At 43.2% G+C, this 118,984-nt stretch overlaps 2 protein-coding genes across 3 annotated transcripts; one reads left to right on the top strand and one right to left on the bottom strand.

Annotated features, from left to right (window-relative positions):
- Positions 1-53,149: 53,149 nt before the first annotated feature.
- On the top strand, positions 53,150-110,581 carry LOC106603207 (neuroligin-2). Of its 2 annotated transcripts, XM_014196560.2 has the most exons (8): positions 53,150-53,801; positions 63,520-63,573; positions 70,755-70,904; positions 100,862-101,047; positions 103,978-104,243; positions 104,395-104,548; positions 105,733-106,099; positions 106,269-110,581. In XM_014196560.2, exons 1-8 carry the CDS (start codon positions 53,306-53,308, stop codon positions 107,203-107,205), a joined length of 2,610 nt encoding a protein of 869 aa, XP_014052035.1. In that variant the 5' UTR covers positions 53,150-53,305; the 3' UTR covers positions 107,206-110,581. The 2 variants fall into 2 exon arrangements, with proteins under 2 accessions (XP_014052035.1, XP_014052036.1); XM_014196561.2 differs by lacking the exon at positions 63,520-63,573.
- Positions 110,582-111,172: 591 nt separating this feature from the next.
- LOC106603206 (erythropoietin) lies at positions 111,173-118,522 on the bottom strand. The gene is made up of 5 exons (XM_045716247.1): positions 118,498-118,522; positions 118,065-118,195; positions 117,774-117,860; positions 112,827-112,991; positions 111,173-111,856 (listed from the first exon to the last, which is right to left on the bottom strand). Exons 1-5 carry the CDS (start codon positions 118,520-118,522, stop codon positions 111,701-111,703), a joined length of 564 nt encoding a protein of 187 aa, XP_045572203.1. The 3' UTR covers positions 111,173-111,700.
- Positions 118,523-118,984: the final 462 nt, after the last annotated feature.

The following is a 118,984-nucleotide window of genomic DNA, read 5'->3' as shown; positions in this document are numbered from 1 at the left end:
CCACCGGCCCTGGCTCTCCAAGCTCAGTCTATCGCATACACTCATCCAGTCGCATACGCACACACACACACACACACACACACCACACACATCAGCACACACATTGACACTCACACTTACACACAGAAAAACATAGAGTGCATTCGGAAAGTATTCAGACATTCTTGACATTTTCCACATTTTGTTACGTTACAGCCTTACTCTAAAATTGATTGAATTGTTTTTTCCCCTTCATCAATCTACAGACAATACCCCATAATAATAAAGCAAAAACAGGTTTTTAGAAATGTTTACAAAAAATGTATTAACTGAAATATCACATTTACGTAAGTATTCAGACCCTTTACTCAGTACTTTGTTGAAGCACCTTTGGCAGCGATTACAGCCTTGAGTCTTATTGGGTATGATGACACTACAAGCTTGGCACACCTGTTTTTGGGCAGTTTCTCCCATTCGTCTCTGCAGATCCTGTCAAGCTCTTTCAGGTTGGATGGAGAGCATCGCTGCACACCTATTTTCAGGTCTCTCCAGAGATGTTCGATCAGGTTCAAGTTCGGGCTCTGGCTGGGCCACACAAGGACATTCAGAAACTTATCCCGAAGCCACTCTTGTGTTGTCTTGGCTTAGGGTCATTGTCCAGTTGGAAGGTGAACCTTCGCACCAGTCTGAGGTACTCAGCGCACTGGAGCAGGTTTTCATCAAGGATCTCTCTGTACTTTGCTCCGTTCATCTTTGCCTCGATCCTGACTAGTCTCCCAGTCCCTGCCGCTGAAAAACCTCCCCACTGCATGATGCTGTCACCACCATGCTTCACCTTAGGGATGGTTACAGCTTTCCTCCATATGTGACGCGTGGCATTCAGGCCAAAGAGTTCAATCTTGGTTTCATCAGACCAGAGAATCTTGTTTCTCATGGTCTGAGAGTCCTTTAGGTGCTTTTAAGCAAACTCCAAGCGGGCTATCATGTGTCTTTTACTGAGGAGTGGCTTCCGTCTGGCCATTGTACCATAAAGGCCTGATTGGTGGAGTGCTGCAGAGATGGTTGTCCTTCAGGAAGGTTCACCGATCTCCACAGACAAACTCTGGAGCTCTGTCAGAGTGACCATCGGGTTCTTGGTCAAGGTCCATCTCCCCCAATTGCTCAGTCCACTGTGTTCTTGTGGACCTTCAATGCTGCAGACATTTTTTGGGACCCTTCCCCAGATCTGTGCCTCACCACAACCCAGTCTCGGAGCTTTACAGATAATTTCTTCGACCTCATGGCTTGGTTTTTGTTCTGACATTCACTGTCAACTGTGTGACCTTATATAGACAGGTGTGTGCCTTTCCAAATCATGTCCATCAAATGAATTTAGCACAGGTGCACTCCAATCAATTTCTATAAACATCTCAAGGATGAGCAATGGAAACAGGATGCACCGAGCTCAATATGCACCGAGTCTCATAGCAAAGGGTTTGAATACTTTATTATTATTATTATTTTTTATACATTTGCAACAATTTCCAAAAAACTGTTTTTACTTTGTCATTATGGGGTATTGTGTATAGATTGATAAATAAAACAAATAATTGTATCAATTTTAGAATATGGCTGTAACGTAAGAAAATGTGGGAAAAGGGAAGGAGTCTGAATACTTTACAAATGCACAGTATGAACAGTTCCTGGGTAAACCCTTCCTGGAGAAATTGCCTAGTTGGACATTAACATTGAACATATAAATGCTGTATTTACAGTTAAGAGGCTCATGACGGGCCAGCTCCCACCTGTCATGTTATCCTATTTGTCATTGTTGTTTACCCTGCATCGTTAGCAAAACTGTTATTGAGCATAAAATCACCCACAGTAATTAACTCGTCCCGTCCCTCACACCCCAATAAAGCCTATCAATCACTTCCATTTTATTTGGCATGGCACCTCTTTACAAGGCAATCACCATGGAAACCAGCAGTGGAAGCAAGTTGAAAATGCAAGGTCGATTTACATTACGCCTCCTCGATTGGGAGCAAGGTCAACACTGATTGACAGGTGACAGTAGACGTCTGGTCTCCACGGGGAGGAGGAGGAGGAGGGCGGAGGGAGCGGGGGTGGCGTGGGGTAATACACTTACCATTGACAAGGAAACAGGAAATATGTTTTCCTTCCATCTGATCCTTCCTCTGTCTGTCTGTTTGCATGCACCACTATACAGAGCACACACAGACAGACACACGGACAGATGGACACACAGGCCATAAGACGAGCAGAGTGGAGAGAAGAGACCAGAGTCAATCTCCTAATGGAGAAGACATTACACACATTGCCAATACTTTTACAACTCCTTCATCTCTCCACATCAGAAGTCTAATAATAGTACTCTAACACCTAATTAACACTAAGTGAGTGTTTAGTAGATGTAAGGTTGGGGTCAAGGTTAGCAAATGTTGGGAGCTTTCATTCATTTCTGATTAACATTATCAATGTGATTGAAAAGAAAACGTCATATTTGTTTGTTGAATTCAAAAACACTTGTCACTTGTGATGTATTGAAATAGATGGAATAGATGAAATTGAAGAGATGGAGAGGAAGGTGGATGAATATTTGTCTTTTTAGATTACTTTGTGTTTTTAATGTAGTTGCAGGGACTTTGTGTTTCTCAGTCTGTCTCTGTGGCTCTCATCATAGAGGACGGCTTAAGTGCGACCTTGATCTGCTTTTCCAAAGCTACTGCACTCCACAGAGGACCCCCAGACTTGCCTGACAAATGTGGGAATCCCTTCCCTGAGTTCCCCTTCATTGTGGGGGTGGAGGGGACACAGGCGCACGCACACACACAGGCACGTCCAAACAGTTGGCCCAGTTCTGTCTCTCTGTCACCCCCTCTCTTTATCTCTCTCCCTCTACCACTGCTCCACACAGATGACAGGAGGTATCCTTCAGTAATCCCCCCCACCATTATGTAACCATGTGGAATACCAGCCTCTCTTTTTGGTTGCAGAGAGGATATTTCTAATGTCCATGACCTCCCGGTCAGCTCCTCATTAGCAGTGAGCTGCAGATATCATTTCCATTCTCTGGTATTTATTCAGACCGCCTGGTAATTATGTTTGAGGCCTGAGTGCCGCTCTGCATTATGTGTGTTTGTGTGTGTGTGTGTGTGTGTGTGTGTGTGTGTGTGTGTGTGTGTGTGTGTGTGTGTGTGTGTGTGTGTGTGTGTGTGTGTGTGTGTGTGTGTGTGTGTGTGTGTGTGTGTGTGTGTGTGTGTGTGCAGGCATGCGTGCATGCGTTAAAGTAGAGGGGTCTGAGTTAGTGAGGCTTGCAGGCGGGCAAACAGCTGAGGGGCTGTGGGGCCATAGTTTGCGTGTGTGTGCATTCATCCGTATGTAACATTAGTGCCCAGTAACCAAATGTTTAGAATATTAAGTCATGTCCATCAGAGTAATCATCAGGTTGTGGTTATTGAGTTTATAACATCAATGTCACATTTTCAAACAGACCAAATGGCAGTCACTCAGATCCATAAACATTTCCATTACTGTTGTATCAAACATTAGGTAAAGATCCATGTCATATAGCAGGGAATGTTGCATTGGAATTGTCATCTGGTTCAGCTACCCCATTCTGTGAACGTCAGGGGATTTGTATCAAAAGCCATTTAGACTTCAAGGAAATTTGAGACAGCGATGTTTTGACTTCACTCCTGCCATCCAGCACTCTCTCTTTAGATGGTCTCCTCAAGTTCCTTCCCTCATTTCCCCAGGAAAGAATGTTAAAACAAATATGAAAGCTAGATTAATATGACCCTTAATCTGATGGATTAGGAGAGGAGTTAGGATAGTATTGGGCACACAATGACTCGTGTGATTTCAGAATTAATCTACCGAGAACAGCTTCTCATCCTCCCAAAACCTCTGAGTACATTTTTTACATTTAACTAGGCAAGTCAGTTAAGAACAAATTCTTATTTACAATGACGGCCTAGGAACAGTGGGTTAACTGCCTTGTTCAGGGGCAGAACAATTTTGACCTTATCAGCTCGGGGATTCGATCTAGCAACCTTTCAGTTACTGGCCCAATGCTCTAACGACTAGGCAACCTGCCGCCCCACAAATACAGACAGAGACAGGAACGAAAAGGGGCGCTGAGGACAGAGGTGTGTGTGTGTGTGTGTGTGTGTGTGTGTGTGTGTGTGTGTGTGTGTGTGTGTGTGTGTGTGTGTGTGTGTGTGTGTGTGTGTGTGTGTGTGTGTGTGTGTGTGTGTGTGTGTGTGTGTGGGTGGGTGGGTGGGTGTGTTTATGCATGTGTCGGTTTGTGAGAGTGCGCCTGTGCGTTTGTTTGTCTCTTTTAAAGAGAGGAGGAGGGGATAGAAAAGAAGAGGTGGCGAGAAGTAGATGTAACTCAGATATCCCAGGAGTCTCGGGGCCATAAAGATCACAGTAATATATCTGAAAGACATGCAGAGATAGGGACATACCACTGTACAGCAGAGCGCCTGACTACATTTACTGGCCTGAGAGGAATGGAGTGGAAAGAAAAAGAGGCTATAAAACAGATAGGTGGAGAAAGGTTTGTGGGCTCTATATTGAATGATGTTATTTCATGTGAATTGAATAACTTTTTTGTGAATGTGGTTTCCTCTCTGTCAAAGACAATTGAGAAAACTGATGGAAATCCTTTGGATTACGTTAAGGAACATTTCCCGTCTCCACTTCAGTTTGATCCTCCTGGTGTAATGGAGGTGATGGAAGTAATTGGTAACTTAAAGATATTAGCAGCAGGCCATGATGAGATTGGTGCCTATTTGGTGATTTCAATGTCTCCTCGATTACTGAGCCTCTTGGACACACCTACTCATCCAAGGGTTTTTCTTTATTTTGACTATTTTCTACATTGTAGAATAATAATGAAGACATCAAAACTATGAAATAACACATATGGAATCATGGAGTAACCAAAACAAGTGTTAAACAAATCAAAATGTATTTTATATTTAGATTCTTCAAAGTAGCCACCCTTTGCCTTGATGACAGCTTTGCACACTCTTGGCATTCTCTCAACCAGCTTTACCTGGAATGCTTTTCCAACAGTTGTGAAGGAGTTCTCACATAGGCTGAGCACTTGTTGGCTGCTTTTCCTTGGGTTGAGGTCGGGTGATTGTGGAGGCCAGGTCATCTGATGCAGCACTCCATCACTCTCCTTCTTAGTCATATTGCCCTTAAACAGCCTGGAGGTGTTGAAAAACAAATGATAGTCCCACTAAGCGCAAACCAGATGGGATGGCATATCGCTGCAGAGTGCTGTGGTAGCCTTGCTGGTTAAGTGAGCCTTGAATTATAAATAAATCACAGACTGTCACCAGCAAAGGACCCCCACACCATCACACCTCCTCCTCTATGCGTCACGGTGGGAACCACACATGCGGAAATCATCCATTCACCTACTCTGATTCTCACAAAGACATGGTGGTTGGAACCAAAAATCACAAATTTGGACTCATCAGACCAAAGGACAGATTTCCAAAGATGTGGAAATCAGCATTTGTCCTACCACTTTTAAAAGGGGGAGATCCAACTCTTGTAAATAACTATAGGCCAATTTCAAAGCTGTCACCCCTGTCAAAAAATACTTGAAACCCTATATATATATACACTGCTCAAAAAAATAAAGGGAACACTTAAACAACACAATGTAACTCCAAGTCAATCACACTTCTGTGAAATCAAACTGTCCACTTAGGAAGCAACACTGATTGACAATACATTTCACATGCTGTTGTGCAAATGGAATAGACAACAGGTGGAAATTATAGGCAATTAGCAAGACACCCCTAATAAAGTAGTGGTTCTGCAGGTGGTGACCACAGACCACTTCTCAGTTCCTATAAAAATGAAACTAAACTAAGCGTTGAATGATTTGAATAAAGAAGGCCATAAAGTATCTGCAGGGCCAGTAAACAGATTTCAATGACGTCAATTACTGGAGGCGGCACAACCATCCAGTATTAATCAGTGGTTGACCAAACTGTGTGAACTCATCACCGCTGCAGCCACAGCTAACGCTCCAAGGCATTCTGATGACGGCTCTGAACTAGTCATGCTCGTCAAAACGTTACCATGGCAGTGATACCATGGACAGATCCTGAGCTCTGACATTCAGCACTGCTGAGTTGTGGACAGCGGCCATCTCAGGGACAATTGGTATGTCTTTGAAAAGTTATACCTACTAGTCTATTGATCATCACCAAAAAGTTCTCAGCTCTGTCCAGGAGAGGGTTTGCAGAGTGGCCATCCTGTTTGTCCCTCTTGAGCCACCGTAGCAACAACATAGCCAGAAACACTTCCTCAGAATAGTCTGAATGAATCTAAGATAAATCCAAAAATCATTTTTGCAGAAGATGTCTTAGTAATGCAATTTTACATCCAGCTAAGATGTTTTGTGCAGTATTTCTCAAGTGGAAAAATGTCTCTAGTCTCTCGTTTAATGACAACAGACACTTCATGTTCCCATTCCATGTTCCCATTCCTAATACTGTTGACCAATCACCGTCAAATGGGCTTAGACTTCGGGTAACAAACTTCTACTTGCCTCAAGAATCTGCCGAAGACCAAATCAAACAAAAACATCACAAAACGGTGTCATAATTTACATATGCAAGAATTGTTTTGACTGGGAAGCATACGGTAAGCTTTAGAGCATATGCAAAATGGCTAAAATGTGAGGTGGGACAGTCTGTGAGGGACAGAGGATTACACTCAAGAAGAGGGTTCTGTTCCAAACACACCAGGTAGTCAAGAGCACAGGAAACCGCACATAGTGCCAGACAGGAAACAGCACACAGTGCCAGACAGGAAACAGCACACAGTGCCAGACAGGGAACAACACACAGTGCCAGACAGGAAACAGCACACAGTGCTAGACAGGGAACAGCACACAGTGCCAGACAGGGAACAACACACAGTGCCAGACAGGAAATAGCACACAGTGCCAGACAGGGAACAACACACAGTGCCAGACAGGGAACAACACACAGTGCCAGAAAGGAAACAGCACACAGTGCCAGAAAGGAAACAGCACACAGTGCCAGACAGGGAACAACACACAGTGCCAGAAAGGAAACAGCACACAGTGCCAGACAGGGAACAACACACAGTGCCAGAAAGGAAACAGCACACAGTGCCAGACAGGGAACAACACACAGTGCCAGACAGGGAACAGCACACAGTGCCAGAAAGGAAACAGCACACAGTGCCAGACAGGGAACAACACACAGTGCCAGAAAGGAAACAGCACACAGTGCCAGACAGGGAACAGCACACAGTGCCAGACAGGGAACAACACACAGTGCCAGACAGGGAACAACAGCAGGGCAAGAACACAACAACTACAGATAAAGGGAACTCAGAGATCTGGTCTCATGGACCACTGATGTATCTACATTGTAGCTGTACTTACAGTACACTCAACATTACTTGTGCAACGTAATCATTAGGAGCAGTGTGTTGTCAGAAGACTTGTTTGGTGACGTGTGTTAAAGGGAGGAATGATTGCTCTTGGACGTGACGGAGTTAAACAGCTTACGTTAGTCTCCTTTACTATGTTGTTTGACTGTGATTAAATAAAACTGATAAACAACAGCGCTGTGAATACTCTATAAATAGCATCTTGGCGCTCCCGTTCTATCCAAAGCTATCTGCTTTTTTGGGAGGCACTAACCACCACTCCAAATGATGCTTTCATTTTTGTTTTTAATTAAAATATTTTAAGAGCCTTACATAAAAGCATTAGTGGTCGCGAGGCTTAGCGCAATACCCATTTATGTGAGATTATGGTAAGGGACATGATGTGGCCATGCAGAGTGAGACAGATAGACAGCACTGGTGAAAACAGAGAGTGATACTGACAAACTGAGAGCTAAATAACCTCACAGTGAGGACACTGTGTGGGGAGAAGTAGAGAGAAGAGGACAGTGTGTGGGGAGAAGTAGAGAGAAGAGGACAGTGCTTGGAAAGAAGTGGAGAGAAGAGGACAGTGTGTGGGGAGAAGTGGAGAAAAGAGGACGGTGTGTGGGGAGAAGTAAAGAGAAGAGGACGGTGTGTGGGGAGAAGTAAAGAGAAGAGGACAGTGTGTGGAGAGAAGAGGACACTGTGTGAGGAGAAGTGGAGAGAAAAGGACAGTGAGAGGACAGTGTGTGTGGAGAAGAGTAGAGAAGAGGACAGTGTGTGTGGAGAAGTAGAGAGAAGAGGACAGTGTGTGGGGAGAAGAGTAGAGAAGAGGACAGTGTGTGGGGAGAGGTGGAGAGAAGAGGACGGTGTGTGGGGAGAAGTGTAGAGAAGAGGACAGTGTGTGGGGAGAAGTAGAGAGAAGAGGACAGTGTGTAGGGAGAAGGGTAGAGAAGAGGACAGTGTGTAAGACTAGAAGGTAAACACAAATAGAAAAGAGCTGGAAAACAAACATGACAAACAGAAAAATAAAGGTGTGGGAAAAAAATGACAAAAACATGATAAAGAGATGAAAGGTGAGAAGGGGATAAAAGAGAAGAAGATAAAGAAAGTAGAGAGAGAGAGTTTACAGCGAGGTCCCAGTCCTGTGCTGAGTGAGAGAGGGAGAGCTGAGGAGTGGGCTCATTTTCACAGAAGGGCTTTGCAGCTAGCCCAGGTGTGAATCCCTGAGGAGCAGTTCGTGAGCCCAATGCTCATCTTTTCCCATTCCCTCTGCTTCTTTCATTCGGTCTCTCTTTGCTCTCTCACTCACCAAGCTGGCTTCAGCTCTGCATGGAAAGAGAAAACAGCCCTTTAAACTCTGACTCACATATGCATAATGCATGGTGAATGTGCATAATCACCAGGTGTCTCAATTATCACCCCCATGCATTTAACTGTTTTCATTATTCTTCCTCCTCCCTTCCCCCAGCAGCTCCACACTCAACTCTCCTCCTGTATCCTCCCCCCTCTCTCTCTCCATTCCTCTCTCCCTCTGTCTCTCTCTCTTCTCTCTTCTGTCTTCATGCTAATGGACAAGCCCCCAGTGATACCACCCACGTTGTCTGCCACTGCCCAACAAGGGCCAGTCAGCTCGCACACACAGCCAGTCTCCCAGCCATACTGGAGAGGTAGATTTAGATGTATTGGCCCCCAGGGGCCGGAGGTTACCCTTATCAGCTGCTCCTCGCAGGCCTCTGCTCAGGCACGCTCTGTCCCTACCAGCTGTAGAGCCTCATTAAATCATCCGCATGATTAAACCAAACTAATAAACGAGAGGACAACCAGTTCACTGAGCAATGGGACGATCTTAACTGGGTAAATTAGAAAGAGAGTGTCTTCAGACGTGAGTTCTACTGGATGAACTCCTGGCCCTGTGGATTAGAGGGCTGAGGTTCAGACTAATATCTCCGTCAGGGCGACTCTCAGCATAGACACGCATTACTGTAAAGCATATGGACCAAATCTGTGATGTAACCTTAAAAAAGGGAAGCATATAAAAAGTGTTGAAAAGAGAACTGAAAATAACCTTGGTTAAACCTTGGTTAAAAGTTGAAATATTGCCAGATCCTCTCTCTGTCACGCCCTGATCTGTATCACCTGTCTTTGTGCTTGTCTCCACCCCCCTCCAGTGTTTGCCCATCTTCCCCATTATCCCCTGTGTACTTATACCTGTGGTTTCTGTTTGTCTGTTGCCAGTTCTTCTTGTTTGTCAAGCTTACCAGCGTTTGTCCTGTCAGCTCCTGTTTTTTCCCAGCCTCTCTTTTTCTCGCCCTCCTGGTCTCGCCCTCCCGGGGCCAGCTACGCGACGCCATCTCCCCAAGGACCCACCATCGGGAGGCATGAGGAACTGCTTCGTGGCCTTATGGAGGGGGTCCAAACGTTGGCTGAACGCCATGACCAGGTATTGGACGGTTTGCTGGAGCAATTCCGCGGGTTGTCTGGGAGGCAGCCTACCACGGTGGTAACCCCAGAGCCCCTCAGTAACCCAGCTGCTAGCAGCGCCATCTCATCGGTCACTCCACCTTCTCGGGAGCCCCGTTTAACCCACACCCCGGAATGCTTCAATGGAGAGTCGAGCACCTGTCGGACGTTTCTAGCTCAGTGTGCCCTCCTCCTTCCCCTCGGATCTCATCACGCTGATGTCCGGGAGGGCTCTCAACTGGTCTACTGCTGTATTGGAACAGCAGCCGGCCATATGCGTTAGTCTGGACAGATTCGTGGCAGAGGTGAAGAAGGTTTTTCACGCCCCGTTCTCCAGGAGAGAAGCTGCCCGGAGGCTAATCCAGCTTTGGCAGGGCTCCTGCAGTGTGGCTGACTATGCGGTGGATTTCCGCACGTTGGCAGCGGAGAGTGCTTGGAACCAGGTAGCACTGTTCGATATGTTCCTGCATGGCGTCTCGGAGGAGGTCAAGGACGAGCTTGCTGCTCGGGAGTTACCTATGGATCTCGTTTACCTCATCGCTTTGATCATCCGAATCGATGTACGACTATGGGAATGACAGAGGGAGAGGAAATTCAATTTCGCTCGCACTCCCAGGGATCCCAGCTTGCCTCCGAGTCAACCCGGAAGCTCCCAGTGGTCTCATTGCTGAAAGGACCCAAGGATTACCGACCTGCCCCAAAGGCTGCCGAAAACGGCTGAGTCACCGCTTCCTGAGCCTATGCCACTAGGCAGAGCTGGGCTGTCGCCAGCGGAATGGAAATACAGGCTCCACTCGAAGAGTTGTCTGTATTGCGGGACTCTTGGTCATTTCGTGTCCCCTTGTCCTCTAAAGAAGCCAGGCTCACCGGTAAGAGCAAGGACTCTGGTGGGCCATATGGAGAAAGTTTCTGCTTCCCCTGCTCGCACCCCTTTTCATGCCATTCTGCTGTGGGGAGACCAGTCCAAATCTCTCTGGGTTCTCATTGACTCTGGGGCCGACGAGAGTTTTTTGGACACTACCCTGGCATCTGAGCTGAACATCACTCAACCCCTCTCCATTCCCATGGACGTTATAGCGCTGGACAGGCGCTCTATAGGCCGAGTCACCCACAACACCACTCCCATCCACCTACAGGTGTCAGGGAACCACCGTGATGCTATCCAGTTCCTACTCATCAAGTCCCCTCTGATTCCCATGGTATTGGGATTCTATTGGCTCCAACGACACAATCCCCTCATTAACTGGTCTACTGGTGCCATCATGGGCTGGAGCCCGTTCTGACATGCCAATTGCCTGAAGTCAGCACAATCTGACGTCTTCCTGGAGGCTCGGAAGGTGCCCCGGACCTCTCCGCCATTCTGCGGAGTACCAGGACCACCAGGAGGAGTTCAGCAAGGCCCGGGTCAAGTCGCACCGACCCTATGACAACCGGATTGACATTCTCCCTAGCACCACGCTGCCCCAGGGACGTCTGTACTCTCTGTCGGGACCGGAGACCAAGGCTATGGAGACCTACATTGGGGACTCCCTAGCTGCTGGATTTATCCGTCCCTCTTCCTCTCCTGCCGGCGCAGGCTTCTTCTTCGTGGAGAAAAAGGACATGACCAGGGCGCCTGTGCATTGACTACCGGGGACTCAACGACATTATGGTTAAGAACTGTTACCCGCTCCAGGGGGCTACCGTGTTTTCCAAGCTGGATCTACGGAACGCCTACCACCTGGTGCGGATGCGAGAGGGGGACGAGTGGAAGACCGCCTTCAACACGACCAGTGGCCATGTACAAGCGTTTGTCCTTGGATTTTGACCTCTGTCTGACCTGACCCTGCCTGCCATCCTGTACCTTGCCTCTGTTGCTGTAATAAACATTGTTACTTCAACACAGTCTACATCTGGGTCTTACCATATCCTGATACTCTCAGTGGTTACAGTCAGAGTAAGGTGGGTGGCCAAATTCATTATAACTGGTATGATTCATGTTTTGACCTTTTCAAGGGTAAAGTCTGCCAATTCCACATCCTGTTGAACATATTGTTTGTAACACATTATGCAGATAATAGAGAGAATAAGAGAATGACACATTGTATCTGAGAGCCTTAATCACTTAGTCACTAATATCTGGTGGCTAATGTGATCACTGAAGCCTCACTGTGGAATTTTTTGTCTCCTAACATTTGCATACACTCTTATACAGAGCATCTAAGGTTAAGTGCTTTGCTCAAGGGCACATTGGTAGATTTTTCACCTAGTCATCATGGGGATTTGAACCAACAACCTTTTGGTTATTGGTCCAATGCTCTTAACCACTAGGCTACCTGCCACCCATTCAGGACAGCACCTAGCAGCCAGCCAGTAATCCCCCTTCCCAACCCCAATTCTGTCCTCTCACCTGTGTTAGAGGACAACCCTCGGTTCACACCATTCAGCCTTCATCTATCAACTCGCTAAGCCCGTCTGTCAACAGACGCCCTGGCAGCGCCTGCAATGCAGATATTAATATGATACATTCTAATCTACCTAGTGGACACATAAATAAGCCTACAGATGCCCCTCACATGCCATGTGGATGTGGGTGTTGGGCTGCCGGGGGAGACCACTGCGGTGTGAAGAGGGAGGGGGGAGGGAGGCAGGAGGGAGAGTGAGTATCTCCTCTCCTCTGTCTCTGTCTCTCACTGTCACCTGTCTGTTAGATCTGTGAATATGATGTGACGCGATGTCCCATCCAGCTTCTCTCACACACATGTTTCATGGAGAGACACAGCCAATGAGAGAAGAGACACACACACTTCAGGATAATCCGCCTGTGTGTCCTCAACTGCTCTTTACAGTACTTGAGTGTTCTTATGTATCTGAGAAATCTTGATCAGATACTCAGGCTCTGGAGTGTGTGGGTAGACAGAGAGCAATGAAATGAATCACTTCCCACTGGGCACAGACGTCAATTCAACGTCTATTCCACGTCGGTTCCACGTCATTTCATTGAAACTGGTTGATTCAACCAGTGTGTGAGCAGTGGGTCATCAAATGTCCTGATGAATTCATTCTGGACCTCTGACTCCAGACCATTTACTCCAACACACATTGATTTCAGATGGAGCTACTCAATCATGATGGTGCACAATGGCCGTGCTTTTAGGGAAAAGTTGCGTTGCCATAACCTAAGGATAATAAATGCACATTTCTATGAAAGTAAATGAAGTGGTTCTAAGACCATTCCACTTGCAGTCCCTTCTCTGTGTATTGGAATGGGTCAGTGCTCATCCCAATTCAGTTATTTGGCAGTCAATATTCATGGTCCTGTCACATGCTGCTAGCTTGAGGGATGAGTTGTGAGTGACTGTAACCTTTACATTCCCAGACTAGGCCAGCTACTGTCATATGATTCTCCTCCTACTTCACTCCTACATCTTCTGTCTAGACTCGCTCGCCTATCTAGACTGGTAGACAGTGGCTCTTCTCATTTCGGTCCTCTGTTGGACTGGAGCCCATCTACAGAGGCATGGCTCACAGAGCACTTAGTCACACCGCCACACACTGGGCTGTGGGTGTGCAGGATGCATGACACTGATACTGCAAAGGACGGATTCAAAGTTTAACCAGCGAACTTGGTTTACAGATGGAGGTTTGCTTTTCGAGCTTATGTCGGTTACTGTTCAACCAAAGGTTTGAGCTAGTGTTAATGTTTGGTTAAAAAGCTGGTGCTGGCTTCGGGTTTATGATTAAAGTAGGTTGCAAATGAATTTGAGCTACAGGCAGAGTTAGAGATGGTGCTATGATCAAGTAGTATACCATACCTTCCAAAGATGTAACTTGAAGCTTGTTGCCGATCTATTGAGGAATGGTGTTAAAATAATAACAGTAAAATAGCAGTGTATTGATCTGCATTTTTCAAGAAGGGGGTAAAAAAAAAACGCTGTCTTGAACTGTACTTTTGTCTGAGCATAACAGGCTAGCTGCAGAATGGGCTTCCCAACCTGACATTGAGCTGGAAGTGCAGCAACGGAGTGAGATCTGAATGCTCTTTAAATGGCAACGTGGCAGGGGACAATGTAAGAGATTGGGATGCTTGCCTGACAGAGCAGCTTAGACTGGAAGAATAGAGGAATGAGTGCATTTGAGTGAGGGAGAGAGAGAAAGTGAGGGAGCGAGAGAGTAAGAGGAGAGAGGAATGACTGATTTCCCCCATCGACTCTTAATCCAGTTTTCAATAGTCAACTTCAACGAAGCAATTTCACTTCAAAGGTTTTGAGGCATGGCCAATTACGTCGCATCCAAGATTTCCTTTTGGAATTCAAAAATATATCATTAAAGAGAATTTTAATTAATATAGAGTCACGGGCAGAAAATACATCTTTTAGCTGTCTCGGTGTTCATATGAGGACCCAGAATGGATCCCATTCACCAAGGCTCTTTCACAACCATTAAGTCGCTCCTCCAGAAACCATGAACAAATGAAAGCGACAGATCCATTGTAGCATAGAGTGACTTGCATGGACCCACTCTAGTGAATGTGTGAATCTTATTTAGACTACTAATTCTAGTGAGCCAGTGAATCTGACGCACCTACTCCAATGCACAAGAGAATTAACATACCCAATCTGGTGAGGCCGAAAATCTTGCTAGCATGTTTTTTTGGGGGGGTTCCTTTGAACAGAGATGGAGAGAGAGGGTTTATGGGGATGAGGGACTATTGGGGTTGGGAGGGGGAAAGACACATGTGCAGACTGATAAATGTGGAGAGACGACAGGGGAGAGGGATGATAGAGACACAGAAAATACCCAGTTAATGGAGAGGGAGGATAGAGACACAGAAAATACCCAGTTCATGGACACAATTTATTCCTCAGCAAAAACTACCCTCACACCCCACCCCTCCAAACTCCAGCAGCCATATCCCTTCTGTTTCGCCCCAGAAACTATGAATTCTTTCACTCTGTTAATGGAAATAAATGGACACAGGCAACAACATTCCACAGAAAGGGAACGAGAGAGAGAGAGAGAGAGAGAGAGAGAGAGAGAGAGAGAGAGAGAGAGAGAGAGAGAGAGAGAGAGAGAGAGAGAGAGAGAGAGAAAACAAGGGCAGAGTGAAAGATAGATGTCATTAGGGAGAGAAGAAGGGAACACTGACTTCCGCTTTGAAAAACACCTTATCACAGCAGCTCTAAAAAGGCCCTCCATCGGAGCAAGGTGTTCCCCAAAGGATTGCAGCTTATTGTCCCTGCCATGCTCAATGAGAGCTAAAGGGGGTTAGTCACACACAGAAATACACATAGTCCAGCATGGCGCAGAATGGCCCAGTTTGGCCCAGCATGGCTCAGCACAGCCCAACATGGCGTAGCATGATGCAGCATGGCCCAGCATGGCTCAGCTTGGCCCAGCATGACCCAGCAATACACTAACACTATCACCAAGCCCATTGTCTCTGCTCAACATGGGAACATGTTACAGCACAGCAGAACACAGTAGAGCATAGAGGAGTCAGGCAGAGCGCAGCAAGGCAGGGCATGGCACAGGATAGCACAGTTCACAGTAGCACAGGTAAGGCCAGCTAATTGTATATGAATATGTAACTAGCCAGGAGTCACGCTGCTTCAGACAGCTGCCAAGAGTTCCCATTATCTGAGACCGTGTCAAACGGCCAGACTGTTTCAGACGGTGTCCGACTGCTGCAGACTATTGACAGTAAACAGTCAGAGTGCTGCAGGCTGTTTGGGACCGTGTGTGTGTGTGCTAAAGTAGAGAGTCTGAGTTAGTGAGGCTTGCAGGCGAGCAGGCAGCTGAGGGGCTGTGGGGCCGTAGTTTAGTTGGTTACATAACCAGAGCTGTGACAGACTGGGGCGTCCAACACTGAGAGAGAGGGGGCTACAGCAGAGTACATTCCAGGAAACTCAAAGGGCCTTAATCTTCTTATCCATGGCAGATTGGTGCATGTGTCTGTGTGTTGTGTGTGTGTTGTGTGTGTTGTGTGTGTGTTGTGCAGTTTGTTTGTCCTAGCATCCCTCCCACTCATAGTCTATTCTTCATCCCTCAATATCCTACGTGCTTTTCATCTGTTTAACCCCAATCTTCTCCACCTCTGTCTGTAATCCGTATCTATCCCTTTATCTCCCACATTCCCACAATCCCTTCATCTCTTTGTTTCATCCTCTCTATCCCTCCTTCTCTGTCTGTCCTATCCTCTGTGATCAGAAGATGAAAGATCTCCTCGGAGGAGAGAAATAGAGGGTGTTCTCTCTCTGCCCACTGAGACGGCTGGGGATTCTCTCTGCCTCTGGCCATGGGGCAATGGAGGGGGTGGAGGGGCGAGGTGGAGAGGCAGGGAGGATGAGGGAGGCAGGGAGGATGAGGGAGGCAGGGAGGATGAGGGAGGCAGGGTGAGGGAGGGGGGCTATGGACTGGATTCTGCTGATTGCGGGAAATAATACCCACCAACTCCTCCTGCAACTCCAACTGAGACAAGCCTTGGGGAGAGAATAGGAGGAGGAAGTGGAAAGGGGGGTGGGGGTGGCAGAGAATGGAAAGTTAGAACAAGCGGTTGGACCAAACCCAACAAGGAGAAGACAGAGGAAAAGAAGACATGAACAGAGACAGACTCTTAGAGGGGGGAAAGAGGTACTTCTAAATCGAGCCATGTCCTTAAGGAGAGCTCTTCCATTCCCCCAATTACACACATACACCCGCATACCAGAGGAGGCTGGTGGGAGGAGCTATAGCACACACACACACACACACACACACACACACACACACACACACACACACACACACACACACACACACACACACACACACACACACACACACACACACACACACACACACACACACACACACACACACACACTTGTCCAGTGCTCTCATCTTTTTGCCTCCCCAGCACCACCTTCATCAATCCTCCTCTCCCTCTGTCCTCTACTTCCCTCATTTCCTCTCGTCCTGGTCTCCCTCTCCTCCTTGATGGTCTTTCTCACACACCGTGACTATCTATCACAAACAGAGCTGCCACCGGATTAAGAAAGAAGAAAGTTAGTGTAGGCAGCCAGCCCCTCCTGCTGGCCACAGCCAGAACAGACCCAGCCATGGTGTCCTTCTTGAGAAACAGAGCAAGGGTAGTGTGTTATTGATTCAGTGATTCATTGTGGTGGAGGAATTAATCTATGATTACAGGACTAATCAAAGTCATCGGATTAATTTGTCTTGCTAAAGGTCGCTCCATCTTTGTGAATAAAATACGGGTGACTCTGCTGATTCATTTGTGTTAATAGGCGTGTTTACATGTAATACATTCTGAGCTCTATTGGACTCAAACATAGGCAACTTCAGCTGAGCAACATAGAATGAGGTATGTCATGTTCTAATTGATCGAGAGTGCTTAACTGAATGAGGCGTCATACCTCAACATGGTGAATATTGATGCTGACGGTAATGCTCTGATTTCCAACATCATTTATAAATGACTAAATATCTTCTAACGCTTTAACTGTGTTTAATCTCAGAGGAGATTCGTATTGATGTGAAGGCAATGATGCCTGACTGAAGGGTGCCATGCCTCACTGTCTGCCTCTTCAACTGAGAAGGGGGTCTGATCAGAACAAGGGGGGAGAGGAGAGATGACACAGTGATGATGAATATCTGTTTGTTCCTGTTTCATCAGTACCAAACACCAACCAAGAATTTACGGTGCGTTCAATTCAAGCACAATTGGAGCCATTTGACATTGTGCTATTTAAATTAGAATTACCTTTTATCTTTAGAATACGACACTTCAAGTTGGATATTGTTAGGGTTGAACTGGCTATTTGTTTGCATAACTTATATAATATACTGGGGAAGCTATGCTACAATATTAAATATATAAACTACGGATAAGTCAACTGCTGAAGACAAGAACTACAATCGGCGACAGGAAGTGCGTCACGAGGCTGGGACCAGCCTGCACGCCGACGATAGGAGGAGCAAGTTTAAACCACGCTCCTCCTCCCTCTGACAGGCCAGCATTGAGCGGGAACTTTCACTGTCAGAGTATAAAAGAGAGAACAATAGGATGGGATGCTCTCTTCTCTGTCTGCCCTGCGAGGTGTCACAGAGAGACCGTATACGAACAACATATTTACCATACACGTGTTTGCATTAATTAAAGTACAAATAAATCAGAAGTTACTATGTGCTGACTATTTTGTTCTGATACCAGAAACGAATTGACGCAACTTTAACAATATGGAAATGAATCAGTGGGAACAACGTTGTTTCTATGTTTTTAAATGAAATTACGTTGAACCAATGTGGAATAGAAGTTGAAGTCTGTGCCCAGTGAGAAAAGGCTGTGAAGCTACAACCTTCTCATTGTGGATCTGGTTGGACAAAAAAGCATGGCCAATTTTGTTACCCCTCCATGTTGTCCATCAGGTTCTACTGGTGACAGGGCGACGTGTTGTGTGGACTAAAACACATCAAACCGGGTGTATCACAAAGCATGATGAAATTAATTAGCAAGCTACAGTACATTTGAGAAACATTGAGAAGTCGTTTTTTGTCAAATTAACCAATTATCTACCTTTGATAAGCAGCCAGCTAGCTAGCTAGCTATAGCTAGCTGTTAGCTTGCTAGCTAGCTGGCTCCAATGCCAATTTCAAGTCTTTCTAAACTAAGTTATTTCAGAATGAAAGTTAGTTGGTTAGCTTATCATGCTGTGGCATTGTGTTAGCTAGCTATCCCCAGCTAGATCATGTGCTTTCACTTTGTCACGTCCTGACCAGCAGATGGAGCTATTGTATTAGTTTTGGGGTCAGGACGTGGCAGTTTTGTGTGTGTGAATGTTTGTGTTGGTGATTGGGACTTCCAATTGAAGGCAGGTGTGTTGAGTTGCCTTTGATTGGAAGTCCTATATAGGTGTGTGTGTTTTTCTTTGGGGTTGTGGGTAGTTGTTCTTGCACTGCGTTTTTGTATGCCTGTAAGACTGTGCCTGTCGTGTGTATTGTTTTTCCAGTGGATGCTTTACTCCTTTTTTTGAATTAAAACATGAGCATCCATATTCCCGCTGCAGTTTGGTCTATTCAACACGGCTCTTTTTGTGACACACTTATTGAACATGCTTGTTGTGTTGGTTTCCACTAGTTACCACAGCCGCAAAGTCATAATTGACTGTTTCGTAAAAATTCATGAAAACCTTAATTTAAGGTTAGGCTTAAGCATAAGATTAGCAGTGTGGTAAATGTTAGGTTAAAGGGTTAGGTTTAGGTTTAAAATCACAATTTAAATAAATTGTAGAAATAGGCCAGCTTTATGACTTTATAGCTGTGGTAACTAGTCACGACTGTTCTCCCTAGTGCACTTGGCTGCTCATTCTAGTATATAGTATAGTATATAGTATCATCTAATCAGTTCAAAACAGTTGCAGCAAGTGCAGCAGTGGTCATCGGTTTTTGTCATGCAAAAGTGAAATAGGTGTATTTATGCTGTTGTTCAAATGCACAGATTGCTTTATATATCTTTTCCAATAAACTAGCGGTAGTTTGAAAACGTGGCAGTATTCTGTCATGCTGCTTTAGTTTATAACTGGGTATTCAGCCAATCAGCGTCCTCAGCTGACAGAGACACACACATGCACGCCTCTATCTTATGCTAGCTTCTTTCTCTCTCTCTCTCTCTCTCTCTCTCTCTCTGTATCCGTCCCTCTCTTTCTCTCTTTCTCTCTTCATCTCTCCATCTCTTCTTCAGCCTGAGGCCTCTCATTAAACCTGGCTCATCAAAATTGGTGAGTAAGTGTGTTCACTCCTTGTCATCATGGGGTGAGGTATTGTATCTCTAAAAGGTTAATTCTTTTTTACTTTTATTTAACTAGGCAAGCCAGTTAAGAACAAATTCATATTCACAATGACGGCCTACCCCTGCCAAACCCTAACCCAGACGACACTGGTCCAATTGTGCACCGCCCTATGGAACTCCCAATCATGGCCAGTTGTGATACAGCCTGGAATTGAACCAGGGTCTGTAGTGACACCTCTAACTCTGAGATGCAGTGCCTTAGATCGCTGCGCCACTCAGGAACCCCGAGTGTACACAACCTGACCTTACGTAACTATCAATTACTACAGTCCTTATCTGTATCAGAGACAACCCTTCTCACAGCACAGCAGTGCCTCTGACTGGGGTTTGGAGAAACTTTTATTCCTTTCCTCTGTATTTCTGCCTTTGTCTCTGTCCTCATGGGACCCCTGCGGTTAGTCAGAAGTCTGGGGGAGTGACAGTGTGTGACAGAATTAGGTGACTGGAAGAGAAAGGAGAGGGGGAGGAGAGAGAGGGGGAAACAGAATGAGAGAGAGCTTTGGACCCCTACACAGCAGAGGTTTAAATCCTTTAACACGATTTCCCTAATCCTATTACAGACATGGTTATGGGAAGTGAGACTGTTAAATACAGCGTGTGTGTGTTTGTGCGCATGTGTGATGCTAATGGTGGCATAAAACACTTCATCAACATTCACATCAAAACCACATTCACCAACTCTTTATCTGTCTTTGAATTTCCTTCATCTTCCCTTTTCATCCTCTCCTCTCAGCATCAGTAAAAGGTCAGATGAAGGTGAAGCTTCAATCTTTCTTTCTAGCAGAGAGACAGGGGACTTAGATGTATCGATGAGGTATATGATGGAGACATGTCAGTGAGATCAAAGACACTCATTACAACTCAGATCCCCCCTGCATGGTTCACCCACACCTATCTTTCTTACACTCTTTCCCTCCTTCCTTCCTTGTCTGCCTCTCTCTCTCTCTCATTCTCTCTATCTTTCTTTCTCTCACACACACTATGTCTCTCTCACACTCTGTCTCTTTATCAATCTCTTTCTTCCAGCCTACAGCTGACAATCATGTGACAGCCAATAGAAAGAGCAGTTGTATTAAAAGGGAAGGGAGGTAGAGTGTGTTAAAAGCCTTGGGAGCATTGCGGTCATTGAGGGGGACACTGTCAGTAGGATAGAGACACATTGCACTTTAATTATACATGCAACAACTTGTGTAGTCTACTGTAACTAAACAGAGATTTGTCTGGTTTAATCCTAAAAGGATTGTCCCACTCTTGGTTTCTGTCACTGTTAACTGTGAGCCATGCTCCATCCCACTGACTTTCACTGCAGGACCTGCTGCTGAGGAGATGATGGGTGCAGTAGGTGAGGAAACAGCGACACCCTCTGGGTAACTGGTGTAAATACACTGTACCAGGCATTACTACAATGTCTTCAAAAGACAAACCCATTGCATACGTAGTTACATACACTCCTAATTTTGCTATTTTTGTACTGCCCGGTGAACAGAACTAAATAGAATTGCAGTGAACCATACCTATTTTGGAACCAATTATAAGTTGAAATGCATACACAGTTATTCCAAATGCCTCATATCAGAGTAACTACAATTATAATTTAGTTCACTCAATGTGTCCATTTCTCTATCCAACCTTTCCAAGACAGGAAATAAAGTTGAGATTCTAACAATCTTGGGAGGAAACATCATTTATTGAGCTCCTGTGTCCGTCCCTTTAAAGAATCCCCTTCCCCACTGCAGTGTCACCTTGAAATGTGTCCTCTTTGAAGCCTCTGCAGGGACTATGACAAGACGGATAATTGGAATGGTGGAGATTGTGACAAGGGGCAGGTCCAGAACCCACAACACCTGGACAGATTACAGGAAACCCTATCAGTATTCCCAAAGGGCTTCAGAGGTGCAGGTGTGTATAGGACAAGGCTTTGGAGAGAGAGATATGCTGTGATAGAGTGAGAGCTAAGGTGTGTGTGTGTGTGTGTGTGTGTGTGTGTGTGTGTGTGTGTGTGTGTGTGTGTGTGTGTGTGTGTGTGTGTGTGTGTGTGTGTGTGTGTGTGTGTGTGTGTGTGTGTGTGTGGTCCACAATTAGCTCTCACAGCCTCACTGCAGAATTAGACGTTTATCCACGTTTCTCCAAATCAAATACATTTTAGAGGGCTAAGGGTTAAGGTTTTTGATAGGGTTAAAACAGGAAGTGTAGGCACTCATTCTGAATAGTTAAGGTAAGGGTTAAGGTTTTTGATAGTGTTGAAACAGGAAGTGTAGGCACTCAATCCGAAAAGTTAAGGTAAGGGTTAAGGTTTTTGATAGTGTTGAAACAGGAAGTGTAGGCACTCAATCCGAAAAGTTAAGGTAAGGGTTAAGGTTTTTGATCGTGTTAAAACAGGAAGTGTAGGCACTCATTCTAAATAGTTACGGTAAGGGTTAAGGTTTTGGATAGTGTTGAAACAGGAAGTGTAGGCACTCAATCCGAAAAGTTAAGGTAAGGGTTAAAGTTTTGGATAGGGTAAAAAAAAAAGGTATCCACTACTGGGATCGAACACGCAGCCTTCTGATCCAGAATCATTGGATTACGCCCGTCCACAACACCCAAAACCCCCAAAACCCAAGGCTACTTGATGGTAATAACAGTTACTGTTGCCCCTAGTGGCCGGTTTTAACGGCATTTCACGACGACGTCAGGACATGGCTAGACGTCCAATTTCAAAGTCAGTCTTGAGCGATCTGCCTGGGTTTATGATACTCTCAATAGGCTATGTTGGCAGTCCATTGCTTTACAATGGGAGGACAGTGTAAGAGTTTAGACTTTAGGAGGTCCATCATTTTAGAAGCACTCGTGTGTGTAATGTGTTCAAACCCAAATTGATTGAACACACACCTCTCATCAGAGAAAACCGACGGTGAAAAACTATAACACTCCAGGAGATGAGGTGCAGTGAAATAATCAAGCATTCAGTGGGAGTGTGAAATGACAGGGATAGAGGAACATAAATCACACAGCCTTACGAGATGACACAGACATCGCACCTGCTCCTGACACACAGACATAGCAGCCGTGTCTGGATCATTACCAGTGGTGTAAAGCAATTAAGTAAAAATACTTTGAGTATCTGTATTGTACTATTGATGTTTTTGACTACTTTTACTTCACTACATTCCTAAAGAAAATAATGTCCATGCATTTTCCCTGACACCCAAAAGTACTTGCTACATTTTGAATGCTTAGCAGGACAGGAAAATGGTCCAATTCACACACTTATCAAGAGAAAATCCCTGGTCATCCCTACTGTCTGATCTGACGGACTCACTAAACACAAATGCTTCATTTGTAAATGATATCTGAGTGTTGGAGTGTGGCCCTGGCTATCCGGAAATCAATTTTGAAAAATAAAACTGTGCTGTCTGGTACTTTTGATACTTAAGTATATTTTATCAATTACATTTACTTTTGATACTTAAGTATATTTAAGGGTCCTCCCAAGTGGCGCAGTGGTCTAAGGGACTGCATCATGGTGCTAGCTGTGCTGCTAGAGATTCTGGGTTCGAGTCCAGTCTCTGTTGTGACCAGGAGACCCATAGGGTGGCTCACAATTGGCCCAGCGTCATTAAGGGAGGGTTTGGCTGGCAGGGATGTCCTTGTTCCATCAAGCACTTGCGACTCCTGTGGCGGGCCGGGCACAGTGCACGTTGACACGGTCGCTAGGTGTACAGTGTTTCCACCAAGACATTGGTGCAGCTGGCTTCCGGGTTAAGTGGACATTGTGTGAAGGCGCCTTGTGTTGGGTTGTGTTTCGGAGGATGCACTGCTCTCGACCTTTGCCTCTCCCAAGTGCGTACGGGAGTTGCAGTGATGAGACAAGACTGTAACTTCTAATTGGATACCATGAAATTGAGGACAAAAAGGGGTAAAAAAAAAAAGTATATTTCAAACCTAATACTTTTAGACTTTTACTCAAGTAGTATTTTACTGGGTGACTTTCACTTTTACATGAGTCATTTTTTATTATATCTTTACTTTTACTCAAGTATGACGATTGAGTACTTTTTCCGCCACTGATCATTACTTGACATCAGGTAGTAGTATTTCATCTAGTCTTACCCTCTAGTCATTCGACTGAAACATATGGTTTGATGACAGCTGGTGTACTCAGGGGGCTTGTACCCTGCTTATGAATCAACTTTCATACCTGAGGATTGGTTATCGGGATGTGTTCCCCAATAGATAACATTATCCTTAGGTCCTTTGAAAGAGGCCTACATCATCCCATTTAACAGACTAAACCTACTGACTATGTTTACTCTTTTCCATTGTCACACACTTTGTATCAAAGGTATGAATGGCCTTGTGACTTGTCACATAACCGAAAGATGTGAAGTATGTAGAATGTAACAAGTCAAGCTAATAGCGGTGATTTCAGCACCATGGACAGCGGCGATAAATGCATTCCGGAAGTTCAGAATTTCAGCACCACATAGCAGTGGATACCGACCATCACTCAGGTACTCTACTATTGCTTCTCAGCTATCCACTGGGAGAACCCCAATTTACTCGAACAAAAGGCCTACACACGCCATAGACTGGTGAGCCAAATTTGATTCTAAACATTTAGGACTACCTTAAAGTTAGAATCAGTGATATGACGTAGATGCAGAACGTAAACAGCATAGTGGGTCAATTTCCGCAAATCAATTAAGAGTATTGAAGCGCGAATCTCAACTTCTCTGCTGTTTTGGTCCCGTGGCTGCCACGATGTTCGCAGCGTGAAAAGAACACGTGCACATGCGCAGATACTGTGTGCGACAGTGTGAGACAAAAGTGTTGCATCTCGCTCATCTCAATATCTCCGGTGCTGCTCGTGGCAACGTCACTTCGCTGAGCCTACTTTTAGAAATGGTGACTAATAATTGAAATAGTCAATGACTTATTAATTGACACGACATCTACAGAGTATAGACTAAATTGGATTAAAGCTCAAATCCATTTCTGTGTGTGGGTACACTAACAAGTTATGTCCAACAGAGAGCACTGTTCTACTGCGCCATGTGGAATGTCCCAAACTTCTCTCCCCTCCCACATTACCATGGAGGGATGCACTCACACTGGAGTCATTTACTGAGAGAGAAAAACACCACCCCGCAAATACACTGCACATAAAGCATTAGCTCTGTATAGAGCCCAATAATATACACTGAGTGGACAAAACATGAAGAACACCTGCTCTTTCCATGACATAGAATGACCAGGTGTATCCTGGTGAAATCTATGATCCCTTATTGATGTCACTTGTTAAATCCAGTTCAAGCAGTGTTAATGAAGGGGAGGGGACAGGTTAAAGAAGAATTTGAGACAATTGAGACATGGATTGTGTATGTGTGCCATTTAGAGAGTGAACGGCAAGACAAAAGATTGAAGTGCCTTTGATCGGATTATGGTAGTAGGTGCCAGGCTGGGTTTTTCACTCTCAACAGTTTCCCGTGTGCATCAAGAATGGTCCACCACCCAAAGGACATCCAGCCAACTGGACACAACTGTGGGAAGCATTGGAGTCAACATGGGCCAGCATCCTTGTGGAACGCTTTCGACATCTTGTAGAGTCCATGCCCTGATGAATTGATGCTGTTCTAAAGGAAAAGGGGGTGCAGCTCAATATTAGGAAGGTGTTCCTAATGTTTGGTATACTCAGTGTATATTGTGTCTGTCTGTGTGTGAGCTTGTGTGTTTGTGTGTGTGTGTAACAGCATTGTCCTGTCTTGTGGTCTTGGCTATGGAGAAAGTGGTCAGAATAATTAGGTGCTCATTAGAGTGCTTTGTGCTCCTGCCTTAAAGTCGATGGAAACAAACTGATGGGTTTTGCCACTGGCTCCAATTAGCACCTGGTCAGAGAAGACTGTAAGCAGAGCCCTGGCTACAAAACACACCCAAAACAACACTTTGTATGCATCACACGAATGCTCCGACATTACCGTGTAGCACAGCGGCACATGAAACGCCATCCTGCTACCAACACATGTACATTCACAATCACCTGTACTTCCGCCTATTTAACCCAGTCCTCACACAAATGTATACCGTAAGCATGCAGTTGATTATGACACAGTGTATTACACAGACAGCGTTCTAAAACGCAGTGCCTCACCAAATCCTGCTCTTATTTTGTCAGTTTTGTCTTTCTCCCACTCACTCCCCTCATCCTTTCCCATCTCTCTTCTCCCTCCCCCACCTTATTTGATGATGTGTACGGTGATGACTACTGTCTGTGAGACCATGGCCCAGACTGAGATGAATATAGACGAACAACATTATATGTCTGAAATAAAAGGTTTGATTCACTCCTTATGGCAGAAGTTCCGCACTATAGCACGATTGAAATGTAAAGCCAATGTTCCTGCTTTCGCAGAGACTCTGCATCCACGGTAAACACAGCGTAGGACAGGTCAATCTGAAATTACTTTTACGTTTCAGTCACGCTATAGCGCTGAACTTTCGCGATACGGATTTAATCAAGCCCAAAGTTGTTGACATACACAGGCGGGGTGGGCTAGGGGTAGAAACCTGCAAGCTATCATCTACATAACAAACCCAACAAACCCATACATTTACAACTTCATATGGACAACTGTGTATGAACAGTCGATTCACGATTGAAACTCATAGAACTCTAGCGCATTATTGACCCATGTCCTAACCTAAACAATATGATCTCCTGGTACACACACATTATTGACCCATGTCCTAACCTAAACAATATGATCTCCTGGTACACACACATTATTGACCGATGTCCTAACCTAAACAATATGATCTCACAAACACACACATTATTGACCCATGTCCTAACCTAAACAATATGATCTCCTGGTACACACACATTATTGACCCATGTCCTAACCTAAACAATATGATCTCCTGGTACACACACATTATTGACCCATGTCCTAACCTAAACAATATGATCTCCTGGGACACACGGCATGCACACAAACACACACACACGCAGAGTTGCTGAGTAAAACCCCTGGGGCTGGTTTGGGCAGCTCTTCTGCTTTGTTGTTGTGGTTAATCACACGGACTCACAGAGCGGATGATGCGCCTGCAGCAGCCAGCTCTCTTCTCTGTCAGTCCTCTGCTCTCCCCTTACCTGTGATGAGTGGTCACAGACCCCCCGGGGGCACCAGCACCCAACAACCCACCCCCTCTCTCATTTTAACATGACATCTGAGTTTTGCTTGCTACAGAATAACAGCCCACTGAAACACCAGCCAATAATCATATCCCTTTCCTCAGCCCATTGAATACCAAGGCTATACAGTATAGATTTTATTCAGACTGAGCAAGACAGGGTCCACAGAAGGAATAGGGAAAGGGGGATACCTAGTCAGTTGTACAACTGAATGCCTTCAACTGAAATGTGTCTTCCGCATTTAACCCAACCCCTCTGAATCAGAGAGGTGCGGGGGGGGGGCTGCCTTAATCGACATCCACGCCTTCGGCGCCATAAACCTCAATTGCATACTCCTCGCGTCCTCTCTTCTCACCTCCTTCTCAAAACTTATTGGATGAGAAAGTCAGAGAAACTCCTCCTCCAGTAGGTTTTGAGAAGGAGGCGAGGATGTGAGGAGTATGCAATTGAGATTCTCCCAAGGTGCCACAGAAGTGAATCTCTGGCATCATAGGCTACTCTGGCATCGCCTATACATATAACACATTTTTTAGGACTGAATGCAACATCACAGTAGCATGGTTCATTGAAGTCATCGGATACTGAATACAGATGCTTTATTTCAAGATACCGAGACCCGGTGCTGCTGTATCTCAGATGGGTTATCTGTCGACGAGGGAGAAGGAAAATATTCCTATCGCTTTAACATGTTATGACGTCACCCAGATGCAGATCTCCATTTGAAATATCTACTTTATTCGATAGAGTTAAAACTGCTCCGAGTGTGGACAAAACAACATTTATGTAAATATTATTTCACAGATACAGAGTGGCTTCGACAGATAATAAGACATCCTTATTGTGGCAAAAATGGGAACCGCACTCAATCTGCAGTAGTTTTGAGTGAATTCGAGTGAGCGTGTGTCAGTTTTAAAAAGAGAGAAAGAGAGAAAAATGTAAAAAAAGAGAGAGAGAAAAAGAGAGAGAGAGAAAAAGAGAGAGAAAGAAAAAGAAATAGAGAGGGAAATTAAGAGAGAGAACAGGAAAGAGAGAGAAAGAGAGAGAGAAAAAGAGAGAGAGAGAGAGAGAGAGATGAAACACACAAGCAGCTCATCTAAGGCAGCAGCCGAAGAATATTCGCGAGCGAGAGGCTGCAAAATAATGAACATCGTTATTCAACAATCCTGTAAAAGTAATTATGATATGCCAAACGAAGCCACAACGAAACGGAAGATCCAGTCATAGCTCCCCTTTGTAGCCAATATTAAACATCAACGACGAAACGCAAATAGGCTAAGCAAAGGAGAGGTCTGAAACCCTGTTTGGAGAGTCTTTATTTTATTCATTTAAATAATTCGTTAATGTTGGCCTTCTCGCAACAGAGGGAGGCGCCGTGGAAATGTATCACCATGGAGAGACGGAGAGAAGACGAGCATCCTTTGCGTTGAGTTAGCGGCTAATGCGTTATACGCATTTGTTTTTATTATTGTTTTATTTTCTCTGCTTTCTCTTACGGTATCAAACATGTGGTGAGCTATCTGTCGACTAGAGAGAGAGAGAGAAGGGTGTTGTCAGAAAGAGGAAAGACAGAAGGAGGGGGCATTAGGTGTTTTGGGGGGGGGAAAGGGGGAGACAGACCGACACCGAGAAGGTGAATTGATGTGCGAAAGCCTGCGACACGTCACTTTCCTGAGAAATAATCATGCAAAAGAAAGAAATGGCGTAAACCATAACCCCATAAAACAAGAGAGCGAACAAGACACATCTTCAAGGGAGACCCTCGCGTTCTCGCGCTTATTGGGAATATTTGGGGTAAGCCTATTCCTACCTTTTTGAAACATAATTGTCATGATTTCCTATAGCTTTTATGTGTGCGCAAGCATCTGGGTGATGCGGTTGCTCCATAGGTTCTTCCCATGTATCGATCCTGGCGCACTGTCACTGTTGGGAAATGAAATGTCAATTGGCAAATCTTCCTGTGAATTTGTAACGTTTTCCTTCAACAGTGGGCTATATCAGTGGCCTTTGCCTGTTGATAAACTGTCGCCTCCTGACGTTTTGACGGTAACATTATGGCTGGCTATTATCCGCAGAACAACCCACGATGCCGAGTTGTCTTTCCGTCTTACCCAATAATAAAATGGAACCAAGACGGTCGGTATCAGATTTGATTTGAATCAGGATATGCCTATGAGTCGGACCGGCAGTGCTGCTCACCAACCGAGGAGCCATTTAGGGGCTTAATTGCGCCCATCGCTAGCCCCGTTGGCTACGTAGGGATTTATTTCTTATTTCACTTGATAAGATAATGGTTGTAGGCTTTGTGCTCTTAGAGTGCGCGTGCCAGATCCCTCCACCATAGATTAAATAGATTGCCGTGTGTTTGATGGCATTTGTGATTTCTTTAAACGTCCTGCAGCGACTTTTTGGTTTTACCTTTCCTGTTGAAAAGCGATATCCCAAGTATAAATACAGTAAAGTACACACACCAAAAAATAGTGTGTATTTTTTTTTTAATACACAACTGGTAACTTCAAGGAGTAGGGCATTCAAAGAGTTGGTCTGATGGGAAGTCGTGATGTCATCGGCCTCCCTCTTACTCGAGGAGCACCCCCCACACACACTTGTGCCATGTCATGACTTACCTGGACCTCCTATTGAGATGTGCCTTTTGATAAGTAAATAATGTGTTAAATGAGGTGAAAAGGAGACTGGAGTGCCACTTTAAAGGCAATTTTTAATATGGATCACTGTCATCAACATACGCCCTAACAGTCACACATGTAAAACACACACCCGCACAAACACTCCCACACAGGTATGATCAGATGCACATCACAGGAGAGTGCATTGTGACTATGCAAGTGAATGCACACACTCTGGTCTAAGGAGAGAGGCACATTTATATTCATTGCTGGTTGGGCAGTACTCAGTAAATGGCAGAATTCAGCTCAGACAAGAGGACCTCTGTTCAGATGGAGGTCCTGGGTACGTTTATACTCTGGCCTTCTTAATGATAGCAGATCAGTCTCTGCGCTGCCCACTGATCTGAATGATGGGCTCCTAATCAGCTAGTGCTCCTAACTACACTAATGACTCCGGGTACATCTGCGATGTGTACATGATGTATGGAGAAGGATCCTATCAGTCCAATGATTTGGACGGTTATGAGGAAAAAGTGTGAGCTACGAGTTAGAGCCCTGAACTACGGAACTTGCGGAGCCCTCTTGAGTTGTGCTGGTTTTTAATGTACAGCATTCTGGATTTGTCGTCTGGGGGGAAAAAGGGCATCAACATTGATTTACTTAAAGTTAGAACTCACAAGGGGGGTTTCCACTGACTAAAACCAACAGGCTGAGTCTAAGTCTATGGCCTGTACCCTGGCCACATGCCTGGAGCAGCACTCGCTGTGTCATAACGCTGCCATCAAATCAAAGACTACATGCAAAGGAGGGTGTAGGGCTTAAGGGTCTGCACTCACCTATGAGGCACACTCATTATTCACACTTTGACATGCTCACAGCACAAACGTAGCATTTTCATATATAACAGATGCGTTGAATCTACCATATACTTTTTTGAGAGTAGAGAGAGTTTATCTTTACTGTAGCCTGTTGGAGTAGAGAGATTCACCTAGTAGACCTATACTGCATCTTCTCTGTGTGAAGACTGCTGGAGTCTCGTGTGGCTGTGTGGAGCAGGCCAGGTCCAGGGAAGAGAAGGGGCTATAGGGATGTAGCCTAGCAGTGAGTTCATCATGGATGCATGCATGGGGCCTTTCCTCAGAGCGGATGAATAATGAAGGGTACGGCGATGTTCAGTTTGCACCAACCCCTGAGTATGCACTTCTTCTCTGGTGCCTGGCACAACTAATGTGTGTTCTGTTTTACACGGGGCCAGCTTGTAGGCATCTACTGCAGCTGGATTAACATTTAAACCATCATCAGGGGCCAGGGTGGGTGGAGCCTGCTTCCTTCACACTCAGATATTAACGTGAAGACAGTTGGCTCGGTTTTGTGCTTTTATTTTCATGTTCTGTTCTTTTTTAAGTTGTCGGCTTCTTGTCCTAAGTGAAACTTTATAACCATTATCATATCATATGCAACTTCTATGGCAATATGTGGTGAAATGTCAGGCAAGTAGAAACGTCTGGATGTAGACGTTTTTTCTTGGTAGAATGAATAGGGTTGTTTACAGAAAACGCTGCATTTTGCAGGTGTGTGTGGCCAGTGCAGCCATCTTTTTCATGTCTTCACCGTGTATAACAAGGTCATTTTTAGTGCTGGTTAATTTCCCATCCAGGTGATCCCTAGTCCTCCCTAGTCCTCTCTCACACATTTATCAGGCTGATATCAGTACAACCCTGTCTTACGCTGACTTCCGTACAGTTCCCTCAGAGGACAGGAAATCTCAGAGTACACTTGCCTCTTGTGCATACAAATGATGTCGGTACGGTCCTTTCTCACATACAGCTGATCTCAGTGCACCACTTTGGTTGACCTATTCACCACCTCAATGTACTGTAGCCAGCTGTCATTTTTTTGTTCTTCATAATTTGCTACATTCACAGGCTTCACACCAAACAGACCAGTGTAGCGTGTGAATCATCGGCTGGACTCAACACTTTTCTCAAGGCAAGATCTATATTTCAGCAGCTGCCTGTGATGGTGCCAGACTCCAAAAAGCTCTCAACATGGCCCAATGAACCGTGGTTATTTGCCCAGATGGGTGATGTGATGTGCCTAACCCTAAATCCCCCAATGTGGCCCAGTGAACCAGACTAATGATACCTTCCGGGTCGCAGAGCAACACTGACTGGACTGAGAGGAGTGGCTGGTCCCCCCCTGCCCTGCCTCCGCTGCAGCTGCTGACTAAGGAGATTCCTTTGTTGTGTTCCATCGTGAGCTATGACTGACAGGCTATGGAGGCCTGATGGATAGTGCTAGTGTTATTTAGAATGTGAAGACTAAAGTTTGAGCTTTTACTGTATTAGAAGGAAAAGAAAATGGGGAACTGTGGTCAAACATGCCGCATTTGTTGCAAGCTTGTGACCTTCCGACCAGTAATGTAGAGATGATTCAAAACAACATTGTAAATGATGGAGCGGAACTCTTCCTAGTTAAACCAAGTGTTGTCCAATTAGCTTCTAGATCAGTGGCCACCAACCTTTTCTGAGTCAAGATCACTTTCTAAGTCAAAATCCAAGCTGAGATCTACCGCTCAGACTTTAAAAAAAAAAATTATACTTAAAAAACGTAAACCTATGCAACATTAACCTATTAAAAACTGTTCTGTAGGAATAAGGTTTGTGCAGTAGGCCTAATACATTATCACAGCATATTGGCTATGCTTGGCCTGGCAATATTGTTCTTCTCAGACCATATTATATTTCAAAACTTGAGTTAAATAGATCTGTTGTATTACTTGGGGCACAGCTGAGCACAAATTGAACTAATTTGTTTTTTTGTTTTACTGGATTTTTCTGATGGTCAGTCTCAGTGGAGGGAGGGAGAGCGCAGCAGAGGGTCCGCCTCATACGTTCCCTGCTCTCTCCCTTCCTCCGGTGAGACTGACCAGAGAGAGGGGACACCGTCTTCCACCTGATGGTGGAACTCGAGTCGCACTGCATTATTTCTGCCTCATGCACAAATTCATATTGTTCCTATGACCATAGAAAGTCAAATATTCCTTGATATTGAAATGGAAACAACAAGCCGGTAATAATAACAATGCAGGCCTATCAACAGGCTACATTTGGCTATTCATTCATTGCAGTTGCAGTGCTGGTTGGTTGGTTGTAGCGAGAGTAGAAGTAGGGAGAGGCACGTTTTATTTGTAAAAGTGTTTCATAAAAACCAATGTTAACAGTGCTGAATAAAAACTTAAACATGAACTCACTCATAGAAACAGGAGTTCTTTGCTGCATTCTTTGACAGTCTCTTTCTGGTGTTGGTTTTAACAGTTCGAAAATCTCACTTAGTATCAAACTTTGCTGTGGCGTCTTGGAAGTTCCAGGCACCGTGATTTGAGCTATCTGACTGGCCAGCAATGGGCACACTCGAGTTAGCACTCGGTGCCAACAGCGCGAGACGAATTTAAAACAAATAGGAGCACAAGGGTTTATCTTTGGCTTTTCTACAGAAATGTTTGGCGATCGACTAGGAATGCCTTGAAGATAGACCGGTTTGGTGACCACTGCTCTAGATACTGTCCCCAGCCTGTCCCTTTGTCAAGGCCCAGGAGCAATTATTTCCTGAGCATTCCTCTGCTACGTGTCACTATCGAGTCACATCCCAACAACATGACACAGGGCTGCTTATGTCCCATTTCTTAATTTCACATTCCAGACCTCTTATTGCATTCACCCTGTCACATTATAGGGATAATAAAGGATTATGAGAAGAGAGAATCTCTTTTTAACAGAGCTGGAATATAGCTTCTATGTGTGTTAAAGTGTGTCAAATCCTGGTTCCCTCTGTGTTTCAGGGGCCAGGGATTAGTATGTAAGCGGCTCCTGTGGGTGTTAGGCCCTGATGTCACAGGACATAGAGCTCCTTCGCTTGAGGGGTGAACCTGAAGGGAAAACACAAGTAAACACAGAGGCATAATGGGAGGAGTTTCCGTTTGTGGAGTCAGTGGACTGCCAGTGGGTTTTCGCGGAATAAATGCACTTTCAGGTGAAAGCCCCACTATCACTTTGCTGGGGAATAGGGATTTATACCGCTGGGGGAAAAAACAGCAATGCAGTTTATTTCTGCTTTTCTGAAAACTGCCTTAAATTATTCATTTGTTTGGAAACTCAGATCCCAACTGGACTACATTGCTGCGTCAGTTCAGGGACTAGGTTTCAGCAGCGGTGGAGGAGACAAGCCAAGCAAACAAACACGCGCAAACCAGATGGTAAGCAGATAGCCAAATAGACAGAGGCAGGCCCCGAGTCAGAGCAGAGCAGACAGTAGTGTTGTAGTATTGGCCCTAAAGTTCATTTGTAGCGTACCTGTCCTGACAAAATGTTGTTTTCGGACACGTGTGTGCAAATCCCATTTGAAATGTTCTCATGAGTAAGATGTGGTTTTCGGACATGTGTGAAGTTTCACATTTACATTTTTCACCTTTTTCCCTCATGAAAAAATAAATTCCCCCGGTGAACTTTTTTCATCACTTCCAGCTACATCTGGTCTCCCATCCAGGGATCGACCAATACCAACCCTGCTTAGCTTTGTTGCTGGAATGAATGGGCCAGAACTTGCAAATGGAAAAAAGAAAGCAAAAGCAAAGGCCAGGGTAATAACCAAAGACAGGGAAAATTGTAGGAAGAGGAAGGCATTTTATTTAATTAAATTTTTTGGGAAAACTATTGTTTTGCATCCATATACAATTAATTTGCTCTCGCAATATAACATTATTTCCTTGCAATATTTTGTTTTGATATCAACACTTTCCTATTTATGTTTTGCTTTCAATATCATTATATATATTAATGGCACAAAAGTAACTATATAATAACACTACGACTCTATTAAAGTAACTCACTACCTAGAGGATTCCACTATATAATAACACTACGACTCTATTAAAGTAACTCACTCCCTAGAGGATTCCACTAAAAATAACACTACGACTCTATTAAAGTAACTCACTCCCTAGAGGATTCCACTATATAATAACACTACGACTCTATTAAAGTAACTCACTCCCTAGAGGATTCCACTATATATTAACACTACGACTCTATTAAAGTAACTCACTACCTAGAGGATTCCACTATATATTAACACTACGACTCTATTAAAGTAACTCACTACCTAGAGGATTCCACTATATATTAACACTACGACTCTATTAGAGTAACTCACTACCTAGAGGATTCCACTATATAATAACACTACGACTCTATTAAAGTAACTCACTCCCTAGAGGATTCCACTATATATTAACACTACGACTCTATTAAAGTAACTCACTCCCTAGAGGATTCCACTATATATTAACACTACGACTCTATTAAAGTAACTCACTCCCTAGAGGATTCCACTATATATTAACACTACGACTCTATTAAAGTAACTCACTACCTAGAGGATTCCACTATATAATAACACTACATTAACAAAACATTAACAAAGGCGTGTTGCTGCCACAGTTTTGGTAAAAAGCTGAGGTATGAGGCTGGACCATCCATGATATCAAAATTATATTCTGTAAATTATGTTTTTTAGGATGTACAGTGTTTGTTTACATTTACTTTGTTCACAAACATTGTAGTTAATGTGGAGTTTAATGTGGCTATCCAGTGAAACTGCATATTCGATTTTCACTTTCACGTGAAATTGAAAGTTCATGTGAAAAACAGTCACATAGAAGTTTTTCACATATGAAAATGCTCATTTTATTTTTAACATGTGATTGTTTTTAACATGTGAACTTGCAATTCCACATGTGAAAGTGAGATTTTCACATGTGGAGTTTTCTTACATATGAACCTGCAAATGAGATTGTTTCACATGTGATTCTTTTTCACATGTGCCAATTTTTTACATGTGGAACGGCAAATGTGTTTTTCACCTGTGAACGTTTTTAACTTGTGAAACCACAAATTTCACACGTAAAACTGCAATTCACATGTGAGATTAAAAAACATGTTATTCTCCTCACATGTGAAAAGGTGGTGTGAACATGAACTCTACATTAATACATGTAAAAATCTGGTTTCACATGTGACATTTTTAAGCTCAACATTTGAAAACAGCTATTTCGCATGTCAAATTTACATTTTCATATGAGAAAATCGCAAATTCACTTGTGAAACTGCAAATCCCTTGTGAACTGCTAATTTCACATGTGTTTTTTTGCAAGGGTGTAGCAGTCCTCCAGACATTAGTCATCACAAGAGTTGGGTTTGCCACCTGGCCACACATTTGTTCCATCCCAAGTTGAGTAACGTCCGTGTCCCCATTTATAAGTGATGTGCTTCGTTTTTAACGCCAAGCGCTAGTGTACAGTGCTGTGTAATGAAACATTGTGGAATGTGCTCTGTTTTAAAGCATGGAAGGCTCCCTGAAGGTGAGCATCTGGCCTCCCAAATTATGATACATCACATAACAAGCATCTAACTAATGCAGGATATTAACCATTTATCAAAAGGAAGCTTTGTATGTCTGCTGAGGCTGATCAAGACTTGGTTCATTCTACAGCTCACTCACAAGGCCCCGTCATCAAACGCTCTATTGATATTTTACATGTTAATTTCTAACCAATTATGTATTGCGTGTCACGTGATGATTGTAAAATTGTATATTGATTGTTTATTTTAGAGCAACACGGGGTGCCCTTGAGACAAATAATTAGGATTGGGTGACCCCCGACCCTCCTCATAACTCATCTCTAATCACTCCCTGTCACATTCTACTCTAAACAGTATCACATCACTATCTCCACATCATCCTATGACACTGTCCATATTATCCTTCCTGAATACCCTGTATCACTCTACCTCCCCCATGTCATCCTACACCACCCGTTGTCTGTCACCATCCATTTTACCTGGTTATTCCCTACATGCTCTGCATTAGTCTTCAAACCTCATTACTCCCATATCACTCTCAATATTCCTGTATCACTCCACATCCCTATGGCTCTCCATCATCCTCCAAACCACTCCATCTGGGTCCAACATCATGGGTTCCCATTATGGTATAGTACCTACCTTCTACCTAGACCGTCTCTGCTGCTGTTCTCTCCTGCATTTATCCCCTGACTGCACAGCTGTGTGTGTGCGTGCGTGCTGCGCCGCCTGCCGCCCAGGGTTTCTTTGCACTCTCAGGCTCTTATGTAAGACGGAGGCAGGTGGTGCAGACACGGTTCACTCTGGACATGGGGAGAGAGAGAGCTGTGAATCACAGTTGGCTCTACGGAAGCTAGCTATAGCAGCAACTGAGCCACTGAAAGGTAAAAATGGCGACATCAAAACCAAACATTTGCTGAAACAGTGACCAGACACAATAGACTGGTGGTTTTATATCATAATCAACATAAAACCAATCTATTAAACAGTTGAAAAAAAATCTGATTTATCTTGAGGAAATTATTACCTTGTCACATATATATATATATATATATATATATATATATATATATATATATATATATATATATGATTAGATCAATGTGCATACATTATGTCGCATATTGTAGCGCATATGACATATGGCTTGCACTTCTGCTCTTCTCAGCATCGTGTGTCTCAGAGGACATAGATCACTGCTCTGCTCTCATATATAAGCTATGGTGATATTTATGATTTGAGACCTCGTAGGTTGGCATTTATGAATCTTGCCTTGGAGGCAGCTCTGCAGAGTGGTCACTAGCTGGTACAGCCACAGTCATAAAATCTGATTTTAAAACTAACCTTAGCCTTAACCACACTGCTAAACCTTATGTCTAACTCTAACCTTAAAGACCAAAAAGCACATTTTTGTTTTCATAAATCTTTACGATATATAAAACAAATAACTTTGCAGCTGGCCCATCTAGCAGAAATTGCTCATTTCTGCCTCCAGGGCAAGATTCGTGACAATAACAACCTGTTGAGCCCTCTGGAAGTTCCTCGTACTGTTAGCCAAACATGTATGGTGGACAGATATATTGATGGACAGGTGAAATTAGGTGTATGGAGATTACAAGGCTAACTAGAAATGTCCTAGAACTCTTCTTCATTTTGTCCACCAGTAACTTCATTAAAAAAATCAATTTCATGCAGCAATATGACTCCGCGTAGCCGTTTGCATATTTCATTTCATTGCGTCCCCCCCCTCCCCAGAAGCAGCTGATATAAATATTGAGAAAAAAACACTGCATAAATAAATCATTTGAAGGAGCTGCTGCTAAAACAAAGCAAACCAAAAAGAGATCCCTTTTTGACATTATTGAACAACCAAATTGAAAGCGGGAGGAATGAGAATGGGGTGGCAGGTAGCCTAGCGGTTAAGCGTGCTGGGCCAGTAACTGAAAGATTGCTGGTTCGAGTCCCTGAGCCAACTTGGTGAAAAGTATGTTGATGTGCCCTTGATTGAAAAATATGTTGATGTGCTCTTGAGCCAGGCGCTTAACCTCAATTGCTCCTGGATAAGAGCGTCTGCTAAGTGAGAAGTATCCTGCGGCCTGAGAGACTGCCTGTGCCTTGAGAGCGCTGCTGTAGGGACACATGAGGGATGCCTTCCCACTGATGAGTTTGGCAGCATGCACCTGTAGTCTTTTAGTGACAGATTGAAGAGTTTCAGACGCGCCAAATCCGGATATCAATTTAAACTTTAATTTCGCATTGTTCTGGTTCTCGGCCAAAACCGGCATAGAAAATTATTCCAGCCTTTAAAAACAAACGTTCCCAACTATCAGCAATAAAATGAATACAAATATTGCATGTCTTATCTATCGGTGTAGAAGTGATACGATGCCAGCCTACCGCCAAATAGGTCAATGATTTCATTATTTTTCATTGCGCATAGTTGCACATTTTGTTGATCCTATGGTTCACCTCAGGGTGTTCTGTATCTGACGTTGCTAAAAAGACAGCCAGACATCACCAACTCTGACCAACTAAAAAATAAGATCAATTGAACACTGTGTGAACTCTAAGCTACAGACAACATAGACGGTATGGAGTAATTAAGATATCTCAAACGCCAAAAGGCATGGAACTATGATATTGTGTTTGAGTCAAGGGATAGTCAATCTTTGTATCTGCTGCAATTTATCCCCTAGGCCAGCAGCAGGCCTGAGTGACATGTGGCTGGGTCCTCGGGGGAAACATATCAAGCCAGACCAACCTTCCGACCCCGATCTCTATATATATATATATGCCAAGACAACTAGCCCTAAGACCGCTTATCATTCTGTCCATGTTAGGGTCTGGGGAAAGGGAGAGGATGACTTGGCTGTGGACGTGCTAATGCTAGCTAAGTCCACTTTAAGACAGGCCGTGACTGTGGGGGATGTGATTGCTGTCCCTAAAGACAGAGTGAAGAGGATGGCAACCCCATTGAAGACACATTTAGTCATTCTTGTCCCGAGAGAGTGGGAGGCAGGGTGAAAGAGAGAGTGCCTGCGTGATTACATGTGTTTTGTGTGTGATCTCTCTGTCAAATACATACATTGCTTCTATCTTTGCAAACTATTGTATATTAATGTTGCTAAAGCAGGTTATAACAATCCATAGCTAGTTAACTAAATTAAATACAATAAAACATTTAAAAACTTGACCAAGAAACAGACCTGCAAAGCTGTGAAGATAATGAAGTTAGTAAAGCTATACCTGAACCATTGCAATGTCTCTCTCATGCTATAGCTCCCACTCTCTTTGCACTTTCCCCAAATTCTAAATTGGCTTTTTAAGGTGTGACAGCAGTGTTTTACAGTCTTTTTTACAAAGTCTGAAATATAATAGGACCCTCTAAGCCTCCATCTCCCTCTAGTTTCTAGTGAGAGAATGTGATTTACAAAGCTATTGAGATCCCCCAGCTGCCCCCCCCTCCTCCCTGCAATGGAAACGCTCGTAGCGTAATTACTTTACAAGATGGATGGAGCCCATCCAGGGCGCCCTGGACCCCCAGCTAAATCAAAGCCCTCTTTCCGTCGGGTCGAGAACCGCTCGCAAGAACGGCTCACACGTCAGAAATGAGTGCACCTCCCATTCCCCCAGCATCTCTCACACATCCTCCTCTCGCCTCTTCTCATCTGTACATTGCCACTCCGTGCCATAGATCAGGCCCCTGCAGCACCTATGAGCGAGAGAGGGATGGTGGTAGAGAGAGAGAAGGGGGAGACTGAGATGCAGGTGTGTGCCACAGTAGAGGACACTGCACGACTCTGCCCTCTCATTCAGAGACATATGAAAAGGTTTCCAGCTTTTAGAAATGAAATGCCACACTCTGAGCCTGTGTGTGTCATACACTCACATCAATGGGCCCGGCCGGCACCCGGTCCAGTCACACACATTGTTTGTCTCTGGCATGCACAGCGGCATACTCCCAAACTCACACATTCACATGCACACCCACACACACCCTGACAGACACATGAGAGTACACAAACAGGATTTAGTCCTTGCTCTGCTCTCCCTCCCTCCATTCCTCTCTCTGTCTCTTTCTTCCTCTCTCTGTCTCTCTCTGTTCCTCTATCTATCTCTCTCTCTCTTCCTCCCCCTCTCTTCCTCCCCCTCTCTCTCTCTCCCACCCTTTCTCTCTTCCACCCTTTCTCTCTATCTCTCTGTCTTTATTCCTCTCTCTCTCTTTCTCTCTCTCTTCCACTCTATCTCTCTCCATCTCTATCTCCTGAGCCTGGCTGTAACTCCCAGCTCCCCTGCCTTGCTCCCAGGTCTTGCCCCTAGGCATGGACCAATTTACTGGAACTTGTGTGTGTGTGTGCGTGCGTGGGTGGGGGGGGGATTTGGTAAGGGAAGGTATGCGAGGGCTGAAATTGTTTTAATCCGTGATGAAGTGTAGCTGTTGCATTTGATATGGCTCAGAGTGATTATCCCTCCTTAGACCACCCCTCATCCCTTTGTTCTACAGGTACATCACTTTCCCCCATACACAGGCCACCTCCCATGTTACACCAGCCTGCACACAACCTGCAATATTCAGTCATATTCATCATCTCTCAGCTGGAATCATTTTATAACATGTCCACGTCATGTTTTAAGTGATACCATATACATTTTGAAAGATACGAGTACAGCTCAAATCTATTACAAATGTTGATTATCCTTCTATCAATTGGAACATTAAACATCACCAGTCATTAAGCAGTGATAGAAAAGCCGGCATGACATTTGAACCCAGTTGACATGACTTGGCGGAGACACAATGGGTCAGTTAAATTGTGCTTGCTGCGCTCTATGTTATCGGGGCCACTTGGGTTCATTATTCAACCTTTCAGACCATTCTTCTCAGCCAGGATTGCTCTTCTTAAATTAGCCGTGGCTAGAGGGGAAGCAGCTGTCAAACTGCTCACACTCCCCCAATATACACACACACACACACACCTAGTTTGCTGCCTCGATAAATAGTAATTAGTGTGTGGCCAGATTGTTCACACCAGAGTACCTCACGAATGCCAGCATAGACGTAAGCTGTGTTCGAATACCCATACTAACATACTAGGATTGGGTGTGTTCATTTTTGTATACTGTAAACAAATGGTATCCTTTCAGTTGAGCGTACTACCGGAAGTTGATGATGTTTCTATGCAACCTCTTGCTAGCTTGTTAGCATAACAAATGACTAGCTAGACACTTCGGGGGGCAGCGTTCAGAATGCATACTGGACTCTCTGGCTGAGGAGTAGGGATTGTTCCGAGCATTCTGACCACAACTGCCCTAGCAGAGCTGGTTATCCAGAGCATTGGTGACTGTATCTGTGCTGCTGGCAGCAATTTAATTACGCTTTTTTTGCCGACGTTTAGTGACACAGGCCATATTCAACAGGTGTTGAGCGTTCGTAAATTCATCAGTTAGTCTGCGCTCTGGCACACTAAGACGAGAGTGCTCTGAAATCGGAGTAGATGCGCAGAGCGAATTTATGTCCATTGAGTCTGAGAACGCACAACTATACCACTTAGTTAAGATTGACGTGAATAATCAAGTCAATAAACGTTGGGTAGTTAAGTTAGCATATAAGTTAATAGACTGGCAAGTTCGATGAATTGCGTTATGGGCCTTAAAAGTACGGAAATAGTGTAAACTGCGTTTAGTCTTCGTATTTTGGCGAATGTAGTACGACATCTGGGAATTTTGGCATACTAACTTTATCCATACTATGACCAATACTACATACTCAATTTACGTTACAAATAGTATGGTTAGTGCGGTTAGTATGAGTATTCGAACACAGCTATACTGTACATACATAAAAAACATAATGTAGAAATCTATAGAATTTTATCTGGGCAATAATTCTTGTGTGCGGACATGCTTCCGTGTTTTTGTGTATGTGTGTGGAGGGTAGTCAGATGAAGGGTCACTGGCTTGTATGTGGGCTGCTAGCGTTAAGATTAAAGATCAGTGGTCACCGTGGGCGACACATTAATTGTCCGGCCTAACAGAGGCGGAGAGACTTTTTTTGTCTCACCTTCCCTTCTGCCCGCTGTTTTATGTCCCTAGTCTCTTTCCCTGACTCATTATTAACAACCTTCACTCCTGCTTCGTTAGAGGCCTCTTAATTTACTTTTATTTGATTATTCATGAGCTTGTTTATCTGATTGGTTCTCTCATGCTGTGACTTGTAGGAATGCATCCTGGGAGAAATAAAGACCAATAAAATCTCAAATGAACTCAACGGTCTTCTGTCTCGTTCTCACTGGCTCCTCTAGGATTCCCCTAGCCAGAAACTTTAAAAAAAATTATACTATTTTGAAGTCATGGTTGAACTTTGGGTTAATTAATATCATAACTTTAAGTTGGGAACTTTATTTAGTTGTAATCTAAATTCCCCTGGCTGGAGTGAGATGTGGTTTGAGGGTGGTGGTCGTGTACTCTGTAGTGTTTGACTGAGCACTTCTCAGAGTGGAGCTGCTTGGAGAGAAAGAGAGTTCACGCTGAACAGAGGGAATTCTGGGATGAAGCTCCCAGCCTTCATGAAGGATGACAGCCCAGGGGTTCAGTGTGATTATGAGGTCACCCTGAAATTAACACTGGAACAAGAAATAACATGCTAAAATGATTATTTTCTCAGACAGATTAACCTTCAGTGGGATATTGCTGTCCAGAACAGATTTGCTAATAATAGATTGAACTAAGAATCAGAAGAGATTCAGTCAGAGTGGGAGAGGAGAGGGGATATTACCGTCCACTGTATATTAACCAGGGATAGATTAACTAAGAATAACATTAGAGTTGAATTATCCAGCTTTCAGTTTTACTGTACTTGCTGTAAATCTTGCTTGACATCCACAGAAGTACACTAGCACAGGAGTACAGAACAGCTTGATGGTTGAAACAGTGCATGTGTTTTTTAGCACCGGCGGCAGAGACAAAGAAGCTTATGACACGCTGTTTGTTCAAACACCACCATTCTGCAGGGTTTTCACGGTTCACTTTGACCATTCGTCCACTTAAACACACCTCTAAAACTGTCCTGGAGGCAGAAGGTATTACTACATCAAACGGCTTCACCTGACAAAGCCACAATGACTGTTACAGATGTAGGATCTTAATTTGAGCCAGTTTGCTACAGCAGGAAAATAATCCTGCAGCAACAGGGGGAAAAAAAAATCTTTTTTTTAATTTCATCTTTATTTAACCAGGTAGGCTAGTTGAGAACAAGTTCTCATGTACAACTGCGACCTGGCCAAGATATAGCAAAGCAGTTCGACACATACAACAACACAGAGTTACACATGGAATAAACAAACATACAGTCAATTATTACATACATGTCAATTATTATGTGGATTATAATTCATGGATATTTTTCATAGGGGTTGATACGTTTCACATTAGGGCAAATCAAGTCTGAAATTTTAAAGGTGAAGTTACAACCTTTAGAAGACTTTTTAAACCTTGAATACAGCACCAAGTTTGCATTTCCTGCTGTGCATGAAAATTCTCATCAACAAAAGAGTGATCAAATTAAGATCCTACATTTGTAGGCCTTTTACACAACCCTACACACTTCTATTGATGGGGCTGCTGGTGCTGGTACTATCTGACCCTATTTCAACACATATTGTAGGCCTATGTGGTGGACCTGAACAATATGGCAATGGTTATATAATTTTTTGGCTGGTTTCATTGCTTCCCCTTGCAATTCCTTAGAGATATAGCTAGTGTTGTCTTTTCATTGTGTGAGCTGATAATGGAATAATTTGAGATTTGTGCACTAGCCCCTCCCCCTGGAGTCAATACTCCGCATCTTGTGTGAGAGTGTGTATGTGTCTGTAGCTCGTACACACTCGGGGAGCAGGGCGGGCAGTGGGGAGGAAGTCTGTCAGACTGCAGGCCCTGTAGAATGTGACCCTAACCCACGCTAAGCTAATCAATAAGGGCCCACATGTGGGATTCCTCCCCGTGAGCTAAACGCTAATGCTAGCACTCTGTTGGGCCAGAACACACAACACCTCCCTGACTGAGAGACATCTGCATACGCACACACATTTACTGTACACACACGTATACTGCGTCGTGAAGAGAGAAATATTATCTGTGAGTGATTTATGAGCTGACCTTATCATGCTGATATATAAATAAACCTGTCTCTTAGAGACTCGGCTGTATTTTCTGCTGAAGTTAAGGCGGCGCTAGTTTCAACCACATGCTCTTTTGCAATTTCGACTTGCACTTCTCTGGCACTCCGCTATTTTCCAACGCTGTCGCCTGATTATGAGAGCTTGGTTGCGCTGAGGTGGGAGTGGTGGAAATAACCGAGGTGTGTCCTTACAAACGTGTCCCAATGTTCAAGCAGCGCTAATAGCTAAATGTCTCCAAATTAATTCAGAGTTCGTTTTGATATTTCTGGTGGGGGTTAGGGTGCACACAATGCCTTTTGCGCATGGAATGAGAGATGTGATTTATGATATCATGCTTCTGACCATATCCTATTTTAACAAACAGATGGGTTGTTTTTCATTTCATTTGATGAAAAAACGAACTTATTAGAATAATTCACCGTCCATGAGTTTGTTGAGAACGTACATGGCTCGAATGCGATGCAATTTTGTAGAAGTCCAAATATGATCTGTAAGATGGTTCCGTGATGTTTCGAAAACATAACATTTGGGATCAGTATCACGGTGAGTGGACATCCCCCATTCTCCTCATACTGGATCTTTGTCCAGCTCCTGTGAAAAGTTTGGGTGCGTGTAAAACCCTCCATAGTCTTCAGTTTCCTTGTCTATGGACCTATAATACGCCCACGGGGAGCAATTATGCTGCCTGTAACTGTTTAGACAGCCTATTTAAAATATATTGTTGTTTTGTTTTTCATTATATACTGTCTTTTTAGGCCTTATCAATAGCCTAGTGAATTTAACTATGCTTGGCATGCCTATGTCCAGACTGCAATTTACTGTGTGTGTGTGTGTGTGTGTGTGTGTGTTTGCAGAGAAGGGAAGGGAGTCTAAGATCATCTGTTCCTGCTGTATAAAGAGCTGCTGGGGTCTTATTGAAGCACTTCTTATTGACAACTCATGGGTGTGTAATGCATCACGCTGTCTCCAGCAGACCCATGCTATGGATTGCTATGGAGTCCATGCTCTGACTGCCAGCAGCTCATACAACATCATCACTGCTCTCCATGCTGCTGCGTACCTGCACTTTATCAAATGGATCCTTTTGTCCTGCTTACTGATTGATCAAGAGGGATGACCACACTTATTTTGATCAGTACTTCTACTCTTAACAGTGGATGAGAATGACAGACAAAGTGGCAAAACCACAAAGCGTCCCTTCCTGTAATTATTTTTCAGAACATTTGATCATTAAGGTCATAAACCCTTGAGAGATTGGAGAACATGATTCCCCTGGTGGGGTTTTAAGAGACTTGACAGGGTTGTTAGTAACATTGCTTACAAACCAAGTGGTGTTTTTGCCAGGGTACATTTTGTCTTACATTTTTTTGGAGAAAATGGTGGTGGATCCATTTTCATAAAATCAATAATATTATGCGTATGGCTGGGGGGGTTGCTGCTAGTAATGCCCTCCAGGTGTGTTGCCCGTATTAATGATAGCGCACAATATGCAGTGGTAGGCCATCACTGTACTGTCATCTGCTAGCATAACTACCTTCGCTCCTCTTCTCCTGCTCTCTAATCTGTGGGAGTGAAAACCAGGTGGAAATGTGGTGTTTATGAAGGTTTGGTCGATGCAGCCATAGCTATGTCTCCCTATTGTTGTTTAGTGTGTCATATTCCTTTCATTTCCTTCTCTTTGTTTTGTCTTATTTTTCGGGGGTGGGGGTGTGGGGTCAAAAAAACAAATGCATATTTATGAAATCTAATTTCAGCCCACTTGCCAAGTGCGATATGCAGCAGGCCCTAATTATATCTGATAAATATGCATGACTAACGACATTTGAGGATCTCCAATAATCAGAGCAAAGAGATCTCATTAAAACACGAGGGTGACTCATATCTGGATGCAGTCATAAGGTATATACACCCTGAGAAACCATTACAGTCTAGCATTACATCAACACAAATACCACAACATCATAATGTTGAGAAACAGATCAACACAAATCCTTAGTCATCAAGTATAGGAATTCCAATCGTCCACAATCACATCTCAAAAACCAATGGGCTGAAACTTAAAGGTAGAAATCATGCTTTATCTTAATCTCTGTCCTATTACCCTCATATACAATGTGACACAGGAAGTTGTGCTCTGGCTTTTACACCTGCCAAACTGGGATCATAATCATCATTGTCGTACTTCATTGTTTTAATGGTCCATATTTAAAACAGGACGGGTAGTTGTTGGCTGGCAAACCGATGGCATATCGGTCAGAAGAGGAATCTCATCTGGGTGTAAATCTCTGGGTGTAAATCTCTGTGAGATAGGTTGGCACCTGACTCCTTCCTCTGCCTCTCCACTTGGCGGTCTGAGATACCAACCTAGGAACGTCTTTTCAAATCACATATTCTCACTCCATTACGACCCACACAATGTTTTACCTTTTAAAGAACAGATACAGAGTGTCATATATCTCACTTTTTCCATTTATCTCCCGTTATGAAATGTACAATTTCACACCATTGCTCTATCTATTTTCTTCTTTTTTTTATTACATAGATTCAAATAATGTGTGAATCTTAAAATTACAGACATTTAGAGTAAGAGTGACACTTTTATTCCAGCTTTAATATTGCATAAAGATTGTGGCTTCTATCAATGTAATTGTCTGCATCATTTCCAATCCCCCATATATGTTTTTGGGAAATATACAGTACCAGTCAAAAGTCTGGACCCGCATGCTCATTCGAGGGTTTTTCTTTATTGTTACTATTTTTTACATTGTAGAATAATAGTGAAGGCATCAAAACTTTGAAATAACACATATGGAATCATGTAGTAACCAAAAAAGTGTTAAACAAATCAAAAATATATTTTAGAATTGAGATTCTTCAAAGTAGCCACCCTTTGCTTTGATGACAGCTTTGCACAATCTTGGCATTCTCTCAACCAGCTTCATGAGGTAGTCAGCTGGAATGTATTTCAATTAACAGGTGTGCCTTGTTAAAAGTTAATTTGTGGAATTTCTTTCCTTATTAATGTGTTTGAGCCAATCAGTGGTGTTGTGACAAGGGAGGGGTGGTATACAGAAGATAGCCCTATTTGGTAAAAGACCAAGTCCATATGGCAAGAACAGCTGAAATAAGCAAAGAGAAATGACAGTCCATCATTACTTTAAGACATGAAGGTCAGTCAATCAGCAACATTTCAAGAACTTTTAAAGTTTCTTCAAGTGCAGTCGCAAAAACCATCAAGCGCTATGATGAAACTGGCCCTCATGAAGACCACCAGCAGGAAAGGAAGACCCAGAGTTACCTTTGCAGCAGAGGATAAGTTCATTAGAGTTAACTGCACCTCAGAAATTGCAGCCCAAATTCAGGTAACAGACACAGTTCAGTCCAGGTGACAGACACATCTCAACATCAACTGTTCAGAGGAGACTTCGTGAATCAGGCCTTCATAGTCAAATTGCTGCAAAGAAACCACTACTAAGAACACCAATAAGAAGAAGAGACTTTCTTGGGCCAAGAAGCACGAGCAATGGACATTAGACCGGTGGAAATCTGTCCTTTGGGCTGATGAGTCCAAATTTGAGATTTTTGGTTGCAAACGCTGTGTCTTTGTGAGACGCAGAGTAGGTGAACGGATAGTCTCCGCATGTGTGGTTCCCACCATGAAGCATGGAGGAGGAGGTGTGATGGTGTGGGGGTGCTTTGCTTGTGACACTGTCTGTGATTTATTTAGAATTCAAGGCACACTTAACCAGCAAGGCTACCACAGCATTCTACAGCGATATGCCAACCCATCTGGTTTGCGCTTAGTGGAACTATCATTTGTTTTTCAACAGGACAATGACCCAAAACACACCTCCAGGCTGTGTTAGGGCTATTTGACCAAGAAGGATAGTGATTGAGTGCTGCCTCCACAATCCCCCTACTTCAACCCAACTGAGATGGTTTGGGATGAGTTGGACCGCGGAGTGAAGGAAAAGCAGCCAACAAGTGCTCAGCATATGTGGGAACTCCTTAAAGACTGTTGAAAAAGCATTTCTCATGAAGCTGGTTGAGAGAATGCCAAGAGTGTGCAAAGCCGTCATCGAGGAAAAGGGTGGCTACTTTGAAGAATTTCAAATATAAAATATATTTTGTTTAACACTTTTTGGTGGTTATGATTCCATATGTGTTATGTAGTAGTTTTGATGTCTTCATTATTATTCTACAATGTAGAAAATTGTAAAAAAAAAATAAAAAAAAACAACAACCTTGGAATGAGTAGGTGTGTCCAAACTTTTGACTGGTACTGTATATATTTTAAATATATATAAATTCACTAGGCTATTGATATATAGTACCAAAACAAATGATCTAATGATTCTGTCTCTTCACAGCAAAATCTGCAGAGCTAGGATGGTTGTAGCCGCCATATACAGTGCATTCGGAAACTATTCAGACCCCTTGACTTTTTTCACATTTTGTTACGTTACAGCCTTATTCTAAAATGGATTAAATAAATACATTCCTCATGAATCTACACACAATACCCCCTAATGACAAAATGAAAATCTGTTCTTTAGAAATGTTGCAAATGTATAATAAAAAATAAAAAAATTAAAACACATACTTTATTTACATAAGTATTCAGACCCTTTGCTCTGAGACTTGAAATTGAGCTCAGGTGTATCCTGTTTCCATTGATCATCCTTGATGTTTCTACAACTTCATTAGAGTCCACCTGTGGTAAATTCAATTGATTGGACATGCTTTGGAAAGGCACACACCTGTATATATGTCTAAGGTCCCACAATTGACAGTGCTTGTCAGAGCAAAAACCAAGCAATGAGGTCGAAGAAATTGTCCGTAGAGCTCTGAGACAGGATTGTGTCAAGACACAGATCTAGGGAACGGTAACAAAACATTTCTGCAGCATTGAAGGTCCCCAAGAACAAAGTGGCCTCCATCATTCTTAAATGGAAGAAGTTTGGAACCACCAAGACTCTTCCTAGAGCTGGCCGCCCATCCAAACTGAGCAATCGGGGGAGAAGGGCCTTGGTCAGGGAGGTGACCAAGAACCTGATGGTCGCTCTAACAAGGCTCTTGAGTTCCTCTGTGGAGATGGGAGAACCTTTCAGAGGGACAACCATCGCTGCAGCACTCCACCAATCAGGCCTTTATGGTAGAGTGGCCAGACGGAAGCCACTTTTAGTAAAAGGCACATGACAGCCCACCTAATGGACTCTGACCATGAGAAACAAGATTCCCTGGTCTGATAAAAACCAAGATTGAACTCTTTGGCCTGAATGCCAAGCATCACATCTGGAGGAAACTTGGCACCATCCTTATGGTGAAGCATGGCGGTGGCAGCATCATGCAGTGGGAATGTTTTTCAACGGCAGGAACTGGCAGACAAGTCAGGATCGAGGGAAAGATGAAGGGAGCAAAGTACAGAGATATCCATGATGAAAACCTGCTCCAGAGCGCTCAGGATCTCAGACTGGAGAGAAGGTTCACCTTCCAACAGGACAACGACCCTAAGCCCACAGCCAAGACAACGCGGGACAAGCCTCTGAATGTCATTGTGTGGCCCAGCCAGAGCCCAGAACCCGATCTAAGAGAGACCTGAAAATACCTGTGCAGCAATGCTCCACATCCAACCTAACAGAGCTTGATGATCTGCTGAGAAGAATGGGAGAAACTCCCCAAATACAGGTGTGCCAAGCTTCATACCCAAGAAGTGCCACACCCAAGAAGACTCAAGTCTGTAATCGCTGCCAAAGATGCTTCAACAAATTTCTAAGTAAACGGTCTGAATACTTATGTAAATGTGATATTTCAGTTTTGTTTTTTAATACATTTGCGAAAATGTCAAAAAAACTGTTTTTACTTTGTCATTATGGGTAATTGAGTGTAGATTGATGAGGGGGGAAACTATTTAATACATTTTAGAATAAGGCTATAATGTAACAAAATATGGAAAAAGTCAAGGGGTCTGAATACTTTCCGAATATACCGTATATAACAGTCTATTGGGTGCAAGGATATTGTATAATTTAAATTGAAAAAGGTTGTTTTATGTAACAGTTCATAAACCATGTGCCATGGAATCGGTACATCGAAAATCTCTTACCAACTATTTTGCAACCTGTATTTCTCAGGTGTTAATGTTTTGGTCCTTAAATGAAACTGGTTTACTTTTTTATTAATCACAACTTTCTTTAACCAATTTTGGTCTTTAACTTCTCTAGGGCCAGTGGGACGATTTCGTCCCACCTACGTAACAGCCAGTGAAATCCCGTGGCGCGTTATTCAAATACCTTAGAAATGCTATTACTTCAATTTCTCAAACATATGACTATTTTACACCATTTTAAAGACAAGTCTCTCGTTAATCTAACCACACTGTCCGATTTCAAAAAGGCTTTACAACGAAAGCAAAACATTAGATTATGTCAGCAGAGTACCCAGCCAGAAATAATCAGACACCCATTTTTCAAGCAAGCATATAATGTCACAAAAACCCAGAAGACAGCTAAATGCTGCACTAACCTTTGATGATCTTCATCAGATGACAACCCTAGGACATTATGTTATACAATACATGCATGTTTTGTTCAATCAAGTTCATATTTATATCAAAAACCAGCTTTTTACATTAGCATGTGACGTTCAGAACTAGCATACCCCCCGCAAACTTCCGGTGAATTTACAAAAAATTTAAACCTTCACAAAAAGCATAACAATTATTTTAAGAATTATAGATACAGAACTCCTCTATGCACTCGATATGTCCGATTTTAAAATAGCTTTTCGGTGAAAGCACATTTTGCAATATTCTAAGTAGATAGCCCGGCATCACAGGGCTAGCTATTTAGACACCCAGCAAGTTTAGCCTTCACCAAACTCCGATTTACTATTAGAAAAGTTTGATTACCTTTGGTGTTCTTCGTCAGAATGCACTCCCAGGACTTCTACTTCAATAACAAATGTTGGTTTGGTCCCAAATAATCCATAGTTATATCCAAACAGCGGCATTTTGTTTGTGCGTTCAAGACACTATCCAAAAGCGTAAAGAAGGGTGACGAGCACGGCGCATTTCGTGACAAAACATTTCTAAATATTCCATTACCGTACTTCGAAGCATGTCAACCGCTGTTTAAAATCAATTTTTATGCCATTTTTCTCGTAAAAAAGCGATAATATTCCGACCGGGAATCTGCGTTTAGGTAAAAAGACGAAAGAAAATAAAGCACGGGGTCAACTCGTGCACGCGCCTAAGCCGATTGTCCTCTGATCGGCCACTTGCCAAAAGCGATAATGTGTTTCAGCCTGGGGCTGCCTCGATATCATTCAGCTTTTTCCCAGGCTCTGAGAGCCTATGGGAGCCGTAGGAAGTGTCACGTTACAGCAAAGATCCTCAGTCTTCAATAAACAGAGACAAGAAGAACAAGATCTTGTCAGAGAGGGCACTTCCTGTAAGGAATCTTCTCAGGTTTTTGCCTGCCATATGAGTTCTGTTATACTCACAGACACCATTCAAACAGTTTTAGAAACTTTAGGGTGTTTTCTATCCAAAGCCAATAATTATATGCATATTCTAGTTACTGGGCAGGAGTAGTAACCAGATTAAATCGGGTACGTTTTTTTATCCGGCCGTGTCAATACTGCCCCCTACCCCCAACAGGTTAATGCAGGGCCGACAGACAAGTTCCTTCTCTGGCTTCCATTTGCCTCTTCCATTTTTGCGGTAATGCTGCAATCAGTTGGTTGTAATTTTGGATAGAGAAGACGTTTCCATATTGTTGTTAACTGCATGTGTGACAACTCCACCAGTCCTATTTATGATATTTCTTACAAAGATTATACCGTTTTTAAAAACATTTCTCAACAAATATATATTTTTAAGCAATTAGTATATTTGAGTTTAGACATAATTTTTGTTGTAATATTTGTTCTGTCTTTTCTGGTAGATTAAACTGAAATTGCAACCAGCTTTCTATGGCTTGTTTTAAAAATCGTGATATTTTGGAAACACTATATCCCTGGCTCAGTTGAATGTGTAGGCTACAGCATAGCCAATAACATCCATTCAGTATAGCTGTGTCATTTCCATGACATTTACAGACAGCCTAGCCTGCCGGTCTTAAAATGGAGTCAGATGCTTGTTAATGAATTGTTGTCTTTACAGGCAGCTAGCTGGCTCCTTTCTCCTTTCCCTCAACCTGATAGGGCTCACATCCTCGTCTTGTCATAGCGTGTTGTAGCATCATATGCCATCACTGTAGCGTGTTAGTCTGTCATCAGGTGGAGTGGCTGCAGCAGGGGAGGTGAGGGGCGGTGTGGAGGTGGGGTGGGAGGTATTCAGCAGACAGCGCTAGCCACATAAAGCCTTTATCACGCCTAAACGGCTCCATCTCCCAAAGCCAGGGCCAGATTAGCGCCGCCCATTCGAGTGGAACCATGAGAAGGCAGGAACCAACTAAACAAAGCTGTGAGGGGGAAGCCAACATAGATGCACCGGAGGGGGGGAGAGAGGGTGTCACGCTTTTTTTAGTCTTCCTGATTGATGTGTCAATGGGCTTTTATTGCTGTTGTGTTCTCTGAGGAGTCAAGTCGATTACATGGAGAGCGTTTTACACTTCAAAGTACCGTAGCATGGATGGATATACAGTATCCAAGAATTGAACATGGGAACATGTCTTAGTTATGGTAGCTCAAGTGCACAATGTACATGATGTAATGCAAATCTTACGTGCATATGTAACTGATGTAGGACTACCAAAAACGGCTATAGTTAATGACTCTCGATGTGTGTGCGTGTGTCTCTCCAAACACAGACCCACTAATGAAACATGACCTCTGACCCTTGTGTGTACCCAGGTGTGGCGTGTTGGCCGTGGGAGCTGTCAGTCTGCAGCTGGCCTATCAGGAGCTCCCAAGAGAATGGACCAGAGCAGACAGTCTAGCTGAGGATGCCCCCCGTCCCTCCCCCTCTCTACACCTGCTCTCTCACTTCTCACACCATGCTAGGAAGACACACTCTGCACCTCTGCTTTTGACCAACCCCCCCCCCCCCCCCCACTCCCCTACCCCTCCCAATACCTTATTTCTCCCAGTATCTCCAATAACCTACTAATTTTAGGTTATTTGGAGGTCCTTTCTATACCCATATCTGCCCACGAGTGATCTCCTGGTCATAATTTGTTTTTCTGGCTAGAAGACTGGAGGACATGTCCTTCTTCTCGGAGAGTGGTCCCAGACGGCAGGGTTCCGGTGGGACGCGGCGCTCCAGCCCCTGCAGGATGTCTGACCCGTGTCTGGTGTGTCTCCTGAGCCTGGCCCTCTGCCTGACCCTGTCTTCCTGCCAGCGGGCCGACCTCAGCGGGAAACACCCCATGGTCACCACGGGCTATGGCAAGCTGCGCGGCGTCAGGAAGGAGCTCAACAACGAGATCCTGGGGCCCGTGGAGCAGTACCTGGGTGTGCCCTATGCCACCCCGCCCATCGGCGAGCGTCGCTTCCAGCCCCCTGAGGCACCAGGTTCCTGGCAGGAGATCCGCAACGCCACCCAGTTTGCCCCTGTGTGCCCGCAGAACGTACACGGGGTGCTGCCTGAGATCATGCTGCCGGTGTGGTTCACCGACAACCTGGATGCTGCAGCAGGCTACGTTCAGAACCAGAGTGAGGACTGTCTGTACCTCAATGTCTACGTGCCCACTGAGGATGGTGAGTACACCTCCTGTTCCATCTATCAGGCCAGAGGACACTTCCAGGCAGGCAGGCTCAGGCTAGGACAGACTGTCTAGGGCTTCTACTGTTGGGGATGAAGAGATCTCCTCAGTTTTGGTCAGATAGAACAGGATGTGAATTAACTAACTGGTGTGGAGTAGGTTAGGTTCATTTAAGGTTAGGAGTAAGCTACCACATTTACACCTCTGAGGTATCACTACTAACCTTGTGTTTGTTTCGTCTCCGGTTGAGAAGCAGGTCCTTCTTGGCTATCTCACTCCAGAGTAAGACGGTAGTGTGAAAATGACCAGGATGCATTACATGTGTCATCCTCCTCAGCCTTTTTTATGTCACAGTGCAACTGTTATTTGGTCCCAGCAAGAGGGAACGCTATAGAAGCATCTTTATGGAGTGGTATCATTTGGATCATTCTTTCAGGAGATTGTAATCAGAGACACAAGGGCTCTTAAACTGAGCCAATAGACACCCATGAGATTACCAAAGAATAGCAGCACTTACACTCATGTCAGCCTCGATTACTGTTTAGTCTGTTCTTTAGGCAGGGTTTCCTTGATATGCATACTGTTCCCTAGTCCTGTCAGAGCAAGGGATTTTTAGCTTCAGTGTATAGTAGAGCTGGAAATTGCCTAGGACCTCACAATAGGATATTTTATTTATTTTAACGGGGTGTCATGCTGAGACCAAGGTCTCTTTCCCAAATGAGCCCTTTTATATTCATCAATACACATCAAACAATGTCTCAGTCAATATACACTATATTTTCACGATACTTAGGTGCCAATACGATCTTTATTGGGATTTTCTCGATTCTATATGTATTGTGATGTTCCAAACATATTTCTCACTATATGTCTGCTGCAGAGAGACGAGAGAGAGCGTGAGAAAAGGAGTGTTGATCAACCACAAAAGTGCTCAAATCATGTTGGCTCACTATTTAAAAAGAAGATGGATAACAAGCTATAGGATGAAAAATACTGGAGTCTTGGCACAGGTACAGCCGACTAGAGCTAGCTAACGCTACCTAGCAACAACAAAAACAACAACCTTGGAGTCAAAGTATCGATATAATATCCTCCAAAATGATACATAACTGTGAAACCCCCATCACTAGTGTATAGTGATGCTTCATGCTTTATTGAAGTATAGGCTCGGTCAAAAGGCCAGTGTTTGTTAGCTATTCTACTCCCTCAAAAGGCCAGTGTTTGTTAGCTATGCTACTCCCTCAAAAGGCCCGTGTTTGTTAGCTATGCAACTCCCTCAAAAGGCCAGTGTTTGTTAGCTATGCTACTCCCTCAAAAGGCCAGTGTTTGTTAGCTATGCTACTCCCTCAAAAGGCCAGTGTTTGTTAGCTATGCTACTCCCTCAAAAGGCCAGTGTTTGTTAGCTATGCTACTCCCTCAAAAGGCCAGTGTTTGTTAACTATGCTTCTCCCTCAAAAGGCCAGTGTTTGTTAGCTATGCTACTCCCTCAAATTTGTTGAGTAAGTATATTTACCCATGGCTTGAGGATTGAGACATTTCAATGACAAAATTGACTAAATAACATAAACTTAAAATAAACATTCATTCTTGGCGAGGGACAACAGTAAATCTAGACCACAGTATAGAGAGGGAAAAACATGTCCCTCTAATGAAGCAAATAGATGAATTGTATGTTTACACCAGATCATCTTTATTGTCTGACCCAACTGGGCTGTGTTTGTCTCCCCGCTGTGTGCTGGGAAAACAATATTTTGCACATACTTGTGAGACTTCTAGGTTTAGCATTTACATATACGGGATTTGTATCTCCATTTTAGGCTGCCCAGTGGGCTTGCTTGTATCAAGGGCATTCGGTTCTGAGAATTTCAGCTGTGCTCCTGAAATCCTTTGTGTACTGAATCTCATTGGAGTTGAGCATTAGCTATAATCAGATTTTAGGCAGTGTTACCAGTCCGCTTGGGGTTAAGCCATTTATAGCACTCATATTGAATTATTTTCAAGACCAGCACACCAATACACATACACACACACACACACACACACACACACACACACACTCCGAAGGTAAATTCCTTTCCTGAAGAAAATAATGTAGGTATGACATGTTAATAGGCTAGGCGGGACGAATTCGTCCCACCTACGTAACAGCCACTGCTATCCTGTGGCGCGATTTTCAAAACCTTAAAAATCCTATTACTTCAATTTCTCAAACATATGACTATTTTACAGCCATTTAAAGACAAGACTCTCGTTAATCTAACCACACTGTCCGATTTCAAAAAGGCTTTACAACGAAAGCAAAACATTAGATTATGTCAGCAGAGTACCAAGCCAGAAATAATCAGACACCCATTTTTCAAGCCAGCATATAATGTCACCAAAACCCAGAAAACAGCTAAATGCAGCACTCACCTTTGATGATCTTCATCAGATGACAACCCTAGGACATTATGTTATACAATACATGCATGTTTTGTTCAATCAAGTTCATATTTATATCAAAAACCAGCTTTTTACATTAGCATGTGACGTTCAGAACTAGCATACTTCCGGGGAATTCGCTAACATTTTACTAAATTACTCACGATAAACGTTCACAAAAAGCATAACAATTATTTTAAGAATTATAGATACAGACCTCCTCTATGCACTTGATATGTCCGATTTTAAAATAGCTTTTGGTGAAAGCACATTTTGCAATATTCTAAGTACATAGCCCAGGCATCACGGGCTCGCTATTTAGACACCCGGCAAGTTTAGCACTCACCATAATCATATTTACTATTATAAAAGTTTCATTACCTTTTGTTGTCTTCGTCAGAATACACACCCAGGACTGCTACTTCAATAACAAATGTTGGTTTGGTCCAAAATAATCCATCGTTATATCCGAATAGCGGCGTTTTGTTCGTGCGTTCCAGACACTATCCGAAATAGTAAAGAAGTGTCGCGCGCATGGCGCAATTCGTGACAATAAAATTCTAAGTATTCCATTACCGTACTTCGAAGCATGTCAACCGCTGTTTAAAATCAATTTTTACGACATTTTTCTCGTAGAAAAGCGATAATATTCCGACAGGGAATCTCCTTTTCGGCAAACAGAGGAAAAAATCCCAAAGGCGGGGGCGGTCGGGGTCACGCGCATAAGCCAGTGTCCCTTGATCGGCCACTTGAGAAAGGCGATAATGTGTTTCAGCCTGGGGCTGGAATGACGACATTCTGTTTTTTCCCGGGCTCTGAGCGCCTATGGACGACGTGGGAAGTGTCACGTTAGAGCAGAGATCCTTAGTAAATGATAGAGATGGAAAAGAAGTTCAACAAATGGTCAGACAGGCCACTTCCTGTAAAGGAATCTCTCAGGTTTTGACCTGCCATTTGAGTTCTGTTATACTCACAGACACCATTCAAACAGTTTTAGAAAATTTAGGGTGTTTTCTATCCATATGTAATAAGTATATGCATATTCTAGTTACTGGGTAGGAGTGGTAACCAGATTAAATCGGGTATGTTTTTTATCCAGCCGTGTCAATACTGCCCCCTAGCCCTAACAGGTTAACCTGTTAGGTTAACATGCTCAGCTCAGTAACCAGTAAGCACAGTGAACCTATGATCAGGTTGAGAGACTTCATATGCTACAGATGATAGCTCATCTCCTTGGTTGTCATGGAGGTCAACCTCTATACATTAGCTTGTCATAATTGGTTGACCCAAAGCATCACTGCAATAGAGGGCCTGAGAATCCTAGCCTCATTGGTTCCCACTATCTGCCACGAACCAATAATTTCAATAAGAAGTGCTTGCCTCAGCAGATCAGCCTGCTTCCATCTGCATCAAGCAGTGTTCTGACAGGGGTCTGCTGATCTCTGATTATATTCAATGTGACAGAAATCTACTGCTGAAGATTGACGTAATAACTTAAAGGCACAATCTGTAAGATTTCCTGCTGTTTCATGTTTTTTAAATTTGTATTATTTATATACCGTAGCATAGCCCAAGTCAGAGTTGAGGCTGCTGTTGGGTTGAAGTACAGACTCTGGATTGTGGCTTTAAGGAGAGGGATAAAAAGTATTTTGCTATTTTTCTTTTGACAGGTTCTGCCCCCTTGTAGTTGATTAGTTATCCAAGCATTGATTTATTTTCACTTAATAAAAGCATAATGGAACATAACAGTGTAACTTCAATATTCTCTTCAATCGGGACCAATTAAACACATTTGGAAAGGGAAGGATTTTTTTTCAAAGATTGTTCTGTGTTCAGTAAAGCTAATTAGCAGGTAGTTTTTAACATAAGCCACACACACACACACACACACACACACACACACACATATATACACACACATAGTACTGACTCACAAAACTCACTCCACACAGAATTGCAGTATGTCGATCCCCCTGGACTATGGATATGAAGTACTGTTACACTGACCTTACAATAGAGACCCTTTTTAAGGACCTAAGTAAATGTCCAGGCTCTATAGTGTTACTGTAGTAACATACTGGGCTTTGCTTCACCCCATGATATGTCAAAACCCAGCTCACACAGTATACTAGAAGTAATGGCCTTAGGCTGCAGTCTACATTTAGCCGACATGCATATTTCACTGTGTATGAGGCGTTGTAACAGAGAGTTAGAGCGTTGCAATCCCATTGTGATGTCTACTCAGCAGCAATACACTGAGAAGGATGTGACATCACAATCCACCAGGCCACGTCTTGGCAGCGTTCCAAATTAATTTCCGTTTTAATCCGATCAATATGTTCCACAGCCAAACAAAAAGATGGTATGTGCTCAAGAGTCATTTCAAGCTTCAGAGTATAATACACATGTAGACTGGTAGGATGATGATGATTGGTGGGGGAGGGGAAACTGATATGAATGTATAAATAAATGAATAAATAACAATTGACACTGCAGAAGAACTACCGTGTGAATTGCCTCTGATGCAAGAACAAACCTCAAACAAATTATTCTATTTTTGCTATCGCAGCAGCCCTTGATCTGGTGAAAATTGGATCAGGATTGTTCTTCGGGGGAAATGAGACATCGTTGTGTACTGTATTGTAGCAGTCGCACCTCTGCTAGCTCCTGCCTAGTGCACAACTCCACAGCTAATTAGCCCAGAAACTGAAGGTTTATCTAATTCCATGTACACAAAAGAGGGATGCCTTTGAAAGTGAGCTTTGGGCTGGGATGGGAAACGAGGGGCACCAGAAACACTGCTGGATTCTAGCTCGGCCTGGCCAACAGACATTTTTCATCCTGTTGATTAATTGCGTTTAATCATTTTGTTAAGTGAGGCAGCACCTTGAACACTAAATAGTGTATGAATAGAGTAGTTAGTTATGTTGTAAATCTTTTCTAAATACTGTCTAAGTACTGGAGAGAAGGGGAGATTACTGTAATTGGGAAGCTTGCGATTGGCTTGTGATTGGCTGAAATCATATTCTATGTCAAGTTGCTATGGGTTATGCTGCTTGGGAGGAAAACAGAGTGTGTGTGATTTGGTTCTTCCCAAGGGTACAGGACTGCCTGTCTGTGAGTGAAAGTGTGTTTTTTACATGTGGCTTGTGTTCTTGTCATATTCTGTCACATATTGTTAGGGGTCACTGCTCACACAGGCCTGTCGCTGTCCTCATCTATTACTTCCTGTGTGTGAAACAATTGAGTGTTCTTGAAAGTCAAAATATCAATGTTCCATGTTCATACAGCAGATATAGTTCATACAGTATTGACATATTTTGATTTGCTTCGGGTATATGGATTATTACAGTTTCCACACATCACATTTCAATATCCCACACGCCCAAGGCCTGTTTAGTGCACCACTCTATGCATCCCCTTTATTGACTGTCCCTCTAATGAACCCTCATCTGCTACCTGAATCTGAGGCCTCAGAATGACCCAACACTCACAGACCACAGAGGAAACCACACATCACACCCTTTTGCCCAGTTTTAAGAGTAGTACCGTGGAAGGAGGAGATGCTCAGACAGAACCCCCTCTGCTCTCAGCCTCTGAACTCCTCCCCCCCTCTCTCTTTGTATCCCCCCTCCCTCGTCCTCTCTATGCGGGCTGTGGTAGAGGAGGTCACAGGCTCTGAATGCAAATCAGTTCCATGTCCTTCCCCAGCAGGCCGCTATGTAGCCCGCTGCGCCCTCAGCTCCAATGAAATTTGAATAGCTTTTTAGAATAATGAAAACAAAGCTGAGCTAATGTCAGAGACAAACACACACAGGGGCTCTGTTTAGTCCAGCTGAGCCTGGGTTCCTCACGTGGAGAATCCCCTGTACTGTACGAGCCGTCAGCCTGCTCGGCGAGAGCACTGTGTCATTGCATTCCTATTTCCTCCCGACGGTCGGATCGGCCGTTTTACCGTCCATATCTCAGCAGGCGGGGACACAGAGCTAGGGATGGATGGAGGGAGGGGTATGGGAAAGGCACTGTGAACACTGTGAGCCGCTGGAGAAGCACGGTGGGGGCATGACGCTGTGTCTCACACCTCGTCAAGCACACAGCACAGTACGGTCATGACACACTGGGGAAATGGAGAAGGACAGCAGACGGCAGCTTGTGTTCAGGCCGCTCCACGCTCACTCAACCGTGGAGAAACAGTGTTGACTGGGAGGAGGGGGACAGGAGCTGAACTAAATGATCATCTGTGAACCACTGGATTTCACTGAACGCCAGTCCATTACATCATGTGTTAGTCAGTCTGCTGCCCAGCTCCTAATTGGAGCATATGTAAGGGCTGAAATAGATACTCTGTTCTTCTGTTGACCCAGCTACATTTCAACTGCACATATATTCAAATCAAGCTTGTTAAAATTCTTTAGACGTGTTTTTTTTTCCTTCGGTGTGGTTGATTATTATGCGTAAGATGAGTTTGTTTATTTTCTCACTCTTTTGGTTGCATGACTGATCCTGGCTGCATCTTCCTGCCAATTTCACTTTATAAATGGTGTTAGAATCAGGGGCCAAACTGCAGAAGAATTCTCCAAGGTAAAATAATCGTAATGAAAATGTATTTGTGCCCTTATTGACCTGTCTAGAAACCGAAGGGAAGGCTTTCACATCTAGTAACACTGTTCTTGCTCAGTAGTATGCAGACAAACGAGGTGTCTACCGTTCTTTACCAAACTTGTTGTGCCGCCATCCTTTTCCTGGAAATGTAACAATGAGTTCATTGGAGTGAGAGTGATGGCGGAGAGATGAGGAAAGTGGCAATGAGGTTATCCCTTAAAATGAGGCATGTACCGTATGTAAATACTGCAGTATGGTATACGTGTTTATGACGTATGTCCGTTGGAGTATTTGTGACTGTTTCAAGGGTGGATGTGTGTATTAAAGTGTTCTTGGCTATTCTCAGACATCTTGTTCAGTGTCAAGCCATTGAAGCAGGCGTATAGGTGCTGTAACTATTTCCTACTCTAAGTGGCTGGCTGTCCACATGGACCTGACAACTCCATAGAACTGTCTCTGTCAATTAGCTGTGAGAGGAGGCCCCAGCTACAGCCCCATGCAGCACCACTGCACATGCTGACATCGTCGCTGAACACAAAGACAAACCTGTTTGTTTCTCTCCCCACAGAGCCATGTCTCTGTTAGGGAACAACGCTATCATACCTGCTTGTCGCATCCCAAAATGCACTGCAGAAGATGTCCCAAAGTGCGCTCCAGCACATTACATTTTCTCCTCCAAACACAAAAAAAACCCTCCTTTGACAGCACAACAGATTCCAACAAAACACATCCAACAATCATCTCGGATTGAGCCTCCTCTCCCATCAGAGACAGAATTGGGCTTCCAGGAAGCATTACGCCCATGCAAAGTCTTTAACTGAAGTCTGCCACTCTATTTCAAAGGGAGACGGGTTCCATTTCAGCAGAGCTGCTCTCTGTATGCAGCTTAAGCTTTTTAATGGGTATTAGAGCAGGTATGAAATCACTGTGCTCTCCATTAAGCAGTTAGGTGTGGTATTAAAGTGCTGCTGGGAAAGTGCTGACTGGGCAGGGGCTAATCTTCCTTCCCCTCCATTACCAGGCTGTCTACCTGTCGTCCCTCACCCCCACCCCCTTACTGGAACTGCCCTTACACCAGGGGGACTGGCGGCGGAAGGGAATCAGGTCAACATTGATCACTCCCCTTGTAAAAAAGCACTTGCATATGAGGATTGAGGAAGCACTATAGTAATGACGAGAGAGAGCAGAGAGCGAGCGAGAAAGCAGTGCTGGTGCTCCGGGTGTGTCCCTGTTCCAGCAGCCATTCATCCAGCAGTGCAGAGTGTTGGCCATGCGTTTTGCCAATAGATCTGTCTTTGCGGCACAGCGTGACAGAGGCTGTTGTTAGCACCTTATGAGGGAGCCATCATAAGACAATGGGAGAGATGTAGTTAGCACACTGTGAGACTGATAAAGCTGCTGGCTCACCAACAGAGAGTACATTGTGTCTGTTAGACGAGAGAGTGTATCGCCAACACACAGGGAGAGAGGACCCACTGGACACAGACGTCTATTCAACACATATTCCACGTTGGTGCGACGTAATTTCATTGAAATGATTCAACCATTGTGTGCCTAGTAAGGAGTGTGTTAGCATCATAAAGGGAGAGTGTGTTGTTAGCATAGCTAGCATGCCAGATGGCACTATGTTATTAGCACACTGTGTGTGTGTGTGTGTGTGTGTGTGTGTGTGTGTGTGTGTGTGTGTGTGTGTGTGTGTGTGTGTGTGTGTGTGTGTGTGTGTGTGTGTGTGTGTGTGTGTGTGTGTGTGTGTGTGTGTGTGTGTGTGTGTGTGTGTGTGTGGACAGGCTAGCGTGCTAAATGCTAACAGTGATTGAGAGGGATGATAAAAGCTGTGCAGTGATTGGGCTGGCCATGTAGCGCTCCGCTGACAGATGGAGACAATAAACAAATGAACAGGATCCATATTGGCCAGGCTTACAGAGAGCGGCGTTATTGTCTTTCCCCTATGGAGCGTTTAACTACCGTCACCATTAAACCGGAATGTGGACCTCTGTGACCTTGGCGTAGGGGAGCCCTGTCAGAAGTCCTCACATGGCTGCGTAAATACTGAACCACCACTCCCTGGCCGGCTTCTTGTATGGTTACACTGGAGGAGGGAGAGACACTCATCATGTGCATTAACATCGCTGGAGTGTGCGTGTGTGTCCCTGGTCATCCCCTCCAGTGTAGTTGTGTATAGTGGCAGACCAGTCCCCATGGACGTGGTGTAGAGGGCCCAGATACCCTGTAGCCTGAGGGCTGCAGCGCTGGGCTAAGGGGCTAAGTGGGCACATGCTTCATGATGGGTTGGCATTCCCCTGTCTGCCTTCTGACGGCAAAGAATGATGGCTTGATTCTCTTCATTGATTTTCCTCTACAAAGCACTAACGTGTAGGGAATAAATGGGAAGAGAAAAACAATGAGATGTTCTCTGGGGTCGTTGACCAGGCAGCTCTTGGCTAGGTACTGTGCAGGGAAACAGGCTAGTTGTCTCCACAGGACAAGCTGTATCTGTAATGCTCTCTTATTTTTAGCTTTCGGTTGTTTCGGAGACTTTTGATAATGAGATAGAGGTTGCTCTTCCTGCTTTGTCATTTTTCTCCTCTTGTTTTCTTGTTCACTTTTTAGTTTTTGCTTTTTCAGCAAAGTGTAAAATCTTTTTGAATTTTCTCTTTTCTCTTTTTTCCCTCCTTTTTTCTGAACCTTAGGTCCGCTCACAAAAAAACACGATGAGTCTACAATGAACAAACCGAGAGATGAAGGTATTTTTGTTGCATGTTTTACCCTTTTGTTGTATTTTTCAGACTTTTGGAGGGGATAGTTGAATTGAATAACAAACTGATATTATTAGTTTGTGCCTAGGTGTAATCACATCATTTTTCTCTGTAATTGTAATCGTCTCACAGTAATATAATACGTCTAATAATATACACAATTATATATTATTTTATACCATATACTTAACTAGCTACACTAGTTAATGGTGTGAAGTAGACTGATATAGACTCTCTCTCACACTCACTCTCTGTCTCTCTCACACACACAAACACACACACACACCTCAATTGTTCCACACACCCTTGCCACAGAGCAGTTTTCTCCTTTTTTGCTATATGGTTAATCAACCAATAAACAGAATTTGATTTGCGTAGAACTTTTTACAAAGTCGTGCTGTTTTGACTGTATTCTGTCTTGCGCCAGTGAATATTTAACCTTGTGTAATATTCTTTACCTTCGTCATTTGGATTGGGTCATTCGATTGATCCACTTTACCATTTCTTTATTAAGTTATATGTTGGGGAATAGGTGAGGACTTTTACAGTAAAAGCAGTATAGTTTGGGTGGGTGGTGGTGGGGGGGGCTTGTAGGCTGTCATTTGAATGGATTCCAAGCAGTGGAGCTTGCTAACTGACATGCATTACACATGCAAATAACCAGGTAATCAGTTGTTGAAACTAGCCAGGAAAAGATGCATTGACTTCATGTAATCAAGAGGTTTGAAAGATCAGACTGTTACCATAGTGTTTGTGTGTGTGCGTGCATCTTTGTGTGTGCATCCGATCAGGTGTTTGTGTGTCTGATTTCTATATATGTGTGTATGTGTGTGTGTGTGTGTGTGATGATGTGGGCGTGCATGTGTTAGTGTGTATGCTGTTTACGTGTTAAGTTGTCCCATTCTGCCGTCTCTAATTGCTATGGTTTAAAAGGAGACAGAGCTTGCTAATCCATTTGGAGAGGGAGAGAGGGAGAATATTTTAGGGGCTGTTTTGAAGCAGGCAGGACAGTGAGGGCATTGTTGGCCCTGTAGGCCTGGGATTCAGGCTGAGTGAGACTGCTCCTGTCCTCTCCCCATCTGGACACAGGCTCATCCCCAACTGTCACTGCAAGGTTAGAGAGGAAAATGATACACACGTTCTCACATTCGATTGCACTCTTATCATGCACTAACACATGCACTCTTATCATGCACTAACGCATGCACGCTTATCATGCACTAACGCATGCACGCTTATCATGCACTAACGCATGCACGCTTATCATGCACTAACACATGCACTCTTATCATGCACTAACACATGCACGCTTATCATGCACTAACACATGCACGCTTATCATGCACTAACACATGCACGCTTATCATGCACTAACACATGCACTCTTATCATGCACTAACACATGCACTCTTATCATGCGTGAAACACACACATATGACCTCCAAGCACTCTCACATACACATGAATCCAGACACTCAATCACGCTCCATCACTTTTTTTCACACACACATCCTACACCAACACACACTCCATCACATACAAACATGGGCAGCAAAACCCACACAAACATAGGCAAGTGTAAAGTCTTGACAAACCCCTGGTCTTCTTGCTCCTAAGGATGAACCAGTCTGACTGGGTCAGTCCAGACCCCTGCTGCCATGTTGGCTCCGGTGCTGAAGCTTAGTAACACCTCCATGAGAATGAATGAATGATATATATTGTACAAAGGGGTGTACAGCTACATATATATGATGTACAGTTCCTTCAGAAAGTATTCACACCCCTTTACTTTTTCTACATTTTGTTGTCAATGCCTGAATTTAAAATTGATTAAATTGAGATTTTGTGTCACTGGTCTACACACAATAACCCATAATGTCAGTGGAATTTTGTTTGTAGAAAATGTTTGAAATTAATAAAAAGTTCCCTCAGTCGAGCAGTGAATTTCAAGCACAGATTCAACCACAAAGACCAGGGTTTTTTCAATGCCTTGCAAAGAAGGGCACCGATTGGTTGATGTGTAAAGAAAGAGAAAAAAAAGACGCTAAATATCCCTTTGAGCACGGCAAAGTTATTAATTATCACTACAGAGATACAGGCGTCCTTCCTAACTCAGTTGCCGGAGAGGAAGGAAACTGCTCAGGGATTTCACCATGAGGCCAATGGTGATTTTAAAACAGTTAGTTAGAGTTTAATTGTGGTGATATGAGAACTGAGGATGGATCAGTTACTCCACAATTCTAACCTAAATGACAGAGTGAAAAGAAGGAAGCCTGCACAGAATCAAAATATTCAATACGTGCATCATGTTTGCAACAAGCCACTAAAGTAGTACTGCAAAAATTGTGGCAAAGAAATCAACTGAATACAAAGCGTTGTTGGGGGCAAATCCAACACATCACTGAGTACCACTCTTCATATTTTCAAGCATGGTGGTGGCTGCATCATGTTATGGGTATGCTTATTATTGGCAAAGGCTAGGGAGTTTTTTTAATAAATTTTTTTGGAATACAGCTAAGCACAGGCTAAATCCTAGAGGAAAACCTGGTTCAGTTTTCTTTCCTACAGACACTGGGAGACAAATTCTCATTTTGGCAAGACTATAACCTGAAACACAAGGCCAAATATACACTGGAGTTGCTTACCAAGACGACATTGAATGTTCCTAAGTGACCTAGTTACAGTTTTGACTTCAATCGGCTTGAAAATCTATGGCACTGTAAATATTATATACATGTGCATATTACATGCATGACACATACGTGTGGCAGTGTCTAAAAGCTGTTTCTATGACTGGGTATGATAATAACATTGTTAATAGTTTAATGAAATGCTGTCTGACAAAATGTGAGTCAATCACTTAGGGAGATGTCTCTCTGAGGAGACAAGTACACCTGGAGACTGCTCCATGTGGCTCAATGACACATTTACTCACCATGAACAGACATACTGCAACATGTACATCATCATGTTAGACACGTACGCACATACATGCAATCAAACTCAAACGCACATGTACAGTGTATTCGGAAAGTATTCAGACACCTTGACTTTTTCCACATTTTGTTACGTTACAGCCTTATTCTAAAATGTATTAAATTGTTTGTTTTCTCGTCGTCAATCTACACACAATACCCCATAATGACAAAGCAAAAACATATTTTTTTTTTACATTTACATAAGGATTCAGTCCTTTGTTGAAGCACCTTTGACAGTGATTATAGCTTTGAGTCTTCTTGGGTATGACGCTACAAGCTTGGCACACCTGTATTTAGGGAGTTTCTTCCATTCTTCTCTGCAGATCCTCTCAAGCTCCTTCAGGTTGGATGGGGAGCGTTGCTGCAAAGCTATTTTCAGGTCTCTCCAGAGATGTTTGATCGGGTTCAAGTCCAGGCTCTGGCTGAGCCACTAAAGGACATTCAGAGACTTGTCCCGAAGCCACTCCTGCATTGTCTTGGCTGTGGGCTTAGAGTTGTTGTCCTGTTGGAAGGTGAACCTTTGCACCAGTCATCAGACCAAATAATGTTGTTTCTCATGGTATGAGAGTCCTTTAGGTGCCTTTTGGCCATCTCCAAGCAGGCTGTGATATTCCTTTTACTGAGGAGTGGCTTCCGTCTGGCCACTCTACCATAAAGGCCTGATTGGTGGAGTGCTGCAGAGATGGTTGTCCTTTTGGAAGGTTCTCCCATCTCCACAGAGGAACTCTGGAGCTCTGTCAGAGTGACCATCAGGTTCTTGGTCACCTCCCTGACCAAGGCCCTTCTCCCCCAATTGCTCAGTTTGGCCAGGCGTCCAGCACTAGGAAGAGTCTTGGTGTTTCTAAACTTTTTCCATTTAAGAATGATGGAGGCCACTGTGTTCTTGGGGAACTTTTAATGCTGCAAAAAAATTGGGGTACCCTTCCCCAGATATTTACATCGACATAATCCTGTCTCGAATCTCTACGGACTATTCCTTCAACCTCATATAGACCGGTGTGTGCCTTTCCAAATCATGTCCAATCAATTGAATTTATCACAGTTGGACTCATCTCAAAACATCTCAAGGATGATCAATGAAGACAGGATGCACCTGCACCTATTTCTGTTTTTTATTCTTAAGAAATTTGCTGAAATTTCTAAAAACCTTTTTCGCTTTGTCATTATGGGGTATTGTGTGTAGATTGATGAGGAAAATAATTTATTTAACCCATTTTAGAATGAGGCTGTAACGTAACAACATGTGGAAGAAGTCAAGGGATCTGAATACTTTCAGAATGCACTGTATATACACTGAGTGCACAAAACATTAAGAACACCTTCCTAATATTGAGTTGTACCCCCCTTTTACCCTCAGAACAGACTCAATTCGTCTGGGCATGGACTCTACAAGGTGTCAAAAGCGTTCCACAGGGATGCTGGTCCATGTTGACTCCAATGCTTCCCACAGTTGTCAAGTTTGGCTGGATGTCTTTTGGGTGGTGGATCATTCTTGATACACGGGAAACTGTTGAGCATGAAAAACCCAGCAGTGTTGCAGTTCTTGACACACTCAAACCGGTGCGCCTGGCACCTACTACCATACCCCGTTTAAAAGCACTTAAATCGTTTGTCTTGCCCGTTCACCCTCTGAATGGCACACATACACAATCCATGTTGCGATTGTCTCAAGGAAAATCCTTCTTTAACCTGTCTCCTCCCCTTCATCTACACTGATTTGAATTGGGTTTAACAAGTGACATCAATAAGGGATCATAGCTTTCCCCTGGATTCACCTGGTCAGTCTATGTCATGGAAAGAGCAGGTCCTAATGTTTTGTACAGTCAGTGTACTTTAATTTAGCTCTTATTCACACAGAGATAATTGAATGCTTTATGTGGGTATACAATGAGATATATTGTCTTGCATCCTTTGGAGGTCGCACAAACACACAACAGTCATACAACGACAGTCTCAGAGACAAAGGGCTCGGTTCAATCCTGGTCGCAGAAGTTCAGCGCTGTAGGGCGAATGTCATTTAAAGGCAATGTGCGCCTAGACGGTGTTCACAGTAAACTATACTTTACATTTCAATCGCGCTATGGTGCTGAACTTCCGTGAAACGGGAAACGTATTTCCTGCTCCAGGTATTCCAAGTGTCCTAGCTCTGCTCTTGATGAGCGCCAGTCCAGTGCTACGTGTCCCTCTCTGTCTGTCTGTGTGTGTGTCATTTGTCATGTGCTTGTGGAGTGTGACTGCCTGGTGACAGAGAGGAGAGCTGATCCATTAGCCAGGCATCACACCCAGGGCTCTGCTGGCCTGGTAATGCTGGGATAATTGAACTTGTTTACATCTCCTCTGGGAAATCACCAGAGGCTCACAACACACTGGAGAGAGGGGGAAAAGGAATGGAGGGTGGGAGAGTGTGTGTGTGTGTGTGTGTGTGAACTCCTCCATTGCTGAGTGTGTGCATATGCAATGTTGGTTGCATAAGTGTGAATGTCGGAGAGATGGGAAAAGAGTGTGTGTGTGTCAGGGCTTTAATGTATTGTGTGTGAATGTTCATGTCTCTCGAGTGCACTGTATGTTCTATAAAAGGTGACTGCATGTGTGTGTATTGATAAATTGTACATTGTTGCAGTGGTGTGTGTGAGTGATGCGTTCTGGTGCATGTGTAACCTGAGATTCAGGTTGTGATGCAGGCGGGTGTGCAAATACGTGAGTAGAATTTGTTACCACGGCAACAGGCTCCGAGTGAGTCAATGCAATGGAATGGCTGGTGCGGTTCTATTAGAGAGAGAGGAGGCAGTTTCCATAGCGACTCAGCATCGCAGCTGCCTGCCTGTGTCTCTGTGTGTCTCTGTGTGTCAGTGTGCGCGCGTTTGTGCATTTTCCTACATGCATCTCTGTGTCCGTGAAGAGACCTTGTCATGTAGAACTTTGTAACGGTTTGTTTAATCTCATCCCATCCCACCATTTTCTTGTGACATTACTCTTTCTCCTTCTCTTGCTCACTCCCTCTCTCTCTGTCTCTGTTCAGGGGCCATGTATCTTTCTTTCTATCTCTCCTCTTCTCTCTCTTTTCTTTCTCTCGCTCTCCTTCCTGTCTCTTTCCCCATCATTCTCTAAGTTACAGTATGTATTTTCTCATCTTTCTCTCTCTTGCTCTCTATTTTCCCATCTTTCTCCCTCTGTCTCTTTCCCATCTCCTTCCAGAAAGTCATCAGGGTAAACAGATGTTGTGGCTGTTATTTAATGTTTCCACTTGGTCTGGCTCTCATATGAATTATCCACAGGGCAGACGCTAGGCTAACTGGGAACCACTGGCAGCTCTGCCTTATTAAAGACACGCAGACCGTACCACAGTACCTCACCGAGAGGGGGGACCCTGAAAAACCCAGATCGTACCATTATACTGCAGTAGGAGAGACAGTGGCAGACTGTACCATAACTCACCAGAGGGGACAGTGAGAGTTACAGACTGTACCTGTACCATAATACCACAGAGAGAGGGGATGCAGGGAAACTTACAGATAGGACCACGACACTACAAGAGGGGGCAGAAAAATACAGACTGCCATGACAACACTAAGACGATGTTCCAATATCTAAAATGGCTAACCATTGATAAGAGACAGTACTGGATAGGTTCCAACCTTGTAGCTTTCAACACTGTTGCTTCAACCTATAATGTCACCTCAGTTCAGTATGAAGAGCAGGAATGAGGAGAAGAAGTGTATGTTTCAGACTTTGAGGATATAGTTAAAGATGAGGGAGATCGAAAGGCACATACAGATGTAGGATCTTAATTTGTTCCAGTTTGCTACATCAGGTAAATAATCCTGCAGCAACAGGAAATGTGTATTATTATGTTGATTATAATTATTGGACATTTTTTGTACGGGTTGATACATTTTTCCTTCAGGGCAAGTGGAAAATAAACTTTAGAAACATTTTTAAACCTGTGCAGGAAGGATCTCAGCAACGAAAGAGTGATCCAATTAAGATCCTACATCTGTATGCAGAGGGGGATATATGATTTTTAGTGAATGGCTCTGTGGACATTCCTGTGGATTGTTTTTTTGTAGAGAGACGAAAAGTTGTCATCTCTTTCTCAGAATCTAAAGTGTTTCTACTCTCTTTCTCTCATCCTCTCATCTTTTGTGTTTGTGCATACTTCTGTGTATGTCCATGTCCCGCTCTTCGCCACAGATATCCGTGACCGTCGGAAGAAGCCGGTGATGCTGTTCATCCATGGCGGCTCCTACATGGAGGGGGCGGGAAACATGTTCGACGCCAGCATCCTCGCAGCCTACGGCAACGTCATCGTGGTCACCATGAACTACCGTCTGGGCGTGCTCGGTGAGTCTGTCTGTCTGCATACTATGACATCACTACCTGCTTGCACCATCAGGTCCCAGAACTCTTATTCTATGGTTTCACTCTCCTTAATTAGACGCCTTACAATTATATAGAACGAGGCACTTTTCCTAATGATGTGAACTGACCAGGAAGATATCTGGGTCCTAGTTACAGTCTACAGCTAGGTCCTGGAGTTGGTCCTGATCACATGACCAGAACAGTAGAACCATCTGGCCCTAGCTGCACCATGTGACCTGAGTTTTGTGTGCTCTGCCCTGTCCCTGTGTACAGACTCTGAGCCAGTGGATAGGAGTTTAGTCAGCTGTTCTGAGGGGCTGACTGCCTGTTTGTTTCTACAGCTGTTTGTTTGTGTACTGTACACCACAGAGCATCCACAATCTCCATTGTGGTTGCCAGGTTGGGTAATGGGATCTGGTTTATTGTATCAAGCCTGTCTCAACACATCAGAGTATTCATAAAGAGAGAAATGGGAGTATTTTAGGATACAGTCCAAGCTTTACCACTAGTGTAAACACAGTGGAACGTGATCCACACAGTCATTGACCAACTGGGCCAGCCAATAGAGGGAACATACTGAGAGTTTGAGGTACACCTGGCAGCAGCTCTGTCCTGCCTGTTTTGTGGTGCATGTTTCACGTGCTGTTATGTTTTTCTACATCTGTCTGACAAACTGGAAACATTAGCGAGTGGAGCGTGAGAACAATCCGCCGTGTGAACTTAAGTTTCCTTAATGCACTATCTAATCCTTGCTCTGCATGCCTCTAATTCACTGATCCAAACAGTCCTCAATGGAGTCCGTTTGCATCATTCCCAAGCCAAATAGTAGTCTGTCTGTGTGATTTACATACTGTATGTGTGGTGTGTGGTGTGTGTAGTTTACCCGTGTGTAGTGTACAGTATTTATGCACCACACACACAGTGACATACAGAGGTAGAGAGCGATCCTGCTGAGCGATGCAGAGAGATGATGCAGTGCCCTCGATTCCTCTAACATGGTTGAACATTTTGGTACGTGGGCGAGTAGACTAACCTCTCTCTCTTTCTCTCTCTCTCTCTATTTCCTCATCTCGCTCCCTCTGTTCTGCTTTTAATGGGTTACTCTACTGTACTGAAGGGATTATGTGTGTGTGTGTGTGTGTGTGTGTGTGTGTGTGTGTGTGTGTGTGTGTGTGTGTGTGTGTGTGTGTGTGTGTGTTAGGGAGTTTGTATGTGTGTACGTGCGTGTGGGTGTGTCCGTACATGTAAGTGGGTGTGTTTGCGTGTGTGTGTATGTTTGAATATGTAACAGTACAATGTGCCATCCATTCTCACCACCTCTCTCAACGGACAAAAAAACGTTTTTGGCCTGAAAAGAGAAAGACAACTGCTCCACGTTTCTACAATAGGTTTAGCACATAATCACATAGTATTATCCTATACTCATGCACACGCACACTCACATATGCCAACCTTACTTCTGCCTGTGCCTTTAACAGAGAGATGGGGGTAGGGAGGGAGGGGACGACAGAGAAGGGGGATAGAGACAGATGAGAGAGGGAGAAACAGAGGGAGACAGAGCTGAAGAGAAGGAAGGAGCAACAGAAGGGGGAGAAGGGAACAATCTAAAAATAAACCATCAGAAGTGCTTTTTAAATCTGCAGCGAAGCAAAAAAAATTCATTCAAACAAATGTTAATGCAATGTGGCCACGGCACACACACACATATAGGCTTACACACATCTCTATATACTCACATACAATTACATAAGGGTTTTCCATTTTTTTTTTACGTTTGGTGGATGTTAAGTTAATTCATGATATGCTTGTGATTTGTGAAAGGGGAGAATATGTCTATAAGAAAATCCTAAATGTCTTCCATGTACAGTCCAGGAGTGTTTAGCATGTTAGGAGTTAGGAGTCTATACACTAGTACCTACCTACAGTAGAGCTCCACCCCAACGCTGCTGCCTGCTCACCTTGCCCCTACCTTCCTCCTGGCTGCTCCAGGCCCATGCAGCCTCCTGATTTGTGCTGCAAAGCCATCTGTTCTGACTAATTAACTAATTAACTAATTAATGAACTCTGGGAAAGGGCCCACCGTCACTGGGCTGTGGGAGAGAGAGAGGCTTTCTCACATCAAGAAGAGAGATGAAACACTCCGCTCTCCTTCTTCTTCTCCTTCTTCTTCTCCTTCTTCTCCGACCTTCTTCTTCTTCCTCCTTATTCTTCTCCTTCTTTCTTCTCCTTCTTTCTTCTCCTTCTTTCTTCTCCGACCTTCTTCTTCTTCCTCCTCATTCTTCTCCTTCTTTCTTCTTCTCCTTCTCCTTCTTTCTTCTCCTTCTTTCTTCTCCTTCTTTCTTCTCCTTCTTTCTTCTCCGACCTTCTTCTACTTCCTCCTTCTTTCTTCTCCTTCTTCTTCTCCTTCTTTCTTCTCCTTCTTTCTTCTCCTTCTTCTTCTCCAACCTTCTTCTTCTTCCTCCTCATTCTTCTTCTTCTTTTTGTTCATCTTGTCCCCATTCTCTCCATCAGATCAGTCCTATCTGATAGACAGAATCGGATGACTCTTAATGAGTTAATCTCATGTGTTTGTTTCTCTCCCTCTGCAACCAACAAACACTAAATCACAGAATGATGATTCCCAGCGTTCTCCTGATGCACCCAAGGAGTTATTTTAGAGTTATTAATACTTCAGCATACATTCTATTGGTTTGGATGTACAGTATAATTACAAACCCGGCTCAGACTGAATAAATAGAGCCAGTATTGGGATTTGAGTATTATGAGAAATAACATGTTCCCGGTTATAATGAGGCGATCATATGGTTATTGTTGCATGGGGCTGTCAGGAGAGAGTGAATTTGCCTGCACAAATTAACCGAGTGGAGGAAGCATGAAATGAAAAGAGAAAGGGTTGTAATGTTACTGTATGGAATCATCGTTTAGATGGTCAAACGACACACTAGAATAGAATATACCACAACCCAATACTGCATACCACAACAGGATAACATTGTAGAGAGCACCACAGCCCAATACTGCATACCACAACAGGATAACATTGTAGAGAGCACCACAGCCCAATACTGCATACCACAACAGGATAACATTGTAGAGAGCACCACAGCCCAATACTGCATACCACAACAGGATAACATTGTAGAGAGCATCACAGCCCAATAACAGAATACTCTGCAGTTCCATTACATTTTAGCAGATGCTCTTATCCAGAGCAACTTACAGTAGTGAATCGATACATTTCATACATTTTTTATTTATTTTGTACTGGCCCCCCGTGGGAATCGAACCCACAACCCTGGCGTTGCACACACCATGCTCTACCAACTGAGCCACAGGGAAGACCAGTGAAACCACAGTGCCATAGTGGATAGAAACCACAGTGCCATAGTGGTTTCTATAAAACCCACAGATACTGATGAAGGCCACGGTGGATACAGTTGATCTCAAAGGTTACCTCACAATGCACAATGAGCAATTTCACTTATGAGTCCAATTTTACGCTGTTAGACACAGGCTCGTGTTTACAACAATATTAAAAAGAACAAACCGTCCATGAACAATTTAGTCTGAAAACACAGCGCATCTCTGTGAGCACAGCCTCATCTGTGGAGGACAAACAGCTTACAGTAATACTCCATCTGTAAAGAACAAACACAGGAAATTTGACGTGTACATCTGTGGATTTACCTCCATTAAGGTATTTTATACACAACCTGACCCCACTACCATAGCTTTGAAAGCTGTCTCTTTATTTCCCTGTGTTTGTCCCTCTGTTTCTATAATTCTATTTTGTCTATGTATCTCTCCTAGTCTTCTTACTATATATCGGTCTCTCTCTTATTGGCCTTGTATCTATGATGGGTTGGTTCCCTCTTCCTGATGCACAGAGATGTGTTTGGACAATGTAAAGTCCCTCGCGTGAACTTCATCCCATCTGTCCATCACTCTTCATCTTCCACGTTCCGTTTGAATAATGCACTGAATCTATTCTTTCTTTGTATCCATCGCCTTTCACATCTCCTTTTTATTTCCATTCCATACCACCCTTCCTCCTCTCTGGGGATAGCTCTATTCACCTACTCATGTATTCATATAGCCATTTGTTCGGTTACTTCCTGATAATTGTCCTGTTCGTATCTGAGACACTGGGTTTGTAGGGCCTATTCCCTCACACTGCAGGCTAGCTAGGTCTTATACAATACCTAAGTGGCTGGACACACACACGCATACAAGTAGTTGATGTAGAGTTTGGTCTGTCAAACTGTATTTCACACCGCGTGAGTGCGTGCGTGTGTGCGCGTGCACGTGCGTGTGCGTGTGTGTGTGTGTGCCTGTACCATAGGCCTGTTGTGATCCTAGGGATGGTGTATTGGTCTATATGAAAGTGATTTTTTTTTTCTTCATCTTTATGTAACCAGGTAGGCCAGTTGAGAACAAGTTCTCATTAACAACTGCGGCCTGGCCAAGATCAAGCAAAGCAGTGCGACAAAAACAACACAGAGTTACACATAAACAAACGTACAGTGAATAACACATTAGGAAATACAAAATAAAAATCTATGTACAGTGTGTGCAAATGTAGAAGACTAAGGAGGTAGGTAATAAATAGGCCATAGAGGCAAAATAATTACAATTTAGCTTTAATACTGGAGTGATAGATGTGCAGATGATGATTGATTTTGATTTGATTTGATTTGATTTGGATCTCTTTTAGTCCCCATTTGGACTAATCTTCCAAGAGTCCTTAAATATTAAAATACAATTTATATACGAACACAATTTCACATATAACACACTATTACAAACATACATAATATACTAACGTAATAAACCAATAAGTAATCAATCTAAAAAATATGAATTCTTCATCTACTGTAATCCCACAACATTTCTGTGTATTATATTTAAATTGTTTTAAAATAATGTTTAAATTTATATATTGAAAGATGATGATGTGCAAGTAGAGATACTGGGGTGCAAAAGAGCAAAAAGATAAATAACAATACGGGGATGAGGTAGTTGGGTGGGCTATTTACAGATTGGCTGTGTACAGGTACAGTGATCGGTAAGCTGATGCTTAAAGTTAGAGAGGGAGATATAAGTCTCCAGCTTCAGTGATTTTTTTGCAATTTGTTCCAGTCATTGGCAGCAGAGGACTGGAAGGAAATCAAATCAAATTGTATTTGTCACATACACATGGTTAGCAGATGTTAATGCGAGTGTAGCGAAGTGCTTGTGCTTCTAGTTCCGACCATGCAGTAATATCTAACAAGTAATCTAACAATTTCACAACAACTACCTTATACACACAAGTGTAAAGGAATGAATAAGAATATGTACATAAAAATATATATGGATGAGCGATGGCCGAACAGCATAGGCAAGATGCAGTAGATGGTATAGAGTACAGTATATACATATGAGATGAGTAGTGTAGGGTATGTAAACATTATATAAAATGACTAGTGATACATTTATTACATCCAATTTTATGTTATTAAAGTGGCTAGAGATTGAGTCAGTATGTTGGCAGCAGCCACTCAATGTTAGTGATGGCTGTTTAACAGTCTGATGGCCTTGAGATAGAAGCTGTTTTTCAGTCTCTCAGTCCCAGCTTTGATACACCTGTACTGACCTCGCCTTCTGGATGATAGCGGGGTGAACAGGCAGTGGCTCGGGTGGTTGTTGTCCTTGATGATCTTTTTGGCCTTCCTGTGACATCGGGTGGTGTAGGTGTCCTGGAGAGCAGGTAGTTTGCCCCCGGTGATGCGTTGTGCAGACCTCACTACCCTCTGGAGAGCCTTCCGGTTGTGGGCGTAGCAGTTGCCGTACCAGGTGGTGATACAGCCCGACAGGATGCTCTCGATTGTGCATATGTAGAAGTTTGTGTTTTTGGTGACAAGCCAAATTTCTTCGGCCTCCTGAGGTTGAAGAGGCGCTGTTGCGCCTTCTTCACCACGCTGTCTGTGTGGGTGGACCATTTCAGTTTGTCCGTGATGTGTATGCCTAGGAACTTAAAACCTTCCACCTTCTCCACTACTGTCCCGTCGATGTGGATAGGGGGGTGCTCCCTCTGCTGTTTCCTGATGTCCACGATCATCTCCTTTAGGCAGCCAAATGAGGTGTTGGCTTTGGGGATGACCAGTGAAATGTACCTGCTGGAGTGCATGCTACGGGTGGGTGTTGCTATGGTGACCAGTGAGCTGAGATAAGGCGGGGCTTTACCTAGCAAAGACTTATAGATGACCTGGATCCAAGTGGGTTTGGCAACAAATATGTAGCAAGGGCCAGCCAACGAGAGCATACAGGTCGCACTGGTGGGTAGTATATGGGGCGTTGGTGACAAAACGGATGTCACTGTGATAGACTACATCCAATTTGCTGAGTAGAGTGTTGGAGGCTATTTTGTAAATGACATCACCGAAGTCAAGGATCGGTAGGCTAGTCAGTTTTACGAGGGTATGTTTGGCAGCATGAGTGAAGGAGGCTTTGTTGCGAAATAGGAAGCCGATTCTAGATTTAATTTTGGATTGGAGATGCTTAATGTGAGTCTGGAAGGAGAGTTTACAGACTAACCAGACACCTAGGTATTTGTAGTTGTCCACATATTCTAAGTCAGAACCGTCCAGAGTATTGATGCTAGTCGGGCAGGCGCGGGCAGCAATCGGTTGAAGAGCATGCCTTTAGTTTTACTAGCATTTAAAAGCAGTTGGAGGCCACGGAAGGAGAGTTGTATGGCATTGAAGCTCGTTTGGAGGTTTGTTAACCTCTATGGGCTAGGTGGGACGCTAGCGTGCCACCCGTGGTGCACTCCATCAACAGCAGGTGCATTTCAAGAGCGGCAAATTTGAATCCAAATAAATGTCAAAATTCAAATTTTTCAAAAATACAACTATTTTACACCATTTGAAAGATAAACATCTCCTTAATCTAACCACGTTTTACGATTTCAAAAAGGTTTTACGGCGAAAGCATAAATTTAGAGTATGTTAGGACAGTACATTTACAAGAGTTGTGTGTAATGTTTTGTCAAGTCAAAGACAGGGTCACCAAAACCATAAAACCAGCTAAAATGATGCACTAACCTTTTACAATCTCCATCAGATGACACTCCTAGGACATTATGTTAGACAATGCATGCATTTTTAGTTCTATCAAGTTCATATTTATATCCAAAAACAGCGTTTTACTATGGCATTGATGTTGAGGAAATCGTTTCCCTCCAATAACCGGCAGTCAAGTCAGCGTCACAAATTAAATAATTAAAATTAGAAAACATTGGTAAAATATTATATTGTCATTTAAAGAATTATAGATTTACATCTCTTGAACGCAATCAACTTGCCAGATTTAAAAATAACCTTACTGGGAAATCACACTTTGCAATAATCTGAGCACTGCGCCCAGAAAAATACGCGTTGCGATACAGACTAGACGTCATGTCGGGGAGATCTAAAATCGAAAATACTATGTAAATAATCCATTACCTTTGATTCTCTTCATCAGATGTCACTTCCAGGTATCACAGGTCCATAACGAATGTAGTTTTGTTCAAAAAAGCTCATCATTTATGTCCAAAAATCTCCGTCTTGTTAGCACATGATCTAAGCCAGCCGGACTTCTCGTCATGAACGAGGGGAAAAAATATATTTACGTTCGTTCAAACATGTCAAACGTTGTATAGCATAAATCATTAGGGCCTTTTTTAACCAGAACATGAATAATATTCAAGGTGGACGAATGCATACTCTTTTATAACGTATTGGAACGAGGGTACCCAACATGAACTCGCGCGCCAGGTGTCTAATGGGACATCATCGTTCCATGGCTCTTGTTCGGTCAGATCTCCCTCCAGAAGACTCAAAACACTTTGTAAAGGCTGGTGACATCTAGTGGAATATTCCTCAGCCCCTGTGTTTTTCAATGGGATAGGTTTAAAGTCAATACAACACATCAGGTATCCACTTCCTGTCAGAAAATGTCTCAGGGTTTTGCCTGCCAAATGAGTTCTGTTATACTCACAGACACCATTCAAACAGTTTTAGAAACTTTAGAGTGTTTTCTATCCATATATAATAAGTATATGCATATTCTAGTTACTGGGTAGGATTAGTAACCAGATTAAATCGGGTACATTTTTTTTTATCCAGATGTGCAAATGCTGCCCCCTAGCCCTAACAGGTTAACACAGTGTCCAAAGAAGGGCCAGATGTATACAGAATGGTGTCGTCTGCATAGAGGTGGATCAGAGACTCACCAGCAGCAAGAGCGACATCATTGATATATATACAGAGAAAATAGTCGTCCCGAGAATTGAACCTTGTGGCACCCCCATAGAGACTGCCAGAGGTCCGGACAACAGGCCCTCCAATTTGACACACTGAACTCTATCTGAGAAATAGTTGGTGAACCAGGCGAGGCAGTCATTTGAGAAACCAAGGCTGTTGAGTCTGTCGATAAGAATGCAGTGATTGACAGAGTCGAAAGCCTTGGCCAGGTCGATGAATATGGCTGCACAGTACTGTCTTTTATCAATGGCGTTTATGATATTGTTTAGGACCTTAAGCGTGGCTAAGGTGCACCCGTGACCAGTTCGGAAACCAGATTGCATAGTGGAGAATGTACGATGGGATTCGAAATGATCAGTGATCTGTTTGCTAACTTGGCTTTCGACGATTTTATTAAGGCAGGGCAGGATGTATATAGATCTACAACAGTTTGGGTCTAGAGTGTCTCCCCCTCCCTTTGAAGAGGGGGATGACCGCGGCAGCTTTCCAATCTTTGGGGATCTCAGACGATACGAAAGAGAGGTTGAACAGGCTAGTAATAGGGGTTGCAACAATTTTGGCAGATAATTTTAGAAAGAGAGGGTCCAGATTGTCTAGCCCAGCTGATTTGTAGGGATCCAGATTTTGCCACTCTTTCAGAACATCAGCTGTCTGGATTTGGGTGAAGGAGAAATGGGGGGGATTTGGGAAGGTTTCTGCTTGGGATGCAGAGCTGTTGTCTGGGGTAGGGGTAGCCAGGTGGAAGTCACGGCCAGCTGTAGAAAAGTGCTTATTGAAATTATCGATTATCGTCTAGTTATCGATGGTGACAGTGTTTCATAGCCTCAGTGCAGTGGACAGCTGCGAGGAGGTGCTCTAATTCTCCATGGACTTTAGTGTCCCAAAACTTTTTGGAATTAGTGCTACAGGATGCACATTTCTGTTTGAAAAAGCTAGCCTTAGCTTTCCTAACTGACTGTGTATATTGGTTCGTGACTTCCCTGAAAAGTTGCATATCGCAGGGGCTATTCGATGCTAATGCAATATGCCACAGGATGTTTTGTGCTGGTCAAGGTCAGTCAAGTCTGGGGTGAACCAAGGGCTATATCTGATCTTAGTTCTACATTTTTTGAATGGGGCATGCTTATTTAAGATGGCGAGGAAAGCACTTTTAAAGAGCAACCAGGCATCCTCTACTGACGGGATGAGGTCAATATCCTTCCAGGATACCCGGGCCAGGTCGATTAGAAAGGCCTGCTCGGTGAAGTGTTTTAGGGAGTGTTTGACAGTGATGAGGGGTGGTCGTTTGACCGCAGACCCATTACGGACGCAGGCAATGAGGCAGTGATCGCTGAGATCCTGGTTGAAGACAGCGGAGGTGTATTTAGAGGGCAAGTTGGTCAGGATGATATCTAAGAGGGTGCCCATGGTTACGGATTTAGAGTTGTACCTGGTAGGTTCCTTGATAATTTGTGTGAGATTGAGGGCATCTAGCATAGATTTTAGGACAGCCGGGGTGTTATGCATATCCCAGTTTAGGTCACCTAACAGTACGAACTCTGAAGATAGATGGGGGCAATCAATTCACATATGGTGTCCAGGGTACCGCTGGGGGCTGAGGGGGGTCTATATATAACAAGCGACAACGGTGAGAGACTTTTTTAAGAAAAGGTGGATTTTTAAAAGTAGACCCAGATATTTCAGCAGTCTTTTGTTCACTGCGATATAATTCAAAATGGTAGCATAGTGACTCTTTCCACTTTGTTCTATGATGTATTTACATCCACCTATGATTTGGTTTTACCTTGAACATAAATTGATGTCAAATTGATAGATTTACAGTGTTCGGCCATTATAAAACTATATACATTAACTAGGCATTACATCATTTTGAGTCAGTACTTATCAGTTTTGAGCAGTTTGATTGTAGTAGTTTTCAAAGTGATATTTAATTGTATTGTTATCAAATGACATCGTATAAAAAATGTATTAAATATTACATTTGGAAAAGCAGATACTTAGATTGAATGTGTATCCAAATTGAAAAAGTGATTTGTTGCAGTGAACAAGTGACTGAATGAGTTTGTTGTACTCAGTCAATTGAAAATGTGCTTAGAGTTTTGAAACATGAGCTATTTTTATGATTTGATTCTTGTGCTTAGAGTTGTGAAAAAGTTCCACATAAAAATTGTGCCTAAGTGATAAAAAAAAAAAACGGTAACTTCCAAGGCTCTGTGTAGTCCAGCCAACTGCTTGTTGATTCCCCACTGGTCCAGATGTGGGAACAACCAGTCTAACCACAACCAGTTTGATTACAATATTGGATTTCAACCTAGACCCCAAAACACACCCCATTCAAAACAATTTCAACAGGCCCCCCCAACCAAAATCCTACCCTCAACACCAAAACTGTTTCAACATCCCCAAAGATTGGAAAGCTGCCGCGGTCATCCCCCTCTTCAAAGGGGGAGACACTCTAGACCCAAAATATTATAGACCTATATCCATCCTGCCCTGCCTTTCTAAAATCTTTGAAAGCCAAGTTAACAAACAGATTATTTTATAGTATGAAGAATACAAAGCTGAATAAAATAGAAAGGATATTTTCTCCAAACGATTTGAAGGGAGTGCGCACCTATTCTGTGTTGAGCGGTTAAAAAAGAAATACGTTCTCCTATATGCTTAATTTAGATTTATTCATGTAACTTTAGTTGTTCTACAAACGTTGGGATAATGTTTTGATTTTGAATACATTGTAAGGCTGCATGATGCGACCCTAATGAAAAAAGTAGCTTGAAAGGCATGAGCTCTGCTTTGTTTTTTTCACAGGCTGTACACACGTCATCAGTCTCTTATTCAGAATTTGACAAGCACTTGATAATGCTTTGAACTTTCTGGCGGCATCCCCTTTGTGTGGCTGTAAATCCCCCTAAAAAAAAGACATGCCTTTTGCGGCCAGTGGCCGTTGTGCCCTTGGGCTAAATATAATAATCTGAATTCTATTCTCCCTGAGTGCTGCGTGCTCCGAAGCACCTCTCTCTCACATGGCTCTCCATCATGTAATCGGGTCTTTCTCACAGGCTACAAGTGAAGACAGACACATCGGGGACACAACTGCGCACGTCCTTATCCAATTCCGAGGTGCATATTGAAGATATTGGAAGAACTGTCCACATTTACTTTTCGTCAGCCAACAACATGAGTAGGTCTAACGAACAGCAAAAGCATTTGCCTATGTCAATCTACTTTCTCCATAGTAGAAAAGTTGACCTATTCTGTGTAATAAATAAATATTCCAAACATACTGTCATCTGGGACCGTTGTGGGATGCGATAGATCCCAAATTAATACAACCACTAGCATCAAAAAAACTTTTTTACGCAATGAGGCTGACGCAGCAGATCAGAACATTTAGCTTAAAATGTTGATAAATTATTAGGCTATTTCTTCACATTATAAGCGCAGCAATGCGTACACATCAGAAGGCTATAAGCACAAATGGCCAATTAGATTTTTTTTATGGTGAAGAATATCTTCCCCCAAACTTGAAACTCATGCGTTGCATATGTATGCCACTTAGGCTCTATACCCCTTGTAAAGTGGATTAATGTGCTTAATTTTAAGAAGTTATTTGGCCACTTTAGTTTTGATACAAACCTTATCAAAACGTATAGGCCTATGGGCTAGGCTACATGAGGTGTACAAAAAAATACATGTCATCTATGCACTTAAATAGCGAATGGAGGATGATTTTCCCGTGGTTCATTTTCATGCCAACCAGAAAGGCTATACTCCTGATGTAAAGATAAGCAATATGCTTAATATTAGGAAGGTTAAGAAATAAATATAGTAGGTCTAGCCTATAGACATCTGATGGGATCCTCCTCTTTTTAATAGAGGCCATCACTCTGTTTTCTCACATAATTGCATAGTCAATAGAAATGTTGCGCAACATGGGCTCATGGGCTCTCATGAAGTGTTTGATTAGATTTTTGATTACATTTCCATTGATGTCAGAATGATTAGAGGAACAATAGAGTGCTGAGTACCAGGCAATTAGCAAGTTTGGTAGGCTACTAATGACCAGCAGCAGCATCAGAGCTTGGAGAAGCCTAATTTCCGTAACTAAACGGTCACGTGGAATTTGACTGCCTTCATGACGAGTGCATTCAGATTTGTGTTCGGCGGGAAACTTTCTTCACAATAGACAAACGGGCTCATTCTTTTCAGAACAACCCAGGGTTATGAGGTCATTTCATCTTGTAACAGTACATCAAGCATAATGATCAAAACAACACTGTAAATTACATGAGTTTTATGATATGGAAATGTGAAGTGCACATTTGGACCCATGGGTGTTTGGCTTGCTTGTATGACATCAAAGCAGTAGTTATTATAATCCTCAATGTCTCATCTTTCAAAATACACAGTCCTCATAATTTTTTGAATTTCCCTCAATCAGGCAACAAAATGTGCACAAGTTGGCCAATTAGCAGGAGGGATGGGGGCAACTTATTGTCACGTGCGGTGCTCAAGTTCAGAATGGCTGTCAGTCAAAACCCATACAGAGCTATGAAGCGCAGAGCCTGAGCTCTGACATCATTTATATAATCTTACTTTCAGCCACTGCGTTCCAGTTGATGTGCTTATCAGTTCCCAAATCTGCCATTTCAACCAGTATCTGGGTATGAGTGTAAATGGTTGCCATCTTAGAAAGTAGTACATTAGTAGTATGTTACAATGTAGTATTAGTGTAGTAGTACAGTACTTACATCTTGATAACTAAAATATATATTATAACATCCTTTAAAAGTATAAAGCTACAGTGCCTTGCAAAAGTATTCATCCCCCTTGGCGTTTTTCCTATTTTGTTGCATTACAACCTGTAATTTAAATTGATTTTTATTTAGATTTCATGTAATGGACATACACAAAATAGTCCAAATTGGTGAAGTGAAATGAAAAAATACATTGAAAAGTGGTGCGTGCATATGCATTCACCCCCTTTGCTATGAAGCCCCTAAATAAGATCTGGCGCAACCAATTACCTTCAGAAGTCACATAATTCGTTTAATAAAGTCCACCTGTGCGCAATCTAAGTGTCACATGATCTCAGTATCAGGGGCGAAAATCTGATATCAACTTTGGAGGGGACAATTACATGACATTTTCTCAAGAGCAATTCCTGAGGGGGACACCAAAAGTAGTGCTGTAACACATAGCCTACATTGTAATATGGTAAATGTATATTGAGGAACCAAAGAAATAAGGTGTTTGCCGTACTCCTAACTACCGGTACCCAAAACTACACAACTAATCACAACAGCAATACCATTGCCTTTAACAAATCTTAGTTCAGTCACCAGTTTAAGTTGAGAGTGGGGGTATCCATGGCATTTTCCAATTATGTTCCTATTTTACAAGTCAAAAGAATTGAGAAACTTTCAAAATGTTGCCAAACAAAGACTCAACAAACTTACCTGAGACTCCCTGTCTCTGCCAGTCTGTCCCTGCATATCTGTCCCCAACTCTGCTGTCTGTGTGCCATCTGTTGCCTGCTCTGCCTAATGACATCATTGTGAAACATTTCCATTAGAATTTCATTTCTTTCTTATGAACATTTTATCAACTAGTCTTTGAGATATTAGGCTACTAGGGTTCTTACTTTGCGTTTTGGTGTACTGAAAAATACTCTGATGTCCGTCTTTTATTTTTCTGCCATTTTTCTACCTGGCTGGCTGGCTGGCTGGCTACACACACACACAGTGTGTAGGTTATTTACAGTAGGACTTCTATCATCTTATCTTTTATCATTCTATTTGGGCTTCGATCTAAAAGGTAGCTAGCAAATGTGAAACGGATTAAAATGACAAGAGTTGACAGCTGTATGAGTTCACCATTTACACATCATATGCTGCAACCTTTTGTAATTTTAATAGTTTGTTTCATATTGGCTGACTTCCAACAATAGCTGAATTTGCAAAGCTAGCGAGCACCAATTCCGTTTCAGTGGTGTTTGCTATAATCTTTGCTACCCAGGTTAAATAAAGGTGAAATAAAATAAATAAATAAAAGTTCCCTTGCGACAATTTAGCTTTTGCAACGAGACCATTAAATGTATTTAAGACAATGGTAGAAGAGAGTGTAGTTCTGTTCAGTTTGCACTTCAGTTTATCGCTAACCTTATCACAGGGACTTTGAAGCACTAACTTACATCATCTGCATGCTGATCTTGGAATAAATTGACGATAGCAAAGATTCCATCTTTGACGAGGCCACATAAATGGAATAATTACTAGCTAGCTTAATAGTTAATATTTGCCCGCTAGCTCTGCATATTCAGCTAGTGTGTGTGCGCGATTGACTGGATTAACCTCACGTCAGTTACGTTCATTGAGTGCCTTTCAGACAGTGGATACCACCCCTCTGTTACCTTGCCAACTAAGGAACTGGCAGTGGATCAAACCATTGTGAGGCAAAGGGTGGGGGGGTCGCAATCTTTTGAAACTTAAAAACGCGCTATTAACCTCTTACATCTAGACGTTCCGCTAGCGGAACACCTGCTCCAATATCCAATGATAGGCGTGGCGCGAATTACAATTTCCTCAAAAATACAAAAACTTCAATTTTTCAAAAATATGACTATTTCACAGCATTTTAAAGACAAGACTCTCCTTTATCTAACCACACTGTCCGATTTCAAAAAGGCTTTACAGCGAAAGCAAAACATTAGATTATGTCAGCAGAGTACCAAGCCAGAAATAATCAGACACCCATTTTTCAAGCTAGCATATAATGTCACAAAAACCCAGAAGACAGCTAAATGCAGCACTAACCTTTGATGATCTTCATCAGATGACACACCTAGGACATTATGTTATACAATACATGCATGTTTTGTTCAATCAAGTTCATATTTATATCAAAAAACAGCTTTTTACATTAGCATGTGACGTTCAGAACTAGCATACCCCCCGCAAACTTCCGGGGAATTTGCTAACAATTTACTAAATTACTCACGATAAACGTTCACAAAAAGCATAACAATTATTTTAAGAATTATAGATACAGAACTCCTCTATGCACTCGATATGTCCGATTTTAAAATAGCTTTTTGGTGAAAGCACATTTTGCAATATTCTAAGTACATAACCCAGCCATCACGGGCTAGCTATTTAGACACCCGGCAAGTTTAGCCTTCACCAAAATCAGATTTACTATTATAAAAGTTTGATTACCTTTTGTTGTCTTCGTCAGAATGCACTCCCAGGACTGCTACTTCAATAACAAATGTTGGTTTGGTCCAAAATAATCCATCGTTATATCCGAATAGCGGCGTTTTGTTCGTGCGTCCCAGACACTATCCGAAATGGTAAATCAGGGTCGCGCGCATGGCGCAATTCGTGACAAAAAAATTCTAAATATTCCATTACCGTACTTCGAAGCATGTCAACCGCTGTTTAAAATCAATTTTTATGCAATTTATCTCGTAAAAAGCGATAATATTCCGACCGGGAATCTCCTTTTCGGCAAACAGAGGAAAAATCACAAAGACGGGGGCGGCCAGGGCACGCGCCTAAGCCCACAGTCCCTTGATCGGCCACTTGAGAAAGGCGATAATGTGTTTCAGCCTGGGGCTGGGATGACGACATTCAGGTTTTTCCCGGGCTCTGAGCGCCCATGGAAGACGTAGGAAGTGTCACGTTAGAGCAGAGATCCTTTGTAAAAGATAGAGATGGCAAAGAAGTTCAAGAAATGGTCAGACAGGCCACTTCCTGTAAAGGAATCTCTCAGGTTTTGACCTGCCATTTGAGTTCTGTTATACTCACAGACACCATTCAAACAGTTTTAGAAACTTTGGAGTGTTTTCTATCCAAAGCCAATAATTATATGCATATTCTAGTTACTGGGCAGGAGTAGTAACCAGATTAAATCGGGTACGTTTTTTATCCAGCCGTGAAAATACTGCCCCTAGCCATAACAGGTTAAGTGTCTATAATCAGCACAATTGCTTTCATTGCGTATTATTAATATTATTTAAATTACATAGTTATGTTTCAGTGATATATTTGGGGGGACAAATCATATTTTTCCCAGGATGGGGGGGTCGTGTCCCCCCCGGGATTTCCGCCCCTGCTCAGTATATATACACCTGTTCTGAAAGGACCCAGACTCAGCAACACCACTAAGCAAGGGGCAGCACCAAGCAAGCTTCACCATGAAGACCAAGTAGCTCTCCAAACAGGTCAGGGACAAAGTGGTGGAGAAGTACAGATCAGAGTTGGGTTATAAAAAAATAGCCGAAACTTTGAACATCCCACGGAGCACCATTAAATCTATTATTAAAAAATGGAAAGAATATGGCACCACAACAAACCTGCCAAGAGCGGACCACCCATCAAAACTCACGGACCAGGCAAGGAGGGCATTGATCAGAGAGGCACCAAAGATAACCCTGAAGGAGCTGCAAAGCTCCACAGCGGAGATTGGAGTATCTGTCTATAGGACCACTTTAAGCCGTACACTCCACAGAGCTGGGCTTTATGGAAGAGTGGCCAGAAAAAAAGCCATTGCTTTTTTGTTGTTGTTTGGTGTTCGCCAAAAGGCATGTGGGAGACTCCCCAGACATATGGAAGAATGTACTCTGGTCAGATGAGACTAAAATGGAGCTTTTTGGCCATCAAGGAAAACGCTATGTCTGGCGCAAACCCAACACCTCTCATCACCCCAAGAACACCATCTCCACAGTGAAGCATGGTGATGGCAGCATCATGCTGTGGGGATGTTTTTCATCGGCAGGGACTGGGAAACTGGTCAAAATTGAAGGAATGATGCATGGCGCTAAATACAGGAAAATTCTTGAGGGAAACCTGTTTGTCTTCCAGAGATTTGAGACTGGGACAGAGGTTCACCTTCCAGCAGGACAATGGCCCTAAGCATACTGCTAAAGCAACACTTGAGTGGTTTAACCTGTTGGGTCTAGGGGGCAGCATTTGCACGTCTGGATAAAAAAAATGTACCCGATTTAATCTGGTTACTAATCCTACCCAGTAACTAGAATATGCATATACTTATTATATATGGATAGAAAACACTCTAAAGTTTCCAAAACTGTTTGAATGGTGTCTGTGAGTATAACAGAACTCATTTGGCAGGCAAAACCCTGAGACATTTTCTGACAGGAAGTGGATACCTGATGTGTTGTATTGACTTTAAAGCTATCCCATTGAAAGACACAGGGGTTTAGGAATATTTTGGCACTTCCTATTGCTTCCACTAGATGTCACCAGCCTTTACAAAGTGTTTTGAGTCTTCTGGAGGGAGATCTGACCGAACAAGAGCCATGGAACGGTGATGTCCCATTAGACACCTGGCGCGCTACTTCATGTTGGGTACCCTCGTTCCAATACGTTATAAAAGGCTATGCATTCGTCCACCTTGAATATTATTCATGTTCTGGTTAAAAAAGGCCCTAATGATTTATGCTATACAACGTTTGACATGTTTGAACGAACGGAAATATATTTTTTCCCCTCGTTCATGACGAGAAGTCCGGCTGGCTTACATCATGTGCTAACGAGACGGAGATTTTTGGACATAAATGATGAGCTTTTTTGAACAAAACTACATTCGTTATGGACCTGTGATACCTGGAAGTGACATCTGATGAAGAGAATCAAAGGTAATGGATTATTTACATAGTATTTTCGATTTTAGATCTCCCCAACATGACGTCTAGTCTGTATCGCAACGCGTATTTTTCTGGGCACAGTGCTCAGATTATTGCAAAGTGTGATTTCCCAGTAAGGTTATTTTTAAATCTGGCAAGTTGATTGCGTTCAAAAGATGTAAATCTATAATTCTTTAAATGACAATATAATATTTTAACAATGTTTTCTAATTTTAATTATTTAATTTCTGACGCTGACTTGACTGCCGGTTATTGGAGGGAAACGATTTCCTCAACATCAATGCCATAGTAAAACGCTGTTTTTGTATATAAATATGAACTTGATAGAACTAAAAATGCATGCATTGTCTAACATAATGTCCTAGGAGTGTCATCTGATGGAGATTGTAAAAGGTTAGTGTATCATTTTAGCTGGTTTTATGGTTTTGGTGACCCTGTCTTTGACTTGACAAAACATTACACACAACTCTTGTAAATGTACTGTCCTAACATACTCTAAATTTATGCTTTCGCCGTAAAACCTTTTTGAAATCGTAAAACGTGGTTAGATTAAGGAGATGTTTATCTTTCAAATGGTGTAACATAGTTGTATTTTTGAAAAATTTGAATTTTGACATTTATTTGGATTCAAATTTGCCGCTCTTGAAATGCACCTGCTGTTGATGGAGTGCACCACAGGTGGCACGCTAGCGTCCCACCTAGCCCCAAGAGGTTTTAAGGGGAAACATTTAAATGTCTTGGAATGGCCTAGTCAAAGCCCACATCTCAATCCAATTGAGAATCTGTGGTATGACTTAAAGATTACTATACATCAGTGGAACCCATCCAACTTGAAGAAGCTGGACCAGTTTTGCCTTGAAGAATGGGCAAAAATCCCAGTGGCTAGATGTGCCAAGCTTATAGAGACATACCCCAAGAGACTTGCAGCTGTAATTGCTGCAAAAGGTGGCTCTACAAAGTATTGACTTGGGGGGGTGAGTAGTTATTCCTGCTCAAGTTTTCTGTTTTGTGTCTTATTTCTTGTTTGTTCCACAATAAACAATATTTTGCATCTTCAAAGTGGTAGGTATGTTGTGTAAATGAAATGATACAATCCCCCCAAAAATCTATTTTAATTCCAGGTTGTAAGGCAACAAATAAGGAAAAATGCCAAGAGGGGTGAATACTTTTGCAAGCCACTGTACTTGTTTATGAGCCTTCTGGATATGTGTCTTCCTGTTTCACCATAGGTTCCTTATTCTCAACAGTTTAACATATAAACAATATTTCACTACCCTGTAAAAACATATTTTTGAAGTATAAACGTGAAATGGGGCTGTCAATCTCATGTCGTATCCATCAAAATCCAAGGGTGGGTAAAAATGATTCCCAAGATTTGGTACAGAAAACCTTTAGTACCAAGACACTGGGGGGCATGTTAGAATGTTAAAGAAAATAACTTGGCCATGAAGTTTCAGTAGATTAGGAACTGAATCCATTGTAAATTCATACCACACAGTTATTATCACGTATACTCACTCTCCGACCTCTAGGTCGTCAGGCTGCTGATTATCCCGCACACCTGTCACCATCATCTCACACACCTGCGCCTCATGAAACTCACCTGGACTCCATCACCTCCTTGATTATCTTCCCTATATCTGTCACTCCCCTTGGTTCTTTCCTCAGGTGTTATTGACTCTGTTTTCATGTCGGTGTGTTGTTTCTTTTATTTATTAAAACACTCACTCCCTGAACTTGCTTCACAACTCTCAGCGCACTCCTTACAGTTATATTACTTCTTATTGACGTTCAAATTGTGAATGACAAAAAAAAGGTATAAATGAAAGCATGCTGAAAACAAATCTTTAAAAAAATGCAACTGTAACAGATGCCACAAACAAAATCCATATCTAGACAACCTGCGACTAACTGATTTATGGGAAAACACAAATATAAACACTTTTGTGTTTTGTCTGAATGATTGTTCAGTCGTGAATAGGACATTCAGCAGTATGATAAAGCACCTGAAAAAACATCAACTAGATTGTTGTATTATGTTTGTGTGAACATTGAAATGTGTGATGGAGACAGATATGGAAAATACATCCAATACAGCAGATAATGATATGCTCACCATTTTTTGTCTTTTTAACTACCATTTAACCCAATAGCAAAAATATAAGATACACATTTCAAAACTGTTTTTTTTAAGTGCTGAATAGAAAGAATAGTAGATGCTAAATATAACATTCCATGCAGTATTCGACTATAACTTGACATGCAATTGTTTTTATTATTTCTATCCTTGGCAGGTGAGCATGTTGAGAAATATTCCAGTCTTACAATCTCATTATCCTTGTAAAGAAAAGTATTGTAAAGCATTTGGCTACTTTAAAAACGTTGCATGGTGTTGTATGCCATTTCTGCCCTCCATGCAACACTACAAGATCGCCTTTTCTTATGTGACTTGTCAACTGATACAGTATCGCCTGTCTCTCTCCTTGAAATTCATCAGCTTACAATGTATCAATGACATTCAGATAATGAGTGGAATATATTGTTAGATATAACCCAGGTATTTCAGCAGTATATTATACACTATAATTCCAAATGGTAGCACGTATTGACTCTTTCTACTTTGTCCTATGATGTAATATTTGAAGCCACATCCACATATGATTTGGTTTTACCTTCCAACATAAATTGACTCAAATTGATACATTTATGAGGTAAAAATATAGAAATGTACAGTGTACAGCCATTATTAAACTATATTCATTAACTAGGCATTACATACTTTTGGTTCGTTACTTATCAGCTTTGAGCAGTTTGATTAACTGATAGTAAATAATATCAAAAGTAAAGTAAATATTGCATTTTCAAAAGCAGATACTTAGATTGAATGTGTATCCAAATTGAACAAGTTATTTGGTGCAGTGAATGTGTTTGTTGTACTCCGTCAATTGAAAATGTGCTTAGAGCTTTGAAACATGAGACATTTTGATGATCTGATTTAAGATTTTTGTGCTCAGAGTTGTGAAAATATTTCATATAAAAATTGCACTAAAGGCTCTGTGAAGTCCAGCCGACTGCTTGTTGATTCCCCACTGGGCCAGGTGTGAATGCTCTGGGAGCCCTAACACCGTACCCAAACCGGCCTCGCGCAAATTGATTTTGTCCCCCTACACCAAACGCGATTATGACACGCAGGTTGAAATATCAAAACAAACTCTGAACCAATTATATTATTTTGGGGACAGGTCGAAAAGCATTAAATATTTATGGCAATTTAGCTAGCTAGCTTGCAGTTTCTAGCTAATTTGTCCTATTTAGCTAGCTTGCTGTTGCTAGCTAATTTGTCCTGGCATATAAACGTTGAGTTGTTATTTTACCTGAAATGCACAAGGTGCTCTAATCCGACAATTAATCCACACATAAAACGGTCAACCGAATCGTTTCTAGGCTATTTCTTCTTTGGACTTTATATGGTGATTGGCATCTAACTTTCATAATTACCATGACGACCGACCAAACTCAGTTCAACTTTCAATCACCCACATGTGTATAACCAATGAGGAGATGGCACGTGGGTATCTGCTTCTATAAACCAATGTGGTGATGGGAGAGGCAGGACTTGCACCACGTTCAGCGTCACAAATGGAACTGACTTCTATTTTAGCGCTTGGCAATGCAGACGCTCGTTGGCGGGCGCGAGAAGTGTGGGTGCAATAATTGAAAAACATGTGTGTTTAAATGTATTTTGCCATGCTCGCACACGCGACGCAAGCGGTGTGGTCAGCATGTAAGCCTCGCCCCAACCGGTTTGATTACAATGTTGGATTTCAGCCCAGAACCCAAAACGCACCTCATTCAAAACAGTTTCAACAGGCCCCTCAACCCCCCCCCCCCCCATCTCCACCCCACAAAATGTATCAAAAGGCACAATAGACCTTAGTTCCTCAATAGTCTAATACACTGCCCCTGATCAACATCTTTGTCCCACAACTAACCAAGGACTCTACTTGATTAAAAGCACCAAGTCTTTTGTCTTACATATAGCCCAAAACACTACCCCCAGGATCACAACAAGCCCCTCACACCTGGGTACACACACACACACACACGGCAGCAGAACGTACATCAAAGTTATCCAAATGGAAGTAGTCAGATCAAAGGTGTTTACATACAACATGTGGCGACCACGTGGTTATCTAATTTAATGACCTGATTTGATCACCGCCTGCCACGCCCACCTCATGAATCATGAGGTGTGAAATACAGTTTTCACAGAACAAATCTTACATCAACTATTCACACACACTGACAGCTCTCTCCTTGGAACAGTGAACACTACAGGCTTTTACTGAGCCACTGTAATGGAGAACAGCACATCACTACTCCTAATTGGCACTCATAGCTCTGACTCCACTCATAGCCAATTGTTTTGTGTGTGTGTGTGTGTGTGTGTGTGTGTGTGTGTGTGTGTGTGTGTGTGTGTGTGTGTGTGTGTGTGTGTGACTCATTGCTCATAGTTCATCATTAGAACACACAATTCAATCCCACACATACCAGGTCTGTATGATTATAAAGTTGCCTATTTAAGATATGCAAGCTACAATTAATTAATGATAATGGTTTCTCACCGTCTCCCCTGAAGAAGAAACATCAATCATTCCCAATATAAGACTTGAGAATTTTAAACAACCATCCTATTGGTATGTGTGGTAGGGTATTACCAGCAGCTGTGATGGTATGACCATGGTTCCAGTAGCAGGAAGGGGTAGTTTTTCATTAAGTGTTGTCTGGTGGATGCTTAGAGAGCTCTTCGTCTCATATTTTTCATTTCTGTTCAAATCACTCTCAATCTAGTGCTCTCTAGCCTTCATTTATGTCTCTCTCCCCTTTCTTTCTCTCTGCCAGATCTCTCCTTCTCTCGCTCTCCGAGGTTGAAGACTCTCCTCACAGTTCCTTGGCCATTACCTAAAGCGAGTATTGAATATGCATGAGTTCGGCCTCGTAAACTGCTGCTCTCAGCGCTAAAGTCGGCAGGAAGCCCAACTCAGCAGACAGGAAGAGTATGGAAAAGAAAACAGAGAGAGGGAGAGGGAGAGAGAGTGTCTGACTTATCTTAAATATTGGCAGATAACCATATTTCCTCTCCCTCTTACCCAATCAAAGACAGTGGGGAGAAGCTCATGTGAGCATGCAAGTGTCTCTGACTCTAAGTCCATGTGTGTGTGTCTAGATCTCTGTGACTGTAGCTCTGGCCGGTTGCCAGGCAACAGAGGCAGGCAGACAGCTCAGCACATGGATGCTATGAGAGCGGGCACATCTTCACACCTCTGGCTCTGGCCAGCAGCACGGGTCACAGTTTAAGGGTCGTAGGGTCACTGACTCACAGGAGGCCAAGAGCCTGGCCCTGACCACAATGATCGAAATCATTATGACACAGAGACACCACTCTGTCATCACTCTATAAACTGTCCAATCATTGGGCGAGCATTTACCAGTCAGCCAATCAGAGTGGGGCCACTGGGTGAAGACCGCCCAGTCCTCATCTGTTTAATCCATTCCCCTCTCTCTCTCTCTCTCTCTCTTTCTTTCTTTCTTTCTTTTTCTCTCTCTCGCTCTCTCCCTCTCTGCCTCCCTCTCTCTCCAGCTTTCTCTCGCTCAGGGGTTAGAGGTCAGATTGCTTTATTGTTTAGTCTTATTTTGGTCTCTTTTCTTTGACTTTGGTGCTGGGGGCAGTTAAGCAGCAGTGGATGAGTGAATAGCTGCATTTCATATGTCTTTGTCCCTCTGTCTCTCCCCAGGCCTCTCTCTCCCTCTCTCTGCCCTTTGCTCCTAACAAACAGGGCTACAGAGAATACAAAACCCTCTCCCAGAGCCATGGAAGGATTTCACCATATTTTCCCATGTAGTTCCTTGTACTGCAGTTCCTGGAGTGGTGTTATCCTTGACCTGCATGGTGTGTAATCATGGAGCCAGGATGGCATGCTCTGCTCAAGGACAATCAATTACACAACACTCTTAGCTATGATTCTGTTACTGACACATTATGATCCATTTAATCTGCCTGTCAAGGTCATTATTCAGGCAATAATACAGTCTTTGGCAAAACGCTGTATAATATGTAAAATCACCATTCACAGAATGCCACTTCCTAGCTATCAATTCCCTTTTCATAAAGTCATGTCTAACACATGTCAGTTCACATGTAGTGGCTTTGTGCTCCTCTCCTGGTACAGTTGTAGCATGTCAGTACCACAGGTATTAATCACTGATGGTATTGTTTACAGTCCACCCATGCAGTACCTATCAAGTCCAAACTACCAATGAACCAGCAGACCGCGAGGCAGGCAGGCAGGCAGGCAGGCAGGCAGGCAGGCAGGCAGGCAGGCAGGCAGGCAGGCAGGCAGGCAGGCAGGCGAGTGTGTGTATGTCTCGTAAAGCAGTAGTTAGGCCTCAGACCCACAGATAACAGAGTGCTGCTCTGCTACCAGTGTGCCCAGGGTTTTATGTGAAAACACCAGCAACACCAATTAGCTGTCCAACACTGATATGGTGAAGGAGATAATGGGTTTATGAGGTGGTAAACATTTTAACATATATATATATATATATATATATATATGTGTATATGTATATATATGTGTATATGTATATGTATGTATATATATATGTATATGTGTATATATATATATATATGTGTATGTATATGTATATATGTGTATATATATATGTATATGTATATATGTATGTATATATATATATATATATGTATATATATGTGTATATATATATATATATGTATATACATGTATATATATATATATATATATATGTATGTGTGTGTGTGTGTGTGTTATATATATATATATATATATATATATATATATATATATATATGTATATATATATGTGTGTATATATATATATATATATATATGTATGTATATATGTATGTATGTGTGTATATATATATATATATATATATGTATATATATATGTGTGTGTGTGTGTGTATATATGTGTGTATATGTATGTGTGTGTGTGTGTGTTATATATATATATATATATATATATATATATATATATATATATATATATATATATATATATATATATACACTGTTTGTGTGCATGTATGTGGGTGCCTGTGTTTATTTTGTGTGTGTGTGTGTGTGTGTGTGTACAGTGCCTTGCAAAAGTATTCATCCCATTTGCGTTTTTCCTATTTTGTTGCATTACAACCTGTAATTTAAATAGATTTTTTATTTGGATTTAATGTAATGGACATACACAAAATAGTCCAAATTGGTGAAGTGAAATGAAAAAAATTACTTATTTAAAATACAAAAAAGGAAAAGTGGTGCGTGCATTTTGTATTCACCCCCTTTGCTATGAAGCCCCTAAATAAGATCTGGTACAACAAATTACCTTCAGAAGACACATAATTCATTTAATAAAGTCCACCTGTGTGCAGTCTAAGTGTCACATGATCTGTCACATGATCTCAGTATATATACACCTGTTTTGAAAGGCCCCAGAGTCTGCAACACCACTAAACAAGGGGCACCACCAAACAAGCAAGTACAGATCAGGGTTGGGTTATAAAGAAATATCTGAAACTTTGAACATCCCACGGAGCACCATTAAATCCATTATTAAAAAATGGAGAGAATATGGCACCACAACAAACCTGCCAAGAGTGGGCAGCCCATCAAAACTCACGGACCAGGCAAGGAGGGCATTAATCAGAGAGGCAACAAAGAGACCAAAGATAACCCTGAAGGAGCTGCAAAACTCCACAGTGGAGATTGGAGTATCTGTCCATAGGACCACTTTAAGCCGTACCCTCCACAGAGCTGGGCTTTACGGAACTGTGTCCAGAAAAAGCCATTGCTTAAAGAAAAGAATAAGCAAACATATTTGATGTTTGCCAAAAGGCATGTGGGAGACTCCCCAAACATATGGACGAAGGTATTGTCAGATGAGACTAAAATTGAGTTTTTTGGCCATTAACCTCTTGGGGCTAGGTGGGACGCTAGCGTGCCACCTGTGGTGCACTCCATCAACAGCAGGTGCATTTCAAGAGCGGCAAATTTGAATCCAAATAAATGTCAAAATTCAAATTTTTCAAAAATACAACTATGTTACACCATTTGAAAGATAAACATCTCCTTAATCTAACCACGTTTTACGATTTCAAAAAGGTTTTACGGCGAAAGCATAAATTTAGAGTATGTTAGGACAGTACATTTACAAGAGTTGTGTGTAATGTTTTGTCAAGTCAAAGACAGGGTCACCAAAACCATAAAACCAGCTAAAATGATACACTAACCTTTTACAATCTCCATCAGATGACACTCCTAGGACATTATGTTAGACAATGCATGCATTTTTAGTTCTATCAAGTTCATATTTATATACAAAAACAGCGTTTTACTATGGCATTGATGTTGAGGAAATCGTTTCCCTCCAATAACCGGCAGTCAAGTCAGCGTCACAAATTAAATAATTAAAATTAGAAAACATTGGTAAAATATTATATTGTCATTTAAAGAATTATAGATTTACATCTTTTGAACGCAATCAACTTGCCAGATTTAAAAATAACCTTACTGGGAAATCACACTTTGCAATAATCTGAGCACTGTGCCCAGAAAAATACGCGTTGCGATACAGACTAGACGTCATGTTGGGGAGATCTAAAATCGAAAATACTATGTAAATAATCCATTACCTTTGATTCTCTTCATCAGATGTCACTTCCAGGTATCACAGGTCCATAACGAATGTAGTTTTGTTCAAAAAAGCTCATCATTTATGTCCAAAAATCTCCGTCTCGTTAGCACATGATGTAAGCCAGCCGGACTTCTCGTCATGAACGAGGGGAAAAAATATATTTCCGTTCGTTCAAACATGTCAAACGTTGTATAGCATAAATCATTAGGGCCTTTTTAACCAGAACATGAATAATATTCAAGGTGGACGAATGCATAGCCTTTTATAACGTATTGGAACGAGGGTACCCAACATGAAGTAGCGCGCCAGGTGTCTAATGGGACATCACCGTTCCATGGCTCTTGTTCGGTCAGATCTCCCTCCAGAAGACTCAAAACACTTTGTAAAGGCTGGTGACATCTAGTGGAAGCAATAGGAAGTGCCAAAATATTCCTAAACCCCTGTGTTTTTCAATGGGATAGGTTTAAAATCAATACAACACATCAGGTATCCACTTCCTGTCAGAAAATGTCTCAGGGTTTTGCCTGCCAAATGAGTTCTGTTATACTCACAGACACCATTCAAACAGTTTTGGAAACTTTAGAGTGTTTTCTATCCATATATAATAAGTATATGCATATTCTAGTTACTGGGTAGGATTAGTAACCAGATTAAATCGGGTACATTTTTTTTATCCAGACGTGCAAATGCTGCCCCCTAGACCCAACAGGTTAAGGAAAATGCTATATCTGGCGCAAACCCAACACCTCTCATCACCCCAAGAAAACCATCCCCACAGTGAAGCATGGTGGTGGCAGCATCATGCTGTGGGGATGTTTTTCATTGGCAGGGACTGGGAAACTGGTCAGAATTGAAGGAATGTTGGATGGCGCTAAATACAGGGTAATTCTTGAGGGAAACCTGTTTCAGTCTTCCAAAGATTTGATACTGGGATGGAGGTTCACCTTCCAGCAGGACAATTTTTTTATTTTTTTATTTCACCTTTATTTAACCAGGTAGGCAAGTTGAGAACAAGTTCTCATTTACAATTGCGACCTGGCCAAGATAAAGCAAAGCAGTTCGACACATACAACAACACAGAGTTACACATGGAGTAAAACAAACATACAGTCAATAATACAGTAGAAAAATAAGTCTATATACAATGTGAGCAAATGAGGTGAGATAAGGGAGGTAAAGGCAAAAAAGGCCATGGTGGCAAAGTAAATACAATATAGCAAGTAAAACACTGGAATGGTAGATTTGTAATGGAAGAAAGTGCAAAGTAGAAATAGAAATAATGGGGTGCAAAGGAGCAAAATAAATAAATACAGTAGGGGAAGAGGTAGTTGTTTGGGCTAAATTATAGATGGGCTATGTACAGGTGCAGTGATCTGTGAGCTGCTCTGACTGCTGGTGCTTAAAGCTAGTGAGGGAGATAAGTGTTTTCAGTTTCAGAGATTTTTGTAGTTTGTTCCAGTCATTGGCAGCGGAGAACTGGAAGGAGAGACTGCCAAAGGAGGAATTGGCTTTGGGGGTGACCAGAGAGATATACCTGCTGGAGCGCGTGTTACAGGTGGGTGCTGCTATGGTGACCAGTGAGCTGAGATAAGGGGGGACTTTACCTAGCAGGGTCTTGTAGATGACCTGGAGCCAGTGGGTTTGGCGACGAGTATGAAGCGAGGGCCAGCCAACGAGAGCGTACAGGTCGCAGTGGTGGGTAGTATATGGGGCTTTGATGACAAAACGGATGGCACTGTGATAGACTGCATCCAGTTTATTGAGTAGGGTATTGGAGGCTATTTTGTAAATGACATCGCCGAAGTCGAGGATCGGTAGGATGGTCAGTTTTACGAGGGTATGTTTGGCAGCATGAGTGAAGGATGCTTTGTTGCGAAATAGGAAGCCAATTCTAGATATAACTTTAGATTGGAGATGTTTGATGTGAGTCTGGAAGGAGAGCTTACAGTCTAACCAGACACCTAGGTGTCTGTAGTTGTCCACATATTCTAAGTAAGAACCGTCCAGAGTAGTGATGCTGGACAGGCGGGCAGGTGCGGGCAGCGATCGGTTGAAGAGCATGCATTTAGTTTTACTTGTATTTAAGAGCATTTGGAGACTACGGAAGGAGAGTTGTACAGCATTGAAGCTCGTCTGGAGGGTTGTTAACACAGTGTCCAAAGAAGGGCCAGTATACAGAATGGTGTCGTCTGCGTAGAGGTGGATCAGAGACTCACCAGCAGCAAGAGCGATGGCCCTAAGCACACTGCTAAAGCAACACTCAAGTGGTTTAAGGGGAAACATTTAAATGTCTTGGAATGGCCTATTCAAAGCCCAGACCTCAATCCGATTGAGAATCTGTGGTATGACTTAAAGATTGCTGTACACAAGGGGAACCCATCCAACTTGAAGGAGCTGAAGCGGTTTTGCCTTGAAGAATAGGCAAAAGTCCTAGTGGCTAGATGTGCCAAGCTTATAGAGACATACCCCAAGAGACTTGCAGCTATAATTGCTGCAAAAGGTGGCTCTACAAAGTATTGACTTTGGGGGGGTGAAAAGTTAAGCACGCTCAAGTTTTCCGTTTTTTTTCTTATTTCTTGTTTGTTTCACAAGAAAAAATATTTTGCATCTTCAAAGTGGTAAGCATGTTGTGTAAATCAAATGATACAACCCCCCAAAATCTATTTTAATTCCAGGTTGTAAGGCAACATAATAGGAAAAATGCCAAGGGGCGTGAATACTTTCACAAGCCACTGTATGTGTCTATATTGGAAGCATATGAAACGTGTCTCCTGTGCCTCTCCTAACGAGCTCTCTTTACTGCGTTCATTTAACGACAAGGGTATTAAAAATGAGTGTCATTGCTTTTATCAGATAATACAGTGCTTGACTAATTTGGCAAAGTTTCTGTTAAAGCACTTGAGGCTGCTAACGAGCTGCGGCCTCGTAAATACCCAGGCCACTGTCACCGGATGCTGCTGCCATCTTTGTTTGCGGAGAACAGAAAAAGACCAGGATGAAATATTTAATTATTTGGTATTCTCTCCTTGAATCTCTTCCTACTCCTCTTCAACCAACCCTCCTCTGCCTTCTCATTTCTTCCTCGCTCTCATTCTGCTCTCTTTCTACTCTCATTAATATTCCCTCTGTCATCGTATCACCCTTGTGTACCTCTCACTCTCCTATTCCTCGAATCACTCTTTACTTCTGTCTCACATGCCTCATCCCTCCATTTCTCCCTCCATCCCCCTCTCTCTCTCTCTGTCCTGCAGGGTTTCTGAGTACTGGGGACCAGTCAGCCAAGGGGAACTATGGTCTGTTGGACCAGATCCAGGCTCTGCGCTGGCTCAATGAGAACATTGGCCACTTTGGAGGAGACCCAGAGAGGATCACCATCTTTGGCTCCGGTGCCGGAGCCTCCTGTGTCAATCTGCTCATCCTCTCCCACCACTCTGAGGGTAAGGACCTGTCATCATCGTTTTAGTCATTAGCAACAACAGCAGCATAATCGTCATCGCCAACATCATCAAAAATATTCATCAGTCATCCTCTATAATGACAGCGATCTCATCATCACCGTCGTTGCTTTTAAAGCGCCTTGAGATTTATTTACTTGTATGTGACGTGTACTGAAATGTAGCGTTTAGCTGCCAAGTACGGCCTACATGTAAACATGTAATAAACGGCTACTAAAACGAATCTAGGACAACAATCCCCACCGTCACTGTCAAACCTGTCATCGTTATCACAACCGCCATTTTCATCCTCACTACCATAGCAACATCCAAGATGATTTAAATGTACTTCAGGTGTGTGTCACAAAGGAAACCCAGAAAGGTGTTCTTAAAGACGAACGTCCCTCTTGCCTCAGTTCCATAGTGTCTAACTGAGCAACAAGGTAGTATGGCATTGAACCCGAGGATGATGTGTGAATTTGAATGAGGTAAAGTATTATTGGATAAAACCTTGGGCCCGTGTGGATACGACTATCAGAAACATAGAATAGGTTTCGTAGAATCAGATCAATATGCACAAGACAGCCGTGTGAATTTGACTTTGGTATAGGAATAGGAATCTCAGTTTGTGTAGCTGTCTAAAGGAGAGACTGGCGTGTGAGTCAGGACTTTGGGACTGTGTTAATATGGATGTGTGTCTGTATGTGAGACAGGTGTTTGACAGAACTATAATGAGGACTGAAAATATGGATGTCTGTCTGAGCAGGAGAGAGCAGAGCTGAGCTGAGCTCAGGACTTGAGCCGCAGCTGAGACGAGTCTTAATTGATTTCACAGGGAGAGGAGCAGGGGAGCGGGCACTTGCAGAGGATGGGGACGGAATGGAGGGGAGGGGGTCTTAATTATTAATGACAGAATCTGCAGATGAAAACAGGGGGACAACAAGGCACTTTACATAACAGTGCAGCAGTGCTCTCTCTATCTCTTTATCTCCCTCTCTCTCTCTCTCTCTCTCTCTCTCTCTCTCTCTCTCCCTCTCTCCGTTTAACACAGCCACCAGTCAGTGTTAACGCCAACACGGCTGTGTGCCGGCATGTCGCCATTTTCTTGTCGCTGCCTCCGTATGTGAAGTGAGGAAACCAGCGGATTTGCCAAGCCTAATGTTTACAATGATTTAGTGGGGCTTTGGAGAGAGGCGGTGTACCTGGAACAGTGCTCCCTCCACATGTAATGCTTCACGGTGCCACGTCGGCGGCTCCTCCTCTGACGCGTCATTTAAAGCACTCACTCTGTACCGCCTTAAAGGCCTCGTGAACAGCTAGTGACTGAGTCAGAGGGATAATGGAAAGAGTGAATGCTTTCTCTTTTTCCACATTTTTTTTACGTTACAGCCTTATTCTAAAATTGATTAAATAAATAAAAAATGAGCATCAATCTACGCACAATGCACCATAATAACAAAGCGAAAACAAATCTTTTTTTGTTTGTTGTAAATGTATTAAAAATAAAAAAACAGAAATAACTTATTGACATAAGTATTCAGACCCTTTACTATGAGACTCAAAATTGAGCTCAGGTGCATCCTGTTTCCATCGATCATCCTTGAGATGTTTCTTAAAACTTGATTGGACATGATTTGGAAAGGCACACACCTGTCTATATAAGGTCCCACTGTTGACAGTGTATGTCAGAGCAAAAACCAAGCTGTGGCCGTGGAGCTCTGAGACAGGATTGTGTCGAGGCACAGATCTGGGGAGGGGAACCAAAACATTTCTTCAGCATTGAAGGTCCCTAAGAACACGGTGGCCTCTGTCATTCTTAAATTGAAGAAGTTTGGAACCACCAAGACTCTTCCTAGAGCTGGCCGCCCGGCCAAACTGAGCAATCTGGGGAGAAGGGCCCTGGTCAGGGAGGTGACAGAGCTCCAGAGTTCCTCTGTGGAGATGGGACAACCTTTCAGAAGGACAACCATCTCTGCAGCACTCCACCAATCAGGCCTTTATAGAAGTGGCCAGATGGAAGCCACTCCTCAGTAAAAGGCACATGACAGCACTCTTGGAGTTTGCCAAAAGGCTCCTAAAGGACTCTCAGACCATGAAAATCAAGATTGCATTCTTTGCCCTGAATGCTAAGCATCACATCTGGTGGAAACCAGGCACTGCTCATCACCTGGCCAATACCATCCCTACAGTGAAGCATGGTGGTGGCAACATCATGCTGTGGGGATGTTTTTTCAGCGGCAGGGACTGGGAGACTAGTCAGGATCGAGGGAAAGAGGAACGGAGCAAAGTACAGAGAGATCCTTAATGAAAACCTGCTCCAGAGCGCTCAGGACCTCAGACTGGGGTGAAGGTTCACCTTCCAACAGAACAACGACCCTAAGCACACAGCCAAGACAACGCAGGAGTGCCCTGAGTCCCTGAATGTCCTTGAGTGGCCCAGCCAGAGCCCGGACTTGCACCCGATCGAACATATCTGGAAAAACCTCAAAATAGCTGTGCCGCGACGCTCCCCATCCAGCCTGACAGAGCTTGAGAGGATCGGCAGAGAATAATGGGAGAAACTCCCCAAATACAGGTGTGCCAAGCTTGTAGCGTCATACATAAGAAGACTTGAGGCTGTAATCGCTGCCAAAGGTGCTTCAACAAAGTACTGATCAAAGGGTCTGAATACTTATGTAAATGTGATATTTCATTATTTTTATAAAGATTTACAAACATTTCGAAACATGTTTTTGTTTTGTCATTATGGGTTGTTGTGTGTAGATTGATGGGGGAAAAACTATTTAATCCATTTTGGAATAAGGCTGTAACGTAACAAAATGTGGAAAAAGTGAAGGGATCTGAATACTTTCCGAATGCACTGTATGTTCTACACTCAGGGATCTACACATTCTACACTACACTAAGTCCTCTGACCCTCTTGTGGCCCCCAGGGCTGTTCCAGAGGGCCATAGCCCAGAGCGGCTCAGCCATCTCCAGCTGGTCGGTCAACTACCGGCCCCTTATGTACACCAAGATCCTGGCTAAGAAGGTAGGCTGCAGCTACGGGGACACAGGCGACCTGGTGGAGTGTCTGAGGAGGAAGAGCTTCAGGGAGCTGGTGGACCAGGACATCCAGCCGGCCAGGTATCACATCGCCTTCGGCCCTGTGGTGGATGGAGACGTGGTTCCCGACGACCCCGAGATTCTCATGCAACAGGTCAGACTCAGCCTCTGGCTCCAGTCACCATTAAAAAATACAAATATCTGGATTCCTCACAGTCTCTTATGTTAATGCAATTACTGTTGCTATAGCAGTGTCTTTTTCTTCCTCCATGTTCTGTGATGCTATGTGTGTGTGTTGCCACCAGGGGGAGTTCCTGAACTATGACATCCTGCTAGGGGTGAACCAGGGAGAAGGCCTGAAGTTTGTGGACGACAGTGAGGGGGATGATGGGATCTCTGCAGCTTCCTTCGACTACACCATCTCCAACTTTGTGGACAACCTGTATGGATACCCTGAGGGTAAGAGTTTGTTATAAATGTCCTCATACACACAAACATGATAGCAGTTGTGGAAACAATACTCAATAGTCATACTTGAGTAAAAGTAAAGATACCTTAATAGAAAATGATTAAAGTAAAAGTGAAAGTCACCCAGTAAAATATTACTTGAGTAAAAGTATTTGGTTTTAAATGTACTTAAGTATCAAAAGTAAATGCATTTGCTAAAATATACTTAAGTATCAAAATGTAAAGTTAAAGTATAAACCATTTCAAAATCCTTATATTAAGCAAACCAGACAGCACAATTTTCTGACGGATAGCCAGGGGCACACTCAAACGTTCAGACATCATTTTCAAACTAAGCATTTGTGTTTAGTGAGTCCGCCAGATTGGAGGCAGTGGGGATGACCAGGGATGTTCTCTTGATAAGTGTGTGAATTCTACCATTTTCCTGTCAAAATGTAACGAGTACTTTTGGGTGTCAGGGAAAATGTATGGAGTAAAAAATACATTATTTTCTTTAGGAATGTAGTGAAGTAAAAGTACAATTTGGCAAAAATAGAAAAAGTTAAGTACAGCTACCCCAAAAAACGACTTAAGTAGTACTTTGAAGTATTTTTACTGTAGTACTTTACACCACTGCATGTTAGACACCCCCACAGGAGCAGAAGTAATGCTCCAGTTACCCATGTGTGTTAAGAATAGATATATATTTTATTTTGCTATGGTTTAGTATGTCATTGCTGGCTATTCAAGGTCTCTCTCTCTCCCATCTCCTCCCCGTCTCTTGTTGCTCTCTTTCTATCCCCCTCTCTCTTTCTCTCCCCTCTGTCTCCCCCTTATCTATCTCTCTCTCCTCTCTCTCTGTATCTATCTCTCTCTCCTCTCTCTCTCTGTCTCTCTCTCTCTCCTCTCTCTCTCTGTGTCTCTCTCTATCTCTCTCTCTGTGTCTCTCTCCCCTCTGTCTCTCTCCCCCCTCTCTCTCTCTCCTCTCTCTCTGTCTCTCCTCCCCTCTCCCCCCTCCCCTCTCTGTGTCTCCCCCCTCTCTCTCTGTATCTCCCCCCTCTCCCTGTCTCTCGCCTCTCTCGCTCTGTTTCTCCCCCCTTTCTCTCTCTGTCTCTTTCTCCCCCCCTCGTTCTGTGTCTCTCTCTAATCTCTTTTGCTTGCTCTTTCTATTGCTCTCGGTCTGTCTCTGTCTCCAGGTAAGGACATCCTGAGGGAGACCATAAAGTTCATGTACACAGACTGGGCCGACAGGGACAACGGAGACATGAGGAGGAAGACCCTGCTGGCACTGTTCACAGATCACCAGTGGGTGGCGCCAGCGGTGGCCACAGCCAAGCTGCACGCTGAGTTCCATTCTCCTGTCTACTTCTACACCTTCCACCACCACTGCCAGACGGAGGCCCGGCCAGAGTGGGCGGACGCGGCCCACGGGGATGAGCTGCCCTACGTGTTTGGGGTCCCCATGGTGGGAGCCACCGACCTGTTCCCCTGTAACTTCTCCAAGAACGACGTCATGCTCAGCGCTGTGGTCATGACGTACTGGACCAATTTTGCCAAGACCGGGTCAGTACTGGACTTAGACAGGACCTAGACACAGCACTGAGACTTCAAATTAGAAACATGCTTTATCAGATGCATACAGTACATGCTCAATACTTGTGATAATCTTTTTGTCTCTCTCTCTCTCTCTCTCTCTCTCTCTCTCTCTCTCTCACTCCCTCCCTCCCATAAGGGATCCCAACCTGCCTGTACCCCAGGACACTAAGTTCATCCACACCAAGCCCAACCGCTTTGAGGAGGTAATCTGGACCAAATTCAGCTCCAAGGACAAGCAGTACCTCCACATCGGCCTGAAGCCCCGCGTCAGGGACAACTACCGGGCCAACAAAGTGGCCTTCTGGTTGGAGCTGGTGCCTCACCTGCACTCCATACATGATGACCTCTACCCCATCACCACCCGCCTGCCGCCTGGAGGAGGAGGAGGTCCCCGCGTCCACCGACCTGGTCCCCCAGGGGCACGCTCCACCCGCCAACCCGTCATCTCCACCAACCCACCCGAACCCGAGCCAGACCCCTCCGAGCCGCCCCGCCGCAACCCGTTCCCCGACGAGATAAGGGACTACTCCACGGAGCTGAGTGTGACAGTTGCGGTGGGCGCCTCGCTGCTCTTCCTCAACGTGCTGGCCTTTGCAGCCCTCTACTATAAGCGGGACAAACGCCACGAGCTGCTGCAGAGACGCCACCGCCGCTTGTCCCCCCAGCGCGGCATGGGCACCACCATGGGCATGGGAGTGGTGGGCGCCCCGTCCCACAACGACCTGGCGCTGAGCCAGGAGGAGGAGCTCATGTCCCTGCAGATGAAGCAGCAGAGGGTGGAGATGGAGCACGGCATCGGCACGCCCCTCCCTTCCCGGGGTCTCCACGGCGACCTGGAGCCTCTACGGGCGCAGGTGGGCCCACCAGACTACACGCTGGCCCTGCGGCGGGCACCGGAGGACGTGCCGCTGATGACGGCCAACACCATTACCATGATCCCAAGCACCATCAGCGGCATGCAGCCCCTCCACCCTTTCAACACCTACCCCCCCGCCCCGGCCCCCTCCACCACCCCCACCCCTGGCCACAGCAACAACGCCCTGCCACACCAACACTCCACCACCCGCGTATAGGACCAGGCACAACCTCTGGTTCAGCAGAGACACAAACAAACACCACAGATGGATCCCCTCCTGTTCTTTCTCTCTCTCACTGGGATTATCCTCCAGCTTTTTCTGTGTTGCTTTTTTCTTTTTTTCTCTCTGTTGTTCTGTTCTCTGTCGATCTCCCCATGAGGCTGTGGTGTCGCCCCCTACCGTTGGGACACATGGCTCAGTCTAACTCAGGCTGTGGACTGCTGGGACAAAGACCCATCATTACAACTAACACATCTCTATCACACATCCTCCAACCTGTTCATATGTCTGTACAATCTGGGTGTTTCGCTCTCTTCCTCTCTCTCACTCTCAACCCATATTACTGCTTCTCTTCTTCTCTGCCTCCCACTCACTTTCTCTTCCCGTCTGTTCCTGTAGCTCTTGATCGCAACGTTCACGCAATCCTCCCAGTCTCATTTTCATCCTCCTTTCTCTCTCAAATAAACCACTTCATGACTCCTTTTTTCCTCTTTGGAGTCTTTTATACAAACACATAAATGTAAATGATGTATTATTGATAAATTGTAAGGATATGAATGAAAAAAAGTGATATTCTGATATCTCGTTTTTACCAGCATTCTTGGTGCCAAGAACTGTGATAACGTTCCTCTCTCAATGAGGGTCCAATGGACCACCAGGAGAGGTCCATCCTGACTTGATCTTACACAAGGAAGTACCATCAAAAAAGTGCCAAATGTTTCATTTTTCTTTTTGATCTATCGCACTTTGTTTTGTTTTTCTTGCATTCAGTGTTGCACTGTGGCTGGGCTTTACTCAAGGGGGAAGAGACTGAATATATCCTTGTAAAAATATAAAGAGAATATTAAGATTCATAACTGGTTTGCTGTCTGGGATCTTTTGCATGATTTTTTTTTTTTCTAAACGGAGCACGGACATCGGAGTGGAAAGCTTGTTTATTTTTATGTTTGGCCTTGTTTTCTTATTGTTGTTTTCTTTTCTTCTTGAAAAGTATTTTTTTTTTGTGTTTTATCGGCTGAACTTTGTGCACTTCATGAAGGAAACTATGTTCTATTCTGTAGATACTTCAAAAGAGGTATCAGGGGATGAATATTGACTATGATTAGAACAAGGAGAACAAATATGTCCTTTAGTTTTTCATTTTTTATCACTGAGGCTGTGCCACAAGCACCTGCCGCCCTGAGAGACTGTTTGAAGCCCCGTCTACCCCCACCCCCTCTCTTTTTAGTTCACTCTTTCTCTCAATACTTCAGCTGTGAAGTGTTGCACGGTCATCGCGTTACCGTCTCAACTGAAGATTGTCTTTGATCATTCCTCTGTAAAAAAATATTGTTGGACTTTACCACTCCGTCAGCTTGCAGTGTTTATCCACGATAGGCTAATACTAGTTTTTCAATCGTGAAAATGTCATATTTCACGTGAATTGCCTCAATGGTAAAAATTGATATAATTCTAAATATTTTCCTGGAAATGAGGGTTGTCTTTGAACAATTATCTTAGTTTTAAGCACTCTTATCCTCTCCCCAGTGGACTTTTAGCTGCGTGCTACAGGTTTCTGGATACTGGATATGTCAGTCTTTTCATCTCTTCTGTTGCTCTGAGATTCTCTCTGTTGTTGAGGGGCAGGGGGTATGAAGGGGGCTCAGACTGAGGTAGGTCAAAGGTGAAGAAACCTTGTACGCACGTTTCAGATCTTTCAACTGCACAACTGAACACAGGGACACGACAAACTCTGGACATTCATGAGAAAAAAAACTGTTACCGAAGTTGAGACAACGTTAGGAAAACATTGACATTGAAAACAACAATGGAGAGACGAATCTTCAGCGGGAACCTTACATGTCGCCGATGCACAGAGGATGCATTCTAAAACTTGAGTAGAAAAACATTTGATAAACATTACTCACATATAACACAAACAACAAACCTAGCGGGATGTTTTTCCTGTTTTGTTTCCTGTCTTGTTTTGGGATGATGATGATCACACTCCGGGGTTATAGACTGGGGTCCATCACAGGGGACTGGACAGAGAACCAGGACTCAGAAAAAGAACAAAACACACATGAAAAACAAACTGTACATTTTTTTTTAAAGCGTAAGAGAACAAACTGTTATTTGTAAATATTATGTTTATGGTTTGGTTTATGAATGAAGGGCCAAATCTTTCCTTTGTGACAACAGGTGCAAGTTCAGACGGCTGATTTGAGCTCTTGTTGTTTGATTTTCTTTCATATCTTAGATTTTCAAGGTCAAAGTGCAACAAGTTATGGGCACATATAGACAGTTATTAACATACATGAATGATCTGTGAATGAAAACTACATCTAAAATCATAGCATGGTTGAGTTCAACATAAATAGCAGTAGGGACAGGGATATGGCTCAGGTTTCTCTAGGGTAGAAGGAATATACTGGATGTGGGTGGGGTCCTGGGGGAGGTCGGCATTACTTGCACATTTTGTCAACTGCCACATCAATCACGAAGACAGCTTTTGTCTGGAATGACAATTTATTTAAGATGAGTTCTTTTGCATCTGTTAGGTGGCCAATGGTAAGAGCTGCATAGAGAGCAGATTTAGAGAGAGAATATGGATACAGGGAGAAAGAAAAGGGGAGAGTGATAGGGAGAGACGGAAGGAAAGAAAGGCAGTGATAATGGTAGAGGAAGGCAGTGATAATGGTAGAGATAGGCATGGTTTGAAACTGTGCTCAACCCAAACCTACAAAACAAGGGAACTTGAATCTTGATGGTGGTGCTGTTGGTAATTGTTAGTGACACTCACTGTCCTGAGAAGTGACATAGTATTACCGAATAGCTTAGAACAGGTACAGTATGTTGTCAACACCTTGGTACTCTTTAGTCTTGTTTCAGACTCTGATGGTTGTGGTTGCTTTGCTATCCTTTACTATTATGTCTGCCATCCACACTGTTTAAGTCATTTTCTGGAATATCAGCTCACCTGTTTGCTGTCCATTTGAGATGCCCATGTTTCCCCAAAAAAAAAAAGCAGTATTTTTCTATTTAAAATTGGAAACCGGGGATGACAGCCAACAGACTGGAAGCACACTCTCACCTGTTTACACGGTGACACTAAAGTCTGGCGTTGGCTCAATGTTACAAACAAAAAAACATTGCAAAGATGCAAATCTCTACTTTTCCAAGGTTCGCGCTGGGTTGCCGAAAAATACTTGCACCTGTTTGTGTCTGTTTTCATTTCATCTGGAATCCGTAACCTACTGGAGGATTGAGACACTGTAAGGAAGCATAACGAACGGGTTTAAAGAAGGACGTTAATATTTCATATAGAGGCTGATGACACACTGTATGTTGTGTGTCTGAACTGGAGAACATTAAAAAGATATCCTTAAACAAATTATCATATTTTCCTCCCTATTTTCTATTAACACACAATATCCAATGATTTATCATCGCTAATATGTGAGTGGTTGCTAATCTGATTCATGATTACCCATGTTGACATTAGTGGTGTTCTTTTGATTCGTTTTTTTGTGAAAATGACTAGGTCTATACACACATATGAGATGATTTCATGATGTATTTTTAGAGCCATAGCCAGTTCTGTTCTTTGTATAACCGGGGAATAAGTAGGGCAGCGATGCCAAGGTCTATCCAGCAGAGGGCAGCAGAGTCCAGAACGCTCTCCACTAGGAACTGATCTCATTCTCAGACTCAGTGCTCTGCTTGCTAGGCCAGAGAGCTGTGCGTGATGCCTGGTGGTGAAATTACAATGTCTACTCTGACCCCAAAGACAGGGTAAGTCGGAGGGAGGGCCACACAGACAGTCCGAGTGCAGAGAGCACACAGTGAGAAGTGACTAATACATTGTCTGAATTATAACAGTACTGACAAGCATATTACACGAACACACAAACTGACTACGGTATGTGAAACCTGAGCGTCAATCATAAAATATGGTTCAAAGACTTCAAAGGACACACAAGAGTATGAAAATAGAGATTTATAACACAAAAGTTATACAAAAACACATTTTAAGACAATGTATAAATAAAATGAAAAATCGAATCTTTGGATTTAGGACATTATATATGATCTGTACCCACTGGGCACAAACTGGTTGAATCAACATTGTTTCCACGTCATTTCAATGAAATTAGGTTGAACCAACGTGGAATAGACATTGAATTGACGTCTGTGCCCAGCGGGTACTGTCTGTAGCTTATTCCCGCTGCATGCATCAGAGCTCATTGTGGTACTGACAGGTAGTACTAGGAACCGATGAGGTCAATGAGTTGTAGAAGTGATGTTTTTTTCTCTCACTCGTTCATGGTTTCTCATCAGCACCACCCACATCAACTGACTTTCCCACCAGTTTTTATCCAGTCAACAATCACCTTGTCTACACATTCCATACTTCGAAGTCCATTCAGAGATTTCAGCAGAAGTCCAATGACCTCATCCTCTCTCTAAACAACAGTCCAATCCCAGCCTCTGCCTTCAGGGAAAGCTCCAATCACGTGCTGTTCTGTTGACAGGCAGGTGCGTTGGTGAGCAGCAGGCGAACCTTCCCTCGTAGGAAGTTGGTGTGGACACGGAACAGCTCGGATAGGGACGACACCTTCCTGGTCGCTGAGTCACTTCCTGCTGGCACTGGAGAGAGGGACAGGTCCTGTTCAATGGATGACAGCAAGAACAAGGGTTAACATACAAACCATAAAAAGAAAGCACCACTCATCTGTTCTGTGGAAGGGGTTCTATTCCAGGTTTTCTTCCCGCCCCGCTAATCCATGCCAAACGGTATGCAGCCAAATAGAAGCCACTGCTATGTCTGGCCTGCTCAATGCCGTCTCAGTCACTGAACTGCCCTACCCTGAAAAGTTACTGGCTTCTGACAGAGAAGCAAACAAAGCACAGCAGGCAGGTGGTGGCATGCTGAGGGGAGAGGAACATCTGACTGACTGTACCCATGGTCTATGAATTTTCCAAGAACTCCTATCTATAACTAGACTCTCTGCTGTGGAGGAACAGTATGTGCACACTGAGACACATCCAATAAAAAGAGAAAGAGACAGAAGTTTTTCCCTGGCCAGTTGATCAGACCAGGAACATTTCCTGGTCTTACGTAACAAACTGCTTACATTTCAGGAAACACTCTTACAGCAGCGAGTGCATACTTTTTCCATACTGGTCCCCCATGGGGATCGAAACCACAACCCTGGCATTGCACCATGCTTTACCAACTGAGCCACACGGAACCCCTGTTCACACCACAGTCCCATCCACTGGTCATGCTGTAGACGAGACACCCACAGTCCTATCCACTGGTCATGCTGTAGACGAGACACCCACAGTCCCATCCACTGGTCATGCTGTAGACGAGACACCCACAGTCCCATCCACTGGTCATGCTGTAGACGAGACACCCACAGTCCCATACACTGGTCATGCTGTAGACGAGACACCCACAGTCCCATCCACTGGTCATGCTGTAGACGAGACACCCACAGTCCTATCCACTGGTCATGCTGTAGACGAGACACCCACAGTCCCATCCACTGGTCATGCTGTAGACGAGACACCCACAGTCCCATCCACTGGTCATGCTGTAGACGAGACACCCACAATCCTCAGTGAGTCACCTTGATGTGGAGGCTGCGCAGCACCTGGCCCAGGCTGTGGATGTTGCTCTTGTTGTTGTCGATGAGGCTCTGCACGGCAGCACGGCTCACTGACTCCCGCACAGCACCCAGGGCCTGGCCAAACAGAGACAGCCCCGACTGGACCTCCAGAGCCTGCTCCTCAGTCTGGGAATACACACACAAATTACACATTACATAAACACATACGCTAAAACAAATCTCCCTAAATATGTCATTATACATTGTCATATATAGCAAAGGAACCATGCACATTAGGGCCAATGTAGATTACAACCTCTCACTTTTGGTCATTTGAAAATGAAATCATCTCCAAAATATTGCTTTTTTTAAAACAAGCCATAGAAAGTTGGTTGCAATTTCAGTTTAATCCACCAGAAAAGACAGAACAAATATTACAACAAATATTATGGTTAAACTCAAATATAGAAATTGATTTTTTTTTTTTAAATGTTGGGCGACGAAATGTTTTAAAACGGTTTAATCTTTGATAATGATATCATAAAAATGAATGCTGGAGTTATGTCACACATGAAGCTAACAGAAATATATGGAAATGTCTGCTCTACCCAAAATTACATCCAACTAATTGTAGCGCTACCGCAAAAATGGAAGACGCAAGTGAAAGGGGGAAAAAGTAAGGAACTTGTCTGTCGGCCCTGCATTAAAGCCAAAAATAGTTAAAGAAAATTATACCTGTTTAATTTAAGGACCAAAGAATTGACAGCTGTGCTATACAGATTTAGAAATAGTTGTGAAGAGATTTTCAATGTACTGATTCCATGGCACGTGGTTTATGAACTGATACACAAAATGACACCGGATTCAAAACTGAGTTTTTCAATTTAAATTATTATACACATTTCTTGCAATATGGGGGCTACAACCATCCCAGCTCTGCAGATTTTGCTGCGAAGAGATAGAATCATTGAATCATTTGTTTTGGTACTGTCCATATGTAGCTTGTTTTTGGTTGCAGATTCAGAAATGGCTGAAGAATTGCCACATTTACCTGGAGTTAACACTGCGAATAGCACTGCTGGGTGATTTGAAAAGTCATAGTCAATCGATCAATAATATAACAATACTTTTAGCAAAAAATGGTATCTTTCATTTACAATCTGTAAAACTATGAGAATAGAAAGTTTCAGAACGTTTGTGAGAAATCACAGCACAGTAAAATACATTGTGTCCGTAAAATGTATATAATATGTATAAGCTGGAAGTAGAAGCCTAAGTGTTGTTGTTCATTAGTTTACTCCAATTAGGGGATAGGGTGTTAGGGTTAAGGGAAAATAATAAAGGAAAAAATATATATTTTTTTTTTAAATATATACTGCTCAAAAAAATAAAGGGAACACTTAAACAACACATCCTAGATCTGAATGAATGAAATAATCGTATTAAATACTTTTTTCTTTACATAGTTGAATGTGCTGACAACAAAATCACACAAAAATAATCAATGGAAATCCAATTTATCAACCCATGGAGGTCTGGATTTGGAGTCACACTCAAAATTAAAGTGGAAAACCACACTACAGGCTGATCCAACTTTGATCTAATGTCCTTAAAACAAGTCAAAATGAGGCTCAGTAGTGTGTGTGGCCTCCACGTGCCTGTATGACCTCCCTACAATGCCTGAGCATGCTCCTGATGAGGTGGCGGATGGTCTCCTGAGGGATCTCCTCCCAGACCTGGACTAAAGCATCCGCCAACTCCTGGACAGTCTGTGGTGCAACGTGGCGTTGGTGGATGGAGCGAGACATGATGTCCCAGATGTGCTCAATTGGATTCAGGTCTGGGGAACGGGCGGGCCAGTCCATAGCATCAATGCCTTCCTCTTGCAGGAACTGCTGACACACTCCAGCCACATGAGGTCTAGCATTGTCTTGCATTAGGAGGAACCCAGGGCCAACCGTACCAGCATATGGTCTCACAAGGGGTCTGAGGATCTCATCTCGGTACCTAATGGCAGTCAGGCTACCTCTGGCGAGCACATGGAGGGCTGTGCGGCCCCCCAAAGAAATGCCACCCCACACCATGACTGACCCACCGCCAAACCGGTCATGCTGGAGGATGTTGCAGGCAGCAGAACGTTTTCCACGGCGTCTCCAGACTCTGTCACGTCTGTCACGTGCTCACTGTGAACCTGCTTTCATCTGTGAAGAGCACAGGGCGCCAGTGGCGAATTTGCCAATCTTGGTGTTCTCTGGCAAATGCCAAACGTCCTGCACGGTGTTGGGCTGTAAGCACAACCCCCACCTGTGGACGTCGGGCCCTCATACCACCCTCATGGAGTCTGTTTCTGACCGTTTGAGCAGACACATGCACATTTGTGGCCTGCTGGAGGTCATTTTGCAGGGCTCTGGCAGTGCTTCTCCTGCTCCTCCTTGCACAAAGGCGGAGGTAGCGGTCCTTCTGCTGGGTTGTTGCCCTCCTACTGTCACGTCCTGACCAGTATAAGGGTTATTTGTTATAGTAGTTTGGTCAGGACGTGGCAGAGGGTATTTTGTTTATGTGGTTCGGGGTGGTGATTTATGTAGTACGGTGTTTGATTTATTATTTCCGGGTTTTGGTCTATGTTCTATGTTTTGTAATTCTATGTTCTTTCTGGTTTGTTGTATGTTTAGGTTGATGGGGGGTTGGACTCTCAATTGGAGGCAGGTGCTTTCTCGTTGCCTCTGATTGAGAGTCCTATATATGAGTAATTGTTTGGTTTGGTGTTGTGGGAGATTGTTTCTTGTTTTGCATGTGTGAGCCTGACAAGACTGTTTTGTTGTTTGTGAGTTCTTCGTTTTTGTTATTTTGGTGTTCTCTTTATTTAAAAATAAATACAAGATGAGCATCCACATTCCTGCTGCGTTTTGGTCCTCTATTCCCGACGACAACCGTTACACCTACGGCCTCCTCCACGTCTCCTGATGTACCGGCCTGTCTCCTGGTAGCGCCTCCATGCTCTGGACACTACGCTGACAGACACAGCAAACCTTCTTGCCACAGCTCGCATTGATGTGCCATCCTGGATGAGCTGCACTACCTGAGCCACTTGTGTGGGTTGTAGACTCCGTCTCATGCTACCACTAGAGTGAAAGCACCGCCAGCATTCAAAAGTGACCAAAACATCAGGAAGCATAGGAACTGAGAAGTGGTCTGTGGTCCCCACCTGCAGAACCACTCCTTTATTGGGGGTGTCTTGCTAATTGCCTATAATTTCCACCTGTTGTCTATTCCATTTGCACAACAGCATGTGAAATGTATTGTCAATCAGTGTTGCTTCCTAAGTGGACAGTTTGATTTCACAGAAGTGTGATTGACTTGGAGTTACATTGTGTTGTTTAAGTGTTCCCTTTATTTTTGTTGAGCAGTGTATATATACAGTACCAGTCAAAACTTTGGCCACACCTACTCATTCAAGGGTTTTTCTTAATTTGTACTACTACGTTCTACATTGTAGAATAATAGTGAAGACATCAAAACATATGGAATCATGTAGTAAACATTTTTTTTTAAACAAATCAAAATATATTTTAGATTCTACAAAGTAGCCACCCTTTGCCTTGATGACAGCTTTGCACACTCTTGGCATTCTCTCAACCAGCTTCACCTTGAATACTTTTCCAACAGTCTTGAAGGAGTTCCCACATATGCTGAGCACTTGTTGGCTGCTTTTCCTTCACTCTGCGGTCCAACTCATCCCAAACCATCTCAACTGGGTTGAGGTCGGGTGATTGTGGAGGCCAGGTCATCTGATGCAGCACTCCATCACTCTCCTTCTTGGTCAAATAGCCCTTACACAGCCAGGAGATGTGTTTTGGGTCATTGTCCTGTTGAAAAACAAATGATAGTCCCACAAAGCGCAAACCAGATGGGATGGTGTATCACTGCAGAATGCTGTGTTAGCCTTGCTGGTTAAGTGTGCCTTGAAATCTAAATTAATAACTTGAGAGAATGCCAAGAGTGTGCAAAGCTGTCATCAAGGCAAAGGGTGGATACTTTGAAGAATCTCAAATATAAATTATATTTTGATTTGTTTAACACTTTTTTGGTTACCTCATAATTCCATATGTGTTATAAATATAGTTTTGATGTCTTCACTATTATTCTACAATGTAGAAAATAGTAAAAATAATGACAACTTTTGACCGGTACTGTATATATATATATATGACAGTACTATATGGAGGATTGGAAATGATGCAGACAATTACATTGATAGAAGCCACAATCTATCTGCAATATTAAAGCTGATCTACCCCCTAAAAATAGTTAATACAGGACACACATATGCAGTCACCAACACAGATCTGTCTGAACCAGAGCTCTTTCCATGACAGACTGACCAGGCTCTTTCCATGACAGACTGACCAGGTGAAAGCCTTATTGATTTCAGATGAAGGGGGGAGACAGGTTATAGAAGGATTTTAAGCCTGTGTGCCATTCAGAGGGTGAATGGGCAAGACAAAAGATTGAACCGTAGACAAGATGTGTGTGCGAGCGGTTTTCTGATGTCAACGTGAACCGTGTCCCATAGTGATGACGGTGGGGTTACGGTATGGGCAGATTGAAGATTTGAGTGTGTCAAGAACTGGGTTTTACCACATTCAACAGTTTACCGTGTGTCTCAAGAATGGTCCACCACCCAAAAGAGATCCAGCCAACTTGACACAACTGTGGGAAGCATTGGAGTCAACATGGGCCAGCATCCCTGTGAAACACTTTCGACACCTTGTAGAGTCCATGCCATGACAAATTGAGGTTGTTCTGCAAAAGGAGTTGCAGCTCTTATTAGGAAGGTGTTCTTAATGTTTTGTACACTCAGTGTAGAGAAACCAGAAGAAATGGGCCAAACGCTTCTCTCTATACTATATGGCCCTGGCTTGTGCTATTCATGTACAGTAGGTATTGAACTGATAGACAGGTACTCACATCCTTTGTCTCCAATACCACAAAGTCAACGTTGGTCAGTGGAACCACGAAGGTGCCTGTCACGCCACACCCTGCCTTGCAACTTCGCTGCGTGAGGGAAAGACGGCAAGACAGATTGACAGTTAGAGCAAGATCAGACACACAAATGAAGATGAATTGTCTCTGTACATAATACACTGTAATAATATCCTCATCCATTTCACTTCTAATGTGACATTTTCCAGACATGTAAAAGTAAAAGTTGCCCAGGTCCATCTAGCGGTGGTTAGGCCCAGTCAGTCAGTGTCTCACCAGAGCGGTCTCTGTGTCGCGGGCCTCCATGATGAAGCGGTCCAGAACGCGGGGGTCACAGATGGGCCTGACAGGAGAAGGGAGGCCTCGCCCTGCCCACTGGAGTACCGTCAGCAGTACCGCCACCAGCCCTGGGGGAACAACACACATCCTCAGGCAGACGCTGGAAATGGTGGCTGAGAGCAGATACAGACGGGAAGCAATTGCAGCTATACATAACAGACAGTCATATAACAGACCGTTATGTCAACCAGTTCCAGAGAACGGAGGATGTCAGCGAAATCCCTTAAGCAGATTTACTGGAAATACTGTAGACGAACTGACTGCCGACTGTTTGGCTGTCCAAACAGTTCTGCATTTAGTTTAGGTGGTTTCTATTTTGCTTTCTAATGCAAGAACTCATTGGAAAGGTAGATTGTCCTGATAGTCCTACCGAAGTTGGGAGTGACAGGAGACATTGCATACTTTACGCACCATAGAGGTCAGTGCAGGTCTAGCCCCATTCCTCACCCTTGGACTACATTAGCCCTAGTTCAAACACTGCTCTATCTCTGCATCAAACTAAAAAATACGCCACTTTCACTTGAAGATCGGGGATAGAGTGCCATCTGAAACCTTGTCGGCCTTATTTTTTTTAGGGTGGGGGGGGTGGGTATTGATATTGATATTGCAGATAGATTGTACCTTCCATCAATGTTGCATCATTTTGTCTGCATTAAGTCGGAAGTTTACATACACCTTAGCCAAATACATTTAAACTCAGTTTTCATTTGATCATAGTAAGAATTCCCTGTCTTAGGTCAGATAGGATCACCACTTTATTTTAACAATGTGAAATGTCATAGTAGAGAGAATGATTTATTTCAGATTTTATTTCTTTCATTACATTCCCAGTGGGTCAGAAGTTTACATACACTCAA

The sequence above is a fragment of the Salmo salar genome, chromosome ssa04 (genome assembly GCF_905237065.1).
Source record: "Salmo salar chromosome ssa04, Ssal_v3.1, whole genome shotgun sequence".
In the NCBI taxonomy this organism is placed as follows: Eukaryota; Metazoa; Chordata; class Actinopteri; order Salmoniformes; family Salmonidae; genus Salmo; species Salmo salar.
The sequence above is the reverse complement of the archived record's forward strand: the minus strand, read 5'-3'. Positions and strand labels throughout refer to the sequence as shown.

What these genes read in the sequence shown, in the direction of transcription:
- LOC106603206 (XM_045716247.1), bottom strand. Translation starts at nt 118,522, where the DNA reads ATGTCTCCTGTCACTCCCAACTTCG. An exon ending in TCCTGTCACTCCCAACTTCG is followed by an intron (nt 118,196 to 118,497) that starts GTAGGACTATCA and finishes TTGTTCCCCCAG; the next exon opens with GGCTGGTGGCGGTACTGCTG. An exon ending in TGGTATTGGAGACAAAGGAT is followed by an intron (nt 112,992 to 117,773) that starts GTGAGTACCTGT and finishes GTGTATTCCCAG; the next exon opens with ACTGAGGAGCAGGCTCTGGA.
- LOC106603207 (XM_014196560.2), top strand. Translation starts at nt 53,306, where the DNA reads ATGTCCTTCTTCTCGGAGAGTGGTCCCAGACGGCAGGGTTCCGGTGGG. An exon ending in CCGAGATTCTCATGCAACAG is followed by an intron (nt 104,244 to 104,394) that starts GTCAGACTCAGC and finishes TGTTGCCACCAG; the next exon opens with GGGGAGTTCCTGAACTATGA. An exon ending in ACCAATTTTGCCAAGACCGG is followed by an intron (nt 106,100 to 106,268) that starts GTCAGTACTGGA and finishes CCCTCCCATAAG; the next exon opens with GGATCCCAACCTGCCTGTAC.